General features: G+C 41.9%; 2 protein-coding genes across 6 annotated transcripts; both read right to left on the bottom strand.

The window, feature by feature from the left end:
* Positions 1 to 1,167: 1,167 nt before the first annotated feature.
* On the bottom strand, positions 1,168 to 72,731 carry MYBPC3 (myosin binding protein C3). Of its 3 annotated transcripts, none has more exons than XM_033148069.1 (34): positions 72,603 to 72,731; positions 63,332 to 63,598; positions 61,909 to 62,040; positions 60,151 to 60,237; positions 59,894 to 60,042; positions 58,333 to 58,450; positions 54,684 to 54,732; positions 53,623 to 53,667; positions 51,502 to 51,558; positions 50,672 to 50,674; positions 46,015 to 46,181; positions 44,590 to 44,722; positions 44,335 to 44,337; positions 43,314 to 43,438; positions 42,680 to 42,785; positions 39,153 to 39,319; positions 38,610 to 38,775; positions 37,456 to 37,562; positions 33,222 to 33,251; positions 32,962 to 33,098; positions 30,656 to 30,802; positions 29,339 to 29,498; positions 27,919 to 28,023; positions 23,090 to 23,278; positions 18,640 to 18,774; positions 17,097 to 17,264; positions 15,639 to 15,727; positions 14,110 to 14,305; positions 11,370 to 11,509; positions 7,727 to 7,886; positions 5,561 to 5,697; positions 3,683 to 3,869; positions 2,308 to 2,358; positions 1,168 to 1,238 (listed from the first exon to the last, which is right to left on the bottom strand). In XM_033148069.1, exons 1-33 carry the CDS (start codon positions 72,625 to 72,627, stop codon positions 2,348 to 2,350), a joined length of 3,897 nt encoding a protein of 1,298 aa, XP_033003960.1. In that variant the 5' UTR covers positions 72,628 to 72,731; the 3' UTR covers positions 1,168 to 1,238; positions 2,308 to 2,347. The 3 variants fall into 3 exon arrangements, with proteins under 3 accessions (XP_033003960.1, XP_033003973.1, XP_033003967.1); XM_033148082.1 differs by having other exon boundaries at positions 30,656 to 30,733; XM_033148076.1 differs by lacking the exon at positions 50,672 to 50,674.
* A 5,314-nt stretch (positions 72,732 to 78,045) lies between these two features.
* Positions 78,046 to 103,891, bottom strand: SPI1 (Spi-1 proto-oncogene). Of its 3 annotated transcripts, none has more exons than XM_033148051.1 (5): positions 103,526 to 103,891; positions 88,383 to 88,476; positions 83,798 to 84,015; positions 80,743 to 80,896; positions 78,046 to 78,890 (listed from the first exon to the last, which is right to left on the bottom strand). In XM_033148051.1, exons 1-5 carry the CDS (start codon positions 103,568 to 103,570, stop codon positions 78,574 to 78,576), a joined length of 828 nt encoding a protein of 275 aa, XP_033003942.1. In that variant the 5' UTR covers positions 103,571 to 103,891; the 3' UTR covers positions 78,046 to 78,573. The 3 variants fall into 3 exon arrangements, with proteins under 3 accessions (XP_033003942.1, XP_033003936.1, XP_033003950.1); XM_033148045.1 differs by having other exon boundaries at positions 83,798 to 84,018; positions 103,526 to 103,890; XM_033148059.1 differs by having other exon boundaries at positions 83,798 to 83,991; positions 103,526 to 103,890.
* Positions 103,892 to 121,896: the final 18,005 nt, after the last annotated feature.

Genomic DNA, 121,896 nt, shown 5'->3' with positions numbered 1-121,896 from the left:
TAGTGGTTAAGAGTGGTAGACTCGTAATCTGGTGAACCGGGTTCGTGTCTCCTCTCCTCCACATGCAGCTGCTGGGTGACCTTGGGCTAGTCACACTTCTCTGAAGTCTCTCAGCCCCACTCACCTCACAGTGTGTTTGTTGTGGGGGAGGAAGGGAAAGGAGAATGTTAGCTGCTTTGAGACTCCTTCAGGTAGTGATAAAGCGGGATATCAAATCCAAACTCTTCTTCTACTAAAGAAAAAATCAACCTGCATGACAACACAACCAGAAACTTTCAATAAGGGATTGTGAGTGGAAATCAAGGGTACTGATTATTTAAGTCTTTTAATTCAGACATTAAGTGTGGTGCTTTTGAGGATGCTAATGCTTCTACTGCCAACTACCAAGAGTGTCTCCCTAAACTCAAAGCTGTGTGCACAAAGTGTGTGTGCTGGGCTCCTCCATTTGGGATTAATGGATGTGCTGGTGCATTCCATGTGCACCTGTGATGGTCTAGAACAGGCTGTTGAGAATTTTTGACTAAGCAGAATTAAGAATTTTGTGTTGCAAGCTTTGCCTGGTTTTGCTTGGCAACAAAATATACCGTATTTTTCGCTCCATAAGACACACTTTTGTCCTTCTAGAAAGTAAGGGGAAATATCTGTGTGTCTTATGGAGCGAATGGTGGTCCCTGGAGCTGAATTGCCCAGGGGCCAAAAGAGGATTATGCTTTTTATTTTATAAAGAGAAAAAGGGGTGTTGAAAGAACCCCGCTCAGCAGCTGATCAGCAAGAGATCGGGAGAGAGATAAGAGTCCCGGCTCCCTTTCAGCCCTGCCCTCTTGCCCAGGCCTCCATTGTTGAATGTGCTGCAGAGGGAGGTTGTTTGTTTCCCCAGCAACATGTGACTGGCTGATTAGATTCTGTCTGGAAACTGTAGAAAAGGCTCCCTTTCCTTTAGAAGCTGCAGAAATGTGAGTTGAACCCCATTTCTGCAAAACCTTTAGCTGACCCTCAAAAAAACAGGGCTTTTAGAGGAGGAAAACCAGAAAATATTTTTTCCCTTGTTTCCTCCTCTAAAAACGAGGTGCGCCCTATGGTCCAGTGTGCCCTATGGAGCGAAAAATACGGTATTCTCTCTTCCCCAGTGCACGCTTGACAAATGAGACACTGGAAGACGAGTAGATGCTTAGATAATCTCAGGTTGTCTTTTATTCACTATTTTCCGCATTTCTGCTATGATCCATTCACAGTAGGACCTGAAAGACAGAATGAAGGATTTAGTGCTGCCAGCAAGCATGTATGATGTTTCGACAGTGAATTAATACTTCCTCCTCCTCCTCCTCCTCCTTTTACTATAAATACCATGACTCCTACATTTTCATTTAGCTAATAAATTAGTGGATGGTAGCCTTGTCTAGAGGGGGCAGGGACAAAATTGCTTTCTTCCCACTCTGTTATTGCTAAACCTGAAAGGCCAAAGCCTAGTCTACATGGAAAGTAGAATGAAATAGTGGAGAGGGTGGTGCCATTTCAGACTGCAAGTGCAGAATGCCATTCTTGAATACTATTCCACATAAAAAGCTACCTGTAAGCAGAATGCTAACACATCAGGGCCCTGCCCCTTTTGCATGGATTTTCTATTTGCAGAGAGATGTGGCTTCTGTTTGTTTGTTTTGGTGTAAAGGTAAAGGGACCCCTGTCAAGTCCAGTCACAGATGACTCTGGGGTTGCAGTGCTCATCTTGCTTTACTGGCCGAGGGAGCCGGCATTTGTCTGCAGACAGCTTCCGGGTTATGTGGCCAGCATGACCAAGCTGCTTCTGGCGAACCAGAACAGCACACAGAAATACCGTTTACCTTCCCGCCGAAGCGGTACCTATTTATCTACTTGCACTTGACGTGCTTTCGAATTGCTAGGTTGGCAGGAGCAGGGACCAAGCAATGGGAGCTCACCCCGTTGCGGGGATTCGAATCACCGATCTTCTGATCAGCAAGCCCTAGGGTCTGTGGTTTAGACCACAGCGCCACCCACATCCCTTGTTTTGGTGTAGGGGAGTATTAAAAATGTGTCTTACATCTGCTCTGAGTTAGTACAGGCTAGTCTTCTACCTCATTGAATGGCATCTGTAGGCACATTCTAACTTTCCTGAGAGTGAGCCCTACAGGAAGCATAGGGCTAGTATAGCTTGTGTTTCTGGGAGCCAGAAGCCATAATTTGTAAAGGAGTAGAAGGTTTTGTTTCTGGTCTTTTATCTCTGTCACTCTCCATCCCTTTGCTGCTAAACCACCTGCTTCAGAAGTATCTGATTTCTATAGAATTACTTGCCTCCACATCTGGACTCGATGACAGCCATTAGTTCAGAATTCTACTGTGGAACTGCAGAAAGCAAAAAGAGAATTACTAATTGACAATGCTGCAACCAGACGAAGTGTATTTTCTTCTTAACAATGACTACTAACTTGAGTGTCCCTGATGTAGAGGACTGTGAGCACAATGGGGTGCTGCTCACTCACGACTGTAATTGCATTTCTCATAATGTTGGATTTAGCTAAGTAAAACTGTTACACCACAATCTCTCTGTTTTTATTTATAAGCAGAATTTCTATACTGCCATATTATAACATATCAAGGCAGGTTGCAGCAACAAAATACAAAACACCATTAAAAAGCAATATATATATATATATATATATATATATATATATATATATATATATATAATTATTAAAGTGAATAGTTAATTGAACCCCTGCTAATAAAGGCATGGGCATAGCTGGGAGGGGGCAGCTGCCCCCCTAAATGAATCAAAATCAATACGAATCTGAAGTTCTGCTACCCCAACAAAAATCCTGGCTATGCTCATAAATAAAGGTATTCAAGAGATGCTGGAAAATCAAAAGCGAGGGTGCATCCTTAATCTCTGCTGGGAGAGGGTTCTACAGCATGGGAATGGTGACATTAAATGATGTACTCTAGCTGAGGCCAGCTAGGCCTCTGTAATCTGGGGGACAGCCAACAGCTCCTCTAGATATGTGAAGACCTTCTACCTTGTGGGTGGGTAAAGTACTGTACTTTCCACTACCCATCATGTTTTATCCTGACACAGCCATCTTTATCCAGCAGTTGACTTGCTTGTACAGTATGGGATGTCACCGGATACAGGTAAGGTGGCCTATATAATATGTGAATGGAGTGGGGTCAGCATAATTGAATACTGTCTTCCTCAACCCTTTATTGCAAATGAAGATACACACAGTACATATCTACCTTGGGTGCTGTGCACAGAAAATAGAGCCCCGTATACATTTTGGGAGCACTGCCCACAGCTTTGTTCTCTGCATGTTACTGGTTGCTACAACCCTCTTCTGTGGATTGGAATTTGCATGGGAAAGCTCTTATGAAACAATGCTGAAAGCATTGTAAGCAAAGTTCTACAATGAGTAATGCACTTATCTGGCTCCAAGACAGACTAAAAAAAGTGCAAGGAAGCATCAACTGCATTGGTTCTGCATAAGAGTTCACTCTTATGAAACAGCTTCATTCCTACTCGAGTCGTGGAAGAAACATTGAAACTGTCTTTTGACCCCAAAGGCACCCCACTAGTTAGCTATTGTTGTTTAAAGGGACCACTCAAACGTTGGAGAAACTTTTTTTTTTGCTTAAGCTTAGAGTACTGAGTGTGTGGCATCCTCCTTATTACCTCTGACATCCAGCCGGCACTCTATTTCAGCTTCACCGCATTCATTCACAGCCTTGCAAGTGTAAAGGCCTCCATCAAATGGGCTGGGCTTCCGGATTTCCAAAGTCAACACTCCGTGCTTACTAAACATGCGGTATTTGGCATCTCCAGAAAGGTCCACTTTGTTTTTGAACCAGAAGATTTTTGGCTAGGTATATGATAATATGGAAAGCAAAGATGAAGCATGGGGTGAGGGGTACCACCAACTGAGAGATTATTTTAACCACTGGAATACCTACATTTCTTTGAACCTTGTAAGAGAAAATGTTTCATCTGAGCAGCTTTGTTCCAAGGAATACCTTGCAAAGTAAAAATTATTGAAACGTGCAGCCAAAGAAGACTTGGGGATCTGCTGAGGAGGTGGTTCAGGCCCACCAATGCCTCAAAGAAGGGAGGGGAGCCCATCAGCATGAAAGTCCTCCTCTTCCGATTAGCCCTCTTCAGTCAACAGATGCCACAGAACTTCTTCATTGGCTGTATCCAACCACTTGCTATTATGCGTCAGTACTGTTCCTGGAGTCCACTCCAATTCCACCCCCTGTTCTTTTCCTGCTGCTCTCCACACAAGGTGTGTAGGCGCTCTGCTCTTCCTAGACACGTAATGTTGTAACCTGGCCTGGCACATGATAGTGAAGGGTGGGTTATAGTAGCAGCAGCTGGAGGCGGTTGGAGGATGGATGGCGGCTAACAGATTGAGGTTGAATCCTGACAAGACAGAAGTACTGTTTTTGGAGGACAGGAGGAGGGCAGGTGTGGAGGATTCCCTGGTCCTGAATGGGGTAACTGTGCCCCTGAAGGACCAGGTGCGCAGCCTGGGAGTCATTTTGGACTCACAGCTGTCCATGGAAGCGCAGGTTAATTCTGTATCCAGGGCAGCTGTCTACCAGCTCCACCTGGTACGCAGGCTGAGACCCTACCTGCCCGCGGACTGTCTCACCAAAGTGGTGCATGCTCTGGTTATCTCCCGCTTGGACTACTGCAATGCGCTCTATGTGGGGCTGCCTTTGAAGGTGACCCGGAAACTGCAATTAATCCAAAATGCGGCAGCTAGACTGGTGACTGGGAGTGGCCGCCGAGACCACATAACACCGGTCCTGAGAGATCTGCATTGGCTCCCAGTACGTTTCCGAGCACAATTCAAAGTGTTGGTGCTGACCTTTAAAGCCCTAAACGGCCTCGGTCCTGTATACCTGAAGGAGCGTCTCCACCCCCATCATTCAGCCCGGACACTGAGATCCAGCGCCGAGGGCCTTCTGTCGGTTCCCTCACTGCGAGAAGCAAAACTACAGGGAACCAGGCAGAGGGCCTTCTCGGTAGTGGCGCCCGCCCTGTGGAACGCCCTCCCATCACAGGTCAGGGAAATAAACAACTACCTGACATTCAGAAAAAACCTGAAGGCAGCCCTTTTTAGGGAAGTTTTTAATGTTTGATATTTTTGTATTTGGTTTCTGTTGGAAGCCGCCCAGAGTGGCTGGGGAAATCCAGCCAGATGGGCGGGGTACAAATTATTATTATTATTATTATTATTATTATTATTATTAATTAATGTCTAGGCTGACTTCTGGTCCTGAAATCTTGCAATATCAGCATATAGGCTCGCTGCAGTTAAGAGTATTTCACCTGCTCTTATTTTAGACCCCCCTGCTATTTAGCAGCTCTCCTCACACACCCCACCCCATTTCTGATCCAACTGCCTTTAAGCTCCCCCCCCCCCGCGCTTCAAAAGCCATATAATTTATTCAGCCAAGTCAATTGGAAGAATGGCATTATTTGCTCACTAAGGGTACCAATGTTCCCCTCGCTCACTTAACTGCATATTGAGAGAAGAGAAGTGTGTACCTTTGGGCTTCCTCTTACAGCACAGCTGAGCGTAGCGTTGTACCCAGAGATCACGGAGCGATCTGGAAGAGGGTGAGTGAATTTTGGGGCTTCAGAGAAATCATGTTCTTTGTAGTTGGGGGGTTTATAATCTGTGCCTGTAGTTTAGGGTGGGTAGAAACAAAGTCAGAAGCACACTTTTAATCTTGCCCATGATTTAACATTATTTTAAAATTGGCAGCTCAAATTGTACTGAAATATTAAGAACCGGGATGATATCTTCTGCCTGTCCTTCATGGTTTTTTTTTTTTTTTTTTTTTTTTTTAAGAAAAGGAACATCTAAGGTGTTCTACTTCTCTCTCTTGACATAGCGAGGCAGCAGCCTTTATTTAGCACATGGGTAGGAGAAGCTAATATGAATGGGTTGGGGAGCTCCAGAGCATTTCCCTTTTCCATCTGTGTTCTATCACTGCATCCCCCTTCATTCCAGGTCTCCTGCCCTCCTAGCTGAAAAAGCAAGAGGGCAGGAGACTCCAGCACTCTCCACTCCTAAATTCCTCTGCCCCCCCCTCATGCCTCTCTGCAGCACTCACTCACTTCCCCCTTCCTACTCCTTGATGCTGGCTCTCTTCTCCTTTTCCCTGTAGGAATGAATGCTGGCCATTTGGAGCATTTGGAGCATCAATAGGGCAGGGTCTCATCCGATTCCTACCCCCTGTTGGCTCTAGCCATTCAGAATCACACTTGTTTAAGGTCTCCTTGGCATGGCAGAAGGTTGGAAACTAGCTGTTATTCCTCCCACATCATGCTATAATGAGCTTTGGAATTTTTTGAAATTCTGCCATCTATATTTATGAATGATAAATTTCAAGTTCCAAATACTACCTTGCATTACAGATTATGAATTGGAATGTTTTAGCCTTGTTTGCATTTGCTGATTGCTGTGAGTTTGGCAGGCAACTATCAAAACTAATGGTTATTGCATGTTACTTATCAAATAATTTAAGAACAAAAAGTTCCATTCCATGTCACCTGTCAAAGACCAAATACAATGGCATGCTAATCATCAAATACCACAGCTTTTGAAAACTACCTTCCAGGAAACCTGAACCATTTCAACACATATCAAGGATCTTGTCCACTTGTCTCGTGTCTAAAAAGCACAGGTCTAAACATTTTTCCCATTACCCTACTCTTTTCCCATGGAAAACCAGCTCTTAGCTGTAAATCGGAGCAAATTTCAATCCAAATAAGCCCTGAATTGCCATTTGCTCTGAATGAGTGCTAAAGAGCAGTTTTCCCTGGGAGGGGTTAGAGGAGAAGTAGCAGCACAAGAGGAAGTGTGGATAAGTCTTTTATTAAGATAATGGCCGTGGCAAAGTCAATTAAGCATCCTATCTGCATGGCCAAAGGATTGACCATGTTGTCATAGGAACTACTAGCTAATGGTGCTACCCGAAGGAGGGAAGGGTCTCCCCTCCCCTGGTTGAATGCCATATCATCCATGAGCACAATAGCCCTTTCCCACTCTTATTCGCAAAAGACTTGTGTACAAAAGCACGAAGCTTCTGAATTTAGGGGTTGAGTATAGCTATCATGACTAGTAGCTATTGATAGCCTTATCCTCTATGAATTTATCTAATTGTCTTCTTTCTCATTTGAAATGAACTTTATTTGCACAAGAAACAGCAGGACCAGTGCCTTTCTCTCCAGGCAGTGCACATTTAAGTTCATTAAAAGTCTTTAAGTTGGTAGTTTCAAAACCAACTTTAAGCTTATGGTAGTGAATCCTACAGTTCAACTTTACACTATGTGAAGATTTATTTATTTATTTGCCACAATGTGCAAGTTGATTCTTCCTGAGCAAGACTTGATAATGTGCATGATAATATTATCTTTAAAAAGGCTTGCTACAATTTACCCAAAACAGATGTTAACCAAATCCACTTCTAATTTCCTAGAAATCTTATTAAACTGGCCACTTTTCCAGTCAAAGGCCAATCTTAGAAACAAGATACATATTTTCATTTGAAAATCAGTTTCAAATTGAGTCCTGTGACCCAACCATTTCTCAATTTTTAATTTACCAATAAGGCCCAGAGAACTTGATAGCTTTGCAAAGCCGTATAATTTGCTTTAGTTCTTCAGATCCCCTTCCTGAAAATGTCAGTTTAGGTACTCTGTTACCTGTTTTTTTAATGTAGGCAGAATTTTTGGTGATGGCAGCATTTTCACTCAACCCATACAGATTTTCACTGAAGACCCGGAAGTAGTACTCATTTCCCATGATCAAATCTGATGCTACACAATTAGTGCGTCGATAGTGCTCAAAAACCGTATACCATTCCTGAAATGAAATAATCCATTGTCAGAAAATCAGATCTTGTGAAGGTCACAGTCTGGATTTTTGGAACATTATGTTCAACACAGGCAGGTGAAATACTGGGGTGCAGCGGGGGGGGGGGGGGATAGTGGAAACAGTGAGATTTCCCCATCAGCATGACTGGCAACCCAGAATTCTGGCAACCGCTGTGTTAGGAATAATTTCTAATAAATCCAATGACTGCCACTGAGTATGTTCTTGTTTTCTCAGCAGTGCAAAAGGCCTCCAGTCATAGATGTTAAAGTCATAAATGTGGGATGTAAACACAGAGCAGCCAAACACAACACTCCTAGAGAGGACATGAAGGTAACTCAGTCCTCCAGGCTTAACTTCCTGTTTACCTGGACTGAGTTACAGGAACCAGAAGTAGGTGTGGTCTTACCTGGGAGGAAGATCCCAAAGAAGACTGTCCATTTTGCCTCGTCCTTTGAAGAAGCAGCATGCTATCTCTCAGCCTGCAGCTGAGAGAAGCAGGGGTGAAGGCTGTTCCCCTATGGAAGCAGCTTCACTGCATGTAAATACATTTACCTAAGTTTGTCTGCCTCCTTGTAGCCTGTACTGTGACTCTTGGATGTCCGTGAGTAAACTCTATTATATCTAATAATCAGCACTGTATTGTGTCTTTTTGCTTTTAAGAGGGAACAAGGGGAAATATACCAGGAATATAGCTGGCTTAAGCAAGCCTATGCAAACGTTTTCTGCTGTGTTTTAAAAGGGAATGTAAACTGCTAAGTTTGGAGCTTGCTCACACAAGCTGGGATTGAGATATATAAATAATATATACTCATCCACATTCCTAAACATTCCCACAATAAATAGGAAGGGAGGGAGTTTCTCACATCTTATATTTTTGCTTCTGCCTATCTTGTAATTGAGAGCTGGACCATAAAGAAGACTGATTGCCAAACAATTGATGCTTTTGAATTATGGTGCTGGAGGAGACTCTTGAGAGTCCCATGGGCTGCAAGAAGATCAAACCTATCCATTCTTAAGGAAATCAGCCCTGAGTGCTCACTGGAAGGACAGATCCTGAAGCTGAGGCTCCAATACTTTGGCCACCTCATGAGAAGAGAAGACTCCCTGGAAAAGACCCTGATGTTGTGAAAGATTGAGGGCACAAGGAGAAGGGGATGACAGAGGACGAGATGGTTGGACAGTGTTCTCGAAGCTACCAACATGAGTCTGACCAAACTGCGGGAGGCAGTGGAAGACAGGAGTGCCTGGCATGCTCTGGTCCATGGGGTCACGAAGAGTCAAACACGACTGAACGACTAAACAACAAAAATCTTGTAATTAGAGAAGGAACTGACAAACCACTCCAGTATTTTGCCAAGAAAACTCCATGGACATAAAAAGGAGAAGCTTTGAGAAGAAAGTGGGAGTTTCCGACTTCCGGCTGGCGACGCCATAGCGGGTGGTCGGGGCTGCTTCGGCTGCGAAGCGCCCGATCCATCCCGGGGGTTAGGAGCCGCGCTACCGCAGCGCGCGGCTCCGGTTGGGGTGCGGGAAGAGCGTCCCGCACCCTGGGCTCCCCGGCTGTGCCCGCGGAGGCTCCGAACCCTTCCCCTACCCCCCTGTAAAGGGGGAGTGGGGGTGAAGGGACAACGGAGCCGGGCTTACGGGGATATGCCCCAACCGGGATGCAAATGCGGCGGCAAAGCCCGCGGTGAGCGTCCAAGTTCTACCTGTGAAGAATGGAGCTAAAGGAACCCGGTGGTCGTGAGTAAATAATCTTGGCAGAAATCGTGTTTTTGGAACGATCCGGGGGGAAGGAGAAAGGCAGCCTGCCTCCCTCCCTTCGAGCCTAAGAAATTAACCAATTTGAGGGATTGCTGCCACAGAACTGGTTATAAAGTATCTAAAATCGATACATGAGACTGGCAAACTTTTTTCTTGGGAAGCTAACTAGCGGAAAATATCTCTATTTAAAGTTGCGGTGTTTGCGCTCCAGCTTAGGAAAATGGCGACGAACAAAGAGACAGGAGAAGAAATATGATACCCACTTCCTCCTCCTCTGCCAGTATGCTGGGTTTCGTCCTTGAACTGGTATTGAACTCTGGACTAACAGATGAACAAAGGCTCACTGCCTTGAAGGTGGAACTAATTTACAGAAAAGTCAAAGTCTTGTGTGGGGGTCTGAAATGGAACCAACTGCCCACAGAGGAGGCTAACAAAACTTTTGACACTTTGGAAGGAAATCTTGTCAAAGAGCTGAGAGGATGGATGGAAAGATGGGAAGAAATGAATGAGCTACTTCGGAGAAGAAATTCGCTTGTTGGGGGTGGCAGCCCCAAGGCGATGTTAAGATTTGCTATATCCAGTCCCCGAGGTGTGAGCTCGGGGGCCAGGGACAGAGAATTAAGGTATTTACAAGAAGAAAAGGAATGCTACAAAGAACCGGAGAAGCTGAGAGAGGGAGAGTTGGATACCTCGGAGCTCGTGGCAAGGAGAGCTTTGGACTGTGCCTGGATCTGTGGACGTTGGGAGAGGGAAGTTGCATGGAAGTTCAGTGCTGATGCCATCAGGAGAAGAAGAATGGACAGAGGGGGTGTGGGGTGAAGTATTAAGTAAAATCTAAAGCAATCTGTTATGGTATTTTGAAATCGGAGGGTGAACACTGTCAACAATAGTTTGTTTTATTATTTGTTTGAATATGAAAAGAGATATTTCAAGTTTTTATGTTATCAGCAGCAGTTCAAAGGATAGAAGAGATAGATTTGATGAGGATGATTTGTGAGGACTTATAAGGATGTAGTATAAATGAAGTCATTTTAAGTGGTTTAAGTTTATAGATTAAGATGATTAAGACTAAGATGAAGATTAAGATGAATGTTTTACTTTATATATATAATTAAGTTTAATTTTTTTTCAAATGAAGAGGTTAAAAAGTAGATTATGGATGTAAATTCGAAGGTGAAAAGGCAGGGGAAGTCAACTGTCAAGATTGGAAAAAGAAATCTTTTTTTTTTTTGTAGATGTCTAATTAAGAAGAAAAATCATGGCAATTTTTGTATAAGATGTGTAATTGTATTTGTTTTGTATGTGTATAAATGTAGGTGTGGTTAAGGTTGTATGTTGTTATAAGTAAAAATGTCAATAAATTCTTATAAAAAAAAAAAAGAGAAGAAAGTGGGAGTTTCCAAGGCATGCTCTGGTTCATGGGGTCACAGAGAGTCGAACATGACTAAGATGACTAAACAACAACAAATCTTGTAATTAGCTGGAACAGTTTCATAGATAAATATTCCAAGTGTGGCTTCTCAATTATGCTCCGCTTCTCTATTTTGTGCAGCTCCAAGCTAGTCACTTGTATAGAGTGCAATTGCCCAAAACCACCATTCTCCTGCTGACATGATTTTGAGAAATGGGCTAGGACTCAAGGTATTACGGTTTCACTGTACATACTTCAGGGTGGGTTCATACACTCATTCAGCCCATTACCCTTACCATTGTTTTTTTGTCTGCCTTCTGGACAGTGTATCCTGTGATTGGAGCATTGCCATCATCCTGGGGTGGTTTCCATTCCAGTGCAACATTGAATCCCCACACATCCACAATCTTTACATTCTGAGGAGGGCCAGGCTTGTCTACAGAAAGTCATACAAAAGGTATTCAAGATCTACCACTCAGTATCTTCAGCAAGAAAAAGGAGCAAGACTTAAATCATCTACTGCTAACTGATGGCCATTGGTAATGGACACACATAAAAAAAATGTTCTGTTAACTGAGCCAGTGTCCCAAAACAATATTGGCAAGATAAAGATCAATTACTGCAGACTGCTGTATAGATCAATACACACATACCTTCCACAGACACATAAGGTTGACATCTCCAATTAATATTGCTCCATTATTTGCTCCCACTTTGGGAATGTAGGCAACAATTTGCAAATGAATGGCAGCTTTTGTTAGCATTGTCATAACTGACAGAGATTCTCATTTATTGTAAACATGGTTGTTTGGAAGCTTAGAATGATTATAATTGGACATGACAAAGTGGAGGTCCACTTTCTCTTAAAATTCAGTCCAGCATATCATGGTTTTACTGTAATTTATATCTGAATCCAGAAGGCAGCAGCATATGTCTATTGGCTACATCCATTAATCCCTTCTTGGCAATACACCTGTCAAAGAAAGTCAGCTTTCTAACAGACTCTTCAAATGCTTTGTGAGTAATTCACTAGTTACCCCTGGGAATGTTGGATTGGGTTCTCAGCCTTCAAATGATATGTACACCACTTCACAGCAACTGAATCAATTCTTTCTGCCTTCATCTTTTCTGCTCCCAAATCATACAGATCTGTTATCATTGTTTTATATACATTAGAAAATAATAATAATAATAATATCACAAAAAATTATACTAGAAAGTTGATAGTACTGGCGAGGGACAAATGTAATCTGAGCGAAGCAAGCTTTGGACAATCAGGACTCTCAATGAGGATTAAAATTATACGCCATACTGCTGCAAACCTTGCCTGTTAACACTGAACTTGCAACTTCCTTAAACCAGAATTAGAGTCAAACTATGGCTGTGTGTGCAGATTACCGACCAAAAAGCATCTAGGTTGTCCCCCCCCCCCCCCAAATTCAGATTGAAGCTGGTTTGGGGAAAATCCATCAAAACACAGTATTTTGTAAGAAATGACAGGATATATATTTACCGTAGATTGTGGGAAATGCCGTGTTTACACTGTGTCCCAAACCAGAGATGGGAGCGTACTGGATGCAGGATAAGCAGGAGTGTGTAAACAGCCTACATGTGTGAATTTCATGGCTCCCAACATGTTTTTGCACAGGCAAAGGATTAGGCCTTTCACCCTGTACTATGGCTCTCATCCAAATCTGGCATCCTTATAGATATTTTTTTCACATTATGTATGTAGTTCAAATCTTATAGAGCAGCAGAAAGAAAGTCACAGTGCTAATCTTACATTGCTTATTGCAGCTGCAAGCTGTGGCATCAGTAATGTTAAGCAGGATTTACACACACACATGGAATAGCCTTTGTAAGAAATTTTAATAGCCAACTGGTTTTTATGGGATCTGAAGGAGAAAATGCAATTAGCTGAACTGATGCTGTTAAGCTGCTTGTGCTCTCTCTCTTTATAAATTGTGTAAGTGGCTTTTAAATTTTGTTCTGAAGTATTGCTGCCAAGCCTCCTGCTGCCAAAAAGGCTGGATAAAAATGGGCCACATTGGAGGTGGTGGCTAGAGATAATAGAGTTCATGTTTCTGTCAGTTGATACATTCTTGCAGTCACAGCTTTTTTTAATTCATTGTAAGCAGACGTTCATTGTCCTGGTACTGGGGAGTCACCCTTTGTGTACACATGGGTGTTCCCATTCATTTCACTGACAGAAGCTGCTCCATGCGTCCAAAAGAAAATATCACTTGACATTTGTATACAGCACTTTCAAGTAGTCAAATTGCTTCACATGCATGAACTTTAATCCTGACCTGCAGGTCCAATCAGGCTGGCCAGGCATCACTATTTGACTGGCAAGGCTATGCACACCTGACCGACACCATATATGGGTGGGGAGGGGGAAAGATGGCAGGTTGGAGGGGGGTGGCAAGCAGCATCCTGCCCACAATATTGCCCTAATTGGTGAGACTTTGAAAGCCCTTTCCAAGGCTGCTCTGCTCATTCAAACTGGCTTTAAACCTTGGAGGTTTAAACAAACAGCACAGATGGAAAGTACAAAGTCTCATTCTCTGCCCTGGTTTTTGCTTTGTCCACCTGGAGGCACTCGCAAAGCACTTTGTAAGCCCCAATGATCATCTGATCATAGGGTCAACATGCTTGCATAGGGCTATGTCTTTGCCCTTATGGCTTTGTTTGAAGCCGTGTGGGCAACCCTGCCCACCTGTTAACTTGACCTGGTGGAAGGAGATAGGGGCCAGATCCAGTTCCCCACTCCTACTGTAAGGTAAATCAACATACTGCAGATCAGGGAGGGGGGAAATTTAGGTTTAGATGCCTTAGGCCATCTAGTGGGTTCCTGGCAAAGATGATTTTAGCTCAGTCTATTAGCCACCATACAGCTACACTTGCCTTTTTTTGATAAGAACAGGAGCATTCCTGTGAGTACTTGAAGTGCTGTGCATACACCTTCACCAAATCCCTGCATTAAAGTGACTGTGTTTAAATGGGAAATTCATAAGACTCCAAACAGTTCCTTACCCATTATCTGAATGGCAATAGTAGCCTTATCTATCATGCTTTCTATTTGCACCTCTACTTCATATATTCCAGAATGGTGGCGCTCAGCCTTTCGGATGAAGAGAATGGTGTCTGTATTGCTGTTTCGAATTCCCACCTCCTTAGAGTCTATTGGCTGACCATCCTTTGTCCAGATAACTTTAGGTCTAGGTTTTCCCTGCAGAAGAAAAAATGGAAAGAAAAGCTACTGAGTACTTGGCACACAAAGTGCAAAGGAAGTCATGTTGGTCCATTCCAAAATACAGAGCTGGACTAAACTTTTAGTAGGACCAACCAAAACGTCACAATATAGCGAGCAAGCTTTTGAATTCTCCAGTGTTCTTCCTCAGCTTGGATGCTACACAAAGCAGGAGGGTAGGATAGGGAAAGCGGGCAAAACAAACAGAAAAGAAAACATTGGCTTGGCTATTGCCATCAGGTCTGTATTTAGACTCAATCTCAAAATGGTGTATCTGAAGAAGTGTGCATGCACACGATAGCTCATACCAAGAACAAACTCAGTTGGTCTCTAAGGTGCTACTGGAAAGAATTTTTGATTTCCCCCCCCCCCCTCAAAATGGAGTTTGCAGATTGGATTAGTCTTCTAGGTGCTGCAGGTCTCTGTTTTCCCTAGCAATGGCCAGCCCCCACTTTTGGAAACATAAAGGTCAGCAGTTACCCAGACTGAGCTGGATCTCTGTTTTTGTCTCCCCTACCACTTCCTGCTTTGCATAACATCCAGCCTGATAAAGAGTTCTGGAGAACTTGAAAGCTTGCTCACTATTCTTTGACATTTTGGTTGGTTCACATAAAGGTTACTGCCCAGCTGTGGATTCTTGTGTAGTTTGTGCCTTTGATCCCCTATTTCATCTGAAGAAAATTATTATTATCTCTTGTTCAACTATTCCGTTTTTGCTCACTCCCTGTATCACTCATTTGACACTTTTGCACACAGTAATAACACACACACATAAAGACATCAGATCCCTTTTATAACTGTCTTGTCTGTGACATGGTTGACTTAATAGTTCTCACCTATATTTGCTCCCTGAAAATATGTCAAAACTTCATCTCCACAGTGTGGTGTGGTTGGATGAGACAGCATATTTGTTAGTGTCAAAATACTGTCATTTGGGAGCTGGGAAAATGTGATTAGTCTCAAGCACAACTTTTAAGAAAAGCCATTTAAATCCTCCATAACAAGTGAGCAACATTTGATTATCTGAACAGACCTTAAAACGGATATATAGGTTTTGAAAAGAAAACATTGGCTTGGAAAGCACAGGACTCCTGGTCTATATAAGCCATGTAGACTATTCTGGAGTGAACATTGTTTTCTTATTCACTGAAATGGAAACTGCAGCTCTCTCTGTGTGTTTAATGATGCACAAAGCTGCCCTTCCATTAACCGAATGAGGAAATCTGGAATGGGGCAGGGGAAAGCTCCTAAAGTGCAGAGGTCTGCTTGGAATTGTTGGATTGAAGTTTGAATAGCAGATTCGATCGAGTACCTGGAAAGGAACGACAATGTTGATTGTATCACCCACTTTCTTCATTAAAGTCTGTCGGAGATTGCGTGGCAACCAGATTTTGGGACGCTCTGTGGATCAGAGGATTATGAAGTCAGGTTTTTTTTTCCTCCCCCCAGCTTATTAGATATGTCATATGTATCAGAAAAATTGAAGGCCCACTGCTTGCAATTAAAGTTAAGTTTGTAGAAATCCAAGAAATTCTGAAAGAAAGCTGTCATGGTCCTACTAGAGATACTCAGTAGCTGGCTATGATTCTACATTATGGACTTCAAATGAGTTTGTACCAGTTGCAAATATTGTAATGATATCTGAGAAATAGAAGCCATGGAACCTCTTTATACAGCAGGGCAGAAGTAGACAGCCATTATCATTAAGAGCCGTATAATATGCATAATCTCTTGTGGGCCACATGGGGCCGAGATGATCACCCCCCCCCCGACTCTTTTCTTTCAAGAGAGAGAAAAGACAAAGAGAAAGGATGGTGGGGAGAGGTTTGTTGGTAAGAATGTTAACATTTCCCTCCTTACCAGCTGCATGGATTTAGTCAGAGCACCACATGTCACTCCCCCTACAATAGGGGATTCTGGGATGTGTTACAGGGCATGGCTGGCTGCAACACTGGGCAGGAGTACTTGATGCTGCAACATTTTGTTGTGGTTTGCAGAGTTGGCTGTCTCCAGTGATTGGAGGATGTTTTAGAGCAAGGTGGCTAATTTGCAGGTCTCTGGATTGAACTTCCATCATCCCCAACCACTACTCAAGCTGACTAGGAATGATGGGAGTTGGAGTCCAACAACATATAGGATGATCACAGCTGGGTGAATGGGGATAATAATGCGTTGTCTGTTTGCTTCTGACTCACTGAAGGAGGTTCTCTTCATCTGTGACTGCTACTCTGTCTGGATCCCTCCGCCTTTAAGTAAGTCCCTCTGGGTTTGGGGTGCCCTGTGCTTGTAGTTTAATAATAGTGCTCTGGGTCATTCTGGTGTTAATAGAACCCGGGTCATGTCTTTTATAACTCCAGACAGAAATAAGGATCGAGAAGTTGTATCAGTTGAACCGTCTTTCTGGGATCCAGCCAACTGAATTAGACCACTTGTACTCCTGGGCTACAGACAAGGTGATGATTAATGACCGAGATCATGAATGTTCACCAGACAGACAGCCGGGTGTTTGGCCTCACTCCCTAAGCAACAATCCACACCAAGCATGAAATATCAGAAATAAATGCACAGTAACCTCACAAGGAGAAGGAGAGCTATACTGAGGAGGAAAGTAATTTTAAAAAGCTGTGTGCAATTTAAGTATTAATAATTAGGGATACCGGTTTATTGCATATCAGAACCAAAGTTCCACAGGTTAATACAGATCCATACCCCAGATCTCCAAGTGGTGAGGTTTTGGTGATTCTAGTGCTGGCTTTCCCTAGATACTTACGCAAGATCTCTCGGACGGTAATTGGCTCTTTTGTAACAGCTGGCTGACTTGCACCTGCCAGGTTTACAGCAGTGATGCGAAAATTAAGTTTGTCTCCTGTGACCAAATCTTTAACCAGGACAGAGGTGCGCTCAATCAAGCCATGAAGTGCTGGGATCCATTCTGTGGCTGCAAATGCAAGATCACTTACTGTTAGGCACAGCTTTTCAAGCAGAGGTTTATAGAACTATGCCTGAAGGCAAAATCCCAAGCATTTTTACTCATGTTTTCTATTTGCACCTCTGCTTCATATATTCCAGAATGGTGGCATTCAGCCTTTTGGAATCACAGCTAAAGCTTTCGAAATCACAGCAAGTCAGAAATCACAGCTAAAGCACCCATGACATCCAATGCATTACAAGATACCACAACTTCACACAATGTTTCAAAGACATGCAAGATTGTGATGATCACAGAAATATAGTCAAAACAAAACAAAACAAAAAATTCCTTCCAGTAGCACCTTAGAGACCAACTAAGTTTGTTCTTGGTATCAGCTTTTGAGTGCATGCACACGAAAGCTCATACCAAGAACAAACTTAGTTGGTCTCTAAGGTGCTACTGGAAGGAATTTTGTTTTGTTTTGACTATGGCAGACCAACACGGCTACCTACCTGTAACAGAAATATAGGTAATGGTTAATTCCTTTAAAAGGGAATCTCTGGGGCTTGACCCTACTTGAGAACAATATTTATGTCCCTGTTAATCTCAGATGTTTGAAGACAGATGCACATTGCTTTTCATTCTGTACCAATACCATCCTCCATCTCCTTTATCTGCCCAATGCTACTGCCTTTCTCAGTTAAAAGGTGGCTAAACTGATTATCCTAGAACCTAGACGACACTCACACCATCCACTTCAAGTATGCTTCAACAGCAGCAGCCTGCCCTTTTTTGCCACCTGAGGCAAAATGGGAATTGTCACCTCCTGCTTCTGCACTGTGCCTCCACTTCCAATGCCACCATGCCCTGGCTATCGATGAATTTGGTAGGAGCTGGGACACTCCTCAAAATGTTGCTGCTCAGCTTCTCTGCCCCGGGGTGCGGAAGACGAGTGGCATTGCCACACGCCAGAATACCTCTCTCTTGGTGGTATAAGTAGTGGGGCTCACATAGCACCACTGCTTGCACTTTTGCTACCTTATGGGTGGCCAGCTCTGCTTTTAAGCCACTTTAAGACTCATCCTGGGAACTTTTTAGTAAGGCTCTCCTTACAACTCTAAGCACCGTGGGGTTTTTTTTTTTAACAGACTCCACTTCCCACAATCCTTTTGGGGAAACCATGACTGTTAAAGTGGTGACATCCACACCATGCATTTAAAATATGTTTAAAGCATATGGCTCCCCACCAATCCTGGGACTGTAGTTTATCTCTCAGAGAAATACAATTCCCAATACCCTTAAGTTACAGTTTCCAGGATTCTTTGGGGGGGGGGGAACCTTGGGCTTTTAGTGTATGATGTGAATGTGACAACAATTCCGAAAGCACCAGGGGTTTACTCACATCCTTCTTTACAGTACTCAATGTTGTAGCCATCCAAGCCTCCTGCTCCGATTCGTTCAGGGGGTCTCCACTTCAAAGTAACAGAAGTATCACAAATGTCTTCGACTGTGAAGTGTGTTGGCTCACTTGGAGGAGCTAAACAGAATAGAAAGTCCAGAGCCTTTGGGTTATTTGTTTAACACTAATAATATATTGTAGCATTTGTATTAAAATTATCAAAATGGCTTACAGATACTTAAAACTTTGCAAGATAGAACAAGCAATACAATCTCTATCCAGTTAAAATGATTATCACCACAAAATACCTGTCAGAATAAAAAAATACTACCTGCTAAGAGAATCCCTGCAAAAGATTGTTGACTTCCACAAAATGTGGGTCATAGTCTTGCATTGTACTTTTGTTGATTTAAAATTTATTTACTCCAAAGGATAGGAAGGTTCATATTGGAATACATGATTGATCTTTTAAGGTATGTTCTGTATATCCAGCCTAGAGCTTTATAGGTTTAATTGGGATTGGAAGCTGTTTAGCAGCCAATACAATGTCTTCAGGGCAGGACTTAAAGACATTAAAGAGAACTTCGGCTTTTGCTATCTCCTCTCACTGTTGCTTTCACCAGTTTGGCCAAGCTAGGCTCCTCCCTCCTTGTGAAGGCCATCAATTCCAAACGCCCTGTGAGGAACAGAAGGTTGGATACAAGCCTGTTGTGGCAACCTGCTGAGGCCTGTTTGGAAACTGTGAGCAGCCTAAGGCAACACATCTATCTGCTCTTGAGAGGAGGAGGAGGAGCTATATTTTTACTAAAAACTGGTGCCTTTTCCTTTTCACTTCCAATCCCATTTCTGTCTTTTAGATTGTAAACCTGAAGCCAGGGACTGTCTTATTGATGATTTTTGTACACCTGCTCTGGGAGCCTTTTTCCACTGAAGACTGGAGTAAGAACATGAGAACAACAATGAGATTGGGTCAATGGCCCAACTAGCCCAGCATCCTGATCTCACAGTGGCCAGCCAGATACATATGGGTGTTTTGGAAACCCAAATGCAGGACTTGAATTTGCTTCATCGTCTTTTTAAGTCATCCAGCTCAGGGGACATCACCACTTTACCACCACTTGTGGGAGCAAATCAAAACCATTAAACAAAGAAACAAAACAAATCAATGCTGTTAGTGATTGTTTCCTGTCAGGGGCAAGGCTAATGCATTCTGCACTAATTGTAGTTTCTAAACATTCCCGCAGTGCATATATTGCAATAGCCAGTCCTTGCTGTCATGAACTCGTAGCTGCTAAACAAATGATGTGGCAATTACTGATCTTCAAAGTGAGATATTAGGAGGGAAATGGCGTTAAAAAGAGATTAGAAAACATCATTCTCTAGAATGAATTCTTGTGACACAAAGGTTTTCTGCTAAATTTATAACCGGATGGGACACCAAGCTTCTGCTTGAATGGCTCTTGATGAATGCATTCCAGACAAAATTAAAATATTGGCAAAATGATATTGATATATCAGCTGTTGTGGTTCTTGTAATAGGCACAAGAGCAGTAGTATATAAATGGCCTTACAATTCTTATTTCACATTTATCCTTCTATTGCAAAAAGATATTAGCATTGTTTTTGTGTACACTGGTTAGAAATGCAAATAAGTGGTATAGAAATGCTGTAGGTTAATAAATAGCCCAAGACTTTGTAATTAAGCAAAATAGCAAAAAAAAGAACTAGATGTACCCTAATTATAAATAGTGATTTACTTCCTATTTCTGTACCTCACAACTAGCAAATGGCCACTAACTAGACCTTGATACCTTATGCAGCCAACAAAGAATATCATTACAAGGCAGCTCTGGTCCTAGTACGGTTCAGTGCCTGAATTCAGTAGATGCACAGCAAAAGTGCACATCAGTTGGTAGTAGGAATTCTGCTAAGTTAGGTGAATGCCAATCTGCTAGCTTTTGGTCTAAGACAGGCAATACTGTACAGTATTCAGTTTTTGAACTCAGTTTGAGGGTACATTGATGAGACCAGTGAAATTCAGTATGCATGGGCCCCAGGTAGGATCCATAAGTCCTAATGAATCTACAATAACTTCTGTGTGGTATGTGAAAAACCCCATAGTTCCTATATGCAGTGCTCATCTGTCTGCTCTCGGCTACAGTATGCTAGGAAGAAGAGTTCATGTGTGAACACTGGTAGGGGAACCTTTTTCCGCCTGGGGACCTTGGTAAAATGCAGCCCTGTATGAGGCCATTTGACACCTTCCCATCAGCCCTTGTGCTGTTGGCTTAAGCTGGGCTTTGGGAAGGAGGTGCTGAACTCTAGTAGGGTCCTAGAGCCCTCCTACCTCATTCCCCAAACCCAGTAAGCTCTTGCCTGGCTTTGGGAAGGAGAACTCTAGGACCCTGTCAGAGCCATTACATCTCCTTCCCAAAGCCAGACAAGTGCTTACTGGGCTTTGAGAAGGCGCCTTTCTTGGCTGCACACCTGGTGCAACCATGCTGCTCACATTGCCCTAAATCCGCCTCTGCATCCAAAAGCCGGTGGTGGGTGAGGCCAGAGGCAAAAATAAGTGAAGAAACAAATATAAATTTATCCAGTACAGCAGTTTCTAAACTCACCCACCCCACTGTACCCTCCATCCAGACAAGCAAGAGACATTGTAAGAGTTCAAGGATTTCATCCAGACAAAAACACTTGGGGTGCAAAGCAAGAGCAGTGAGGGGTGCAGGCTGGGGAGAATTGCAAAGGCCTAACAGAGAGGCCCGGGGGGGGGGGGTCACCCAACCTCTGCATCCAAGGTTCCCCACCCCTGACACAGGGAGACTCCAGAGTCTATCCTAATTTGTGTAAATGCATATGTGTGAAGGAGTAAAGAGAAGTGAGGCTAGGTGAGCTTTGTGTCTGTGATTCTAGAATATGTAGGACAGGGTACAGCAGATATTTGGGTTACACACAGGACTATCCAAATATTCTTTATTTACAATTATAGAAATTCACATTTGGGGGAGTGGGTCAGTTTGGAGAAGTTCAAGATTATTACCTACACGGTCAATAATTGGTATTCGCCCTTTTGATGCTAGAATGCCCTTTTCAAAAGTTTTCCTGTATCTAAAAGTGCTGTGAATTTAAGAAGTACCATTTTCACCCTTCAGATTCCACTGTGAAAAACCCAGCTGTTCTGCTCCTTGGCAAAACATTTCACAAAGACTGCAAAGTGCCTATCTCTGCATGCAGTGACAGATACTCAGCAATTTTGGTTCATTTTAAAATCATTTAGATTCTATGTATTAGAAAAAAATAACAATACCTGAAGCATTCCCCCCCCCCATGCCATGTGTGTGGTTATCATAAGCCAGGGAAAGCTGTGGTATTTATTTTAAATATTTCAAATGTTCCCTACCACATAACACCATTAAAAACACCACACATCACATAACAGATGGAGAACCTAATGTTACCATCCCACATCATTCTGCTGCAACGGTTTACTCACTTCTTAAACTACCGGTATAATTAAAGCCAAACATATTCAAAACAGTCTTTAAAAGCATGTGCATCACACATAGGAGTATGGGATGGATTACCACACAATGCATGTTACAAACCAGTGCCTCATCTCCATAGTTGTAGGATGTAGCCTTATTTCTAATCAAGTATATCATTTCTTATTCCAAGAAAACCCTGAACCTTTTAGTTCAGTTGATTCCTGTAGAGGTTCTTGTCCTTCTTCGCTCTGCACAGCCCAACTGTTGAGTGTTGGCTGAAGATCAGAATTAGCCTCCTCCTGCTGCTCTTTATCATTCTCTGTTAGCCCATCGCTGGGGTTTTGTAGTGGCACACTCTTTTCTTCACAAAGCTCGTCCCCTTCCTGATGGTCTTCTGTGAGCTGAACTACCACTTTAGTCATTTCTGTTGCTGCTCTACCTCAGGTGTTCAGATTGTTCTTTCCTCCCTCAAAGACTCCCACAGTTTGCTCTTAGTTCAGAAACACTGTGTGGTGAGGGTCATCATGATTATTTATAGAAAATAATTCCATGGATATTTTCTTAATCAGCTATCCTTGCAGCTCCACAGGGGGTGGGATTAATGAAGCACTGGGTGGGATACGGTGATATTTGCACCCATAAGGGAATGGGGGAAGCTGAGAGGCAATGGGAGGTCACTGTCAATTAGTTCCCCTCGCTCATCGAGACCCAGCTTGCCTCTCACACCTCTAATTTTAACAGTTAGAAATTCATCAGCAATTTCATGAAATTGGAACCTCACGACTCCCCTTTATGAGGAGGGTTTTAGAAAAAGGTTAGAAAAGATAAAACAGATAAAGGAGGGGCCACCTGTCTTACAAATATGGACTCTGTGTCCCTACTGAGTGGAGAAAGAAAATGTGCCCATGTGTCTCTTCATCTCCTTCGGATATTTGAGAAGTAACACAATGTGTGTTGACACTCACCAATTGGTATGAAGGGCTGTGAGGCAGCACTGGGCCGGGACATACCAACCGAGTTGACGGCGTAAATTCGCATCTCATACACAACTCCTTCAATCATTCTCTTCGCTTCATATGACAGGTCCTTTAGAAGGTCAAAGTTCAGCCTCATCCACCTGTAGCTCTTTTTCTTTTTCCTTTCCAAGATGTAGCCTACAAAGTGAAAAGAGACACCATGAGACACAAGCACGGCCATTTTGCTTTTACTGCACAGAAACTCCCAAAGCAGACTCCATTTTACCAAATTTACATTCCAGAGCTTCTCCCGTTTAGTTGCTCTGTACATAGGTTAAGGGAGGCAGTAAATTAAAGAATATTTTGCTGCTCAATCACCTGCCCTTTAGCTAATTACACAATCAATTCCATTTAAGTATGTGGTATTACATCCACACTAACATAACCACAAGCCAGCCTTGTACCAGGGAATTCTCCATCCCTCTCATAACACTCTCCTTGCTGTATCCCCGTTGCAATCCCTGAAAAGCATCTTCTGTGGATCAGGGGACCCTCAGCAACAGCACAGGGTATGGTGTGGTGGATGATGACTGGAAGAGGGGTGGAAAATTCTTTGATATGAATTTTTTTGTGCTTGTGCTGGGTTGGGTGTACCCCAATTTCATACTACCAAAATATACAAGTTTGTGCCATTTTTATTGAATGATGAAAGAACTAGATAACTTACCATTTAATAAGAAAACAAGGAGAAAGTAAAATGGTTAGAAGGAAAGGCTGTCTTTAATCATAGAATCATAGAATCATAGAGTTGGAAGAGACCACAAGGGCCATCCAGTCCAACCCCCTGCCAAGCAGGAAACACCATCAGAGCATTCCTGACAGATGGCTGTCAAGCCTCTGCTTAAAGACCTCCAAAGAAGGAGACTCCACCACACTCCTTCATTCCCTACTAGTTCTTAAGACAGGCATAGGCAAGCTCAGCCCTCCAGATGTTTTGGGACTACAACTCCCACCATCCCTAGCTAACAGGACCAGTAGTCAGGGATGATGGGAGTTGTAGTCCCAAAACATCTGGAAGGCTGAGTTTGTCTATGCCTTTCTTAAGTTAATAAGATTTGCCTTTAACTCACAGTCTTATGGATTTAACATTTGCTCTGGGTTATTAATCCATTTGGATTTATTTGCTTAATCTACTGGTATGAAACTGGATCCAAAAATTGTTTACTCAGAAATGTCCCACTGTTTTACATGAGGCTTACTCCCAGGTAAGCATGCCAAAGACTGTACCCTGAACCAACTAAAACCCGATCCCTAGCATGGATGCAGTTCAAACCTTGTATGGAATACTTCAGTTCCAAATCCCAGTAACAACCGCTCTCCTATCCTACCTAATGTGCTAAGTTCAGCTGTTCGTCAAAATGTGACGATATTCTGTGAAAGAGAATCAACACTGTTAATCTCACTTTTCAGAAATGCTGACGACATTGTTTAAAACGCATACCTCTGAGGCATTTTAGCTGCCTTACAACGATTCTGGAAAAGGACTAGCTTCTTAAAGAAAGTTGAACTGAAGGAAAGTCTAATGATAGCCATTCATCACTTGCTCAAGGGACCAAACTCTACAACAAGCCCTGCCCAAGTATCAGATCTTGCTTTACATTTACTGCATCAAATCTATTACAGGACCTAATAATGACAAGAAGTTTATTAAGTGCTCACTCACCTGCACATCTTCTGAAATAACAAATGACACCAGCCACCAGCCCAATTAGGTCAGTGCTTAATTAACAGTGCAATTCTATACACGTCTACCGAGAAGTAAATTCAATGAAGTTCACTTGCCTCAGAGATATGCTCTGGGCATTAAAAATAGAACCACACAGAAAGCAGTGGGGGAATGTTTCAGTCTACTAGGGCACACTCAAACTTTGGTTTAAGGGAAGCCATTTCCATGACTAATTACAGTAAGAAGACACAGAACCGAAGATTATGAATGAATTTGATAACAGGTGGCCATCATAAAGTGCAACTCGACACACTATTACTTAGAAGTTTCTCACTCAGAAGAGAGTGGCATGATGGGGTGCTGCTGCTGCTGCTGAAGGCCCACCCTCCTGACAACATCACAGCTAGTTGATGAGGTAAGGGTATGGCGAACTCAGTGGTGAACTCATGCCTGCGCAGGTGTGCTGTCATGACAGCTGGACTGACTCTGTCACTGTGTCCACACAGCGCTGACATCACCAGTAGCCTGCCCTGACCCTACACAGTCCAGGTAAGTGGTAGTAACACTGCTGCTGGGAGGAAAGCTCTATGGCACCACCCTACCATGCTCGCCACCCCTGATCCCACTGTGTTCAATGGGGCTCACATCTTAGCAAGCGTATTTAGGGTTACAGCCATTTTCTACAGATGATGTTAACTACACCTTTTACTATGGATCAGGGCTTTTTTTTTTTTAGCCAGAACTTTCCGGAACTCAGCTCTGGCATCTCTCAGGTGGGCACCATTGCCATTATAAGAGAACAAGGGAGGTGTTCATGGTGAGTTTTCTTTTTCTAGAAAAATAGCGCTGGTTGATATGATATAATAAGTGAAAAAGAGGCAGTTGAATGTACATAATAAATCCTTATGGAATTTACAAATGCAAAAACTGATACAAACACCTCTTGATTCCCTTTTTTTTGTTTAGAATACTATCTAATGAAAGCTTTTATTTTATTACTTGGATTACCAATCACACATTCCCCCCTCTCCCCCGCACACACTTATTATTATTATTATTATTATTATTATTATTATTATTATTATTATTATCATCATCATTTCTATATCGCTTTATATTTTCATACACTTTACATACAAACAGCTGGACAATACACCTCTCCCTCATTCTCACAAACCACACATACCAGTACAAGCTCACCACGTCCACATACAGATCACACATCCATATCTCCCCCTCTCCCCCCACATGCCACATATACATATCTCCCCCCCCCTCACACACACACCTTGAGCATCCACACTCAAATGCAGAGAGGTTTTCCACAGGTGAAAGAAGTACTTGCTATTCCCACATAAAAATCCATCTCTCCCCCAAATCCCCCCAAATACACAAAGGCCACCAACTTTGCGCCCATGGACACAGGGTTGGTGATCCCTATCCTATTAAAACCAGGTAGCCATTGTAAAATAGCACTTTTGGGTGGCTTCAGCTAACATTTCACCCAAAGTCTGGCAGTGGTTTCAATGGCTGAACCATGCCAGCAGTGTGTGTCCTTTAACTTCAGCTGGTTCTGGTAACAGTTTCATCCTGTCCTTCTATCCTGATACTTGATATTCCCGTTAGTGACCTTGTTCAAGGGTACTCCATTAAATGAGTCCCAGAGTGAGAGCAGCTTTGCACATTGCAGCACTGTCAGAGGAAGTAGAAGTGGTCTGAGCTTCCTCTGTGTGTTTCCTAAACACCAGCTAAAACTGGGAGAAATCAGCAGGTGTGTATGTGAGGCACAGGTTTCCACTTTGAGCACCCCTGAGGAAGATGCAAAAGCTCCCTATTAGCCTATCTGCAACTGGGCCACATTCAAAATATTGTTGTTAACATATAATGCCTTGAACTAATCAGGACTGGATATCTGGGGCCTTGCCTTGTACAGATGCGTTCAATCAACATTATATGAGGATGCCGGTCTTGTTGTGCTATGATGGACTGACTGCTATCTAGCAGCAACGCAGAGGCAAACCTTTATTGTAGTGATGCCTCTGGAATGCTACCCAGGAGGCACCAACTTTGGCGTATTTCAGATGCTTATTAGAAACTTGTCTTCTTTTCAGGGCATTTCCCAACAGTTAATTGAGGAATCATACTGCTTGGTGTTGTACGCATGTTCATATTCTGAATAATTTTACTTGTTTCTGTCTGTAGATATTTGCAGACAGGAATTGTGTTAGAGTTTCGACTCTTCCTCTTCCAAACCATTTCAAGGTTGGTTTGTTTATATAGCAAGCAAGCTAAAACTTGATTAAATAGAATAAATAAAATGAAGTTCCCACTTCAGGTGGTCCACAGGAAGCAAGACTCACTCCCCACAAATCTTCTTTCAGCGCCGGTGGAGTATTTAGTAAACTACCCTTTCAAGAAATAGCAGTGATGCCCATATTGTCCTCAAAATGACAGAAAAACTAGATATATGGGAAATCAAAGGGATAATTGAGGAACTGCCTATTTCACAGTGTCATGATTATTCTGTAAAATATAATAATTCACAGTACAAATGTATTTCTGGAAACATACATAAAATCCTTCTCATTCTTGATACAGCCTTGGCCCAGTATACCTGAAGAAGCGTCTGCATGCACACGAAAGCTCATACCAAGAACAAACTTAGTTGGTCTCTAAGGTGCTACTGGAAGGAATTTTTTATTTTATTTTGTTTCCACCCCCATTGTTCAGCCTGGACACTGAGGTCCAGCTCTGAGGGCCTTCTGGCAGTTCCCTCACTGCAAGAAGTGAGGTTACAGGGAACCAAGCAGAGGGCCTTCTTGGTAGTGGCACCTGCCCTGTGGAACGTCCTCCCTCCAGATGTCAAGGAAATAATCAACTATCTGACTTTTAGAAGACATCTGAAGGCAGCCCTGTTTAGGGAAGTTTTTAATGTTTGATGGTTTATTGTGTTTTTAATATTCTGTTGGGAGCTGCCCAGAGTGGCTGGGGGTATAAATAACAAATTACTTACTTACTACTACTACTACTACTACTACTACTACTACTACTATCACCATTATTATCACTATCATCATCCCTCAGGTGATGTTTTCACTATAGCAATTCTTACCCAGTACTGGCTGTCCTCCATCATACTTTGGAGGCTGCCACTGCACTATACAGTTATCTTCACCAACATTAGTGATTTCGGGAGCCTCAGGAGGGTCAGGTACATCTGGAGAAAGAAAGAGAGGTAACAAGATTTCTCTTGTAGCTGCCTGTTTCCTTCAAAACACACATGCACACCGTATTTCTATTGCTAGTGTTTAATTCACCACAGAATCTCTTCCTATGGAACTTTCTGTCATAAGATGTAGTAACAGCCACCAGCTTTAAGAGGGGATAACACAAATTCAGAGAGGGTGAGGCTATCAGTGGCATAACAGCTTCTGAGGGTTATGCCTCCCAATATAAGGCTATATGCATATACACCACACATTTAAAACACATGGCTTTAAACAAAGAATCCTGGGAATGGTAGCTCTGAGGGGGGGGTTAAAACAGTTTCCAGGATTCCTTGGGGGAAGCAATATGCTTTAAATCTATAGCATATACCTAGCTCCAGTTGCTGGGAACACAAGGGGAAAGGGCTATTGCACGCAAGTCCTGCTTATGGGCTTCCTAGAGGCATCCAGTTGGCCACTGTGGGGAAGTGGATGGTGGTCTAAACAGACCTTTGATCCTATCCAGCAGGTCTCTTCTTACGATTCAGTATTACCTATTCACACAACCAGATTTACTCCTTCATTTTAGAGGTTCCCATATGAATGTGCTGTAACCCTATTTATGATTCTAACAAACTGCATAACGCTCCCTCTTTATTGCAGGAAGCATTCTTCGTCTTGATGCATTTGTCATTGCAACTTTTAGTAGCTTTTTCATTTCAAAGAAAGTGTGACCCCCTGATAAAACAAATGCATGAATTGCACAGCTGATTTTGGGATAAATTCAAGTATGATATATTGTTTGGTCAACAGGGCAAATCCACATCTCTGAAGCAATTAACGATTGAAGGAATGAAGGAAACAAGAGAAAGAGACACAGACAGTGAATCTCATCTAAAAACTCAGTTTTCTCATATCTCTTCCCCTCCTAAGTCACATAGAGAGGGGCACATCCATTTAAGAAGGTCACTGTGTGTTCTAAACATGTTGTGTTTAGAAGGTCACTGTGTTTCATGATGTGAAGACAACTACTTATTAGGGCTGCACTGATCAGCTAATCTGTTCATTAATCCTTTTGATCGACTATACTACCAGATGACAAGTTTTCCCCCCTTTCACTCTGCCTGCTATGTGGCACACTTGTTAGTCCTACTTGCCACAGTAGGTCAGAGGGACATTGTCAGGAGAAACATCATCTGCAGGGTCTCCTGCTCCATTGGAAAATGTATTGTGCTATCAATGGTTGTGACTTCGTGTTAGGCTGGCAGAGAGAAGACTTGGCTCACTTGTACCAGGCTTTAGAAAGTGCCCATCTGCCTTGCTTACCAATCACTTTGACAGTGATATCAGCTGTATCTTCCCCTGCTGGGTTCTTAAGCGTAACTCTGTAGACTCCCTCGTCTTCCTTCTCAGCTCCTTCAATGGTGAACACACAATGGTCTTCATACATCTCTACACGGACTCGGCCTTCGGAATCGGAGAGGACCTGTGAGCAGTTATGGGGAGAAAGGTTATGTTATGTTGCTTGCGTTCTTAGACCGAGGTGAAGGTCACAAACCGGGACACTACTTCCGGTTTTGCGGAGTTCATAAACCGATTAGTTAGTAAACAGGGCTGTTCTTAAACCGAGGTACCACTGTATGTGTCATTGATCTGAGCTGGGAACAGATTGAGCCACTTGTATTTAGAACCACCTTTCTGCCTCACCAGCAGAGATCTGGGAAGACTGAATAGTTCCTGGTAGTAGACCTTAACTGATTCACACTGGATTTGGATGGGTGACTATAGACACTCCCTCCCTAGTCATCACAATGTGATTTTGGATGGATGGAGTTCTGAAACTGTTTCTGGTTTTGTTGTTTGGTTTCCCTATGCCCAGTTTTAGAAAGGGCTCAGAGGGATACTGCTCTAGTACTCTTCTAATGCCAGTGTGAGATTATTGCCACTCCCCAGATCCTTGCACACAGCAGCAGGCTGTATACCAGGGGTCCCCAAACTAAGGCCCGGATGTGGCCCAATCGCCTTCTAAATCCGGCCTGTGGACGGTCCGGGAATCAGCGTGTTTTTACATGAGTAGAAAGTTTCCTTTTATTTAAAATGCATCTCTGGGTTATTTGTGGGGCCTGCCTGGTGTTTTTACATGAGTAGAATGTGTGCTTTTATTTAAAATGCATCTCTGGGTTATTTCTGGGGCATAGGAATTCGTTCATATTTTTTTTTCAAAATATAGTCTGGCCCCCCACAAGGTCTGAGGGACAGTGGACCGGTCCCCTGCTGAAAAAGTTTGCTGACCCCTGCTGTACACACATTGTTCTCTGCTCCCTCCTTCCCTCCCTCCCTCCACAAGGATCTCCACAAGGATCTCTGCACATTTAGCTGTGAAACAGATAGATAGTGCTTGGCTGGCAGCCCCTAGAAGGTGGTGTAAGTTTAGAAGAGTTGCTCAAGTTCAAAAACTCTGAGTCCAAAGAGAGACAGATTTAAAGGAAATACCTTAAACAAATATTTTAAAATAGCAATTTATTATGCAAGAGATCAGCTTTCCTATTTCTCCAGCACTGTTAATTACTGAATTCATGACAGAGTCACCAAGACTCTTTATTAAGAACCAGATATCTCTGTTTGACTGGTTGAAGAACTTGCCTTGTTGTCGTTATTTAAATCTCCACCTGTGCCTGTAATGTCTTTGGACTGGTCACTTAGCAGCACTAGTTCGTTGTTCTGGAAGAGACACAAAACACAGGAAGAGTGGGGAAACATCTGGAAGGCACCATGTTGTCTAGCCCTGAACTAGGAGATATAAGCAAGGAAATATGCAATTTCTCCCCCATGAAGTACAATGGCAAAAGGAAGGGCAGCTAATTCATTTCTCTCTGCAGTGATTGCTACACGAGTCTCCCTTCAGGTTTAAAAGCAGCAAGCCTAATGCCATATGCAGTTACCATTTACTGAATCAGGCCATTGGCTTATCCAGCTCAGTCTTCCTTCTAACAAACCACAGCTTTTCAAGACTGAGGTCTTTCCTGGCATTAGTATCTGAGACCCTTTGAGCAACGGAATCCGTTCCGGAAGACTGTTCGACTTCCGAAACGTTCGAAAACCGAAGATCAAAGGGCGGTCAGCAAAATCCATGGAAAAAATGGAGAAACGGGCCTCAGAAGCTGTTTGACTTCTGAGGCGCGTTTTAAAACGGAAGCATTCACTTCTGGGTTGTCGGCATTCGGGTTGCGAATTGTTCATCAGCGGAGACATTCGAGAACTGAGGTTCCACTGTATAAGGAAAGGAAATTAAAAAAGAAAGAATAATAATTAAAGAAAGCTGAATAGAAAATAAAGGTTGGATGTAAGGAATTAAACTATGCAGAATCTCCTTTAAACGGCCCAATATTTTAAACTAACTAACTAACCAACATTTAACTAGCAGGTTCTGTGTGGGTATGCTAAGTCACGTATCAGAATTCCCCCCCCCCCAAAAAAAAAATGTTCTAGGGCTTAAATAAAATCACATGTTCTGAAGACGGTTCCCCAGTTCACGAAAGACCTGTAAAGAATGGGAAATAACTGCCATATTATACCCCCGCCTCCTTATTCACCTTAAGCATGTACAAGTTCTAATAATGTCCACTTGAAACAATGCTGGAGGCCAAGATGAGACACAGGTGCAAGATGAGATAAATGCTGACAGCTGGAAGTGTCTGGTCTTGCCAACAAGCAAGTGGAAAAAGCCTGTGGAAGGAAGACCTTCAGGAGGTGGGTTGGACCCTCAAAGCAACTGCCACGGAGGGAGCATTTCTCCCCATTCCATGACCACACACCTTGTTTGACAGCATCGGGATTTCAAAGGGACAGAGAAGCCCAGTTGGTAATAAGGGCCACAAGAGGTCAGCCTTGCACTACATAAAGAGAAATGTTACAAATGAAAGGGCCTTGAGAATCTTGAGAGATTCCATTCCATTTTCTCCCATTACTCTGTGGTCCAGAATATTCCTTTGAACTTCCTGCAGTTTTTCCAAACACATAATGCTGGGTGTTTTACTTTATAGTCCTGAACCTCCTTCCAAGTCTCAAGGAGGGAAAGTCGTCTGCATTTTATAAATTCACACAAGCAATTGAAGCTCGCAGCATCCTTGTTCTTCAGATGAGCTCCATACGGAAAAGTCTAGCAGAACTGCTGCCAAGATGCTTCAAAAAGGAAATGGTCCCACGAGAAGAAATTGGATTCTAAAGATTTCTATATGAGGTGAAACCCCAGAGGAAGGGCTGTGCTCTGCATTCAAAAGACCTCGTGTTCAATCTCTGACTTCACTGGGTAGGGCTGGGATAAACCCCTGTCTGAAACCCCAGAGAGCAAACATTGGGATGGATCAATCGCCTGACTCAAAAGAAAGAAAGAAAGAAAGAAAGAAAGAAAGAAAGAGAGAGAGAGAGAGAGAGAGAGAGAGAGAGAGAGAGAGAGAGAGAGAAAGAAAGAAAGAAAGAAAGAAAGAAAGAAAGAAAATATGTATGATCATTCCTTCATAGAGTGATCCTCCATTCTTGAGTAGCTGTTTGGATTAGTCACAAGAAGCAATGATCCATGATAAATGATCAAAACATAAATAATAGTAGCATTTCCACGTGTTCATCAGATGGGAGATAAGTGCAATGAACATAAATTTGGGAAAACATCCACTATCACAAGGGGGCTTGACCTTGTTACTTGGACTGCTATCCTCAACAAACTCAGAACTGAAGCTGCTTTCACCATTTTGAGGTTGCCTTTTTTAAAGTGCTTACTTGGAATGGTAAATGTTATATATAAGTATTATTTTAGAACACACATTAAAGTCAATATCTTTTCAAGTAACAATATATTTTTTTTATTAATCCAGTTATATTTCTGAAATAAAATAAGGCATAAGAACATATGTGCTTGAGCTGAACCATCTTGGACACAGTGACATTTTTACCTTGTTTACTTTCTGCCAGATCACTGTGGGCACTGGATCTCCTGATATGGGTACATCAAGTCTCAGCTTGTTTCCAGCCACCACAATTATGGTGTCAGGAGACTGGCCCATGCAGTCAAGGCGAATTTTGGGAGGTTCTGCAGCAAAAGCATAGAGGCAAAGAAGCATTTTCTAGCATTACTGAGGATTAATCAAAGATTCAATTTTATTTTGCCTTTCTCCCATTTCAATGACTTGTGAATGGCACATATTGCCCTTACCGTTTCTAGGCACAAAGTCAATCTTAACCTCTGGAAAAGAAAGAAAAAGGATAAAATGTATCTGAAAGTTTTTATTTTATTATCTTTTCTTTTTATATTCCACCCTTTCCTCCACTCAGGAGAAGAGAGTGGCTAACAACACAAATTAAATCAATCAGTAATAAACCATCATAAGAGCCATAAAATCACAATAAAACACAGTAAAATCATCAACAACAGATCTTTAGAACTGCACCCCAAAGTCAGTTCCCCTGTTGGATGTGAAAACGGACCAATCATAGGCTCATTTTAAAAATGCATAAACAATAACCTCTCATGATGTAAAGCTGTCAACACTAGGAGAAGCAGGTAAGAAAAACAAAATACAATTTTCCTTAACTTTTGCCCAAAAGTGATTCATTTTCTCAGAAGTTCTGGTGCCTTTATGACAACAAATGACTGTACTTTGTGCATACTTGGGATTATATATTTTCTATCTGCTGAAACAGTTCCCACACTATCCTGTCACATGCCTTTCACCACCAGAGCTGCCTGCTTGTTGCGGGACCAGGCGTCTGGCTCCCCATACCCCAACCCATATAAATAAGAGACCAATTAGACTGGTATGGGGTCAAAACAGGACACAACTTTATTGAATACAGATAAAAGAGGTTTGGCTTGGGCATGGGGCCATCTAAATACTTCCAAAAGACCCACTGGAAGTGACGTGTGGTCAATCTAGGTGGGGGTTCCAAAGACTTACATCAAATAGGGTGACCCCTGCAGGGACCATTGTCTGGGGGTTTGCTTTTGGGCCTGGCCCCGCCTCGGCATGCAGCCACGGCCACTCCCCCTGGAGCCCTTTAAAGGGATACTCCAGTGTTTGGAGGGGCAAACACTCCCCTCCATCCAAAACAAAGGATTGCCCCAAAGCCCAACTGCCAACCGAGAACAGCTAGTGCCCCAGCTGTGGGCTGCTTAAATGGGCAAGGGGCGGATCTGAGGGAAGCCTACCAAGTCTGTCGGCTCCATCCCCTGGCACAGCCCAAGTCCCAGCCTGCATCCCCATTTGCCAAAGCAGGGTGCAGGCTAGGATCCAGTTCCTGGTAGGCAGTGCGGGTTAACTTTATTTATTGGGTTAATTTACGAATCTTTACTAAACACAAACAATTTTCTTATGTGAGGGTACAATTTCACCAAAGTCAAGCACCGAAGGCACATTAATTTAATTTCAATGGGAGAAATTTATGCACATGTTCAGCTCTCCTGTTGAAATTAAAAGGACAAAAGGGCTTAACTTTGTCTGAACTGTGCTGTAAATAAGAGCTGGGCTACACTTTTTACATAGGACTGCAGACAGATGAATATTTTTGAGTGCTTCCCCATATACATAAGCACATCAAGGAGAGGCCTAGGCTACCCCTCCCCTCTGAAAAGGTTTTTTTTTTTAAAAAAATAAACAAACAAAACAAAACAAAAAACAAAACAAGGAAGCATTCAAAAATATAACTCCCCCAACTGCAATTTGGAGTTGTACCATCCAGAATTCTACCTTCTTCAGTTCTGGCTTCTTTTCTTTTGCTAGTGCTACTTATCTCATATTCAGCCTTTCACTTGGTATTGTGCCTTCTTCTATCATCCCGTATGACCCTGTTTCTATAATCAACACTCTCACACACTCCTGACTTTCCCTGTCTCCAAACTGCCTCAGATTTGTCTCCCCAGTACACACACAATTTAATTTATTCACCAATTTGCATTTCTGATGCTGCTAACTTAACCATGTCATTCGTTCAATGTGCATAACACAGCATCCTAGATCCATGGAGCTGAGAGAGATCAAAAAATTAACTACTCCAAATGATTATCCTTAGTCTAGATTCTCCATACATCAAACCATCTGTCATAGTTTATATCAATCCCTTCCCCTCAGACAATTAATTCACATCAACTAGCTTAAAGGCAAATATGCAGGAGTTAGCACACTGTCATAAATTTCCACAGGAAAGAAAGCATTTTGTGAAACAATGCTGATTGCTCAAAGAGATATTTCCCATTGGCTCAGGTAGCCCAGATTTCTATTTCAGGCTTTGTGGTGTTGCATCAATGCAGGCGCACAGTATGCTATATCTAAGGCATGTACTTGCCAGTACAGCAAGGCTTAGGAATGGTCAGAAGTGACCTGCACATTTCCATAGCCATGACCATCTGTCCTAATGCTTCTCCATCTGGCACCTTCTCCTTTTTTTTACAATGAAATTCTTGAGACATTAGATAGCCACCACCCTTCTCCAACCATTGGCTTCAAGACCTCTACTGGAATGCCATCTGACTCATGTTTCTTTCATTAAAAGAGTTTTCATTTTTAATTTGAACAGCTGTTTCTCCATTTGCTCAGTTGGATGGAGGCACTTCTTGTTTTTTGTTTAGTATTAGGTGTGCACTTGCACACACTTGACACTCAGCATACTTGAGGGTCATGCCCATTCCTTTTCTGATCACTGCTAGTCCATACTGCAGGCCAGGGTCTAGAACAGGGGTGTGGGATAAATTTCCTTCCTTCCTTCCTTGATATTTTAATGAGAAACTAATTCACAACTACACATAACCCAAAACACATTTTATCCCTTGAAATTCACACACCTCTGAATTTTGTAGAGCAGCTCTCCACCCAAACAATATGCATAAAATATGCATATGGTATCTGAAGAAGTGTGCATGCACACGGAAGCTCATACCAATGACAAACTTAGTTGGTCTCTAAGGTGCTACTGGAAGGAATTTTTAAAATATGCATAAAACTGCATGTGCTGGAGGAAAAAATGCATTAAATGTATACATCCATGGAGTAATATACATTAGGGGAAAATTGCTTGCAAAAATGTGTATCTGAGTCAAAAGTGTATACCAAGGTGTTGGGGAAAATTTGTACTAAAAATGCTGCTAAATTTTCATGAGGATTGTTTATTAAGTGGGCACACTGCTGTGGAAATGTGGAGGATTTAAGACTGGAAAAATAAAAAATGGAAACAAACCAAAATAGACAAATTTTTCCACACTCAAAGCCCCTAATGCGTGGATGGACCAAGGCTTATCCTGAACAGTACAATCCACATCCTTTCAAACAGTTAGTCCTATAGATGAGGTTAATGGATATGTTTTGTACTAGTCGGGGGGGGGGGTTAGACATCAGCAATGACCCAATGATCAACAATTAAAAACCCTTTATATTTTGAGCATATATATCTGCCAAATGGGAATGAAACTGAACAGTGCCTATAAAAATGAATGAGAGCAGAAGCTATAATGAATTTTCCATATAAACACTGAAAGAAATTGCTAGCACAGTACTGTTTGTCCTATGACTTGCCATAAAATAATGGGAATGTAAATGGACACATCGAGCACCTGCAGACTTGAGGCTCTCCATTTATTGCAGTAGAAGACTGTGTACAAAGATTAGTCCCCTACACCAAAAACAGTACAAAAGCTATTCAGAAGAGATTGCTGACTTGGAGTAAGACTTTCTTGCAGATGAGCTATATCCTCCTGGAAGAGGGCCCCTGCCTATTATTATCAAAACAAGGATAGATTTTCCTCTTATGGGTTTTAGAATTAGCTTCTAGGAAACAACAGTTTACAATGCTGGAATTGTTTCTGTGTACTAAATTCAGAAATGACCTTTACACCGTGGTGATAATCCAATGCACAGTTATGTGCACATAAATTCCACTGAGATCAATAGGCTTAATTGCACCTAATTCTGCTGGTTCACAGCCAAATCTATGTGAAAGTGGAAGCTATTCATTAAAGTTGTGTGTGCTTTTCTCTATATATTTAATTTCAGTTTAATTGTGGCATCCAGTGCTGACCTTCCCATACTTTGGTCAATACCACAGTTCTTTTCGTAACTTTCTCTAGTAAGGTATAAGATATTTAGCCACAGAGTTTCTGTGGTGCTACATAAGGCAATTAGAAGGATTTTAAAAAATCAGTCAAAAAGTGTGCTGATATTTTAAATAATAACATTTGGCTTGATCCAGCCCACCATAGGCCTAATGCCCATGCTTGGAGATATCCCAATTAGGGTACAGAAGAACCTTATTTCACCCTTACTGCCACAGTGGACACACAGAGATGCACAGTACTAAGGTGCTTTGAAGCTCAGGCATCACCAAGAGGGAATCTCCCATTTCATCTTCACACAAAGTGAACATTCCCACCAAGAACAGAAATTGGATTCCAGAACACTTACCCAAGAAACGAAGATGGGCTGAGAGATTATATGCAAATCCTTCAGGTACAAAAGAATAATCAGCTTCGTCTTCTGGAGTTACATCATCAATGGTTAGTTTATGGATTCTGATATTGCAAAAATACAAAATACAAGCTTTGTTTGGGTCCATTCACTTCCATACAGGACAAATCCCAACCCCAGAGTAGATGGATAGGTAAGAAAGAATGCCACATGCATATATACATATACATATTCTATATTATAATAAATAAGCATAAAGAGTGTGGAACCTATATCACAAACTTTATTAAGATGTCACTTCATTCAAATCAACTTGACTAGTGTTTCAATCCCGTGAACTGCAGGTGTGGCACCTGTGCTCAAAGAGATCCTTATAAGGCATAACAAAAGCCTAATTTCACCCCTCCTCCATGATATCCATACACAAACACTGTGCTGAATCATTACAGGTCTCCCTCTATGCTCTGCTTAGTGAAGGAATTCACTTTTCTTGGCCAAGTTGAAGGAGAAAAACTTGAGAACTGTAGACACACCTCCCATTCCTTATAACAACCTTGCATACTGTCTGCACATACATGTCACAGAATTGGGGGATGTAGTGTTGTTGGGCATCCATCCTTCTATGGACTGCAATGGGCTTGGTTGAGCTCTAGGTATATTACTATATGTTTGAGGGAATTTCATAAAGTAGCAGCCATTTCCAGTATACAGTATTACCACAAATGCCAGAGTGACTGGAATGCAAAAATCATCAGCCTTCACAGGCGCGTGTCTAAAAACTGGAGAAAGATCTGTTCCCAGAGATTCATGAATCATTCACTGTAACATAACCACACCCTTTGTACAACTATCCTAAACTAATACACACACACTCCTCGCGTCAATTTAAACACCCACAAAGCACAATACGAAGGCATTCCCATATATCTCCTTGCCATTCAGAGGGAAGTTTGCATTTTCCCTCTGAGTAAAATTAGTACATAATATTGGGTCATATACAACTCTTCTCTCTCACCACATACCATCTTATCACATATTCTCTCCACCCGAAGGAATGTATTAGAACTAACCATTTATTATTACTATTGCTATTACTATTAGCAGCTTGTTACTTACAGCACCCTGGCTTAATTTTCTGAAGCACGACTTACCTGCCAATATGAGAGATTTTAGTCCGTTCATTTGGAATCACCTCCTTCCCATTTTTCAGCCAGATGCCTTTCACATTCTCATCAGAAACCTCACACTTGAACACGGCCTGGTCCCTTGCCTTCACCGTCAGGTCTGCGATACTTTGGTACACCTCCAGCTTCTTCTCTGAGATCGCGAATTTTGCGGATGGAGCAACACAAACACCAGAAGGTCAGAGGTCAACCAAGCACCGATGCTGTGGATGTGGCTTTTACAAAAAGAAGAGGCTAAAGGGACTGTTTTGGGAAAGGTGAAATAGGAAGAGACATCCAGAGCACGTGGGACTTTAACAGGACTTGATAAGCAAGCACCTGTTGTTATCAGGATATCTATTACATCCGGCACATGGGCCTAACAATCCCCATAATATGCTTTGAAGGCCTGCACAATTAGCTGTCCTACAATTAGCCATCTAGCTATCGGCCGTTTCCCGGCTACAAAGTGGGATACCAACCGCCATAGGTTATAAAAAAGTTCCTTTGGTATTATTAGTCATATCTCACCTTGCACAATCAATTCAGCAACAGACTCCCCACCATTAGTCTTTGCTTTGTAATGCCCATTATCCTCCTTGGTGGATTCATTAATGATTAGGTAATGCTTTTTTCCATCCTTTTTGAACCGATATTTGAATGCTTCTTCCCGGGTCAGCTCCACTCCGTCCTTCTCCCTACAGGTATGAAATATTGTTACACCTCTCCGTAATGCTCAGCAACAGGGCAGTCAACTCCTGTTCATATAGCACAAGTTCATGGTCCATGGGTATGTTACCCATGATCTTTGAGGAATTATCAGAAGTAGTGGATGCACCTGTGAACCTGCACATCCAGCCTCAGATTGGGAGGACAGGATTGGAGCCATTTTTTTTGGTAATTTTGTGCAGGCATGCTAATCAAAATGCTGTCTTAGCTTCCCTGTGTGATTCTAGTGAAACCAGATGTCTCCCTGCTTCTTCATATGTAAAATGAGCACAAGTTTATTCCAAGATATGTGGTATGGGAAGGAAAACGTTCCATGTGGATGAAATTTGAATGCAACGGTAATAGGGCTAATTGTTTTAGTTGTTGTTGTTGTTGTTGTTGTTGTTGTTGTTGTTGTTGTTTCTTCAATTTATTAACCACCCTTCACATGAGGTCCCAGGTTACAATAATACACAGCACACAAACATATATAGACTGAATATTCACTCTTGTAATAATTTTATGGTTCTGATTTTCCTTTTCAGAAAGGGAAAATTATTTTCTCCATTTTGATTTCATGTTTGACGCTGACAAGAATTCATTTCTGGTACTTTAAATGATGAAGACCCTGAACTATTTTAGAGATTTGGTGCAAATTTGAGAGTTCTTCCTCTGGCTTCTGACTCCATTTAAAGCTGGGACAGCTGCATTTCTACCCTTGTCTGCTGCCCATTCCACAGCTATCAATACTCTATAATGAGTATTTATATTTCAGGGAGCAGCCATGAGCCACAGGATCAGATAGTGGCAGCTGCAATATGTTTTGGGAAGGATTAGATACTCCCATACCCATATACACCCACACACCCCACACGGTATGATATCTCCAGACATCCTTATATGAACACCAAACAACAAATGTACATCTGTGCTATATTTTCATACATGTAATGTACACACAGCCACCAGTTGCATAGGCCTATTTATCCCCCCCCCCAAAGAACAGATGATAACACTTAAGTTTGAGGAATCCTATACGTATTGCAGGAACAGCCAGCAGTTTTGTTCTTGTATTCTGGGTTAGCCCTATCATTAGGCAAAGTAAGACAGTGGCCACAGACAGAGAGGCTCAGCAGCTGCTTCTCCCTGGTTGTTTCTGCCCTCCTAGGTCCACACCTTGGTTGTTAGGAGCGTCTCCACCCCCATTGTTCAGCCCAGACACTGAGGTCCAGCTCTGAGGGCATTCTGGCAGTTCCCTCACTATGAAAAATGAGTTTACAGGGAACCAGGCAGAGGGTCTACTTGGTAGTGGTGCCCACCCTTTGGAGCGCCCTGCCAACAGATGTCAAGGAAATAAACAACTATCTGACCCTTAGAAGATATCTGAAGGAACCCTGTTTAGGGAAGTTTTTAATGTTTGATGTTTTATTTTATTTTTTAATATTCTGTTGGAAGCCACCCAGAGTGGCTGGGGAAATCCAGCCAGATGGGTGGGGTATAAATAAATAAATAAATTAATAATAATAATAATAATAATAATAATAATAATAATATAATTTAATGCTTGCTTATTAATGGCCTGGACTGACTGGCTGGCTGACTTGTGAGGCTATATTGTTTCAGATGCCAGCTGAAAACTATTTTTTATTTCAGCAAGCCTACCCAGATATAGAATTTAGTTATCTATGCTTGTTTCAAAAGTTTTACTGATTTCATCTGTGTTTTTATTAACAATTACCTTATGTATATTTGTTCGTAACAGCTTTGTGGGCTTCGTTTTGACTGTGTTTTATTGATAATTTTTATTATGTACACAGCTTTGTGATTTAAGTGGTTTATAAATCTTTCTAAACAAATTCATAAAAGAAATGAAAACAGACTAAGAAAGCAGGCAGAGAGGGAGCCAGCCCTGTCCACTTTCTCCAGCACGCACCCTGTAAGTGTGTGTGTGTGTGTGTGCGTGTGTGCGCGTGCATGGGTATGTCACTCTGCTGCCATGACAGATTCTGGATGCATTGCAGTATTTGTTTCAGCAGGCAGTAAGCAGCTACCATGTAGAGAGGTGAGCAAGTTGGAAATAGAACTGTCTAGGGCAAAGAACCTGCCCTGCACCCGCTCCAAGCTGTCCTCAAGTTCAGTGGAGGACACTGTCTCGTTGCCAATGTTCAAGTAATACTCAAGTGCCAGTTTGGTCAGCTTCTTTTGTGTAACGAGGAGCACCCTCTTGCCCTTTTCCTCAGGAAGGGATGGTTGACACATTAGAACAGCCACATGGCACCACACATCAGTTGTAAGGCAATGATGGGGGTTGTTGGGGTGGGGTTTCCTTGGCAGTATATTTACTTGGTTTTAATGGTTGTTTTCTGCTTCACTGAATTTTGTATTGTGCCTTGTGAACTGCTTTGATTTTTTTTAAATGAACGAAAAGCAGCATTTAAGCTTTTTTTAAAACAATAAAAGAAGGTGCAGATTAGCTTGCTATGTAGATAATGATGATGAATTTATACCTTGCATTTTAATGAGAGTACACAAGGTGGCTTACATATAAGCAATACCAACAAAACAACAAAGCAACAGCAGTTTAAAAACCATCTTAGGTAAAAACAACAACAACAAAAACAGCCTGGAAAACTGCAAAATACTGAACAAAATCAAGATTCTGAAAAGACCCAAAATCTTCACTCCGTGCTTAAAAGCAAACAGAACAGGCCAAGCAGACCTCTCTTTGGAATCCATTTTGCTTCTTGGGTGCCACAACCAACAAGTCCTTCTCCCAGAACCAAACTGGTGCTAAGAGATTCTCTCTGTGAGTGAGCATGGGGGTAGCTGATTTTAGTGCTTTTCCAGATTGATTTAGGAAGGGGTGCTGATGGTAGAGCATGCCCACTCCACTTTATGGTCATCTGTCTTTTTCTGCTCTGGGCAGCCATTTTGTGCTATGCGATGACAGCCATTTTGTGACTGGGGCCCTTCTCAAAATTCAAAATGTGCCCACTGACCCAAAGACATTAGCACCCCCTTAACTTAGTAATTTAAGGCAAATAAATAAATCCTTGCACCGCACTTCAAATGTGTTATGTTTTCTTCCCTACTTGTAGATCTTCTTAGAAAACCACAACAGCCTTTAGACCTATCTTTAAAATGGAATGTGAGGGTCAGTTAGAATATCTTTCTGGCCTTGGGACCCCTTACCCTGCTTATTGCCTGTTCTGTCTTCTCTCTTTGGCCATGAAAGAGGGGTGATGGACACTTGTGTGACAGTTTCGAGCCCCTAAGACTCTGGAGGGCAATTGCTCTCATTTCGTAGTCATTCAGGAAGTAGGAACCCCCACATCTTCCCAGCTCCTTACCACTTCACAGCAGCCCCTTCTTCTGACACTTCAATTTCAAACTCCACTCTTTCACCAACCATGACTACCTGGTCTTCCAGAGAATGAGTAATCAAGACAGGAGGCTCTAGAAATGGGGAAGAAACCTAATTTCAGAGAGAAGAATTCAGAGGAAAACAAAAACCCTTGGAACTCTTATCCAGCTTTTCCAGCTGATAGTCAGCTGTAGCTATATGAATAGTAGAACCTTACACTCCCAGAGTTCTTTCCAACTTGGCTGAGATGCCATATTACATAACTGACTTTCTTACATAAACAATTCCCCTTCATTTCTTTGTAACTATAAATCAGAAATTTGGCACACTTGATTGTTCTTCGTAACCTAAGACTGCCTACGTCCTCCCTTAAAACTAAAATGTAGAAAATTCTGGTGTAAACCAGAATAAAGTCTCAAAAGAAAGAGATTGGGAAGGTGGAAGGGAAGAAGCAGGTTAAGTGTCGGAGTCCCTTCAAATGAAAATGTTGGGCTCCACTGGCACCACAGGATTTCCATTTCCTCTCCTCCCCCTACATGCTCCTCAAAATCTGCTACAAGCCAGTACCTGCTGGACCCTTCTCTGATCCTAATAAAATGGTGGTTATGAATTATGCTTACCTCTGACAAAGAGTTCCGTGAAAGTCTTCTCCTCACCAATCACACACTGATATGCTGCATCATCAGCCAGTGAGCAGTGGTTGATGGTCAGAATCCTCTTGTTCCCAAGAGCCTCAAAAATGTATCTGGTGAAATGCAAAGAGAATTCAAAGGTATCAAAAGAGAAGGAGTTCCTAAATCTTCATCACCCTGTCTTCTATCATGACATAAAGCAGAGTTTTTGACTAGATGCCCCCATCCTGGTGTGCTTAACTGGGAAGACGCACCTTATCCCTTCCTCCCTTTGTTTCTTTCCTCTTCCTTTATCTCTCTATCTCTGCATCATGTAATCAACCAGGGTGGACATGCTTAAGCTAGCTCTAAGCTTAGAATGCATAACCAAGGTTGTCCTGCTATATTTTCTACCCAAGAGTGTTCTGTCTGCATTATCATTACTGGTTGCAACTGTTTGCGCAGAGACTCCACCAGGCAAGACCTTATTCCACCTGCCTTACGCCACCCTCCAGTCTCTGTTTCTCAATTTGTATTGTATTGTTTTGTGCACTGTGGCTTGCCGTTGTTTTATTGATTGTAGTTTCGAAATTATTTATTGTAATTGTTAAGAGTGGGTTTCTGTTTAATTTTTATATGCTCATATTATTATTCTATACTATTCTAATGATTGTTGGGCGTAACTTTATTTGATTGCTTATTTTAAAGATATGTTTTATTATCACATTTTTGTATTGCATTAGATTGTTATAAGGTGTACATTCTTTGTTTCTTCAGCTTGTAAACCGCCTTGAGTATTGTAAGATAGAAAGGCGGTATACAAATTAAAAGTGATGATGATGCCTCCCTAGTGGCACACAGAGCCCCAGCGGAAGTAATTCATCCCTTGGGACATGCATAAAGGAACTTTATGGACCAAACAACATTGATGTTGATAATGGGCTTATTGTATAAAAACTTTGCCAGGATATCGTAAAGAAAGGCGAATTAACTGAATCCACAAATGGGAAAGCATAACATGAGAACTTACTTGCTAAGAGACAGACCAGTGATTGGGTTCAGTTCCAGGTGCAGAGATTGAAAGAGGGGGAAACAAAATCAGACAGTCATTAAAATCTGCCTATTAATTCACAATCCTCACATCCAATTATACATAGACCCTTCATTATTCTCTCCACTTTTCTTTCTGATAGAGCCTATCTTTCTTCTTCTCCCCCTTCTGATAATGACTCGAACTTCCACAGCCCACACTTTCCCATTAGCATTTATTGCTTTTTTAAAATACCTGCCGCTGACTTGGATCTCTTGCCCATTCTTCAGCCATTTCACTTCAGCATCTGGGTTAGCAAGTTCCACCATTAATTTGATCTTCTGTCCTTTGTCAGTCTGGTAGGCAGGATCCAGTCTCTTGGCAAAGGCTGGGGAAGAAACAGTTTATGTAATCAAACTCTGCCCACAGGGGTTAGCTCAGTCAGTAGAGAATGAGACTCTTAATCTCAGGGTCATGGGTTTAAGCCCTACATTGGGCAAAAGATTCCTGCATTGCAGGGGGTTGGTCTAGATGACCCTTGTGGTCTCTTCCAACTCTACAATTCTACGATTCTTCAAATACTGCTAATTGTGCATTGCAGTTTCGAGTGGGGGAAATGGACTAGGAGACCTGTAATACCCTTTTCATCTTCCTATATTTTAGGGCTTATGCACACAACAATTTAGCACAGGACTATCTTAGTTTAAAGCTAATGGACAGTGACTGGTAGGGATGGGGGAGGAATTTGATTCAGTTTAAATATAAAGGCAGATCTATCTGATTCATGTTTTCCATAAAAACATGTGAACTGAAACCCACCCATACGTAAAAGTTTGCACTTCTCCAAATTTTGCAGTGCAGTTCTCCAGGCAGTAATGTGTACAAAAATACATAAACTAGGGTAAAAGATGCAAAAAGTGTGTGCTTTGGTGAAAATAACATACAAAAATGCATTATATTAGGATAAATTGCTTTGCTAAAATATGATTATTATGCAAAATTGCCCCCAAATATGTTATAATTGCACTAAAATTTGCACTAAAATGCTGGTGAATTTTCACAAGGACTTAAAAAACAACAACCAATCACACACTGATGTAGAAATATGGAGAACTGAACTTAAGATTGGATAAATTAGAAATTGAGAGAAACCAACATTGACAGGTTCACCCATCCCTAGTAACTGGGCAGAGGCTTAATTATAATGTTCACTTCCCAACTTTCTGCTTTATGTGTTTTAATGAGAGTTACCTATGTTCTCAGCTAATTAATATCTTCAAATCATTATTGAATTATGGTAAACCATGTCTCTCTTCCCTTATTCCATTTCTTTTGCTGAAGCTGCATTCTTCCACAAGACTTGCCAGAAGCACCAACTATTATCTCTTAATTTCGTATACTTCCTTTTAACAGCTACCTTTCTCATCTTGGTTCCTCATTTCTAATTCTCTAGAACCTACTGTTCTTTTCTTGATAGTAAATCGAAGCATGGGAACTGACACATACATGTGAAATGGCCTTTCATATTTTCCCCCCATGGAAGAGTTTGAAAGCTGCTTCACACATTGTATTTCCCCCCTAAAATGAGACATTTCCCATGAATAATAATAATAATACATTTATTGTCAATGTACAACCTGTACATTGGAAAAAAGAAGAGAAGCAATCATGTTCTCTTACCTGTGCTTTTCTTTTCCTCCTTCTTCATGCGTTTGAGACGCTTCAGCATACCTCGCAGATCTGTGATACCATACTGGAAAGCAATTTTCTCATATTCTGATGCAGGAGCTTTCCGGAGGATTTCCCACACATCAACATCTGGCTGTGCTTCAGTTTTTGCCTCAGTTCTGTAGAAAAGGGGCATATAGAACATTTTCTCATAAGGGACTTCAAATAGCCTGCCAATTAGAGTGTATCTCTACTGCATAAATTCCTATTTATATTAAAATACCTGTCAGTTTAGGGGACTCATTGTCGGTGAGGTGCTTAAGGCATAGAAAGACTAAGTGCCTTGATGAAGAACATATAATGTGTCAGAGTCAATGATTGGACCCTTATTTTCAAGTTCCTAAATAATTTCCTTAACAACAATACCAGTCTCCTCCATCTTGCAACAGGCGTCATGGAGACCATGATGTTAGGCAACGGGCGAGTTTTCTGTGTGGCTTTAGCATGTGAGTTTGAGCGAGAAAGCTCCCTTGACTTACAATTCTTAATTATATAGGAGCTCATTTGTTTAATGATGATGGAAGGGAATATAAGTATCATAAAGAAATAAATTGGTTTTTCCGTCTTGCGAGTAGAAAGTGTCAATTTCTCTTCAAAATGAAGCTTAGGCATTTATTGACCATGTACAGATTTTAAAAACAATTAGACTGGAAGAAACTAGATGGGAAGATAGCAACTTTGGACTCCCTGAGCTGATAACTCACTTAAACAGGTTACCTACCAGTTTAGGCATCTTCTAGGCACATGAATCTGTTTATATTTTTTGTGAATATATTTATTAACAAAAACAGCAGTCATGTAAGAGATTGATTAACGGTTAGCAGAGGCGAGGGAATGGAAAGCTTACCGATGTACTGAGTGCAAGATGCTGCTGGACTTGAGAACGATGCAGAGAAGCAGTTGGATGAGCATGCAGCATCCCCATGAGCAAGAAAGAGGGCAACATGTGTTAGCAATAGCGCCATTACTAGAAGAAGGCAGCCCTTTGTTGGTAAGGACTAAGGGTTTGCTATAATGAAAAATGATGGTAAAGAAGCCACAGCACACATTAAACAATCCAGTTCTACATAGTCCTAGGTTGTGTGCACACTACACCTCTAAAGCACCTTTGAAGCGCTCAAAGAATTCTAGGCACCATAGTTTATTAAGAGCTGCTGGGAATTGTAATTCTGTGAGGGGTAAAACCACAGTTCCAAGAATTCTTTGAGAAAAAGAATGCGCTTTTAAGGTATAGTGTGTTCATGGCCCTACATTTATACCAACCTAGAGGGATCACGTGAGGTACAGCTTTGCTGGAAACAGGCCTCATTTAGGGAAATGGGGATATATTTCATGTATACGTAGTCCTTCATTTTTTCATTGCAGATTTTGGAAAGCGTACTGCTGAAGTGGTCTCACATAGCCAAGAACAAGTATCAATGTAGCAGAAGAAACCTATGTATACTCCTAGGAAGAGGTTTCTTTTTTAATTATAATGTGCATCAATGGACCACTCACAGCACAATTTATGCAGTAGGGTTTATGACTTTGCTCTGCCTACAATCAGTGAACTTGGTTTGTAAAGGCAGAGAAAATCTAATTAAAACAAGAATCTATCTAGCTTGGAATGCTAGATCGGCATTTGCATTTCAACTCCTGTCCAGCTATCCCTGACAATTTGTTTCGGTGGAAAGAAATGAAACACTTCGGGAGTCATAGACTGCAGATATTTTTCAGGGTATCTATCCTAATGGCATAAAGGTAAAAGGTAAAGGACCCATGGATGGTTAAGTCCAGTCAAAGGCGACTATGGGGTTGTGGTGCTCATCTCGCTTTCAGGCCAAGGGAGTTGGCGTTTGTCCACAGACAGCTTTCTGGGTCATGTGGCCAGCATGACTAAACCGCCTCTGGTGCATGGAGGACCGTGACAAGTGCCAGACAGCATGGAAACACCGTTTAGTTTTCCACCGCAGCGGTACTTGCATTGGCATGTTTTTGAACTGCGAGGTTGGCAGTTCTAATGGCATACTAAGTGATTATATGGCTCTTCATGCATGAAGGAGACAACAGACTGTACTCACTGTCTGCGCCCCCAACATCCATGCGTTCAACTGAAGGTATGTATGAAATCCTATGTAGAGTCAATGTGTATTCATCAAGGCTGTGTCCATGGGATTGGGAACCATGCAGAAGGCAGGGCCCCTGATCAGGCAGATCGAGTCCATTATATTAGTATATATGGAGAATTCATCATGATGCCAGCATGAAGAGGGCTATTGTCATATGGATCAGTTTGCCACACAAACAAAGGGAACAGAATGGAAGACAGAGCAATTGCTAAGCTCTAACAGGACAAGTAATAAGCAAAAGATACCACTAGCTTTAACCTCCTGTCGATTCTTCCACCGCTTTCTGTTAGTAACAGTTAGAGCTTGCATGACTTTTACAAATAAATGGACTGATTGTACACCAGGTCTACTCCAAAGCACATTTGAACTGCACAGTCCACCCAGATTGTCCTGTGCCTGACTTGACTCTGTCTGTGCTACAAGTGGAGATATGGAGTTGGGGGTCACAAGCAGAATTTGCACTAGCACGGGTTTATGTTGGAACACAGGATTTCTTTGAAACACTAGCCTTCCCACATTGGCTCCAACTAGTCACTCTATATTGGGAAGGAGGGGTATTAGATGCAGCAAGAACACCACAGTTTATCCATGAACTTGGAGGCATTGAGGTGTTTCAGACAGAACCTGTTTCACACAAAGTAAGCTGTCAATGTGTTCTAAACATGTGCGGGAGAGTTAAAAATAGTTGCATACACTCCAGCGATGGGCCTTTCCTATCCTATTACCTTAGATTGATTCAGACCTCTCAGCTGTCACCTCCTTCAAGGTCTCCCTTCACCATCCCATGTCAAAGCAGAGTGACAACTGTTTCCTTTCCTCCCAACCTCTTTCTGGCCTATGGCACCTCTATGTCAATGTCATCTAAATTATTCTGCCGTTAAATAGAGGTCCACACTCTCGAACCATATTAATAAAAGTTTTATTAATGGTGTCACTTGCTGATTAACATGGGAGAGATCCATGGTTGTGACAACTGCAGGACGTATCCTGCACCTATGGGGAGTTCTTTATCATAGATTTCCTCTGTCTACTTGCATTTCTATCCTTTGAAGAAACATTGCACATTTTCTGCAACACCACTAGAATGGAATATAAATCCAGGAACACCTTCTAATACTCTGCTGCCACAAGTATTAGAACGGAAACCTTCATCTTCTGAATTAAATAATTCACAGTAAAAGCTAGTTAACAAAGGATGGGAAATTAAGCACAATAAACTAGAAATAAGCCCTGCTGATTACTTCTAAGGACCAAACCAGACATGCCATCATTCACAGAATTAGCAGTTGCATGAATATTTTTTTAAGGCTGGCAGAGGGCACCCAATCTAGCTTGGAACTCAAGTGGGAGGGTGTTGGGGGCTCCCAGGTCTGCTATTTGCATTGGACGTAATGCAGGGAACAAAGGGTTAAAGCCCCCTTATTCCCCTGTCTGCATTTCAATCTGGATTGAGACCATACTATCTGCTAATATAATATAATACTCATTGTGTGAATAGTGTCACTTCTTCTTTGGTCCTAGATAAATGAGAACTAGGCTACACACCAGTCATGTAGAATTTCTCCAAGTTTTGAAATGATTCTCTCTCTAACTGTGAGTCAATTATATGACATCAGATGGAAGGTACTATTCAGCATATTATTAATCTCAGGATATAGAGTTATAGTCAGCGTAGTAAGCACTACTAAGCAGTTCCATCAGCACAAGGATTTGAAACTTTAACATAATAAATTAACTTTTCAATCAGTTTTAGAATCACACCAATTTATTCCTTAGTGAGATATGCTTGAATAATAGGATGGAGATCCTAAAATATCGAGATCTGTATGACCACTGTATCAAAACAATAAAATGAAAGAAAGTTTCGTATTAAACAGAACTTGGTGTCAATTTCTGGTCCACTGGCTTATACTATGACCACAAGTCTCTTAAATCGGCACACCTGAACTAAGATCCAGTCAACACACCACTGGATCAGCATGGGATCTAGTCACAGGGAAGATGCTATGTCACTGATAAATATTAATTTAAATCAATTTACTTCATTGGGGATGTTTTAGGATTGCATTGAATCCAAAAACATGGTCAGCAAACTCTTTCCACTTTTGATGAGGAATTCAGTAGAGAAATAGGACCACCTCAGTTGGTTAAGGGGCCTGAGAAACGTCTGTATAATCTAGTACTGGTAGGCAGAGGGACAAGGTTGGATGTTATGCAGGGTTGCACTGGCATGGTGGACGCTCTGGGGAGAGACACTGAGATAACTCAAAGTTCTGGATGACAGCACTTCTAGAGCTTGGGGAGAAAAATAAATGAAAATCCTGTCCTAATTTTAAAATTGCTTCAAAAGTGATAATTAGAAGATTCAGGAAAGTAAACTAATCAAACAAACTGCTTTCCATCTGTATTAACTGGGAAGGATTGTACATTCTGCAAACCCCATAGCCTTTTAACTTCCTCTGTTCCATGCAGTTCACACAGAAAAAGAAATAAAATCTTACTCTCTATTCCAGACATCAGAATTCCAAGATATGTTGCCAGATGGAAGATACAACAGGACAGCAAAGTACAGACAGGAAGATTATAAGGCAGAGAGAGAGAGAGAGAGAGAGAGAGAGAGAGAGAGAGAGGCAGACAAAGAAGAGCAAGGGAAGAGGAGACAAAGAAAATGAATATATATATATAAGGTGTCAGAATGAAAAAGAAATCTTAATCAAAGCTGATAATTCTTTGTTACAGACTATGAGTCTCATCCACTTTCTCTCCACCCCCTCCAGTTGCTTAATAATTTCTGGAACTTGTCTCCTCCTCCCAACATGAGACCGTAAAACAGTTTATGCAGAGTGACTTTTCCTCCGTGCACACAAAAAAGAGAGATCACTTTTCTTTCGGTCCTAAAAAGCTTCAGTTTCTTCCCTCTTTGCAAACTGAATAATTAAGCACATGCACAATGAGCAACAGGGACTCTCACATTAGGCAGGTAATTTTCACAGGCCATACGAATTGCCACAGCTGACAGGCTTTAGAGAACTAGTACTGACAGGCTTTAGAGCCAGTGTGGTGTAGTGGTTAAGAGCGGTAGACTTGTAATCTGGGGGACTGGGTTCGCGTCTCAGCACCTCCACATGCAGCTGCTGGTTGATCTTGGGCTAGTCACACTTCTTTGAAGTCTCTGTTATTGGACTACAACTCCCAATGTCTCTGACCGCTGGCCATGCTGGCTAGGAATGATGGGAGTTGTAGCCCAACATCTAGGGTCCCAAGGTTAAGAAAGGCTGATCTAGACCTTTAGCCTTTTCTCCCATCATTTTACAGATGGCAGTGTGCTCACCTCTTTCTCAGCAAGGCACTGAAATCCAACTCTCTGCCTTCTTCATGTCCATCCGCACTGTGCAGTATAGCAAGTAGCATTAATAATAAACAGAAACAGAAACAGAATGCAGTAAAAGCAGAAACAATAACTTCACACAAAGATGTAGATTAAAGCATCGTCATGCTGAAGATAAAAGTCAAATAAGTTTCACATGCATTTTAAGAGACCCATCCCCACAAAAAAGTGTTATACTTCTGCTGGTCCAATATTAGTAGCATAGAATTTTGTGATTATATGAGTACCGTCTCTCTAAAAGTGACTTATGTACATATTTTGTTTAGGCTAAAATGCAGTCAGGAAAGATCTTGCATGCAGTGAACCACATCCACACAAAATGTTACACTTCCTACAACAGGTCAACCAGTGTTGACAGGAGAGAGCAGGAAGAATTGAGGAAACAGAAGCCTGTTTGACTCAAATTATAGTCCAGGAAAACCACAGTATTTTGCTTTTTGCTTTTGCCTCCTGAGAATTTATTGAGGAAGTCACATAAAATGCCCAATTCCATCACACCTACTAATCTATCATACAATTGCAGATATTATCCCATAGCTCAACGTTAAGAGTGGATTTCCTGAATTCATAGATCTTGCAGGATTTATTGCAAACTTACTCATAGGATACATGGCAAAATTAAGAACATAAGAGTCTGCTGGATCTGACCAATGGCCCATCTAGTCTAGTGTCCTCTTCTCACAGTGGCCAACCAAATGCCTGTGGGGAACCCACAAGCAGGACCTGAGCACAAGAGCATTCTCCCCACCTGAGGTCTCCAGCAATTGGTATTAATGACTATTTGCACCATCACCCCTGGTCAGCTCCTCAAATTAAATGAACAAACATAAGCAGAAAGTGACATCTTTTTAACATTATTAATGGATTTTTGTGTTCTTTTCTAGTTATTGTTTCAGAACTTACCCACATAAAATATCCCAAAGTTGTTCTTGCCTTGGGCCTCCATATATTGCCATGGGGTAAGTGAAAAATAATACAATAGCCCAAACCAATAAAAAAAAATTAAATGAACTAGAATGAAATTCAGCAGTTTATCAGCCTCAAAGGGTAGATGAAACAGGTAAGTTTCAGTTTCCAAAAGCTGCCAGTGATGAAGACAAACATTACTCCCAAGGACAGTATTCTACATTATTGTAGCTAACTGCTAAGAAAGCCCTTATCCTAGTTTATACAACTTAGAATCACAAAAAGAATGAAACTCTATTTGGGGGGGGGCAGGGCTTCTGCGGCAGCTCTCAAAATGCAGTCATAGTGGTGAAGATGTGAATGGTGAAATCCATGCATATTCAAGAGAAATAGGTGAATACAAAAAGGATTCATGCACTCACTAAGAAAGCACCATTTCATGGCATACTGTGTGTCCAGTACACTCTCTTCAAGGAAATGAATCTGTCTCTCATGGATGCCACTGCCCCCTCTCCCAATTGTTACATCTGTGGTTTGTGATAGCCACACTAATTCAGGGACTATATGCTAAGGCTCCAATCAGCAGTATAGCTAGTGGATTTAAAGGTATGCATGTGGTCCAAAGGACAACCATTTTAATTAATCAGTGTCAGATTTCTATAAAAGGTAAAGGTAAAGGACCCCTGACAGTTAAATCCAGTCGCAGACGACTCTGGGGTTGTGGTGCTCATCTCACCTTACAGGCCGAGGGAGCTGGCATTTGTCCGCAGACAGTTTTCCGGGTCATGTGGCCAGCATGACTAAGCTGCTTCTGGTGAACCAGAGCAGCGCACAGAAACGCCGTTTACCTTCCCTCCGGAGCGGTACCTATTTATCTACTTGCACTTTTTGGCATGCTTTTGAACTGCTAGGTTGGCAGGAGCTGGGACCGAGCAACGGGAGCTCACCCTATCACGGGGATTCGAACCGCCAACCTTCTGATTGGCAAGCCCAAGAGGCTCAGTGGTTTAGACCACAGCACCACCCGCGCCCCATTTCTATACTACCCATCAACTAAGTCCTTTGGATAGTTTTTACAAACAAAATTTAGGCAGCGTGGCCATTGAGCGACAGTTCATCATGAAGACCGAGGCTGAACACCAGGTTAAACGTGGCTACCTGGCGAAAGCTCCAGTCATCCGTCTCCCTCCTCCCACCATGCTCCTGAATAAGAGAGTCACAAAACACAGAATTCAGCTGGGCACAACTTCATTCAGTCCGACAGCATTTTCTTACTCAACATCTTCCCAACTTTGATAGACAAACACCTAGGGATTCTAAAAGTAGCACATTTGCAAAGGAAGCTTTATTCCGTGAATAATTGCGAGGCAATATTCAAATTAACTGGGTGGTGGGAATTTTCTCCAGGTAGATTGTGACTCTGATCTAGCAAGGGATCAGAAGCTTATTTGCTGAAATAGGATGTGGATACACATGCACCGTAGGGTCCTTTGTGTGTCTGCATGCCCTGGGTGAATACCTACATCCAGGAGCTGAGTCTGTGTGCGTGGCTCTTATTGCTAGATCAGGAACTGTTTGCTCACAGATGAGCATCATCTATGGGTGCACACCTGCATGTGATCTAGCCCAGGGATAGAAAGACTTGCTAGTTCTCACAACCCCAAGTTCAGTTAAGCAGAACCAGGTGTTAAAGGCATATAGTTAGAATTTAAAGAGACAGAATTCACAGTCCTTTCACATTAAAGTCCTGGTTATCCCAATCTTTCTTTCTTTCAGCAGCCCATTTAAGGGCAAAGAAGTGCCTTTTTGTTGTCACAACTTGGGGTTGTGAGAACTAAACAACGAGGAGTCACAAACCCTTGCCAGTCTCCTACTAATCCTCCAGGGACCCACCAGTATATTCTGATCTACTTTTGTTTACCCTCACCTGGCCAATGGAGTCTCTATCAGCCCTGCATGATTTGGATGGGGGTGCATTTTTTACATCCATTTTGTGATGCAGCTGGGGTTGCACATCCCCACCTGTTTCCTAGGACTTTGATGTGTGGTTACTATGTGTGCATCACCAGTTCTGTGCAACACCTTCCTGTGTGTAAAACTACCATTGGATCATGTGTATGCAGAGGTGGGACATAGTTGATATCAGCAACCATGTTTACTTTCCCCAAAGTGTTCACTTACATTAGCTGACCGGTACAAACATTTCTGATGATACTCACCCTCGTCGGAGTGCTGAGCGGAAGTCCATCTCAGCTGCTGCAGGTGCCTCTGTAACAACATAGATTGCAAAAAGCAATACAAATTGTAGTAATGAAAATACTGCAATTCGCTCTACGTGGGGCTACCTTTGAAGGTGACCCGGAAACTACAACTAATCCAGAATGCGGCAGCTAGACTGGTGACTGGGAGCAGCCGCCGAGTACGCTCCCAGTACGTTTCCGAGCACAATTCAAAGTGTTGGTGCTGACCTTTAAAGCCCTAAACGGCCTCGGTCCTGTATACCTGAAGGAGCGTCTCCACCCCCATCATTTAGCCCAGACACTGAGATCCAGTGCCGAGGGCCTTCTGGTGGTTCCCTCATTACGAGAAGCCAAGCTACAGGGAACCAGGCAGAGGGCCTTCTCGGTAGTAGCACCCGCCCTGTGGAATGCCCAGATGTCAAAGAGAACAACAACTACCAGATTTTTAGAAGACATCTTAAGGCAGCACTGTTTAGGGAAGCTTTTAATGTCTGATGAATTATTGTATTTTAATATTGTGTTGGAAGCTGCCCAGAGTGGCTGGGGAGGCCTAGCCCCAACCCCCCCCCCCATGTTCATACCTTTCATTTTAGTTATTAATTTGGAGGCATATATATATATATATATATATATATATATATATATATATATATATTCACCGCTGCATCTTCCTATAGATGTCTATACTACTCACAATCACAAAGGGACTACACAGGTGAGTGTGTGTATGGATTTTTCTCTTTTATAGTTCTGGCATTGCTTTTCTTCTAGCTGTCCCCATTGGGAAAAGCTGAGCAATCATACCCCCATTTTGCTTATGTTCTAGCTCTCATTCTTCTTTTTCTTCTTTTTGCAACATAGTTTTTATTAATTTTTATTTTTAAACTGATTGACATGGTTGCACTGAGATATATCTTTGTTTACATTACAGTGGTACCTCTAGTTGCGGACACGATCCGTTCCGGGGTGCCATTCGCACCCCAAAAAGTCCGCAACTAGAGCGGCGCTTCTGCGCAAGTGCGGAGTGTGACAGAGTGCTTCTGTGCATGTGTGAAGCGTGCAGAATGCTTATGCGCACGTGGCAAAACCCAGAAGTATACACTTCTGGGTTTGCGGCGTTCGCAAGCCAAAAAGACACAACATGAACCTAATGCAACACGTGGTATGACTGTAGAGCATGAAACAACGAACAATCAGATAACCATTTCAGAATATATTACCAAAGTTGTCCCAAAGGGGTTGAAGTGGGTTATTGGCATGTTTATGTTCTTGTTTTTAGTGCGCATTTAATGTTTTTTACCTTGTATTTTTCTGTTGTGAACAGCCCTGAGGTCTTTGGATGGAGGATGTTATGAAAATGTAATAAATAAATAATAAATAATAATTGCCAAAATTGTTACAGATATGAAATGATGTGTAATAACGTGTATTGCTTAGATTGGGGACCAACACATGGTAGAACTGTTTGGTCTTGTATAGTATTCCATGCATGTGCTGCAAACTATGGATACTGTTCTACCATATGCCTGGTTATTTGTATAATCAATAAAGTCATAGCAGACTGCATAAAATTGTCATGTTTCTTTTGGCCTCTTGCAACTTCTTCTAATAATGTTGTTTGCCAATTTGCAATATACCATATGTCCATAGTTAATAATTGTAATGACTCCCATGTCCTGGCAATAGTTGTTCTTGTAGTGGTTAACAGATATATTATAAGTTCCTTGTTTTTAATTTGCAACATATCATGACAAGTTGTGCCAGTCCTGGGGTCATGGGGACTGTCTGCCCATAATCAAATTTATTTCTGTAAAAACATTTTTCCTGATTTTTTTTTCAATTTTTGGACACTCCTACCACATGCGTTGATATTCCCCAAAAGTGGGACATCTTCTCCAACACATTGGGGAACTGTTTGGTTTTATATAGGCTATGAACCTAGGTGTTAAATTCTAGCCATACACAATTTTAAGAACTCTTTCTCTGGGGGTTGCCAATATGGTTTTGTATGGTACTTTTGTCCACAGTCTGTTCCATGCCTCTTCTTCAATTTCTAAGCCCCAATTCAGTTCCCACCATCTTCTCAAATTGTGCTGAGAGCAAAATTGAACATCTATAATAGATGTATACAAAGATGGTAATAGTTATTTTACTATTTTTTGCTATTTTGCCTAAAGGCCATGATATTTGAACAGATGTAATACCATAAATATTTTCCAATATTCTGACACATTTAGGGCCAAATCCCTTTTTTTTAAACCAGTCCAATTAAATACTTTGGTTTCACACAGTCAAATCTTTAAACATATCTAATGATAAACACACAAGAGGTGATTTTTGTGTCCTATTTGATCTGTTTAAATGTATGCATGGCCCTCTCATCAGCGCCTTTATTTCCCGCCATGATAGGTAAATAGACCACAGCCTAGCTCTCATTGTTCAGGTTTTGTACTAAGGTGCTGAAACAATAATGCACACATTTCATTTGCCTTTTAATCAGCGACAGAAACTTTTGCAACTGTGATGCGTTAAAAGCAGTAACTGCACAATGCCTTTAGAGCAAAATTGTTGGTCAAACTAGTCATCTAAAAATACTGCAAGTTCCTGTATTTGAGGGGAGTCAGAGAAATGGGCTTCCAGCACAGTCCTACTTACTCTTTCAAATCTTGTGTGGGGAAGCACTATGTGCGGTAAAATTCATTTTCCCTTCTTTGCACTTCCTCTTTTAGAACTGAACCTAAATAGAGCCAGGGTTTATATTCTGACATATATATATATTTTACTTTTGCTGACTTGACTGGCCAGGACTAGATGGAGATGCATAATTCATCTCCATTCAATTTGCTTGCAGTCAATTTGCTTTTTAAAAGATTGCTTGTTTTAAAACAATTTGCTTGTTTTAAGATTGCCTAGATTAAAAAACATCAACCACAAACAAGACATGACTTTGATTTTTCAGATAGGTTTGTTAAATTGGATTGCAGAAGAGACAGTCCTGCCAGAAACCCCATCAAGGGTTAGCCTAGTTAATATTCAAATACTTAACAGTCCCCTTGACTGAATCCACAATGAAGTTGTCATTATGTTCCTTAAAATCTGTTGCAAAGATAGGAAATATTTATTTTATTTGTTTTGTTTGAAAATGCATATTTTCTTTCTTTTTTAAGTGTTCAGAAATATGTATTTAAATGAATTTTTTTTGCATTTTTACAGACTAATGTGGAAACAGGATGGAACAGACTTTTGATGCATTCAAAAGTGAAATGGAACAGAAGAAGACTGATTCACTCACCTCCATAGTATGAAAGATCTTGGAAGCTCTTAAATGTATCCCTTAAAATAAAGGCTACCCTTTGAATTATTAAATATCTCCACAACTGGGGATGTCTGGCAACTCAAATGACAAGTGGGGGAAATATTTAACTACAGTTAATCATAACATGTCTCGCTCACCCACCCAGAAATCTCATTCTTACTTTTTTACCAAATGGCCTCAGTGATCCCCCTCCCCAGTTTATGTAGCTTTTCTAATCAGAGCTTATCTTAGAAATATTACCACCATGAAAAAAGAAGGGATAGCTACTCCAGCAATGCAAGGCACCTCTGCCATTATGAAAAATCATCTTACCATTGACAACGAGGCTAAAATTACAGCTATCAAACTTGTCCTTCGTAGCCGCTTCACATCTGTATGCTCCTGCGTAAGCCATTTTTGCATCAATGATTTGCATTTCAAAGACATAAACCTTAAAGGAAGAAGAAGAAATAAATGGACCACTCTGCATTCTGCATTCAGATCTCCTGCATTGCAGGGGGTTGACTAGATGACACTTGGGGTCCCTTCCAACTCTGTAATTCTACGATTCTATGTGCGTCTGCCTGCCTGCCAAGAGCACTGAACTCCTCTTGTGTCTTTGAGAAGCCCAACAAGCATTCTTCATTCTCATTTATAAAATACCTACACATTCACTCTTTCCTCCTCACTTCTCCAAACTGAAAATGCTTTTGCATCTTCTTTGCATGGACAAACCCCAGGCGACCCCTGAGCGGAATAATGACACAAGACAATGTGCTATGGGATTAAAATTGGCCACAACTTTATTAAGATTCAGATGTAGGGAGACCTTGGCTCAGGCATTGGGCGTTTATCCTTCCCAGCCCCCAGCCAGAGATCTGGGAAACTTCACGGTTATCCAGAATGTGTGAGGATTGGGCTGGCTCTGGAGAACATATGTTCAAGCAGAGAGCCCGCCCCCTGTTCGCCGTCGCTGGAGGGGGAGGGCAATGACAACCTCTCGGCGTATGGTCAATGCCTCCCCCCTTTACCCCTTTAACGGGAACCCTGGTATCGCAGCCACACTGGGGGCGTGGGGTCACTGCCCCACACCCCTCCCCATTTAGGAAGATGACTAAAGGATTCCGCCCAAGGCCTGAAACTGCCAAAGTTGTGACATTTTGCTATGGGAAAGGCGAAACCTGCCAATGCAGGGAAATTCCTTTCCGGCCCTTCAACAGCGGCCTTGACATAGCAGCGCCTGCGTACCCGTGAGGAAGAGGTTAACCTGCAAAATTAAGAGTTAATTGAGGGAGTGGAGGTTGGGAGAAGCTCTGGAGCCCGACTGCCGTTTCCCCAGGTAAGCTACGCCTTCTATTGTGTGGGTTGGGTGGTCCCTCCCCTTACCTGGCCAATACCCCTGGCAACGCCTCCCCCAGGCGGGATTGGACGCTGGCTGAGGTAGGTGGGGACCACAGGTATCCAGCCTGGGGAAGGCGACGCCAGCCCGAACTGGCAGGAGCCGCTCTGGGGTCCAAGGGGGCTGCGCGCAACAATGCAAAAGTCGCTCCCCATTTAATGTGGGGAACGGTCATTTCCAAACCTTCCAGTCACCAAACTTACACCATTACAGCATATAAATTGGCAGTGTACCTAATCCTTTTTAAAAGCCATCCATGTTGGCGGCAATCACTCGTCTCCTGTGAGCAAGTTTCACGGTTTAACTTTGCATAGTTTTTGTCCAATAGAAAGCGTAGCTTTTAATAAACTTTTTGTGACACAAGAGGAATGTAAGGTAGCTAGTGTATGCAACTCCTGGCATCGCTACAGTAGAGGAAAGATTCTCTTTAGCCTTGAAGCAGAAAAAAAGTATGCTAAAAATAAAAAGAGGGAAGGGTCAGTCTGTGAGTTGTACCTTGTTATTTCGGTCATAATTCTCATGAAGCTGGAGGTGCTTCCCCACTTTGCTCGCCAGGTCCATCCACTTCCCCTTGAACCATTTCACAGAAGGCTTCTTCAGGAGGCTTTCGCCTGCCACTTTGGCAGTGAATGTAATGTTCCCACCTTGAGAAGGAAACATATGAAGGTGAACGTGTGATCTGAGGTGTAACAACTGGAGAGAGAGACAGCCAGCAGAAGCATCACTTCCACCCATCCCAGCTCTAGGCTTACCAACAGTCACTTCTCCATCTTGTGGCCGAGTCACAAAGACACCAATAGGATCCACAGGTGCCTCTTGCTGGGCTTCTGTAGGAAGAACTGGAAAGCAAATGAATGACCCTGGCCTTTGATATCTGAGATACAGGACTTTAGGACCAGCCTTCTGCATCGTATCATGTGTTCCAGACTACAGTGTGGATATTTCACGCTACTTCCAAGCTGGCCACAGTATATGTTTCTACGTGTAGAGCTATCCCTCTGAGATGCTCCATTAACTCTCACTTTGCAGGCCTATTTCTAATCTGTTTCAACAAATCTTGCCCTCCACGTGTCCCGCCCACGGCACATGCCGCTGGGAGGAGGCAGAGCGCGGAGCCCAGTGCCACCTCCTCCTCCCCGCAACATGTCCCACTGGGTGGGACGCATCACATGACACCATGTGCTGCTTCATGTGACGTCACATAATGCGTCCCCCAAAATGTCGGGGGCAAGTTTGCGTCCCTGCCTGGAACCCCTGAAATCACAAACCGTTCGGAGATTGGGGTGCAACAACACAATTGGTCAATCTGTGCTCGAGATGTTGACTTGTCAAAATGGGCCCCTTCCCTCCAATGCACTGACAGATTTAATTCTATGGGAAGGGGGCCAAAATTCCACAGATGACAACTTGGGTGCACATTTGTGCGTACTGATAACATTTTGACAGGTTAGAGTGGGGTGACAGCTCAGTACCAGAGCACATGCTTTGCAATTAGGGATATAAGAAGGCATTTTCTGTTCTGCCATGGATTTGCTGCATGCAACTCTACTGTATTTCCATTCCACTGCAGTTCATCTTCTACCAAAATCTATGTTATATTTCTTGCTTTCTGTTGTGACAAAATTATGTAACAAATATTATGTCATCGTTACATTATTGCACTCTATTCATTTCAATGTAAAGAAAATGCAATGCGAGTAGATTACATATTGTTTGAGGACTGAAAGCAACAGCAAATACTGATCGTATTTGCTGGACTGGTTCTCCAACATCCCTATTTGCAACTGAAAGGCCCTGGGCTCAATCCCTGGCATCTCCAGGCAGGCCTGGGAAAGACTCCTGTCTGAAACTCTAGCTGTTGCTAGTCAAATGAGTTTGATAGACCAATAATATGGCTTTGGAATGGAAATACAGTTGCATGCAGCAACAGGGCAGAACAGAAAATGCCTTCTTATATTTGTAGAAGATGGCTTCCTATGCCCCTACCTGTAAAAGGAAAACAGTGTGTAATTTACAATGTATATGGACCAATAAATAGGGACAGCTGAAGTGTCTTTGTTTTTCCCTTGAATAAAGACACATTTATTCAACACATGTACAAAGCAATATATGAACTGGTGTCCGTTTGTACATTTAATATAGCCAGGGCTTTTTTTCAGCAGGAACTCACTGGAGCTCAGTTCTGGCACCTCTCAGGTGGGCGCCATTGCCATTCTAAGAGAACAAGGGATGTGTTCGTGTTGAGTTCCAGCACCTCTTTTTCCAAAAAAATAGCACTGGGTGTAGAAGTGTGCATGCACACGAAAGCTCATACCAGGAACAAACTCAGTTGGTCTCTAAGGTGCTACTAGAAAGAATTTTCGATTTTGTTTTAAGTTTATTACCGTTCTTCTCTTCCTAGTTACTATTTTTAACTGTTCCTACTTTTCCCATTGAGCCTATTATTTTATTATTTTCATTATTCCATTATTCCAACTAGAGGGAGACTACTACCATCACATCTTCATTACCTTCTGAACTCTTGCTACCATCGGTAGGTTCATTTGAGATAGTTGGCTGAGGAGCATCTGCTCCTTTAGGTGCATCTGAAACAGCTGGTTGAGCAGCAGATTCAGGAGGAGGAGGGGCCTCTTCTACCTTTTCTAGAAAGGAAGGGATTAAAAGAAAATAATTAAAAGCCTCATGTTAATATATATGTATGTGTGTGTGTGTGTGTGTGTGTGTGTGTGTATGTGTGTGTGTTTTATTTCAGTTTTGCAATAAGAATGAATAAGGGATATGCTGAAAAACTGGTGCTTCTCAGCAAAGTATAGTGTATTATTTTAAATGGCATCTCATGTTACATGCATGATCCTACGGTATGTGACCAATAGGTTCCAAATCAGCAATGAATAAATCCATACTTTTTTAGCAGAATGCATGCTCAGATGATGCAAAATTTGAGCAAATGATGCAAAATTGCATCATTTATGCATCTTTGTTTATAGAACTGGTCTTACATTTTTGCTTTTTAGGGTTTGAAATTTTATTTTAAGAAGGCTTTAACGATATAAGTTAGAAACTTGGAAATATTAGAGCAGCTAAAACACTTGATGCTAAAAGTGTGGAAACTGTGGCTGTAGAGCACAAGATTATTATTATTTGTGGGTTTCTTTCCTGCTCTTACATGAACTTTGCAATGAACAAAGTAGACTCTCTTTAGAACAGTTAAGCCCTGCTACTGGCCACACAGGCAGAAGAAGAAGAAGAGTTTGAATTTGATATCCTGCTTTATCACTACCTGAAGGAGTCTCAAATCGGCTAACATTCTCCTTTCCCTTCCTCCCCCACAACAAACACTCTGTGAGGTGAGTGGGGCTGAGAAACTTCAAAGAAGTGTGACTAGCCGAAGGTCACCCAGCAGCTGCATGTGGAGGAGAGGAGACGCAAACCTGGTTCCCCAGATTACAAGTCTACCGCTCTTAACCACTACACCACACTGGCTCTCTAGGCAACTCAGTTTCTGGAGAAGGCTTAATATCTTTGAAGGAATATAATGAGAGTCTCATTAAAATTGATGTCTCAATCATGCCCTTGACTGCAGAGAGACTAATATGCCAGGATAGATTGCTGTGGAGTGCTGGGTCATTCATGTATTGTCAGGGCCATAAACCCATGCTAGACAGTTGAGTTTATGTCCGAGACAAAACCACAACCCTGGTACCATGCATTATAATTTATCCCATTTGGACTAATGGCCTTATTTGCAAATTATATTCCAGTTAGCAAGAAAGTAGTTTCCCAGTGAGGAGAATACCATTATCTGTAGCTCAATAATTTATGTCTTAAATGCTTTTGAGAAAGGCCTGATGAAAGAACCACTCCATCATAATGTCTCTAAAGACCAAACAGGGAGGTTGTGTGCATCCACGATCCATCTTGAACCCCATTTACCTGGTTCTTTGACTTTGAGTTCAAATTTGACCTTTGAACTTCCGGCAATGACAGCATATGTCACATCATCCTCTTTTCCGACACTATTGATGGTCAGTGAGTGTTTGTTCCCCTCTGACTTGATGACATACTTGTCACTTGCAGCGATTTCTATTCCATTTCGCTGCCACTTCACCTTGATACCTGTCTTCTCTGTCTCTGCTTCAAAAACAGCAACACCTCCTGCTATGACATCTGTTGTCTTTGGCTTCTTGATGAATGCAGAAGCTAAAGGGGTAATGGAAAGGTTTATTTTCTGCAGCAAGGCTGACAAATGCATACAGACCTGCCCTTTCCCCCCACCCACTCGTCTACCTACAGTGCATATGAAATTGTATGGGATAACGGAAAGAATAAGACTAATCTGTGAGTAATCAGAAGACTACCTTGGGCATGAAACATCTTCCTTTGGGGAACTGTTACATTTTACACACACACACACACACACACACACACACACACACAGCGGGAATGCCATCTCATTTCTATTTAGTCTAGTTAGAAATGACAACTTTATATTTACTGCTCATAAAAGCACAATACAGAAATGCTGAATTGCTAACATCATTTTGACATATGCTTGCCAATACCTTATTCACAATTTGTATTTGTTTAAATCACTATTTCACACAAAACTGTTTCCAGCTTCTACAAATCCTGTTTATTTTTTGCTTGAGCAGCTCTATTAATTCCTGGCAAAGCCCTATTGAGAGAATTGGTTTATATTTCCCATAATAGTTTGTCTATGAAAGAGATAATGTTTTAATGTTTTAAATACTTCTTCTAATTTGGAATACTTCTTCTTCTAACATTTTCATATTAATTTCATTGACTGTAGGGCTAACCCAAAGTTCATCCTGCCACCGTGCACAACTTGATTCTAAGTTCCACTGGAACTTACTTATGCCCAGGACATATTTGTATATTGTTCTGACACCTTTGTTTTTATCCAGCTGGCAACTGGATCTTTTACGGTTTTGTGTTGGTCTTTGGTTTTAAGCAATTTAATAAATGGCTGACTGACTGACTGACTTACTGACTGACACAAGGAAAGCCAAGGACATTTTCTCCCTGAGGTGGAGCAGCAATTGCACACCCCACTTCCCAAATCAAAGTGCATAGCACCCAAGGCTGATTAAGTTATCATGGTGGCGTGCCTGAGGCAGAAAATCCCACAAGCCCCTCTCCTCCTCTCTGAGAGTAAAAATACAAATTATTAATTTGCTGTTCTTTCATGATACCCCAAATAACCTGCCTTGAGGTCGTCTCCCCATTCAATCCACTAGCAGATTTGCCTTTGAATATCCATACATTTCCCACAGAATATTCATACATTTATTTTGTCCTACCATCATCTACAAAGAGATGTTGCAGGCCTTTATAGTGGTTTAAAAAAACCACACCCATCCTGTATCATATGTTTAGATAGAGACAATAGCAGGACAAAATACACTAGTATCTACAGCATGGCCAATGATGCCTCTGCTGGATCTTCAGTTTTCTAAAACTTATTTTCTGTTTCTAGTTTACTGAATGCTGTAAAATAAATGAAACTATAGGGCACATCTCTGAAATAGGGATAATGAGTGTGGTTGCTTTTCCACACCAATGTCATCACCCTGGGGACAGGATAGAGTGAAACATGAAATGAGGACCAGGTATTGCACTACTGCACTGCATTGGAGCAGCTGCCACCTTCTCTCTGTTCCTGGGTCATTGTCTGCTGCCATATTTCAAAAACTGAAAATTGGGACAGAAAAGTTGTTGAGCTTTGTTGTTGTTTAGTCATTTAGTTGTGTCCGACTCTTCGTGACCCCATGGACCAGAGCATGCCAGGCACTCCTCTCTTCCACTGCCTCCCGCAGTTTGGTCAGACTCATGCCAGTCGCTTTGAGAACACTGTCCAACCATCTCGTTCTCTGTCATCCCCTTCTCCTTGTGCCCTCCATCTTCCCCAACATCAGGGTCTTTTCTAGGGAGTCTTCTCTTCTCATGAGGTGGCCAAAGTATTGGAGCCTCAGCTTCAGGGTCTGTCCTTCCAGTGAGCACTCAGGGCTGATTTCTTTAAGGATGGATAGGTTTTATTTTTTTTGCAGTCCATGGGACTCTCAAGAGTCTCCTCCAGCACCATGATTCAAAAGCATCAATTCTTTGGCGATCAGCCTTCTTTATGGTCCAGCTCTCACTTCCATACATTACTACTGGGAAAACCATAGCTTTAGAGCTTTATTTAGTTTTGGCCAAATATGTTGAGCTTTTATTGCAAAATCACAAAGAAATTGGACGTTTTTGAGGAAAATTGGCAAAAACGGCACTGCCGACACGGACTGCCATACATCCAGATCTTCCTGGACTTTTCGCCGATTTCCATCCGGACACTGCTTGCTGCTGCGGTATTCCAGATATGTCAGGGAAATTCTGGACATATGGCAACCCTAGCACTATGATAGATACACACCCATTCATCTGGCCCTGTAGTCAATGATCAGTGTCTTGCTAAGCCAAGGTTGGGATCCTGTAGACTTACAAGTGTTATTGGATTCCAATTCCCATTTGCTCCACAGGCAAGCATGACTAAGTGCTGGAGCTGCAGTCTAGCAGCATCTGGCAGTCTGCCCTGTGCTCTTGCTGTTTAAACATCTGGGAAGACTCATACAAAACAAGTCTCCTGAAGGCAGAACTCTATTTGTGCAGCTGAGTGAAAGCACCAGACAAGTTGATCCATTGTGTTTGCACCATGGATATTAATATTTAAAATCCCCTTCCAATGGATATTAAGTAGCTCTTTTAATACTCATTAAATTTATATGATATGCAGAAATTTACACATATCACAGATGCTAAAACACAGAAAAAGGAGGTGCAGGGTCACAGGGAGATCAAAGCATATGTGGTGATTGGTCCTGTGCTGCTATGCACCAGGGAGCTTTTTCCGTAGTCTCTCTAGCACAATTGGGAGTCAAGCCATTTCGGAAGATTACCAGGAAGCACAAACATCTACCATTTGGCTCCTTTCCCCATAGCATTGGGGTTAAAAAGATTTAGAGAAATATTTCTGTCAAAGCCCAGTCATCATCACTCATCCTATTAGCCTCAAAAGCTTTTGTAAATATGTTAACTGCTTGACAACAATGCAGCCTGTAAAAGTTCCAACTTTTAAATGGCATCTTTTCAGCTGCAGTCAGGAACTTCCTGCTGTGCTGCAGGGCTGTTCACAAGAGGCAGGTTTTCTATTTATATACTATTTTTTTTAAAAAAATCAAGCTGCTGTAGAGTTGAGACGCACTGCAACTCACAGGTAAGACTCACACATTATGTTTTTCCATCATCGTGATGTTATCTCACATTACTGTATTCTTCTCATACATACATCACTTCAGCTATTCTGTAGATATGACTCAGCTTTACAAGCAAATAAAAATAGTCTCCTTCCCTGAACATGGATATCTAATCTCTCTTTCTCTGAATCATCTTGTAATATCCAGTCCCATTCCATTTAAGGTAATTCTTAATAGTTCTTCCTGAAGTATAGCCATGTCAACATGTTGCTGCCAAATGATTAGTCAAGTGTCTTGTCCATAAAACCTTCGTGTTGTACTCTGGTAAACTAGTACAGCTTCCAGCCAGAAGGACACTGAGAATGTGTGGCTTCTCAGATGTCTCCAGTTCTTCCATGGCAGTTCTGCCATGCTGTCCCCGAACCCCTGGACTGCTAACATCTTAAATAAAATGTCTAGATAACCTCCAATTATTGCGCAATTGATAATATAACCTTAGGTGTGCAAACATACTAATTACTGAGGAAAAATTGATTTCATGCAACGTCACAGTCAGTGTTAAGGATATGACAAAATATGGATCAGTTATCCAGAAAATTATGTCTTTTACCAAATCACATCTCTTGGTTGCTTAAATTTGCATTTCTAAGCTGAGAGTGAGCGTCACAATTTCATCCTATGAACATAAAAACTAGTTCCAGAACTTCTTAAAAGCCAACAAATTAACACATGCCTTAATTCCAGCCCCCCCCCCCCTGAGTTTGCAACCGTGCCTCAAATGCCCCCTTGGCTCCCCTCTGATTGGCTCTGGGGCCATAAATGCCCCATGCATGGTGCATACCTTAGGTGATTCCTCACTGGGCTCTGCCCCAGGCTCACCAAAAACTACTGTCACTGGATCGTCCTGCATAATTTTGCCCTTGGACCCACTCAAGACTGCTAGCTCTGCCCTTAGCCAGGACTTGAATTAAAGAAGAAAAAAGTAAGGTAGTCCAATCATCGACCCCTCAAATTGTAGGTGAGTCGTGGTCCCCCCTCCACCCATTTAAAAGGGTTTTCCCTCCAGCCCCTCTTAATTTGATGATCCCCAGCAAAGCTCTGGGCTTTAGTTCACCCAGGCTCATATATGCATCCCCCCACTCCAAAGATTAGATTTTTGAATGTGAGAATCCATGTTCCTTTATTTAGTTTTGCTTCCTGTGAATTCCAGCACAGCCATGGCACACATTAAAATAAACGATAATAGTATTTTCTTTCAATTTGCCTCCAAACAACAAAATAACTGCCCATGAGTTGGGCATGTACATCTGAATGCTCCAAATGTGTCAGTGAAGGAACCTGTCTAAGTGTTTTGCTCTGGAGCTATATAGCATTACAGTACTATAAATTCCTTAGCTGAGAAGAGGCAATGGCACTTTCTGCACTTATAGGCTTAGCTACCCCTTGATCCCAACTTGTCAAGTCTCGCTATCTTACATTCTTCTTCCCCTTCAGCAGCTGAGGCTGTAAATTCCAGTAACATGAGTAAAAGGCTAGCAATAAGATGGACACACACACACACACACACACACACACACATACAGCCTCACTTTATAACCTTGTGTATATAATTGTTCTGTACATCTGTTGTCCCACTGGTGCAATAATGCAAAATAGTTATATTTATACCCCCCTCCCTTTTTACAGTTCTTCTAAATCTTCAAATAAGAACAAGTAATACCTAATGTATGACTAAGGAATTATATAACCTTCAAGCTTTTACAAAAAGAAAACCTAGTGAAATATTCCAGTCTGTGAATCTAATTATGCCTCACTTAGATTCCTAGAAGAATTTAAAAAGCACAAAGAGACTTATGGCAGGTTAAAGGGCAACAAATGTATTACCGCATAAGCTTTTATAGACTAGAATCTGAATCAGAAAGCTTAAATAGTCTTTAAAATTGCCATAAAATTCACATAGCTGCTGTATTGGAAATTATTACAGAGAATGCAAAGGTTTTTTATTGAAAAATGTGAACACCACTGCTGTATGCAAGTCTCTCTCTCTCTCTCTCTCTCTCTCTCTCTCTCTCTCTCATTTACTTATCAAAAGCAGTTTTCTTCTTGAAAACCCACTCACAGTGCCTAAAGTTCAAATTTTGTTAAGTATCACTGCTCTTCCCACCAAAACTTTATAAGATGATTCCGTATTTGGAAAATCCATTTTATCGCTTCCCTGTTTGACCCTGTAATTGTTCCCAAGATAACAGATGCATTAGCAAAATATATAATAATGATTTCAGAGCACTTCATTAATTCAGAAATCATTGAAAACCACTAGCTATGTCTTCTTATCCTATATTGCAGATGGAGGTGCAGGGATGAGACTAGAAGCCTGGAAAATTGTGTGTGCATGACTGAGGTAATATTTGACAGGAGATATTGTATATTGTATGTTGCTTGAGGGGGCAAAACCTTACTACAATCAGGGTGCCCAGAGAGAGATGGCAAGCCCCCATCAATAACAACAGGAGAACACAAGAGCCCTGCAGTTCAGAGACCTGTCTGGTCCAGCATCCTGTTCTCACAAGGGCCCAACTCGAGGTCTATGAAAAGCCCACAAGAAGGATATGAGCACAGCAGCACTCTTGCACTTGTACTCAACAGCAACTCGTATAAAGAGGTATGCCACCTGCCGCTTCCTCCTCTTCCTCCTCCCCACTGCCACTGACACTGACACCAACACCACCAGCTCCCTGCCCAGTTTCCTTTTCAGCTTCCCTTTTCTCGTTGTTGTTGGGTGGGGGGAGGCTGTGGAGTTGGTGGTGGCAGAGCCATCAGCAGCAGGGGGGGGAGGCAGAGTTGTTATCGGAAAGGGGCAGGGAAGAATCATTGGTGGCAGGGAAAGAATTGGCAGGGGAGCAGTTGGTAGAGGTCGGGGGTCGGCATTTTCTCAGTGGCAAAACATCCTGGGCCAGCCCTAGCATAAGGCCCAAGTGGCAAGGCTGAAGTGGGCAGGCTGGTGTTCCAACTGCATTTTGAGACAAAATTCTCCCCAAATCAGGTCTGAGAAAAAGACAGGACAATGTAGAAAAATACTAGAATGCAGCTATGTTCTCTGGACACACACACACACACACAGAGAGAGAGAGAGAGAGAGAGAGAGAGAGAGAGAGAGAGAGAGACCTAGGTTTACGAACTTAATCCGTTCCTGAAGTCCAAAACTGTTCTTAAACTGAGGTGTGCTTTCCCTAATGAGCCTCGCGCTGCCATTGCCCTTCCAGTGTTCGAATTCCGTTTGTAGACCGAGGTAAAGTTCACAAACCGGAACACTACTTCGGTTTTTGCGGAGTTCGTAAACCGAATAGTTCATAAACAGGGCTGTTCATAAACCAAGGTACCACTATATATAAAATTTGTAAAAATGGAACGAGCTGGTGTCTATTCTACTGTGGATGCAACTCCTAAAAACCTATAGGTTTAAATTTTCCACCAAAGCTGCTACATAAGTGAGAAAAGACTTCAAGCCCTTTTGCCAGCATGATATAGCAAATGGCAGGACTTGTCTTGCACCTCAATGGTTATGCAGAGTTTTCAAAAGGTGCAGCTTGTCTCATTCCTGCAGAAGTGCAGTTGCAAAACCTTCCTTCTTTTTTTTAGAACATTTGAAGATACAGAAAGAAGCACTTCTATTGCATCTGATCACCCAAATGATCTGGTTTTGGAAGTTGATCAGGAACACAGGAAGATAGATGTCTTACCCAAGGTCAGACTATTTCTCCATCTAGATTATGACTATCTGCTCTGACTGGCAATAGTTCTCTAGAGCTCTAGGCAGACATATTTCTCATCACTTGCTAACTGAACATTTTAACTGGAGACCTTACTCATGCAAAACACGGGCTCAGCGTTTGGTTCCACAATGCTTGGGATAACATGACTGGTGAAGCTCGGAGAAGCAATAAAATAGTTCTCATAGACTAGGAATTGATTCAGATTATAGGACAGCAGACTAAATACCCTTAGGATCCCAGGTATATTTCCCTATTGTTTAAGTTATCTGCAAGTTGAATGTACATACTGTATAAGGAACAGCTTCAGTTTTCCCTGTTCACACCAGTAGGTGTTCACATTTTGTGTTTGTCCCTGCCTTCTAATTTGTTGATTGAATTATGCTGATTAAGTTGCAACTGGGCATGCACACAGATAGCTTGCAGGCACACACTATCTTAAAAAAACAACACCCCCACCCAGGAAGCGTGCAAAAGCATACAGTAAGGCAACTGTAAATTCTCAGCACACAAGTTTTAATATGGTTTGCTTCTGCTTTTTTGGTCTTGTGCAATCTGAGGGATCAAAAGGAAAAGGGAAAAAAAAGCTCCTCCTTCAAGAGTCCTGGGAATAGAAATGAAAGGGACTGTAAATTCTCAGCACATACATTTCAAGGATGATGGGACTTGTAGTACACAAAATCTGGCTGGTACCATACTGGCTACCTCTGGTTTACTGCAAAGTGTGAACAGGACCATTACAATCAAAGTTCTTCACCATCAAGTGTGCATGGTGAAGAACTATGGTAAGTCACAGCCCTCTGACAAAATCATCTATAACAAACAGATTTACATAACCATATGTACTTCTACACCACACTTTTATGTATATGCATACAGCCTTTTTCAGATACCTTTTAAAAACATAATGTGTGAGGCATCTTAAGTCACACAAATCATATTTCAAGCACACTTACATGCAAACAAAGCAAAAGGATATAACCTGTTAACACAGCAAGCATAGTATCGTGTGTGTGTGTGTGTGCGCGCTCGCATGCACAGATAGACAGATAGAACGACATACAAGAAAGTGCAATATTCAGAAGCACTATATGAAAAAAAAACTAATTTAAATCAGGGAAATATCAGATGTTGGGTGACTGTACTTTCTCTGCCTACCAGCTGCTTGGAAATGAAAAAGAGACTAGCCTTATTCACTAGCTTTTATAATTAAACAATTAATTATATATAACATTTCAAATACAATAATGAATGCCACCTTCTCCCATCATTACTTTACAGAGACAGAATTTGGGAAGAGTGTATGAATACTGTTTTCAAAACAGCAGTTGTTAAATACTTATAGGTAAGGTCAGTGCTTTGAGGGGTACTCTCATTTTCCTACTCATATTTAAATACTGCCCTCAATGAGGCCAAACTTAGATTCACAAAATGTTTAGGGGTATGCGTACCCCTGCGTCACCCCAGAAAAAAAGCACTGGGTAAGGTCCAAAATTATTTAGATGCTGCAGTTGTAGACAATTAAAAGAAGATGAATATTTACAACCATAAATTTTGTTTTCTTTCTCTGCACTACCCAGCCTGGGGCAGAGAAAATATAAAAGTGACGTTTCTGGTGACAAAATCTATTCTGACCCTATACCACCTTTCAAAGAGGAGGAAGGATATACATTTACTATTTAGGGATCTCAGAGAGGAAGACAAGAACCAATATTATAGAGGAAAATGCCTCATTCTCTCATTCAGCTGTAAACTTACATTTGCCTGAAAGAAAGTGATGGAGAAAAATAACAACAATGGGAGTCACTCCCCCCCCCCACAAAGAAAGCTTCCAAGAAACATACCACACCCTGCTTCCTCCAGCTTGAAGGTGACGAGGAGAAGAAATCAACAACTGGGAAATGCAAACTATTTTACTTTTGCTCTTCTTGATTAGATGTTTGTGTGGTGGTGGTATGTGTTTGTTTAAATGAAGCTAATCCCAGTTAATTTAATTATCCTTGAATTAGGCTTCTATGCGCTTACTTCAAAAGAAAGCCACCTGTTTGTTTCCCCCTCAGTACAGTTGTTGCTAAGGCATCTTGTTTCACTGCCTGATGAGGAAACCTGCTCCACCTAGCAGTCTCTCTCCCAAAGAGGCAGGCAATGCTCATTTTTTCCCCTGTCTCTAGTTGAAGTCCTTACCTGGTTTCTTTACAGGTTCTGGCATCTTAAGGCTGGCTCACCAGGAGCTGACTGAGTGAGACTGCAAGGAGGACTGAATGACTTCCAAGCCCCCCCTGCTAAAGAAATACTACTGGGATGCCCCCTCCTGCTCCTCCCTCTTGTTCCCCAACTGTTGTCAGCACCACTACCTTATCAACAGCACAGAGCACTTGACAGAATTCTTCCAGCCAGGATAAATATAGCTGGGTACCATGCGTCAGGGAGTGTGAACCACTCAAGAACAGGCCCTGCTGCTCATTTGATGGAAGACAAATCCAAGCACACGCCATGATGCTCTTTGCCTCGCCCTCTCTGCCACATGCAATTTGCATATTTATATGTGACCACGCACACTGAACCTCTAAATACACTGGTTTCTTCCAGGCGGCGCTGCTTATTGGGCATCATCCTGATTTATTTGCACGAAGCTTGTGGGGAGGTCAGATAACATCAGCTGTTGAGCATTCATTCTGATTTCTTTACAAGGAAATTGTGTGATGTTGCAGCAAGCAATTGTTATCCTACACTTTCCAGTACATTTCCCCATGCATTGCAAGAAGTTTTTTAAAAAAAAAACTTTTGGAGGGGGGTACATGGGTTTTTTATGTGGAAGACGGTCAGAGGAACTTTAATTGCACAACCTGAATTTGCCAGCATGTGACTTAATCACATCCAAAAATAGTGACAGCCTGGAAGTTCCCACTATGGGCATGATCCAGCCAAAGTCAGGGATTTTCAAGTCCCCTTCATTTAAATGGGAGAGGTGATGAGTGAATGCTCAAATCTCTCCCACTGAAATCAATGGGATAGAAAGAGGCTTCTTAACATTGGCTGAATTGTCTCCTTTGTTTTTGGAATGACAGGGCTTCATTCAGGAAGAGTGTTGGGTATCTATGATCCACACATTAAAAAAACTTCTATCGACCTTATAGATTGCAGCAAGGCTTTTATCAAAAGCTAAATTTACTTTTCATGCTTGCAAAAGTTTTTCTTAATTTATCTTAAAATATGAACTCCCCCTTCCTGCAACAAATGAGTCCCCTCTTTGTGCATTGGCACTTGAACACAAAGAACGACAGTGGATCATTTTTGCCTAGCATAAGGTTTCTTCTTTTGAAAACGAACCTGTAAAACGTGGTTTAGGACTGACTTAGGGGGGTTTCATATCTACCTTGCCATTGCAGACTCCTTTTAAATAGTTTAACTGCACCTCCCTCCATTATGAAGACTGGGCTAGGAACTGGCAAGCAGCCCAATCATATTTGTCGCTCTTATATAAACTTCTCAGCTGTTCTGTTTTAAAACACATATTTATTTCTTTGGCTCAGATCTCGTCCTCATGCTCAAAGGACAAATGGACAAGGAATGATTTCTGCCCTCCCTGCCCCCGCTGCTACTGTGTTGCTAGCTACCAGATGGCAGCATTGTAATGATAATACATATTACCCAGTCTGCACTGAGTTTTATGTTCCTTCACAGACATACTCCGATTTTCAGAGCTCACTCATCTCCCTTTGTAAGGAGTTTTGAGGTCATTAACTGGACACTGAACTTTATAAGGTTTGTTTCAAGCCATCAGAATCTGCCTTGGTGCAATGGATAACATTTATTTTGCCACCCAGAGATTGACCACACATAGTGGCAGGACGCTGGCATATTATCACAGTCAAGAGACTGAGCTATGAATCTCAAAGTTCCCCACTCAAACCTTGTTTCTGTCAGGAACTCAATGGCCTTTTCCAAGCCACTTGTCCCCAGCCTCAACCCCACTACCTAAAAATAAAAAATAAAAAATGTGTGTGTGTGTGTGTGTGTGTGTGTGTGTGTAATAATGCTGATTTACCCTACACTGTTGCTGTTAAGCCCTTCTGAACCAAGGTAAGACACTTAAGTGCTAAGTATTAACAAAACTGCAGTGGTTAAGTGTCCATTGTTTCTTTGCAAAATAAGAGGATAGAGAAAGAACCAGAAATAGGCATGGGGCACCACAACTTGTCTCCCAGCAGAGAAGCAGCTGTGATAGCAGAGATGCCTTCTCTTCTTTTTTATGTGTTTTTGTGTTATGTAGGATCACAGAACCTAATATTAAGTCAAACCACTGGTAAATCTAGCTCAGTATTACCGGTACAGTGTTACCTCAGGTTACATATGCTTCAGGTTACAGACTCCGCTAACCCAGAAATAAGGCTTCAGATTAAGAACTTTGCTTCAGGATAAGAACAGAAATTGTGCTCTGGCGGCGCAGCGGCAGTGGGAGGCCCCATTAGCTAAAGTAATGCTTCAGGTTAAGAACAGTTTCAGGTTAAGAATGGACCTCCGGAACAAATTAAGTACGTAACCAGAGTTACCACTGTATATAGATACAGTTATATAGATGGATAGATATAGTTTATTTTTGCATTTTCAATTCTACATACAGTAACAGAAAAAATAAAACCAAACTCAATAAAAACACGATTCCCTGTGGTCTTCCCTCCCCACTCCCCTTTGTGGATCCTTATGTAACGTTTTCCCCTCTGCATCTCCTCAATAACTCTTATTGTTATAAATCCGCTAAACCATCATTCAGATTTTGGCTACAAGTTTTCTGTCAAACCTACTAATGAATGTTATTGTTTACAATAATTTTTCAAATACATTTATAAACCTTCCCCATTCTTTATTAAAATTTGATTCTTCCTGGTTTCTGATTCTTCCTGTAAGTTTTGCCATTTCAGCATAGTGTGAGTAAAAGGGAAAACAGGAGAGACCCCTTCTCAGCCAAGGTGCTTTCCATGCTCAATACTCGTACAGTGGTACCTCTGGTTACGAACTTAATTCGTTCCGGGGGTCCATTCTTAACCTGAAACCGTTCTTAACCTGAGGTACCACTTTAGCTAATGGGGCCTCCCGCTGCCGTCGGCGTGAGATTTCTGTTCTCATCCTGGGGCAAAGTTCTTAACCTGAGGTACTACTGTACTTCCGGGTTAGCAGAGTCTGTAACCTGAGGTGTTTGTAACCTGAGGTACCACTGTACAACTGTTCTGCTTGGGTGCCCACTGTTTCATGGTGGGAGGCTACGGACTTTCCAGGTGTCGCCACAGCTCTAGGTTCTACCAGCTTCCACTGTTGCCTTTTACTTCCTCAGCAGAGAGGGAGTTGGCTTTTTGTCCTTCAAGGGTCATCTATGTGGGTGTTGTGCTATGGTTACAATTCTCTGGTAACGCTGTTTTACACAATCTAGGTGGAGAAGCCCTGACTACATCAATTTTGTTTATGCCCAAATTAAAAGCTTGCAAATTGCATTCTGGTTACTTCTCAACTAACGTTACCAACAGCAGGGTGAAAGGAAGTCCTTGCCTCAGTGCTGGATTTCAGCCTTTCTGTCACAGTTCCTGAATCTTGCGTGTGTTACGTCTGCAACTGAACAAGGCATTTGCCTTTTTTGGAAGAAGTTTATATTGCTGACTCATACGTAACATGTAATCCATTATAACCCCAAGGTCTTCCTCAATAAGGCTGAAACATAATCATTTAATAGGTGTTTGTTCCAATGTGTGATATGGGAATTGTGAAAGTAGTAGACACCTATTCTCTAAGAACACAGGAAGCACTTTGCTGGGGTGTTGCTTGTCCTCAGCATTTGTTACACAGAAGTGTAAACTCTTTGATGTGTTTTTTCTCAAACAAGCTTCGCTCCAGTTGGAATCCTTAAATGGTTCCTAATTAATCTCTAGTCAAGCTGTGGACACCTTTGCACAGGGTAAAGACATCCCTGCCCCATCAACGCCCCCTGGTTTATACACAAACTGAAATAAATCTGAAGAAGTGTGCATGCACACAAAAGCTCATACCAAGAACAAACTTAGTTGGTCTCTAAGGTGCTACTGGAAGGAATTTTTTATTTTATTTTGTTTTGAAATAAATCTGACCTTAATGAAGCCGTGCTGATGGGAGAGAAAGAGCTGTGAAACACACTGCTGTGGTGGGATGACAACTTCCCTGTGCTCTAAAGTAGCAATGTGCACACATAAATCAGGAATCCCTGAATATAGGAGAGTGGAATGTGTGTGTGAGGATAAAGAACTACTAAATCACAGTGACAGAGCTTTGATGGAACGGTTGCCAGTCTGGAAAAATGCAGCTGCATAAAACAAATGTAGACTGATAAATGCAGCTGGATAGAGCATGAGGCTCCTTTCACAGCTGTGGTGGAAACTCTAACCAATCTCAAATGTAATATTTTTAGATAAGAGAAGGAAGAGGGGGGAAATCTTTGAAATGAAAACGAAATTATATCCACAATTATTTTTAATGTGTGCTGTCATAAACTGTCTGCTTGTTCTACTCTGACATTGCGGTACCCGTCGCAGTGCCACCCTCCCCTATGCAGTGAGTGAAGTCCTGAAATTTCATTGCAATTGCTTTCAGTGAAACAATGTTAATGAGTGAAAACAAGGGATGGAAAGATCCTGCCAATTTTGCTTCCAATTTCTCAGTTTTCCAGTCTTCAGTTCAGTTCTCCACATTTCTGCAGCAATTTGCATGTTTTATTGGTGGAAATTACCGTGACAATTATTCGGCATTTTAGTGTGAATTTCTCCCTAGTGAACACATTTTTGCATGTACAGTTTTGCATGCAATTTCTCCCACATAGAATGCATTTTCTGTATGTTATTTTTACTATTGATTTTTATGCACCCCTTTACCAAAATATATTACTCAGTGGCATGAGGGAAGAGTGCAGGTGTTAACTCTCACCCTATATAGGGAAAGGAAGATTGGAATGAAACAATGTAAAAATCTTGATGTTTGCATGAAACAGAGACTTATAAGGTCAGATGGAAAAGATGCTCCAGCCCAGCTGCTCTGGCTTGTCATACTGTTCCCTTGCATGGTACACTGGTGAAGCACATACAGCCCAAGGAGGGCTGGGTCTGTAGCACATGTTCTGCATAAAGAAAGCCCCAGGTACAAATCTTGCTATCTCCAAGTCCAGACAGTGAAGGGAAGGATCCTTGCCTGGAAAACACCTTAAGAGTGTACACAATACTGCTGGTATTGGACCACTGGTCTGACTTGGTATACTATAAGTCAACTCCCTGTGTTCTTATGGATCTTTCATTGCTATGGTATTCTTACTGGGAATCACCTTTCCTCTACAGTTTTTTTTTAAAGGAAAAAAGGGAGAATATGAGAGTTAAACCAACACTTTAACAACCTGAAGGTTGCCACTGATGAATCATATATCAGGAAACTGTAAAATAAAATCCTGAAATCATCATATATATAGTTTTAAGTAAATGAATAATTCCACATTACAATTTAGCCATTTTATACTTGAATGGTTAACAATAAATCTGGGCTGCAGACATGCACCATTACAGATTAATTAATAATAAGTCTGTGTTGTGGATAGATACTCAATGATTGCAAGACTTACTCATGAGCCATTACAGATTAATTCAGGAATATGCCTTTCTTAAACCTGATTTTATTAAATATTTACACGTTATTAATATTTGCACAGTAAGATATTTCCAAGATCTGCAAACTTCTCTCTAGCCATGGAGAACTATAGCAGAGCCTGTATTAATGCTAGTTTTAAGCTGTAAGCTAAGGCAGCGTCTTTGAAGGTGAAATGTGACTTGCCTGTGAAGGACAAAAAAAACTTCGTCAGCTGCAAATTTTAATTACAGCACAATGAAATATTTTCTGAAAACAATATATCTATACATTCCCTTAAAAAAAGAAAATCCCTGCGGTGTCCAACCTGTTGCATTTGGGTTCTGTAGGAATTTCAAAGCTGAAGAAGGGAATTCGTACCAGAAACACTGTTGAAATTTCGCCTCAATGAGATAGAGATGAGGGCTTTGGAAGCATAGTAAAAGATGTGTTTGGCAACCTCTGCTGCTAAGTCCAACTCATGTGTCTTTATTATCTGGCTTTTCATTATTCCGGGGTCTCTCCTTCAAAGACTATAGTGCTTCCTATCCATGCCACTCCTTCCCATCACCTCTCCACTAAACTGATAGGTCAACTTCTTCTTGACCTTCTTGACCTCCCCAGTCTTGCCGTAGTTTCTCAGTGCCCGTGCCATCTTCTGGTAGGTCATTTTCTTGCGGTTGCCTTTCTGAATGCCCCAGCGGTGAGCCAGTGCTTCTTTGTGCTTGGAGGAGAACTGGAAAGTGCCCTTATCCTTATCCACCCACCAGATGCTATCTTTCATATCTCCACTTCGAAGCAGGTCAAGAAGAAACTGGTACAGTCGGATTTTCTTTTTACTGCCTGTAGGAAGAAATAAAGTAAGCAGTGTTTGAAGACTGAAAAGGAGCCAACACTTCACATCTTTTAAAGAAGATTCCTGGGATTTTTCTTCTTCTCATTCCCTCTTCTAGAAAAAAAGGCCACATATTTGTGGCTGCTGCTATCCCCCACCCCTAGCCCAGAACAATGCTAGATTCAGAGCACTGGAAGAGGCTGCAAAATGGTGGCCAAACTGTCATCATAGTTGCTGCTGATTCCACTTGCAGCAGTGCACTGACACAAAAACTTACAAAAAATGAAATGGCACAGTATTACTGCCACTGTTGAATGGGGAGACCCACCCCCTAGAAAAAATTAAAGAAATTCTCTTCATGCTGGGGTAATTCAGTTAAACAATTCCCCCCAATTCCTCTCCTCACAAATGAAGTGGGGAATTTTGAGAGGCAAATTGCACACAGCTCTAGTGAGGACCTTAGAAACTGCTTTATACCAATTTAGACAATTTGTCTAAAATGACTAGTCCTATGGAGGGACTGAACCTGGAATTTTTGCATGTGCAGCAAGGGATGGCAAGGGAGTCGCTCAAGAAAACAGGAGGTTTGCAGTATAGGTGAGTTGGAAGAGGGAAGTATGGCCATTGGCAGGCTAGAGAAGGAAATAAGGACAGAAAGGTAGAATGGGGCAAAATGTTGAATAGGGATGGTAGGGAATTTTGCAATAATCAAACAGGGACACGACCTCTGCAGCAGTTCACTCACCAGGCAAGCCAGTTGTTTTTATTGATACCACACACACACACAAATCTGATGGAATGGACAATGCTGCTTCCTTAAAACCTTGCCATATTGAACAATGATTTCTTAAACTAACGTTACTCTCTTTGTTGCCATTGTTTTGGATGTGCAATTCAGATATGCTGAAGTGTATTTCCCATTGAACTCTATTTTATTAAGGTGACAATGGTAGCCATTAACATTCATTGTTATATTTCTTACCCTGTCTCCCTACTTAAATAGTTCTGCATTGCATCATTGTGTGTGGGAATGTTTGGGCCGCGAGTTAAAGTAATAACATTGAACGGGAGTATTTTTATAAACACATATGCATTCTTTAAGAAATAAATGATTATTCTCTGAGCTTCTCCGAGTAAGTCTCATACGTTGCTGTACAAAAGCTATGACAGTTTCACTGTTGCAAAATGCCAAGGAAAAATCCACCCATCCAGCCTCTGCAATGTTTCATTGGGTGAAGGGAGACGTTACCCCATCTGTGTACTTTGTGTCCTTCCTTTCATCATCATCAATGAACATCCTGTACCAGACTCACACACATGCCATAATCCAAAATATTGGTCAGTTTAAAATGCTGCTTTCTTTGCATTTTGCAGCAATTACCTTGCCATCTTTTCTTCTGCGTGAGGAAGGGAAGTCCATAGAGATTTGTTGCTGCGTTACAATGCCCATCCCCATCAGGGATGTCTTGCTAGTGATCTCTGTCATTTACATGCAGGCAGTGTTTTTAAATCTTTAGATTTGTTTCTCACCCCAAGTAAATAAGGCTTAAAGTAAAACTGCTGGTGGGGGTGGGGTGGGGTGGGGACAGACGGATGGCTGCTTGATGATGGGCAATCAATAGCAGTAGCAGTATTGTAAATAGTGAAAAAATATAGGAATATAATGATATCCATTATGTAAAAGGGGATCAAGAGAATAACAAATAATAACATTATTTTTGCAAATCACCATGCCAGGCTGGGATGCTCCAAATTGGATGAAATGTGAACCACAACAGACCAAGTTAGAGTAATGATAAAGCAAACAAAATATGAACTGGTACACAACAGTGAGCTGCATCCCTAGTGCTGAACACCTACCTGCTTCTCCACTTATAATCCCAGGGCCAGGTTCCCTAACATCCGTCTCCCCATCTGATACTTCCAGTGGTGGACTCTGTCTGTCTAGATCTTCGTCATCAGAACTGCGGTGGTGAGAGGGATACACGCACAAGGTACGAGGCACAAATGTAACCTGTCAGAAGCAAAAAATAAATAAAATAAAATAAATGTATTGGGGATGAAGGAGTGTGTTGGGAATGGAAAATACTCCAAGTAAAGAAAGTGGATGCCGCGGCAAGAGTGACACGGGAAATTAAAGAACTCTCATTCAATCACATTTAAGTTCTTTCTTTTCATTAGCATGCTCAGGCTCCATACAGACAAACACCAAAAAGGGTCTCTTAACACTGTTAACATGCTTTGAGCTCTCTTCTTAGTGTAGATGTGGCCCTTTCTTACAAACATCTCATGAGCAGTTACAGAAATACACCATTTTGATTGGCGTGCCAACTCACAGGTGCATTTACCTGCAAAAAAGGCACAGTAGTGTTCACTGGGGAGAAGAGAGAGAGAGAAAACAGTTTCATTTGTCCATAAAAGCAAATGCCTGATCCTTGTCTTTGGTCGTATGTACAAGAAATATGTCACAAGTGTGTTTGGAATAAAGAGGGACAGAAAGGGCACCTTGAAAGATAAGATAAGTAATGGAACTTTGCCCATGACTTCGGTTGCCCAGTAGGTCAGGCACTGGACATCTGATGTTTTTCTGTTGATGTTATTCCGAAATGCCTCAGTAAAGAATGTGCAATTGTGTTGCTTCAGGGGCACAGCGACAAGCGGTTAATGACTTGGCAAATTGTCTGGAGATGAGTAAGGTTGGAAGGGCTGGGATTGGGTAACTGTGTGTGCACATTTCCTGCCAAATATTCAAGGGTAAAACTACTGACCTTATCCACTGAGTCACACTGAGCACCTTAAATTTAAACAAAACTGCAGCCTTAGAGATGGGGTGTGTGTTTGTGTAGTAGAGAGGCAAGGGAAGTTGAGAGTTTCATGCATTTTTGTAAGTTATTTTAACTAATATATGCATCTATATATCTGCAGATGAAGGGTGTAGTAGTAATAAATAAAATAAAATAAAATAAAATAAAATAAAATAAAATAAATCTCTGCCAAGAGGGAAGACAACATTGTCTGTGAAATTTTGCCCCTTATGTAGCCAGCCTGTCTTTTTCTCTTCTAGCATCATTTACTGAGGTGATAGCAAGTGGAATATTAATTTTCAAGAGATTTCAATTAAAGCTATTGTGGGTTTTGCATCTGGGCTGAGTAGCAGCAAGAAAATGTAACTGTTTCACTGTGCCATGTGAGTACCGTGTTTGTTCTCCCTCATATAGAACTGCAGATCTGATTTCCTATGAAAGCTCTTAGAGGCTATGAATATGCATTCCTTCACCAGCAATGCCAAGTGGGAAGGGGTGCAGATAAACTTAGTGTGATGCCCTAAGTCACAAGAGGATCCAGTGATTGTGGAGTTAAGAAACTCTGTTCTAATTTGTAATATTTACACACAAACACACAGCCTGTTTCTGAGGGCCTACATGTTATTTTACTATATATATATTTAAAATTTATATACAACTTGATTGCAAAAAAGACAACAACCCTCAAAGTGGTTGAAACCTTGAAGTGGTTATGTTATGTTTTATGTTATGTTATGTTATGTTATGTTATGTTATGTTATGTTATGTTATGTTATGTTATGTTATGTTATGTGGGATCCTAGGTAGGTAGGTGCATGGGGGATTTCCTTCAAGACTGCATCGCGCAAGGAAATGATGTTTAACTCTGCCCTGCCTAGATGCTCTTCTTGGGTGCTCATATTATTTATTTATTTATAAGGTTTCTACACCGTTGTTTTTTTTAAAAATCAGTTTCAATTTATGGTCCACAAGTATTAGTGCCTTCCCTTTTTTTGGTGAGTTGGTGTTTTCTGCAATGAAAAGGAAACTCCCATCTCTACAACAGAGTAGCCATAGCAGTTTGGTTACACCCAATAGTGGCCACTGAATCCAGCTGCTCTCGGAGTCACCGTGTAGGCAAAACTAGGGCTTTTTTCTGGGGAGACGCAGGGGTATGCATTCCCCTAAATATTTTGTGAATCTAAGTTTAGCTTCATTGAGGGGCAGTATTTCAATATGAGTAGGAAAATGAGAGTACCCCTAAACATTTTTTTAAGGAAAAAGGCACTGAGCAAAACATTCTACAGTACTTCTCTATGCGGGCCTACTAAGGCTGGATAGGAGGGGAAAGCATGGGTACCCTTCCCTTATATCTGGAGGGGGGGAAGCTTAGCGGTGTGTGGGATTTGGATTAGATAAAAGAAATGTCACGCAACTCCTTCTACCCTGTCATTTCCCCATAAGGAGCCAATGGGTATTTCCCTTCTGGAGCTAATAGCACCTTTGGGGGGGGTGATTATTGTTGGGACAACAGCAAGGAAGAAAGGGATTATTAAAACTTCTATGCCCTAGAGCAGCCATGGCCAAACTTGGCCCTCCAGTTGTTTTGGGACTACAACTCCCATCATCCCTAGCTAACAGGACCAGTGGTCAGGGATGATGGGAATTGTAGTCCCAAAACAGCTGGAGAGCCAAGTTGGCCATGCCTTCCCTAGAGTTTGGGTCTTAATGTCCTCATGCCTACTGTTTCTAGTAAAAAAATAAGAATGCAACTTCAAGTGGTGCATTTAATTTGGCTCTTGAAGTGACAGCTTGTATTTGTGTTGTTGTTAAAGTCAAGGGAAGGCTACAAACTATTGCAGGCAACATCTAGCTCAACCCTCATTTGGTATCTCTGTTCATCTATGTCAGTTTCATGGTTTGATTGAACAGCAACAGTTTCTACTGTGGATCAGATTTTCCATAACTTTTCCTGCCAGGGTCTCTTCTCCCTCATACTGAAACCTGATGTTCAGAAAAGAAAAGAAAAGAAAAGAAAAGAAAAGAAAAGAAAAGAAAAGAAAAGAAAAGAAAAGAAAAGAAAAGCGACAAGGCATTTCTACAGAGGTACATAACTGGGTTTCTGGTTGTACCTGATGGTTGTGGTTGATCCCAAAGTGTGTGGCAGGGATCCCAGGGTCTAGAACATGCATCTGTTCAATCTCCATATGCCGGTACAGCTGCTGCAACTGAGGTGGCTGAACGCTTTGGAGCTCTGCAAAGTGGTTGTCCCCAAAGGTCTCAAACTCTGGGTGCAGGTGGTGGGGGTGATATTCCCAGCAGTGGTCTGATGGACATAAAAACAATTCACCTGCTAAACACAGAAGCATGTCATTCAGTTCTCTGTTTATGAACAGTACCAAGGAGCTAGCTACAAATCATTCAACATGGATCTCGTTTCCAGACAAACATGTGGAATTTGAACTGGATCTTGTTATCTGGGGCAGGATTTAGGTTTCTGCAGATCTCAACAGGTTTGAAACACAAACTCAGAGCAATGAGTCATTTGTGCATGTGCGACTTAACTGTTGGCAGTGAACAACAGCACTGCAATCATCAGCAGGCAGCTGTGAGCTGCTCACCACTTAAAATTCTCCATAGTGCCTTGATAAAATGCCACTCTGGAGCATTGTTGGACATTTAAAAGGCAGTGGGCTCACCATTGCCCTCCACTGGATCAAACCTTGTTTGATGGGCCCAAGCAAGTACAGGGAGCAGCACCACAGGCACTCAGTGCCTGGATCTCAGTTTTGATCCAGCAATTTGGAATGCACTGTCTTGTGTATATGGATGACACTTATCTCTCTTTTTCATTCAGCTCAGGTCGGGTGCTAAATCAGTTCTTGCCCATGGTAATGGACTGGGTGATGGCAAAACCCAAGTCAATGTATAGCTGCCATAGCTGTGTGATCTGTCTGCCTGGTTGGGTAGTGTACAACATATTAGAGGGGGTTTCATGTTTAAGGAAGGAGTTTCATAGTATGGAGCTGCTTGTTTACCCATCTTGGTCCCTAGAGACACAAGAAGGCCCAGAACACCTTCTATTGGCTTAGGGTGGTATGCCAATTATAGACCAATCTAGACCAGGGGTTGTCAACCTGGTCCCTACCACCCACTTCAGGACTCTAGGTGGGCGGTAGGGGGTTCTACACCACAAGTTGAATCCTCCTTCCATTGACCACTGGTGGGCAGTAAGGAAATTTTACCACCAAGAAAGATGTGTTAGTGGGTGGTAGGTATAAAAAGGCTGGCTACCCCTGACCTAGACAGAGCGAGCCTGGCTTCAGTGAGTCATGACTTTGTAGCCTTCTGGTTGGAGTTATTCACTTGAACTGCTTTTGAAAATGGTACAGAAACTTGAGCTGGTACACAATGTGGCTGCAAGCATGCTAACAGATCGGGTGTTAGAAACATGCTATGCCAGTACTTTATTATCTTTGCTGGATCCTGATTCATTTCCAAACCCAACTGAAAGTTCTGGTTCTTTCCCAGCCCTCCTGTCCCGAGATCTTTCCAACTTGAGATGTTAGGGACTGAATCTGGAACTCCCTGCGCATGCAAAAGTGTTTTGCTACTAAGCTATGACACTTACACTCCTACACATTCTTTGCAATTCTCAAATGTTCAGTGGCGGTGGTTGTCTGTTTTCCCTCGCTTCCGGCTCCAGGGGTGCCAACTTGAATAAAATATTGTCGGGGCCCAGATACGCCCTGCCCCACATAATCGATCACATGATGCAGTACACACACACACACACACACACATTTTGAATGGGAATACCCATCAACCCAGCCCCCTCAAATATTTTATTGTGGGGGCTGAAGCCCCTACGGCCCCTAGGAGTTGGCTCCTATGTCCAGCTCTAAAGATGGTGTGGGGGAAGGGCGAAGTTTTTGTTTGTTTGTTCTCCAGTGAAATATCCATATGAGTTGGGTGGCTTTTAAATGCCAGAGTCATTCTGAGAAATGTCATGTGAAATGAAAGAGGATGTGAGAGAATTGTTTGCTGTAGAGACATGGAAAGTGTTTGTCTAATGTAGTGAAAGGTTAAAGGAAGGACAAGACCCACTTCCCCTATCTCTACCTATGGGGTAGAGTGGTGGTATATTTGCTCCCCACTTCAGCTGTGTACACACTGTACATTTGAAGCCCATTCTTCCCCTCAAAGAATTCTGGGCAGTGTAGTTTACCCCTCTGTGAATTAAAATTGTCAGCAACCCTTAACAAACTGCAGTGCCCAGAATTCTTTGAGGGAAACGATGTGTTCTGAATGTGCATTAAAGGTACAGTGTGTCCACAGCAACATAGAAAATCATCCATATGGGAGGACTTTTACATGTTTCTGTCTTTTATTAAATATTAGCTACTAGCTACCCAGAAATCATCCATATTTCACTCTCAATTTCATCAGACTTTAACACAGGATTTTTACAAAACAATCTGAAATCAAAATGTGACTTGTTGTCAGGTATGATCGGCAAAATTCTTTGTGGCCTACCCCTCCCTCTTTCTAGGTGACTGCTACACGTGGGGTGTTTCTGTAACCCACTTCCTTCCTTCTTTGGAACTTCAAACAAAAGTTGGTCAGATTTTCATATTGACAGTAGTAACAAGATTTAACCCAAGAGGAGAGACTGAAGGATACAGAAAGTGGGAAGAGAAAGAACAACAACAAAAGAGAGAAATACAAATTAGCACGGGCCTTTCTCTTTTCTCTTTCTTCGAAGAAGTCTAGTTCCTCTGCGTATATCATAGTTATTTGACAAGAGAACAACTCAGGTGGCTTGTTTCTCCCATGTGTTAATTAGCAGGGTAACTGTTATGGGCAGAGGAGATTGGGGTTGGTGTGTCTGTGTGTAAGTCCCTCAGAAGCTTTGCTAAGTGGCAGAATATAAATCTTGCCTCTTAAAGCAGGGCAAAATATTTCTGAGAATATTTCTCATCAAATGTTTTTCTATACTTTCCATTGGCTGTGCTTGGGGTGTGGGGAGCACTCCAGTGACAAAAATCAGTAGGTTTCATGGTATTTGTTTTTGTCTCAAGCACCTTGGTGTCTTTCAGAAAAATCTGGAATCTGGGCACTCATATTTGTTTATCTGGGTCAGGGTGTGTTTATTTGTTAGTTTGTTTTGCCTAGAACAAAATTATATTACCTTGGATGAAAAAGCACCCTAAATACAAAACTCAGGGCAGGTGTTTTTTTTTTGTCCTACAGAAAGAAAACTGTAAATGACAAGTGACTGAGTCTGACATTTGGGGACATTCTTTACTGCCATGTAGTTGTCCTTTGTCCCCTAAGAGAGTTACTTTATTGTAGGATTCCTTCTGTGCAAATATTAAAATGAAAAGTGTCCCTGAGGCAGGGTGTTATTCCATGCACTTAAGAAGGTTCATATATTCATGCGACTGTACACATCGGTCTTATGGGCTGGCTGGATACAAAGGAGTGGTGGGAGGCACCAGTCGGGGAACCCCCAAGGGAACCCCCAGGGAAAGAAGGCTTAGATCTAGGAGACTGGTTGTGGGACAATGATGAGTGGTTAGAAGGAGAAGACTGGAAGGAGGAGGTGTCAGAAGCTGAAGGGGCAACAGGGTTTAGTGAGCAGGAAGTGTCTGTGGCAGAGAGCAGTCCAGGCTCAGAGGCAGAAGTGGATGAGGGCCAAGAGGCAGCAATGAGGCAGCTGCTGAGGAAGCCAGAAAGTCTCCCCCTCCTGCCTCAACAAGCTCCTTTTCCCCCTTGGTGTCCTAGAACATGCAGAGAAATGAAAAGAGATTGGTTGTACACAGTCGCCGTTTATGACTGCTTGGGGAAAATGCTGGAGAGGAGGAGACTTAGGCAGCTATGGAAGGGCAGGGACCTTCAGTCCTCGCAACTGCCTCATTGGGACAATACCTACTGGGAAGAGTTGCTGTGATAACTAGGCCTGTGCTGTTTTGGCTTCTTTGAATAAAAAGTTAACTTCACTGACACCGGGTGTTTTATTGCTAACCTACGCTTGACTCCTGACAATCAGGATAACAGTGTGCAGATAAACCCATTTTAGTCTGATAGCTAAAGATGAACCAATTAAGGCAGAGATGGGGAACTTGCGTCCCTCCATCCCAGTGCCCATCAACCCTAGCCAGTATGACCAACGGGGTCAAAGATGATGGGAGTTGTAGTCCAGGAACACCTTAATTAAGACATTGCTCTTTTTTGTAGTCACATGCATTATTCCTTAAGCAGGAATGGGGAAACAGTCCATGATTTAGAGCTGTACTCCCTATTGTCTTCTATAAGAGCAGGACCTGTATTATTTCACAAGGCCAAGAAATATTAGACACCACAACCACCATCTGAGTATTAGATACAACAACAATATGTATATATTACATGGTTGGCTATCTAGTTATTTTTGCCAGTTTAGAAATGTGTACTTCGTCGCTGTTTGCTTTTAAGTGGGTTTGAAATGCCTTTTATTTAAAATGCATCTCTGGGTTATTTGTGGGGCATAGGAACTTGTTCATCCCCCCCCCCTCCAGAAAAAATATAGTCTGGTCCACCACGTGCTCTAAGGGATGGTAGACAGGCCCACAGCTGAAAAAGGTAGCTGACCCCTGGACAAGACACATCATTCCTCCTCCAAAAGTCCCAAAACCCATCACTCTAGTCTTCCCAGAGGCCTTACAGCTTACTTACCGCCATGACTATCTGCATCACTGTTCAGATACTGGTAACTGTCATGGGACTGCCTGTAGATGTCTGACTCATAGGATATCAGATCTTCAGAGGGCTGCAAGAGGGAGGAATTGTTAGACATGAGCATTCAAAGACCAACATTATGTCCTCTGCCAGTCAAAAAGGATAGGATTGGGGAAGATCAAAACACTGCAGATATGTATGTCGGCTGCAACAATACATATCAGCATGAATGGTGGAGAAAGTATTGAAGCAGTGTTTGGAAAGCATTAAAACATTATCTCTCCGATGTGGTTAGACCTTTGAATAGTTGAGAGCCTTAGCTGGGGCATATCAGCAATTTTTAGGGATCCAGTGCAAGAGTGGTATTAGTAGGGGGAAATACAGTAGGGGGCAGAATATGTATCATCACCACAATCAGAGGGGTATAACAGTACCAACTATAACACCATTGGGGAGATTACAGAATCCAAGCCAAAATTAAAAAGTAGTTTGGTATTACAGATGCAGGGGGATAATAAGTAAATCAGACTATGGAAGTATATTGGGGGATTGTCCCAGCCCAGTTTTGACAGAGCACCTGTAGATCTCCTTATTCTTATGCCAATAGAACACAACAGCAAAAAAGGTCGTGTATCTTTCACTTCATGGAAACAGGACATTCTTAGAAACAGGATTCAAACTGGCTTTCAACTTTTGGGGAAACATTTTTGAGATGGCAAAGAATCAAAAAGAATGGTTGAATGAAACCGTTTCATTTTCTGCATTTGAAAATTTTATCCTTCAGTCAGTGCATTGCATTTCTCTGAGTATTTTGAAATTTGGTCTTGGTGCTTCTGTGGACAGCTAATTGTCAAAGGATGTGTTTTCTGGGACTTTCTGCCCAGTAAGACACAATTCCCAAACCGTATTTGGTTTTGTAATACGATTTATGTTCGTAACTACCACAAAATTTAAAACAACAGCAGAACCCCAATTATGTTTTAGCTCTTCTGTGATTCTCTTTTCAATGCTCCAATTCTCTTTCCACTTTTAATATTGCAATATCTTGTCCATGCAGAATTGGCATGGACTTTGTTCAGAATTAAACAAAGATTTTGAAATAACCCAACAGTATTACTGTTCAGATGCTTGGCAATGGAAAACCGTTCTTTATTGAGCAATTTTATAAGAGCTGCTAAATTAGTCTAAACTAATAGTTAGAAGCTGAATGCAGAAATGTAGCATTTTTCAATAGTTACAGAAAGGTTTGGAATATTGTGGATATTATGAAACTGATTTCTATATTTACCTGCTACAAGTTTTTTAAGGACATTTTTTACTGATCTGGAAACACTGTAGCTTTCAAATTATAAAAACAAGAATAGCATACAAATGCCCAGATTGGATATACAGCAAAAATCTTCAGTTTATGGCTTTAGCTCTCACCAGAATTAATAATAGATAAATAGATTTGGTATTAAGTATGCAAAGAGTAGCAGTGTATACTATGTGTCTGTATAGCAGTTTGGTTACACCCATGTTAGAGCTCTTTAATGTTGCTGAGGCATTGCTTTTCTGAAATTAAGAGGGAAATTTAAAAGGAGGCCCCGCAATACACTTTGAATGGAGTTTTATTATCCAGCAGTGACTTTCTTCCATGCCCCCAAACCCTCTATTATGTTTGCTCACTTCTAAATTCCATTCAGCCAAAGATCATTGCCTGTCATGTTCACACTAGATGCCTCCTCCTATGAAGCAGAGACAGATTATCCCCCAGGAGCAATAGCATCTCAAGAGGCAGACTGAGGTCCTCACAGTAATGAGAAGTGCTCAGTTGCAAAGAAGGACTCCTTGCAAGTAAAAGGCTAGTCAAGAGTAGGGCCCCCCTCATAAGGAAGGCGTTCTGCAGAAACCTTGGGCTTTAGCTGGGCTCTGAGTTGGGCTCTGTCTTAAAAGCCTCAATACAAGTCTTGGGATTCAGCTACATTGGCAAAGAAAATCGCTTTATATGCGTTGTTTATGCATTCTAACACTGTGACACCAGATGGTGGTGTGGAGTTCCGTTTTTGCTAACCCGATTCATCATACAAAGTTTGCAACATGTTTAACTGAAACACTTCTTTGATGTGTCTCGATCGGACATTTGAGTAAGCTGGAACATTGCATTCCCATCAAACCTGTGCCTTAATCTTGGACACTTAGCTTGGCCTACTGTTTATGGGCCCTTGGTTGAACTACTACCTCTGTGTGACCAGACTGTGAAATGGCTCTTGACTTTGCTTGCACTGCTTCTCTGGACCGCATATACACCTTGCTGTGGATCCTCACCAGTCTGGGTCTGCCCTGAAACAAGACAGTTTCATGCAGGTCCTGCCTGTTTTATAGTTTCCTATTGATTGATGGTTGGTATTGTTTGTGGTTGGGTGGGATTAATGAAGAATAGGGTCTCATTTACTCTTGAATGACCTCTGTTACTTGAAGCAAAGTCATTTCTGTTCTTATGTAGAGGGGAGGTCTTTATAACTGCTTTCCTTGTCATCTTTTTGTGTGTGTTTTAACAGTGTGGTTCTGTTTTCTGTGAGGAGAAACAAAAAGAAAAAACTGAATGGGAAGAAAGCAGTTTTCAAAGCCTCCCCTCTGGGAATGGATTCTGGAGTAATTAGAAGAAGCTATCTGTAAGAAATTCTCTTCAGGAGAAGCAACTGAAAGGTTAGACCTGCAAACAGGAGGTATTAAATTAAAGGCACAGAAGCCCTGAGGTGTATATTTGCCTGCCCACACTGGACAGGCTGGTGCTGCAATTGTTATATGCAGAAGAATAATTGCCACACTTCAGGAAAAAACACAGAAAACATTGGATGGTGATGATTGTATAGGGAAGTTTTTAATGTTGGATGTTTTACTGTGTTTGATGTTTTAATTTGTTGGAAGCCACCTAGAGTGACTGGGGCAACCCAGTTAAAAGGGTGGCATAAAAATAAATAAATGATGATGATGATGATGATGATGATGGCAACATCTAGAAGCCAAGTGAACAAACGCTGAAAAAAGGATGTTTGTGTGGGAGCAATAGACACTCCAAATAAGTTATTAAAAAGCAAAAATTTTAAAAGGAGATACAGTAACATAAAAGGCTCACAAAATGATAGGATATTGCAAACACACACAAAGGGGAACCACAAAATACATCAATGTACTTCCCAGACGCTAACAGGATCCAGTCATTCTGGAACAGCAACTTTGAAGGACTGATGGATATTTGCAGAGGGGCAAAAAACTTTTAGAAAAGAGAGTGGGGGAACATACTTTTTTCCCTACCCCTGCTCTGAAACCTCTCCTGCCTTGGTTTTGGAATGTTTTGGGACTGTTTTGGGTTTGGGACTCAGGTTTAGGACTGTTAGTGTCAGCCCTGAATCTGAGTGTTTGATTTATTTCTATGTAGTGTGGAAGGGGAAGTCCTAGAGGGTGGGAAAAGTGCTCTTTCCTCTTTCTTCCCTCTTGAAACTCCCTGTATTATGTAGGAAGGGGAATTTAATCTCATGGTGTGCATCCTCCAACACTATTGTCAATCAATAAGAAACTATAAGCATTTAGGGGCTCAGGAAGGCCCCTAAATTTTACCACCCTCAGAAGCTGGGGGGGGGGGGTTAGTAGCCCAGGAGGGGGCATTCTCTGTGGTAGCCTCTAAGCTGTAGAATTTGCTCCCCACAGAAATGTGTCTGGCACCCTCCTTTTGTAGTTTTCACCTGAAGAAAACACACCTTTTCGCCCTGGCCTTAGACCACCTGACAAAGGCATGCAAATGGGGGCATGCTGGGTGTGCCCAGGCACACCCTAAAGTTAAAAAAAACCTAACAACTGGTACTCATGGTGAGGAGGACACAGTATGGAGTGGCAACCCAGCTCCTTCACCTAGCATGACTCACAGTGATGAAGACACAGGCAGAACAGAAGACTGGAATGGATCTGCTTCTTCTGCTGCCCCTGGAAGTGGCCAGAGATAGACATAGCTGTCAACCTTTCCCTTTTCTTGCAAGGAATCCTATTTGGAATAAGGGAATTTCCCTTTAAAGGGGGGGAAAGTTGACAGCTATGCGACAGGCAGCAGCTGGAGATTCATTCCAGCCTTTTTGTTCTGCCTTTGTCTACATCTGTCTGATGGCCCTGTCTCCATCTGAGCTTTGCTTGCCACTGTTTGTGGGTGAGGGGCTGCTTTTGTCAGTTAGTTACAATGATGTGATAGAGGAATTTAAATCCACAACACCTAGTGAATGATGTCTCATTCTCTAGAACATCCATGCTGACACATCCTTACAAAAGGCCACTCGGGACTTTCTGGAAAGCAAGGCCTCCATGAGGTTGTCCCAGAATAAGTTTGGCCTGATTCATTGCCGTGGACATGCCTTAGATCTGGTGTTTACCTCTGCGGATGTGGGTGATCTAACACTAAGTTCCAGCATAACAAAGAAGTACCATGGTCAGATCATTTCCAGGTGCAACTAGACTTTTCCACGACCTTTCCCCTCTGCAGGGAGGTGGGACTGATCCACATGGTCCGCCGCCACACAATAAAAGGGACAAGTAGAGGTGTTCCAAGTTGCTTGACTGCAATTCCTTTCACCCCAGCCAGCATGCTCAAGCACTGGCATTGACATGGCTTTCCTAGACTTTGTCTACAATATGCTTCTAAGAACCTGTTCAGTATAGAAAGATCAGCTGGGCTTCCTAAGTATGCAGTAGTTGTGAAGAAGCCATTCTGCACATGGAGTAAGCAGCTCGTGCCTTGAAACTATAAGCTTCCAATTGACTTGTGTCTGGTATTTTTCAGAAGAGCCCTCTGGGGTATCACAAAAGTGGATCTCATTAGCACTCTCTGTGTAATTTCAGTGTGATATACGAGTCTAAGATTTTTAAATGATATATGGTCTTAGAACCAAAACAGAAACTTCATTTACAGCCTTCCAGTCCAAAGTAACTTATGTAATTCTAGGAGAAAGGAGTTGTTTAAAGGCCCTGAGCACTTTTCTGCAGTTTTGAAGTGGAATTTTTATTCACAGCTCCGTGGCTCAATCAGACTGCAGTGACAGGCACTAAAGTGGGCATGTACAAATCATGAGCAAACAAGAGGAATAGAGGCCACCAGTCCATGCACAGCACCCAACAGGGAGCTCAAGAAACCACCTGTGCATTCTGCCTGACTAAGACTGTGTAAGCAGGAAGGTTGCTTAACACCTGGTGGACCACAGTACATTGCAGTATTTGGCTTGGTGAGTCACATGTTTTTGCAGGTGTGGGTCAGCAGCACGCACTTCTTTTGTGCAAGAAGAGGCACCTTCAGCCTAAGAATGTGACACTAGACCCATGCAAATCAATGCTAAGAACGTGCTACTTATTACTGAAGTTAGACAGCAGATGCAATGGCAATCAAGTAGGCACAACTGGAGAAGGTGGGTGATAAAAAGTCCACCCTGGAAACTCTCCTGCAAGCCACCGCTTAGGTTTTTTCCATTCAACATTTGTGTTTACAATGCCAAGAAAAGAAAAGCCTATGTGCGTTTCAAAGAACTGTAAGTCAGAAAGGGATCTGAAAGTTGCCTGCTGTTTCCTTTCTCTGGTCTTGTGGCCAGTCTTTGTGGACTATGGGCTCATCCAGATGGAGGCTTCTCACGCCTTCACTAGGAGCTCAGGAAATGCACTGGGGGAAAGTCTGTTTTCTCATTGGGCAACCTTGTAACAAGCTGAGGAAACAAACCCCAAAGAAAGCACAAGGCCGTGCTGACAGTACCATATATGTGCCAGCTGGTGGACAGGCAGGAACCAGCAGGAGTTCACACACCCTGAACATCTAGACTCCTGGAAAATGATACCTCTGAAACCATTGGTGGGTGGGCAGCCTTTGGGTGACACTTTTATGTATATTACACTACATTCAAAACTTCCTGTACCTTATGGAGACTTTGGCTCCAGTTACCAGGCTGGGGAAGAGTCGGCAACACTCCATAAGAGAGGCACACTGGAGTGCAACCTGGGCTCTGTGGCATTCTCACAATATATAGAAAATTGGCCTATACCAAATTGGGTCATTGGTTCTTCTCCTCTTAACTGGAGGCAGCTATCCCAGTCTTCAGGCAACAGTCTTTCACAGAACTACCTGGAATTGGCAGGGGTGGAATTTGCATACAAATCACGATCAGAGCCCCTCAGCTATGGCTCTTCCCCCCAAAGTGCCACAACATTTCCTATGCTTACACATTGGGATAGAATATAGTCCTGCCGCAACTTCCAAGAGGCATGTTTGACTACTGTTAGAAAACAGGATTCTTGGCTAAATGGGACCTTTGGTCTGATCCAGCAGGGTTTTTGCATACATAAAAGCACATGAGCTTCCATCCCAACGCAAGTGCAGTTTTGGAAGATCAGTTTTCATCTGAATAACAAGAGGGCAGGGAAAGATGAAACATTCCCTCCACATATGCTGCAGTTTCTGCCTGGCTCCTGCCAAGGGCTATTTGCATTTTTAAAAAATATGCGTATTAAACACAAATGTGTATTTATTGTATATTTGGTCCTTGCAAATCAACAGCCATCTCCTACCATAAACTAAATCTCAGTTCTTATTCAAATCACAAGAAAGTATATATCTAGAAGGCATCCTATTGTGATACTAATTTTGTTTTAAAGTCCGTGTGGTTTTACTTTCTTTAATGCAAAAAAAGAGAAAAGAAATGTGTGTTGTGTTTCTTTGCTTTGAACTGTTGCACCAACTGTGCTTCCTGCATTCTACCCCAGATTCTTTGCTTATGTCCTATATTTCTAGTCTTGGTGGGGTCTGCTTGTATTCCCCCCCCATAAAGTACGTTATGGTGACAAACAGTAAAGTAAATCATATGGCCATGTTGTCATTAAGAAGCAGAGTTAAGGTGCAACACTTAACCATCTTGTAGGTTTCTTTCATCGTAAGCCTCATTAACAGCACAAACAGCCATTTTGGCAAGGAAACAAACTGGAATGCAAATGACTCTGTAAAAAGTTCATACTGGAACCCCATGACAGTGCAAACTGGGAGGTTATTCAGTGAGAACATCCTAGCTGTTGCTGAAGGAGCCTTTTAAGTTAATACACCAGATTATAGAACTACAAGAATACAAGACTGTAGACACAGCTGCCATGATGGATGGCTTTAAAAGATTATTGGACACATTTATGGAGGAAAAGGCTCTCAATGGCTGCTAATCATGATGACTACATTATGCAGTGGCATGTGAGGGAGGCAGAGCCACTACTGCTCTGACCCCCTTCTCATGCCATTGCTGGCTATAATACTTCCCAGAATCAGAGACATCATCTCTCTGAATACCTTTGCTGGGGAACATGAATGAAAGAGTGAAGTTGCCCTCATGTCCTGGTAAACTTCTGGTTGACTATTGCAAGAATGCTGGACTAGATAGGCCTTTGGTCTGATCCAGAAGGTCTCTTCCTGGGCTCCTATTTTCTTATGTACAAATGGAGTTATTATTTTGATGTCAATCCTGTTTTCAGGATCTCCAAGCCCCTCCCCAAAGAATTAGCTCTATTGCATGCTGCATAAATCTCCTGGATTCATATCAGTGCATAAATCATTGTGTGGCAATGTCCCTCCCCTACCTGTGGAAATAATGACACAGACACATCATGTAAATTTTAATGGGCATAAAGGCCACAACTTGATTGGTTATGGATGTTGAGCGGTATTGGCTTAGGCATTGGACCCTATCAGCTATATCCGACCCCAACCCATGTGTTGGAAGTCAGGGAAGGGTTAACCACCAGTAAGGAACCCCAGTGATGTACATTGACCGGAACTCCCCCTGTGATCACCGTTAGGGGCGTGCCTTAGGCCCTCAGCTCCCCAGGCTTTGGACAGGGCCACGGCCCCGGAGTCCTTTACCGGAATACCCTTCAATTGAGGGGCAGTTGATGACACTACTTCCCCTCCAATGCCTAATTGCCAAACCAAGAGTTGTGACGATTGCTACAAAGTAGGTGAAAAAAAAACACCCTTGGCTAGTCCAAGTGGGAAAAAGTCCTACCAGGCCCCTTGGCCAACCAAGGCAACCAACCGAAGTCCATAGCAAGGTCGAAGCTAAATCTAAAAAAGGGGGTTGGTGGGCGGGTGAACCTACGCAGCTGGGAAAGCGGGACAAAGAGGGCGAGTTTCCCGCCCGTCTCTAGCTTAAAGGGACTAGGACATGCCCCCAGGCCGCCCGGATTGGTCAGCCTGCGGGAGGTGTGTGTGTAGGGGGGGATTTTGCCAATTGCGCAGGGGCTGAACTCAGCCCCTACGCGCGTGGTCGGGTCATGACACCTGGAGATCCACCTCCGTTCAATGCGGAAGTGGTGTTATAGTACAGGTTCACTTTATTTTTGGGCATTAGTTGTTCTACCACTATTCTAAGTTGGTAGTCCTTAAACCATCAGACAGGAATCCCATATTACGTTGTCCAGGGGTGAAACTAGGCTTTATTTTACCTGGGTCAAATACCCATTTTGGTACACATACCCATGCAGATTTGCTTACACAGGCTGGGAGCCTCAATGGTGCCCCTCTGGAGACTTCACCCGGAGCAAAAACAAAAAACAAAAAAACCCTGCTAGGGCCCCCCCAGCTATGACAATGTCTTGTGACTGTAGTTTGTCACACAAGCATTTGTCTGCAGGTCAGATCTTATGCCTTGAGAGAAACTGAGAGAGATTTTTTTAGGGCACAATCTGAACATTAGTCAAGATCATAACTATGGGAGACAGTGAGTGGCTACAATATATGACTTATGCAACATCTGATACAGCTGGGGAGAAAATTGATTCTGTTCACATCTAAAGGCGAACCTACCAATTTTTAAAATATAATAATATGCAAACCGAACCACAGCTACCATTCAAATTTCACATGTCTTCAGATTTTTGTAATGAGGTTCTCCAGGAAATGAATCTGAACTAATAAGTGTATATACCATGATAAGGTGTGCATAAAATGCATATATTAGTGAAAGAAGAATACAAAATGCATTATATTAGGAGAAATTGCTTGCACAAATTTGTATATTAGTCAAAACTGCATACAAAAATAGGTTTATTGGGAGAAATTTGCGCTAAGATTTGCTGATGAATTTTTATGAAGAATTTAAAATTACACATTGTTGCAGAAATGTTGAGAACTGAATCAAAAACTGAAAAATGAGAAACTTTGAGAGCTGAACCTGAGAGATTTGTCCATCCCCAGATACAGCCAATTCAAATTCCTCCATAAATGCACCATATTTAAATCTTGTTATTTTAAATTATGATATGAATTTTCTCTGGCAGATGATTCAGAAATACCCAACATGACTCCCCGTGATGCACAGCTGAGGCTGGTTTAACGGACAGACCTAACCTCATTTCCTTGGAAAGAATTACAAAATAACTGTATGGTTTTTAGAAAGGATTAGAAGATCATATTAAATGTTCCTTTCCGGAGCATATCAACCTCCCTGACTTCTGGATATTATTTATTTATTATGCACATCTCTCATCATTCATCCTGGATTTCTTTCTTCCCTGCTAAGTCTTACATTTTGTGCTCTGTGATATTGGCTGCATGAGCAGCACTTCCAAACATCTCTTCAGGGAAAGGTAGGATTCAGTGCTGAAGCACGTAGCCAAAAACATTAATTTGATTTCATTTGCATGATATGTACAAAATCATCTTCCCAAGAAGTTGCCAAAGGGCAATGTGCAACCAACCATTAACCTCTGCAATAAAAACAATACATAAAATAAAAATAAATAAAAATAAAAAACAAACTGAAGCAAAAAAAAAAGTATAAGTAACATTTAAATAGCAGCAGAACAAGGGGAGCAACTTCTGCTTGGTGTTTTTTTTTAAAAGCCCCAGTGAACAGATAAGTTATTAACCAAACAGTGAAAGGCAAATGAGAAGACAGATGAGGAGAAGCCTGGGGAGCTTTGCTGGCAATACTGGTTTTTTTTAACACTGAGCCACTACTCTGGTTTGTGACCCAGCCACAGTCTGACCAAGGCATTTTGGTGCCTGACAGGGGAAAGCCAAATGTCACATACAATGGTATTAAAATATAGTAATACATAAGCTTAAATAATTAGGAGGATGTACCAGCCCAGCATCTCCAAGGTAGGGCTGGGCAAGACTCCTTCCTGAAATCCTGGAGGTGCTTTCAGTCAGTGTAGCCAATAGTGAGCTAGGTGGACCAGTGGACTCACTCAGTACAAGGCGGAGGCTTCCTATGTTCCTATTGACTAGTCACTGCTACTTAATGGTACCTCAAAATGTGTGGCTTGTGGCCAGTCACCTTACTTACTTAGCCTGGCCCTAATCATTGACAGGTGGGTTGGCAAAGGACCCTCGTAAGGCCTAATAACAAATAGATGGGCTGTCCTGGGGAATTGAAGATATTCATGTCCTAATAATGTCCACCTAAACATTAGGAAGAACTTCCTGACAGTGAGAGCTGTTCGGCAGTGGAATTTGCTACCAAGGAGTGTGGTGGAGTCTCCTTCTTTGGAGGTCTTTAAGCAGAGGCTTGACAGCCATCTGTCAGGAATGCTTTGATGGTATTTCCTGCTTGGCAGGGGGTTGGACTGGATGGCCCTTGTGGTCTCTTCCAACTCTATGATTCTATGATTCTAATAAAAGTGGGAGCTTGGGGAATATCCCTGGAAAAGGCAGGACCCCACCCCAGAAGACTCCTGTCAACCATATTATCTACGCTACTTCAACAAGGGTATCTGTCAGCCATGTCAGCCACCTGGCAGTGGAATACGCAGAACCACTCTTGCCCTCATATACCATGGGGTTGCTTTACACTAGGGCTGTATGATTAACCTTGCATTTCTATGGCAGAAGGCTTGGAGCTTGTCGTTTTATTGGGGCTGCAACAATTTGGAGAGGCAGGGTTTGCACCTATGCGATATTGGCGACTGGGGTGGCCAGGTGATAAAAAGGACAGAGGTCCTGCACTTTTAATAGTTGTGTAAAAGATGGGATTTCAGCAGGTGTAGCTTGTCATTAAATTGTTAAAGGTGCAAGAGTCAAATGCCAACATCCCCCCCCCCCCGAGAAGCCTCCTGTCTTTTTCTGTAGTACTTTACATCAAAAAAGATACCCTAGGGATTGTGGAGAACATTTTATTGGCCTTCCTTTGCCCTCACTCTCTTATGCATCCCTTATTTAAAGACTGAAACGGTTATAAAAGAAAAAAGAAAAAGACTTTTGTTCCCTCAACTAGCATCAAAACAGGAGTTTCATAGCAAAATCAGAAACAAGGTCTATAGCTTGCTTTTTCAGATGCTTTGTTTTATTTGTTGGTTACATTTGTTTCCCACCTTTTGGCCAAAGTGGCGCTACATGGAAATTGGTTGTCCACGTCCCATTTCCAGTGATAAATCTGTGAACAGGTTTCAACAAATATTTAGGGTTCTAAAAATGTATATGCCCAGGAGGAGTTATGCAAACTGGCAATTCTCTCATAACATTTCTACAGGTATGTGCACATAGAACCATTTAAACGCCCCTATGACGACAACAACAAAATACATTTAAAGAAGTATACAGAAACATGCTTCATTTTTAGAGGGAGCTAAAAGATTGTAATGGCACATCATGGAACCTGTCTTTGCAGCCATACAGCTCCCTCAGTCTAAGTGTACGCATTTTCACTCAGAAGTAAGTTACAGTGACTTCAGTGGAACTTACTTTCCAGCAGGGTTAAACCTACCAAGGATCAAAGTTGGGCAGCTACCTTTTCGATATCATGAAAGGATAGCAATTTTTAAGATTTCAGACATGTTCATTTTTATTACCAGGGAAAGGTGCTTGTGGAATTCTCTGCCTCAGATGAAAAATAAATTGGCCACCCATAGTGAAATATACTGTGGGGAAAGTGGGTCAAGAAGCTTTTTCTCCCTTTCTCACAACACTAGAAGTCATGAACATCCAATGATGCTGAATGTAGGATGGTCCATGACAGATAAAATAAAGCTCTTCTTCACACAGCATGCAATTACTATGGAACTTGCTCCCCAAGACGGCAGTAATGGCCACCATTTTGGATGGCTTAAAAAAAGATTATAAAAATTCATGCAGTGTAACCTTGGGTTACAAACACTTCGGGTTACAGACCCCACTAACCCGGAAGTAGTACCTCAGGTTAAGAATTTTACCTCAGGATGAGAACAGAAATCGCGCAGCAGCAGCGCGGCAGGCCCCATTAGCTAAAGTGGTACCTCAGGTTAAGAACTGTTTCAGGTTAAGAACGGACCTCCGGAATGAATTAAGTTTGTAACCAGAGGTACCACTGTATAAGGGGATCAATGCCTATGCTTGACCTCCACTGTCAGAGGCATTATGCCTCTGAAGACCAGTTGCTGGGAATCGCAGGTGAGCCGAGTGCTGTTTCCACTGTGAGAACATGATGCTGGACTGGATGGGCCATTGGCCTGATCCAGCAGGTTTGTTTTATGTTCTTAACTTTCTGTATTATTAACTTCTTTGACTTGAGGGAGAGTGTAATTTGCTGTCCTGCCTCTAGTGGTGATATGTTTTGAGCTGGCCCTGTTTTCTGGTAAGTGTCTATAGGGTTGCAACTTTAGTAACACTTAACTGGAAAGAGTTATATCATATACCCCCATGACTGCTTCTGGTTGCATCCTGTTAAACAGGATATTGCCTTATCCTACGTGGACACAAACACACAAACAAGAATTTGCAACCCCAACCTAGGGTAAATACATGCAAGGCTACAAGATGTTGGGGATTATGAATTATAGATAACTTCTCATCAGAATATAACTCCAATCATCTTTAAATCAGGAAAATCCCAATATGCAATTGTCATTCCACGGGAAGCTGTCACAATTGGCACTCGTGACTATCCACAATTTGGCATTTTTAAACTGAGTAAGCATTATTTAATTTTTCAGCATTCTGTAACTTTTTAGCAAGGAATGGCTTGAACTTTTTAAAATTATTATTTATCAAATTTATATCAAACACGTCCTTTCAAAGGAGGAGTCCAGGGCGGGACATTTGCCCATGAGATCTCTACGTTGACTAGAATGTACATTTTATTTTCAAACGTCATGCTACATATTTTGTGTACTATTCATAAATTGCACATGCCACATTACAAAGCAGTTACTGCAACCTGATCCACTGAATAGAATAGAGCCCAATCCCAAATAAGTGTACATACAATTGCAGTCCAAGCATCCTTTGTGAAAATACTCAAAGGCCACTTCCAAACTACCACTATTTTGTGGGTATGATTAAATCAGATGCCGCACAAATATGGTGCATGTAGTGCTTTTTTAAAAACCCAAACCAAAAACAAACATGAACTTTTGTGATGAGAAAAGTGATAGGAAAGTGCACTGGAAAGAGTGGGATAACTGCAGTGCACAAGCAAGTCTTAATGAATGCTCAATGAACAGCAAAGTTAAATAAACAACTACAGTGGTGCGGTATAACTTCAACGCAAAATTTGTCCAAACAAATCAGGGTGAATGCTCGATAAAAAAGTTGCCAGGAAGAGACTAAAGATAGAAGACCAAGTAGGCAAGTAAACCAGCAACACAGAGTATTAGGTATATGTTTTGTTGGCACTCGGTATTCCCGGAGTATTCCCATCCTGGCAAATAGTGCAATGAGATATATTAACTTGTAGAATCTTCTGCGATAAAAGTAATTTACAGTGCAAACCTACACATGGTTATTCAGAAGTTAAGCCCACTTAGTTTAGTGAGGCTTCCTTCTAAGTGTGCAAAAATTGTAGCCTGAGATAATACAAAGTAGTTAATATTGACTTTTTAAGGGGTGGTTTTGCAAATGCATTTAACTATATGCCAAATGATTTAGTATTCTACATAGTCTAACTACTTTACAGTGGTGATGTTGATGTTGATGAAGATACATCCAGAATTATTTAGTATTCTACTTACTTTCACTGCATCCTAAATTGCAACTGAAAACATGGTCGAGGTTCTTCTGCAGTGCCTGTCCTACTCAACCACACAGCCATACGTCAAGCGATAAGAAAAAAAATCAAATTTGCTTATCTTGTTTTTCCTAATACTCCTACACAGTTAAGCAAGACTCATTGGCACCTTTGAAATTAAATATGCATTTGTTTAAATTCTACAAACCTAAATATTTTCACAAGGAAGTCCCACTTGATCAAGAAAGACGTATTTCTGAGAAAACATGTTTAGCAATGGGTCGTATTTCAATGGACTTCCGGCCTGCCAGTTTTCCAAGCACGGATGAAAACTACTCCAAATATGTAAGACAGCATTTGTGTGCTTAGAAAACTATAAATGACAACCAAATTAATTATTAATTTGATACTAATTAACATAAAAAATAAAAATAAAAAAGACCAAGAATATTGGAACAAGTATATAGTAAAATATTAATAAATGCTTCAGTCTACAGGAGGGGAAAGAGAGAGAATAGTTTTTATCCCCTGAACATTCCATCTGATCAACCTCTTTTCCTCCCCTTTGTCCCATTTAAGATGGAGGAGTTGGGAAAACCAGATGAGCTCAACAGATTTTGCTTCTGTTTAATGTAACAGCTAAGAGTTCTAAACAAAGACATGAAATTCCTCTGAAATATCCAGATGACAAGAAAATACAGTCCCTAAAAAGAGAGGACAATCCTAAAATGCATAGAACATAACTCTCTTTCCGTGGTCTTTGTATTTCGTTTTCTCCCTTGTCGCCTAAAACCATGTACAGTAGTATGAACACCAAAACCTATATTTAGCTATAGATTACAATATACCTACAGTGTCGCACAAAACCAAACATTCAACCACAAAGCCAAGTTTTTTTCCTAGATGTCTGCTGGCTTATTATACCCATAACATAATATGGGGTCATATCAGTGAAAGGCAGAAGAGATAAAAGAAGCAGAGGGGAAATGCTAACTTCCCATCCATTCATAAAATAACAAGTCACTAATTTTATACACCCACAAGCCAGCAGAAAACTTTCTAGCATTATAAACAACAAAAGAATGGCATTTTTTCAACAACAAATCATATTTTGTTTTGCAGTCTGTTGGCAAAGCCAAAGACACAAAACTGGAATTAATGCCATATACTCACAGGGGAAATGAGGGAAAATCCTTCCATCTTGCAAGTTTGCAACATTCAGTCAACTTCTTTGTGAACTAATTTTCTAATTTCAGTTATCCAGCTTTGTAAAAAGACATCAAACAAAATAAAAATAAATAAAAATTAAAACATCGATCCTGTTTTTTTAAAATTAAAGCAGAATTCCTTGAAGGCCCTTTGCAGTGATTGACCTCAGGACAGGAAGGACCCTAATTAGTTTTCATACTTTCCCTCAAAAGGTCTGGAGGTGAGTTCTTCCCTTCGACGTATCTGAAGTTCCTGATTTCACTACATATCTGTTGGATGGAGATAGCCCTTGAGCTGTTGTAGCCCAGTGTGACATCAGAACAAAACCCGGCCTTTCAACCAGTTTGCATAAATTACATTTAAGGAGTTGTGGTGTTGTTAACAGGAAGTCTGTCGCCAGCCTGATCGGGTACTTGCTTCATAACCAACAGCAAACATTATTGCCCAGTCCAGACAAGAACTAGCAACTTGGTACAGATAGATAACATTTCTAGATGAAACCATGATGAGTTTATGTTGTGATATTTGCACTTCTCTCCAGAATAATCAAGTTAGGCAGGCTGTCATTTGTGACAACTGTCTATAGGACGCGTTCAGGAACATGAACCCGTTTCTGTGATTCTGTTCTGCCAGGGTGATACAAGACAGAAAATGTGGTCTAAAATTGTGCAAGAATTTAGAAAGAAACTTGGTGAAGGGGTAATTAACATTTATCATACTGTGTATTAAGCCCTGGAAAGAGGTCTTGGGTCTGTGAGGCCCTGTTAGGAACCATTTGAATAATATTATTGAATATTTATTGATTAAATTTATATGGCCACCCACCAATAAATATTCCTTGGGGAGCTAACAAACAATGGTGAGGGAAACTTGCATAATTGTAATGGACAGCCATGAAGAGTGAGACCTTATCTATTTACACTGTGAGTATATATTGAATTATGTCACCTCAACTATCATGGTTTCCCTCCCCACACTATCCCCCCAAAAGGGGGGGGGGCAGCTTGGGATACTGAAATCTGTTAAAAATCTTAACTCTCCTCAGTGCTTTTTTTATTTAAAAATTGTTTGGGGTACTCTCATTTTGACTCAAGAAAATCACCATTTTATATTTCAAATCGGGAAAAATAAATACAGTAAATATACAAAAGTACAAAGATTCACAAAATGTTTAGGGGGTATGTGTACCCCTGCGACCTCCCCCCAGAAAAATAAACTGGTTCTCCTTCACAGAACTACAATTCCCAGGCTCCCATAATTCCATGGGAAGTGAGAATTACTGTTAAACCAATTTAAATTAGTAATGCCTTTACATATGCAAACTTTTGAGGAGACCTTGAGATCTTTTGTGTTCCTTCATCAGATAATGCATTATATATATATATATATATATTGGGGGGGGGACATTGCTCCTATATGCCTTTATCTCCTTCCTGCACTGAAAATTATCCCTTTTAGGATTCCAACTTCAACATACAAAACCTGTTAGTAACTATGAGTAAGTGAGAGAAACTGACTCCTAGTGTTTCTGGCTGAGATTCTTCAGTATATTCCAGTATGTTCATCAAATTCCTACTCTCTGTATCTTGAATAATGTAACTAAGTGGAAAAACAAATCTTCCAGGAGAAGAAGCAATTTTGCATTTGAAAAGAGATTGCAGTCTTGTTACAGAAGCGACCAGCTGAATACATAAGCAGAACCTGATCAGAGACAGAGCAATGGTGTGCACTAAAGAAAAGATGTAATTGGCTATTAAATAAAGTGTTTCTCCTGGTACATTTGACACCACACAATAGTTCCTTCTGATTACAAATCAGTTGAGACCAATACAGATAAACCTTTACTCGGTCCACCTAAATGGTTGCAGTCAGCAGTGGTCAGTGGGGTGGCACAGGTAGGGTGGCATTGCGTATCTGGCTTCCTGACAGCAAGCATCGCTGCCACTTACCCAAAAGGAGGGTGGTGAGGCACAGGGAGCTCTGCATGGTGCAGGTGCAATGGCGGAAGCAGTCTATCACTCCTGCCACTGCACCACACTGAGCCCCCTGTGCCTTGCCCCTACTGCTCTTGGTAAGCAGGATTGACACTCAGTGTTGGGAAGACAAGTTGTCATCCAAAACTTCCAGTGGGAACCAAGATGGAGAAAGGATGTTCTAGGGCATTCTAAAGAGGAACTGGTTGCTGCCATTTTTGGGAGACACCTGCCCTACCAATTCTCCCCCACACATCAAATGCCCTGGAATCATGTAACAGTGGGGGAATTCGAGGAAAATAAAATGGTGGCCACCAGACGTTGGTTGAAGCAAATGAAACAACAAAACAAAAACAAAACTGCTACATACTAGCAAGCCTGTACTGGGTTGGGCCATAAATAGGGGTGATGGGGAATTTTGACTCAGTTTGGTTTTAAAGGCAAACCTCTCTAATCTGCACTTTCCAAAACAATACAAGAACCGGAACAGAGATATCCTTTGAAATTCACACTCCTCTGAATTTTGCAGTGCAGTCCTTCAGTCAAGTAATGTGTACAAAAGTGCATACACTGGGGCAAAGTGTCCATAAAAATGTATATGTTAGCAAAAACAACATTATTTATAGAAAATTGTTTTGCTGGTGTGTTTGTATTATGGAAAAAATGCATACAAAAATGTGTACATTAGTAGAAATTCACACTCAAATGCTGATGAATTTTGACAATGACCTTTTAAAAAAATGCAAACTGATGTGGAAATGTAAAGAACTGAACTAAGATTGGGAAACTGAAAGTCACAGATTTGCCCATCCGAAGAAATAATTGATTAAGATGTACAGTATGAAGATTTATTGTTTCTATATATTTAATGCATTTTTAAAATAGAAAAGATGGAACTATGTCAAAAGACTCAGGTTCCAGGGATGTGCAGGGAGGAATTAGGGAAACAACTAGGAAAGCTTAGACAGGAAGTATAAGAGAGACTACCTTACTGTAGCTTCCCGGGGACATTGGTACATTAATTTATTTGTCATTACACTTCTTCCTGCAGGTAGTTCACACATTGCTGTTATAGAGTGCTGTGCAACATGGGATTGTGTCAGTGTGAGAGCCATGGGCACCTACTGAATGGTGCCTGGGGGGCAGCTTTAGTGTTGAGCCGCCCCACCCAGTACTTTACCCCTTTCCGTTCTGTGCTTTTTAAATTTTCTGTTTTCATTATAACTTCTGTTGAGGTAACTCTAGTAAGTGTGGAATTCTGAACCAATCTGCAAGTCTCTAATGGCTTGGTATCAACACCTTCAGTAAACTATAGTTTTCAGGATTCTGTCAGAAACACCATGCTAGTTAAGCTGGAATAAAACCAATATATGTTTGTAGTGCAGGTGTGTTTCATGTGAAAGTGGTCTAAGCTTTGACACCTATGTTGTTAGATTTGGTGAGGAGAAACATCATATTCCTTCAACATCACTGTACCGAATAGTTATCATCCGGTGCTGCGCATGATACAGGGCAGAAGTTCAGCAGAAGCAAATACCAATGAAGAGCAGTTCTTCCACCCCCTCCCAATAGCTGCCAGCCACATCAGACTGAGGTGGTTTCCCTTCAAATCCTGCACACAATTTAAGGTGCTTTCTTTTTCCTCCCAACCAAACCACATCAATAATCACCTATCTGGTTTTTATCTCAGTTACTTTCTTAACAATCAGATTTTGCCTCTTTCATGCCTTCTCTGTACTAGAATAGAAGTATTCTCAGCCATTATTATGTTCTATTTACAGGTAGGTAGCCATGTTGGTCTGCCATAGTCAAAACAAAATAAAAAAATTAAAAATCCTTCCAGTAGCACCTTAGAGACCAACTAAGTTTGTTCTTGGTATCTGAAGAAGTGTGCATGCACACGAAAGCTCATACCAAGAAAAAACTTAGTTGGTCTCTAAGGTGCTACTGGAAGGATTTTTTTATTTATTATTATTATTATTATTATTATTATTATTATTATTATTATTATTATTATTACTATTACCTGGCTTTCAACAGCAGGTCCTAGGGTAGGTTACAACAATTTAAAACACAGTATTACAAACGGTTAAAACAAGTCACAGGACAAAGGAATAGGAATAATGAGATTTTCCTCATATCTCATCATTTTCACAGATATTGATCTCCATCCAAATCTTGCTTACATGTCTCTCAGCTGAAAGGTAATGTGTACATTTCAAGACAGTTAAGGTGCAGAGGACCAAAGCATCCTGAAGGTCACTTTGCACTGACATGATTTGCATAGATATATTTCCACACACAAAATTACATTTAATCTCATTACATGTGTGCCCGCATGCATGGAAGTGATATTGGATATAAGATTATCTTATACTGTACACATATATTTTCAGAATTAAGTTCCATTCAGCTCCAGTAGATTTATTCTCAGCTAAGTATGTAGGTAGGACTGCAGCAGTGCAGCACAACACTGTGTGCATGTCTACTGAGAAGTTAGTCACCTTCAGTTCATAGAGTCATTTAAGTGGAAGGGACATCAAAGGTAATCTACTCCATAGAATCATAGAGTTGGACAAAATGACGGGAAGAATCCAAGAACAGCGGGACCAGAAGTTCATCAAAGACTGGACTAAGTTTGCAGATTATTTGAAGGACAATTGTGTTGAACTGAATATGTTGGTAGGACTGCGAGAAGCTTTGTAGATTAAAGAAGGAAAGTCATTGTAGTATGAAATTTTAGTGATAATTTAAGTGTGATAATTTTAAGCAGTGATTGATTTGTGAACTATAGATATTAGTGATGAATGTTAGAATATCATAAGGAGGGTTTGTTGGAAATCATGGCCGTAAAAAGCCAAAATGCTAAGAATTGAAAAGATAATGTGATGGATTTTTATTATTGTACTGGTATAAAACCAATAAAAATGATGTGGCAAAAAAAAAAAAGATCTGCTCCATCATATTACTATATTACAGCCCTTCAGCCATCTGAGCCACACACCTTCCTCAAGACATGTTCCAGTTTATCAGAAGGCTTCTTAACTGATGGGATTTACTCCCATGTGAGTGTGTTCAGCATTTCAGCCTAAATCTCCCAGGGTCTATGGATAGATCACGGTATCTCTTCCCCCTTATACTATGCTTCTTGCAGAGCTACTGTAGCATAAAGGTTAAGAAACTGACATGTGATCCATGAAGTCCCCTGTTCAAATATAATCTCTGCCACAAATTCAGTAGGTGACCTTAGGTAAGCTGTTATCTCTTAGTCACATTTCCCACCACAACTGCAGTATGCAGACAATAATACTTCATGGCTGTTGTAAGGATTGTTGACATAATGAATGTGAAGTCATATATGAAACTCCTCCTCACTCATGTGCAAATTTCAGATTCTGAAGAATTGTTGGCCCTCGTATGTCAACTTTCACCAACTGGGTGCTCTCCAACTCTCATCAGCCTCAGCCGACATAGGCACTGTGACAGAGTCTGATGAGAGTTGAAGTCCAAAATATCTAGCATACACCAGATTGGCAAAAGCTTCTCTATGCCAAATATAGGAATTGCTGTTGGAGGCCAATAAACAGACCAGGATTTAAAGAAAACCTACCTTTTGAATGAGGGTTCTAAGTCTCTTATGACTGAGGGAGGAGAGGAATACTGGATTTTTTAAGGAAAGAGATTGGAAAAGAGGAAAACACTGGGTAGGATTCAACTAGTGAGTTATATGCAAAAGGGCTTCCCTATTGCTCTCCAGAGTTCCCTGGGAAGAGTGATCCTTTGTTAAACCACTATGTGAATCTGAAGAAGTGTGCATGCACACGAAAGCTCATACCAAGAACAAACCTAGTTGGTCTCTAAAGTGCTACTGGAAGGGATTTTTTTTTATTTTTTATTTTTTTTGACTATGGCAGACCAACACGGCTACCTACCTGTAACTGGCACTATGTGAATGGTAACTCGGTGAGGGGAATGAGATTCTCCTAACAACTCTCAGCAACCTTAACTAACTAAAACTCCCATAATTCTTTGGGGGAAGCCATTACAGTTAAAGTGGTATAATAATGATGCTTTAAATGTATCATGCAGATGTGGCTTAACTGTCATGGCTTCTCTCAAAGAATTATGGGAGATGTCATTTGTGAAAGGCGGTGGGAATTCTCTGTTAAATGTCCATAGACCACCAACCCTTTCACAGAACTATAGCCCCTAGAATTCCCTTGCCCAGGAAGTGGGAAATGACTGTTAAATCACTTTAAGTCTATATTGTAGATATGTCCTTTCCCCCTCCCCCCCCCCAAAAAAAACCTTTTACTTGCTATTTTGCTAGTTTCTGGATGTGGAGAACACTGGCTCACCAACCCCACAGGAAACATCTGTGAAATACACGTCATTCTACTTTTTACAGTTGGTGCTTGCTTGACTGGTAGCTTTGTGTGTGTGTCGATCCTCTGTATGCTGGCATTCTTGAGTTACAGAAATGCCATATAGCAATTTACTTTCAGGAAGAAATACAAGGCTCACTTACTTCAGTAAACATTTGCAATGTTGGCTACTACTATGTATTTTGATGTCTTTCTCTATTAGAGGATTGTGTGATAGGTCATTTATGCCTCCTGCTGATGTTTTATTGCAGCTTTATGTTGTTTTTGGGTTTGTTTACTTTTTAAAAATCTTGCTGCAGACAGCCTTGAGTGACAAGGAAGGTATATTTGAAATGTATAAAATTTCTCATCATAAAGTGTATTTATTTTTTTAAGTCAGTGCAACTTCTGTAAAGCACCTAGAACTTTGTATGTCCCTGAATAAAACATAAGAATAAAACCTGGTGCCAACTCCAGGACTTTGGAGTGGCAATCCAGAGCCCCGGTAAGAAGAGTGAATGGGAAGGCCGAAAGGGCAGCAAGTTTGGCTTATTGTGTACCCAGTCACAGCACCCCCTCCCCCAGGAGCCAGGCCACTCCGGCCTGCTTAAATACACCAGGAGCAGACCTGAGTGAAGACTATGGAAGCAAGGTCTGTTCCCTGCCCCTGCCCCCAGGCTGCTGCAGATTGGTTCAAAATTGAAATCTGGGTTTGGCGGGAACCAGGATGCACTATGGCGGCCAGCGGGAAGGGGCCAACAGCTGCAAGAAAATGGTGTGGCTCGGGGGGGGGGGATGAAGGAGGCGCTGTGCTGAGTCACAGCCGCTACTCACCCATGAACCGGGTAAGCAGCCATTGCCACATTCTGAAGTTGGGTTAATTAGTAGTGCACATTTCCACCTAAAGAGGAGGGGGATAAGACTGTCCCAATTTTTATTCAAGGGAATACAAAGTTCAGGGTGCTATGCAGAAGTTGCACTGACTTTTAAAATTCTGTAGCAATGTACTGTACTTAAATTCTTCTCCACCAAGAAACTTAAAATTCATGTATAAATTGTGACAATGAAGCCTATTTGCTTAACGAACATAGATTATGCTGCTTTTGCCAGTCAAGTGGAGAGAAGTAAGGAGTTGAATGAAACATGCCCCTTGATTGCTCTTCTCTTTACCTCCCTCTCCATTCTGTTCAAATTATGTTGCTGCTGCTATCTTCCTGACCTGCTGTTTGAGTTGTACATATAAACAGGTACACTTTTACTTTCAATCTTCCTGTGATTTCCTGCTGTCAGACATGCACTCACTTTTACTTTTCATCTCTGCATTGGTCCCCCTGCTTTAAATCCCTAATTCAAGGCCATTAAATATATAATCAGTAGCATGTTAGGTCATTTCAAATTCTTGACTTTTTAAGTTTCTTGGTGAGAATAATTTAAGTACATTGCTACGGAATTTTGTGGTTTTTATAAAAAAAAAAATAGTACAAAGGACCCACAACCTGAGCTGTGTGCACGGTGTTGTATCTATTGGTTCTACATTTCCTACGGTTTGAAAATTCAAACTACCCCAGAGAGGCCTGTTATTGAAGTCACAGGGAGAAACACACAAGCAAAACCCCTTTGCCTGCCCCTCATGGTCAGGCCCTTGGGTGACAACAAGTTGGGACATTAAGATGTTGCATGAAATCTGACAACAATCAAACAAAGAAAAGGGAAGTCGCGATATCTTTAGCGTGCTGGACTGGATTCGCTTGTGGCAATTCCCAGAATGAGTTAAATCCTTGTGGGGGTAAAAGTGAATCAGAATTTGCACAGCATATTCTGGAATTTCCCTAAATGATGTGTGTGGTCACTGAAAAAAGGGAAATGGTTTGTTTCATAGCAGGAGATGGTGGTAGGAGACGAGGAGGAGCCAACACTAAAACAAAACCAAGGCTGTATATTTATAATTCTTATGGCTTCTCTTGTACAAAGGCAGAATTCCTGTTAATCAGGTCATTAAGGAAGACCTTTTTTTAGTCATCTTCTTTGTTGCTGTATTCAGCAGTTAATACTATAGAAATTACTATTCTCCATTTTGTCTGGGTAGGCCTTGTCCACACGCAAATTCTACCATCAGGTCTGCATCCAAATAACCACATGACTAGTATGACCTGCCTCAGGGGGGCTTTGGACTTGTATTTCTTGTTCCTTGCAATGAAACATGGGGAAACCTCTTTTAAAACTGAAGGGAGTTTCAAAAGCAGTTTGTAATACGCTGCAAACAGTGGGAGATATATGCCATTCAAAGGGAAAAGGTCAATAGGCCCACTTGGCCTGCCCAAGCTCTTGGGTGACCTTTAGGAAGCTCTTTGGATTTTCCTCCATAACTAATACTAAATCCTAGCTGGGCATGTTGAAAACAGTTTGCAAATGGCTCATTATGAATCATCAGTATGTTGACGACAACGTAGCGTGTGCACACTCAGAGGATGACCTTCAAACCATCCTAACGAAAAGCTTGGCCTATCGCTCAACATCCAAAAAACCAAAGTGCTGCACCAACAAGTACAAAACAACCCATCTGCAGCGCCACAAATCAAACTCAATGGTGTAATGTTGGAAAATGTTGATCACTTCTCCTACCTGGGCAGTTACCTTTCCACAAGGGCCGACATTAATGCCAAAATCCAGCATCACCTGAGCTCTGCAAGTGCAGCTTTCTCCTGAATGAAGTGCAGAATGTTTGAGGACCGGGACATTTGCGGGGAAACCAAAACGCTTGTTTGCAAAGCTAATGTACTACCAATCTTACTGTATGCTTGTGAAACATGGACCACTTATCAACACCGCTACCAACTCCTCGAAAGATTCCATCAACAGTGTTTCCAAAAAAAATAACACATCACTTGGGAAGACAGGCGAACTAATGCCAGTGTACTGAAAGAAGCAAAGATCACCAGTGTCGAAGCAATGATTCTTCAACATCAACTTTGTTGGACTGCTCACATTGTGTGGATGCCTGATTATCGTCTTCCAAAGCAACTACTCTATTCCAAACTTTAAAATAGAAAGTGTAATGCTGGTGGTCAACAAAAGAGGTTTAAAGACTCTCTCAAGGCAAATCTAAAAAAAATGTAGTATAAACTACAGTGGGAAACACTGCCCTGTGAGTGCTTCAATTGGAGAACAGCCTTTACCAAAGGTGCCATGGGCTTTGAAGACACTCAAACTCAGGACGCAAGGGAGAAACGTGCTAAGAGGAAGGCACGCTTGGCAAACCCTTACCATGATCAAATCTCACCCGGAAACCTATGTCCCCACTGTGGAAGGACGTGTGGATCCAGAATTGGCCTCCACAGTCACTTATGGACTCACTGTTAAAACCGTGTTTATGGAAGACAATCTTACTTGGCTACAAGTGATCACCAAAGAAGAAGAAGAAGATGAATGCACACCTTAAAATCAGCCTGAATTCTGCTGAAAGGTTCTTATGTAGGCAAACCTCTATGATGCCCACAAGTTCTGAACCAGGCTGTGCCTTGTATTTATTACTAATCATATTGTTGCACGTCATCCCACTCTCCCAAGTGGTGTGAGATTCCAGGGGTTTCAGATGCTTACCCAGGGTTTGTGTTCCTTTTTCTTCCCCTCATGCGGATGAGATCTCCATTTTCTAAATGAAGTCTTCTTGTCTCTAACAGCTTGTCTCTAATAGGCCACAGTCATTTAGTATATCTAGACATTTTACCTCTTTGTCGTGAGCAGAACACATATCATACTAAGTCTATGTGAGGTTAATGGAAGTCACCTATAACTACAGCATCTCCTCTTTTGAATACCTCCTTGATTTCATTCTCCATCTCAAGATTACCCTGAGCATTTTCATCAGGGGAATGACAGCATGTCCACAATGCTAAATTCCTTATCACCACCCACAATGATTCTGTGGAAGAATCCCCCTTTAGGATTTCTAGTTTGTTGGTATCTATGTCCTCTTTGAGGGAGATTTGTTTCAAATCAGAAAGTGGTGGACGAGGTGAGGGTGCCAAACCCTTCCATAGCCCATCATCTCGCCTCCAAAACCTTTCCCCACAACCTAGTTTCCCTTGTCTGGGCTAAGTTCCAGTCTGGGAGAACAACAGAAACAAGAGTTGTTGGGGAGAGAAGAAGAGATGAAGGAAGGGCTCAGCACCTCCCATCCACTTACAACAGCTCCAGAGGAAATCCTAACCCCTGATTTACTGCTGCTTGACTGAGTGGTTCAAAGATGCAGGTCTGCCACTGTCACATGTAGTTCCTCCACAGGGGATAACAATTTGCCAGAAGCTATCTGGTATGCATGCATTAATGTGAAACTCTATTCTTCTGCATCAGTGACGTTGACCAACAGTTATGTAGCTGGGAAAGCAAGATACTGTAACTTCACACAGTCTTCCTGCTATGTAAGAAGCCTGAGTGGCTGCTTTGTAGACATTTTTGCACAACCATGTCCTGTGAGTTCCAGGATGAAGCAAGAGAAGAAGTCCTCCTTTAACAATGCAACAGCATGAATTTGAATCCGGATCCTCTTAAGGGAGGGTCCTGCTTGCACGCGGGGCTTGGGGGACCCCTCCCCCATACCCTATGAGCCGGGCATAGCCCGGCTCTTCTGTCCATTGGCCTTGCGATCGCGCCACTTCTAGCCAGCCAATCAGGCTACTTGGCGGGATCACAGGGGGATATATATCGGCAGCAGGATGAGTCATGCTCACTCGCTTCCTGCTGCCGAAGACCCGCCCTTCCCGCCCTATTTTGCGTCGGTGCTTTGGCCTTGCTTGGGACTTCGGTTGGTCGCCTGTCTTGTGCCGGGGGCCTGGTAGGAATTTTTTCCACTTGGCAAATTGGCACTGGCCATTTGTTTTTTCGCCTACCTCCCAGCAATCGTCACAACTTTGTAAGGTTTGGCAGTTAGGCATTGACTTTGAGGGGGATGTGGGAGGGGAGGTGCGGCCATCATCTGCCCCTTCATGAAAAATAGGGTATTCCATTAAAGGAATCCGGGGGTCCTGGATCTCGTCCAAAGTCCACTTGAGGGGCTAGGGCCATGCCAGGACCACGGGAAAAATGGGGTCAGCTTCCGTCGATCTGCATCGATGTAGCTCCCTCATTGGGTTACCCTTCTAGACTTCCTGCGAGGCGGGCAGGAGTCAGTTATAGTTCGTCAGTGCCTAAGCCAATACTGCTCTCACTTTGTGTAATTCAATAAAGTTGTGGCCTAAATTTTTGCCCATCAACCTTAAACTTAAATATGTGTCTGTGTGAATTTATTTATGGGGGTGTGTGTGTCCTGGGGCCCTCGAGGCACAAACTAAGGGCTGTATACATTCTGGAAGAAAATTCAGACTTCTGGTGCTTCTTCCACACTTAGCTTTTTAAAGCTTTAGTTCCAAAACTGTAGTACAGGTTGAGAAGCTCTGGAAAGAGAGCATTGTTTCATGAGCCCTGGAACAGGCCCTACCATGACATAGAGAACCCCTCCAGATGAGTGTTTTGGGGTTGTTGTTTTTTCAAGGGTATCCTGTAAATGTTCTTGACACAATAATAGTGTGTTAGTGGTGGATTTATCAGCTGTTCTGAGATGCTTCCCCAATGTTAACACATTATTGCTTACTGCACGGCCTACAAAACAGCAAAGGTGGGACAAAAATAAACCAGAGCATTTGTGGTAAAAACATTGTGTCCTTTCAGCAAGAAGTTCTGAGATATACACTGATTGGAAGTGAAGCAGTGTGACCACTCCAAAACATTTTGCAGGAGCAAACAGTATTCGAAGCAGTATTGCGCATGACCGCCCTAATGGCATTGTGACTGCAAATAATCATGAACGTGCAATAAAAAGGATGTGTGGAGGGGCCCAAAGTGTAGCTGCCACCTCTGGTGGCAAATGTAAAGTGGTGGAGGATAGATAGAGCTGTGTGTGTCATGTGGCTTCCCCTGTACCTCCTAAACTAGCCCTCTGGTGTGATGGGGGACACTGCCATCTTTCATTGTCAATGGAAGATCCATCTGGCAGTCTGGACAACTTTTGCATGTGGAATTGTCGGGGGTGTCACGGTCCTTTCCTTCATGGTCTAGGGACAGCCCCAATGCACCCCTTCCCCTCAAGCGGTGGAAAGTTCAGAACAAACTTTGCATGGTCAGCTTAGAATCAAACTAGACATGACACCACAGACTTGGTTATTCAGATATCTGAAGCAGAAGTCAGTGTGGGGTTGACTTTTTAGGGCCAAAGGAGTGCATGGGTAAGGGGCAGATGAATGGTCCCTGTATTTTACACTTTCCTCCCTGTAGCCTCTCCTCATAAATGTTTTTCTTCTAGCCATGCTCACTTTTGCTATATTGCAGCTCAGCTGAGAACAGAATGCAAAGGAGTAAGCTGTGGGTGGGTACAAAATTAGCATGCCTTACCAGTGCGCTTTTTTTGCTGTAAAAACCAGATCCTCCAAATTTAAGCATATTTAAAGAAGACCAGGGTTTAAACAAATGAAATAGCCACTGTCACATTTGGCTTGGTCTTTACTTTTGAGGGCAATGCTCTGGAGAATTCAGAACTGCATTCAGATATGATGCCATAACATGCTTTGTTTTATGCCCTAACATGTCAGCTCATGGATCAGGACCGCAATACCGCAAGGACTGCCTCTCCCCATACAAACCGACCCAGACTCTCTGTTCATCTTCTGAGGCCCTTCTTCATGTGCCTCCTCCACGAAAGGTTGAGAGGGTGGCAACATGAGCACAGGCCTTTTCTGCATTCGCTCCCTGTTTGTGGAATGCTCTCCCCAGGGAGTTTCGTCTGGCACCTTCATTATATATCTTTAGGCACCAGGTGAAAACATTCCATGCTGATTAATATTTACAGCCTTTTAAATGAATGTGTTTTTGGGAGGGGGAGTATTGTTTTGTTGAAACAAAATAGAAAATTCTTTCCAGTAGCACCTTAGAGATCAACTGAGTTTGTTCTTGGTATGAGCTTTCGTGTGCATGCACACTTCTTCAGATACACTGAAACAGAAGTCACCAGATCCTTAAATATAGTGAGGGCGTGGGGAGGGGTATTACTCAGAAGGGTGGTGGGAATGGGTGATCAGCTGATAGGTGTGGAAAACCTGTTGACGACTCTTAACGGCTGCAATTAGTCTTGCAGGGAAAGGCAAGGGGTGAGATGGCTAAAGATAGCTTTGTTATGTATAATGAGATAAGAATCCAATGTCTTTGTTCAGACCAGGTTTCTCCATGGTTTTAAGTTTGGTGATTAGTTGCAATTCAGCCACTTCTTTCTTGTTTTTGTTTTAACTATTTATTTGTGCTTTTACCTTGTATTTTTATCTTGTGAACCACCCTGAGATCTTATTATGAATGGTGGTATAACAGCAGCAGCAGCAACGACAACAACCATTAACAATTCATAGTTATGGCCACTGGTCTGTTTCAAGAGGTTGCTGTGCCATAAAGATGATGTGAATTTAGGAATGTTTATATAGCTAAGTGTTAAGCAGGTGGAAAAATGAAACCAAGCAAATAGCTCTAAACTATGGTTTGCCTACTGTACGTCTGGAAGATCCACCCATGGTGCTGGCTCTCGCCTATGGTTAGCACAAACTGATCTGACATGTCTGATTATCAAGAGGTCTGTTTATTTACAAATGAACAGAATAAGTAGAGATAACAAGTCTCCAGAGGAACGGACAGAGGTAGGCAGCAGTAGTTCCAAAGCAAAAATTGCTTCTCCCCCAAAATCTCTTAATATCTCTGCCAGCCTGAGCAAAGATTGGTTTCAGCTTCCACCTTGGGCAAGTGACTCATAACATATTTCAGATGCTTACGGAAGGTGCAGTCTGTTGTCTTATCAGTGATGAGGCCTCACCAGGAATGAAAGAGGGCATTGATCTGTCCATCAAGAATAGCATGGCCCACAGAAGCATAATGTGACCTACTAGGAGACTTGTATGTTTACCATGAAATATACTGATGAAGCAGCTTATTCTGGCTTTCCAGTGTAATTTCTACATGATATGCAGGTGGAGAATGGTGCTAACAGACAATTAAATTATATGGCATATGGGAATAAATGCACAGAATAGGTGAATCTGTTTTCTCCTCTTTCCTGTCCCCACCCTTCTGAGCACTTTAAACTACAGAACACAACTGAACATGGAGTTGCTAACCGAGCTGACAGCAGTAGGAATCATGGTTTATAAAAAGCTACTAGCACTGCTGAGCTGGTGAAGAGAAAAGAGGAAGTGACAACCAAGGCAAATGAAAAAAAAAACACCCAACATATTGCCTTTAAATAGCCCTGATTCTGAGTTGTTTTTTCTTTGGACTCTGAAGGACATAGAGGCGCCAGGTTGCACCCAAGATTGAGAGGGCCCAGCATGCCTTGCATGTGTGTGACATAGAATCATAGAATCATAGAGTTGGAAGAGACCACAAGGACCATCCAGTCCAATCCCCTGCCAAGCAGGAAACACCATCAAAGCATTCCTGACAGATGGCTGTCAAGCCTCTGCTTAAAGACCTCCAAAGAAGGAGACTCCACCACACTCCTTGGCAGCAAATTCCACTGTCGGACAGCTCTTACTGTCAGGAAGTTCTTCCTAATGTTTAGGCGGAATCTTCTTTCTTGTAGTTTGAATCCATTGCCCCGTGTCCGCTTCTCTGGAGCAGCAGAAAACAACCTTTCACCCTCCTCTATATGACATCCTTTTATATATTTGAACATGGCTATCAGATCACCCCTTAACCTTCTCTTCTCCAAGCTAAACATACCCAGCTCCCTAAGCCGTTCCTCATAAGGCATCGTTTCCAGGCCTTTGACCATTTTGGTTGCCCTCCTCTGGACACGTTCCAGCTTGTCAGTATCCTTCTTGAACTGTGGTGCCCAGAACTGGACACAGTATTCCAGGTGAGGTCTGACCAGAGCAGAATATAGTGGTACTATTACTTCCCTTGATCTAGATGCTATACTCCTATTGATGCAGCCCAGAATTGCATCACACACACCTCCCAAGACCGCACACATTGGTGCAGCCTTCTGCTAGGCCACACTAGTCGCCATGTAGTCTCCCGACATGTGACATCACATCCTCAACATTGAGGGGGCCAGGGCCCCTTCAAACAAATATCAAGGGGGCCAAAGACACCTTAGCTCCCTAGAGTTGGCAAGCCTGGGAGGACCACAATAACCCTTCAGAATTCATTATCACCCCACCTTGTTGTTTCCTGCACTGCAGTGATTCCCATCACACCTTAGACAGTAATAGAGTACTGTGAATGACTGTGTGGCTATATGCTTGTTCTTAAGACACAAAACCTGTGCTACTGGCAGAGGTACCAACTTGAATAAAATATTGGGGGCGCGGTAAGCCCCACCCCGCATAATCGATCACAAGACGCAGCACACACACACACACACACACCATTTGAATGACAATGCCCATCAACCTTGGAGCGGGCAGGCCCCCTCAAGTATTTTATTGGGGAGAGTTGGCCCCTATGGCAACTGGTTAATTATGAACACAATGCTACTAATGTATGTCAGGTGTTCCTTAGAGTTCTCTGCGCTGCCACAGGAAGTTGTAGGGTGTTCACCTCCATTTGTGTGGGGAAATTCAGCCTCCATCTGCCTAAATATCTCTCATCTTGGCCACTTTTCACCCTCTCGCCTAACTCTTTCCTCACTCACCCACCTTTATCATACCATGTTGTGCCTTCTAACAAAGCAGGAGGGAAAGCTAGTTAGATGAAAAGTGTTTCGGGTTTGCTTTAGTGAATGAGGTGAGGAGAAAGTGGAACGCCTGAGTTGCACCAACAGGAAACTGGAGGCTTCTCTTTCACAGTCTTTGTTTTCTGAACAGTCAGGAAGGGCCTATGATAGAATTTCAAAACACAGGTGGGCATTCAGCCATAGTAGATACACCATAAGGTTTTGTGTGTAGTTGTTTTTTTTAAAAAAAAAGAGTAAAAGGGGGGGGGAATGTTCAAAGCATTTCACATATTGTTACCAAAGTCACTCTGAATAGCATGTAGCTTTCACCAAGGTTTATACAGTATCCAAAACTGTATTTTATACTGTGGAGACTGTAATCTATGCAGAAGATTGGCATGGATAGAGAGGGGCTTCTTAATCCTTTCCTCTTGGGCCATTTCCTTGCCAAAAATAATTCTTCTCAGGCTGCCTCCACAGGTCTGTCTGCTGAGGAAAAGACAGATGAATCTGCACCAAATGCCTTCCGCCCATCCTCTGTTATAAATATGTGCTTATGTGATCTGGTGCATGTGTTTCTGTCTATTTTTAATTACTGTTAATTGCCATGGGCCTTTGGGACAGAGGCATGTGGGTGGACTACAGAATTGAATAAATAAACGTGACAAGGGCAGAACAGTAGCATATCTTTTCCCTGTTAGCCTGAAAATAAGCCTAAGCATGTGTCACTGTAGCAATGAGATTTTGTTTCCTTGTTTACCTCTGTTTTCACTTCCTTGCTCTTTTCCTCTTGGATGCACTGTATTCATTTTATTTTATTTTAAGTTCTTAGGACAGGGACCTCTCTTCTTCTTCTTCTTCTTCTTCTTCTTCTTCTTCTTCTTCTTCTTCTTCTCCTCCTCCTCCTCCTCCTCCTCCTCCTCCTCCTCCTCCTCCTCTCTCTCTCTCTCTCTCTCTCTCTCTCTCTCTCTCTCTGTGTGTGTGTGAGAGAGAGGGGGGGCACTATCTAGATCGAGCAGTCCTGTTGGTTTGGAACTGAGAAATGGCCTTTTGGGTTAACCTTTAATTTATGCTCTGTCCATCAATAAGTCTTGTTCGAGGTTTTTTGGGGGTGGGTGGCAGCAGGTGGTTTGGAAAGTCCAAAGGAACTAAGATTTTAACTATAGCTGCAGCCACTTGCATTCACATGAAAATGGTTTGTTTTGTTTTTTTGCTCCTTCCAATGGATGAAGAGATCCCCTTAATATTCTGGTAGGTGCATTTACAGCTCAAGACAGAACGTATATCTGGGTGATTTAGCCACAGTCATCATTACCCTACTCATCTTTGATATCGGAAAGCGAGGCTCTGCACCTTCTGAATTCCAACTTTGGATTTTTTTGGTGAGGATGATGGTGGTGATTCATTGTTCCCATCTTGACTCTCACAAGGCGATCATGCAGTTGTCCTGGTTTCAAAATCATCAGCCCCGCCAGCTCGTCTCCATCAGTCTTGAGAAAACAGGAAGCACCACCACCACAGGAAGCAGTGGGCTCTTACACCCTCCCAGTGAACTGAGCTGCAGAACCTGTTGCAAAACGTTAACAGAACACTTGGTGAGCTCCAGAGGGAAAGCAAAGAGAAATCTGCTGACCCAACAGCCTCTGTGCAATTCCGGGCATCGACTCCTCAGACCCGTAATAATCTATGTGGTCAGATTGTTGTCACTTGAATAAGCTTCATTGGGGTTTTTCTGCTTCTTAATTAACAAAGCTCAGGCTGTTTGCTTGTGAATTATTGCATTTAGCCAGTATATACATTTTGACTTAATTAAAATGATATTTCAGAATTTTCACCTAGTTCCACTATGATGTAAAGAGCATCGCTTTGGAAAATGATTGCTCTCCTGCTTGCTGTGTATTATTGATTATTATTTATTAAATGTGTGTGCCACCCTTCATCCATAGATCCCAGGGTGGTTCACAACATAAAAATGCAAGAAAGAAAGCACAAAATACATAATAAAAACAAGAACAAAAGAACAGGTACATTTCACCTGGACATGAGAAAAGCTCTGCTGGATCAGTCCAATGGCCTGTCCAGTACAGCTTTCTCCCATTTCTCACAGTAGCCAAACTGGTGCCTATATGATGAGGTAGGGCATGAGCACAATGGCCCTCTCTTGATATTTGCTACCATCCCCCAGCAGCTGGTATTCAGAGGCATGATGCCTCTGATCATAGAGATTGTGTGCAGCCATCTATGATCACTCATAGCCACTGGTAGCCTTTC

The sequence above is a fragment of the Lacerta agilis genome, chromosome 1 (assembly GCF_009819535.1).
Source record: "Lacerta agilis isolate rLacAgi1 chromosome 1, rLacAgi1.pri, whole genome shotgun sequence".
NCBI lineage: Eukaryota > Metazoa > Chordata > Lepidosauria > Squamata > Lacertidae > Lacerta > Lacerta agilis.
This window is presented reverse-complemented; position numbering and strand designations above follow the sequence as displayed.

Excerpts from the sequence above, each read along its gene's own strand:
- MYBPC3 (XM_033148069.1), bottom strand. The coding sequence starts at position 72,627 with ATGCCAGAACCTGTAAAGAAACCAG. Across the intron at positions 54,733-58,332 it reads TTTTAGCCTCGTTGTCAATG|AGGCACCTGCAGCAGCTGAG; the intron begins GTAAGATGATTT and ends ATGTTGTTACAG. Across the intron at positions 33,099-33,221 it reads TGACTTTGTGCCTAGAAACG|AACCTCCCAAAATTCGCCTT; the intron begins GTAAGGGCAATA and ends CTTTTGCTGCAG.
- SPI1 (XM_033148045.1), bottom strand. The coding sequence starts at position 103,570 with ATGTTGCAAACTTGCAAGATGGAAGGATTTTCCCTCATTTCCCCT. Across the intron at positions 84,019-88,382 it reads TGATGCAGATAGTCATGGCG|CAGGTGAATTGTTTTTATGT; the intron begins GTAAGTAAGCTG and ends TTCTGTGTTTAG. Across the intron at positions 78,891-80,742 it reads GATTATAAGTGGAGAAGCAG|GCAGTAAAAAGAAAATCCGA; the intron begins GTAGGTGTTCAG and ends TTCTTCCTACAG.